Source organism: Helianthus annuus, chromosome 4 (assembly GCF_002127325.2).
Source record: "Helianthus annuus cultivar XRQ/B chromosome 4, HanXRQr2.0-SUNRISE, whole genome shotgun sequence".
In the NCBI taxonomy this organism is placed as follows: domain Eukaryota; kingdom Viridiplantae; phylum Streptophyta; class Magnoliopsida; order Asterales; family Asteraceae; genus Helianthus; species Helianthus annuus.
The window spans coordinates 180,065,225-180,209,403 of record NC_035436.2 but is presented as its reverse complement, the minus strand read 5'-3'; the positions used below and the strand labels follow the sequence as shown (position 1 = coordinate 180,209,403).

At 38.5% G+C, this 144,179-nt stretch overlaps 5 protein-coding genes and 1 non-coding gene across 18 annotated transcripts; 4 read left to right on the top strand and 2 right to left on the bottom strand.

Annotated features, from left to right (window-relative positions):
• Nucleotides 1-27,408: 27,408 nt before the first annotated feature.
• Nucleotides 27,409-29,538, bottom strand: LOC110933952. Its single transcript, XM_022177152.1, has 2 exons — nucleotides 28,847-29,538; nucleotides 27,409-27,622 (listed from the first exon to the last, which is right to left on the bottom strand). The coding sequence occupies exons 1-2, from the start codon at nucleotides 29,536-29,538 to the stop codon at nucleotides 27,409-27,411; spliced, it is 906 nt and encodes a 301-aa protein (XP_022032844.1).
• Nucleotides 29,539-43,009: 13,471 nt separating this feature from the next.
• Nucleotides 43,010-43,116, top strand: LOC118491993. Its single transcript, XR_004892437.1, has one exon. It is a non-coding gene; the product is annotated as a small nucleolar RNA R71 (small nucleolar RNA).
• A 23,919-nt stretch (nucleotides 43,117-67,035) lies between these two features.
• On the top strand, nucleotides 67,036-76,123 carry LOC110937390 (pre-mRNA-processing factor 39). 5 transcript variants are annotated; one of them, XM_022179813.2, is made up of 12 exons: nucleotides 67,036-67,256; nucleotides 68,355-68,452; nucleotides 69,030-69,259; nucleotides 69,511-69,678; nucleotides 69,770-70,127; nucleotides 70,207-70,350; nucleotides 71,282-71,434; nucleotides 71,509-71,625; nucleotides 72,927-73,007; nucleotides 73,382-73,531; nucleotides 73,624-74,700; nucleotides 75,773-76,123. In XM_022179813.2, the coding sequence occupies exons 1-12, from the start codon at nucleotides 67,202-67,204 to the stop codon at nucleotides 75,917-75,919; spliced, it is 2,778 nt and encodes a 925-aa protein (XP_022035505.1). In that variant the 5' UTR covers nucleotides 67,036-67,201; the 3' UTR covers nucleotides 75,920-76,123. The 5 variants fall into 5 exon arrangements, with proteins under 5 accessions (XP_022035505.1, XP_022035504.1, XP_035844541.1 ...); XM_022179812.2 differs by having other exon boundaries at nucleotides 67,074-67,256; nucleotides 68,352-68,452; XM_035988648.1 differs by having other exon boundaries at nucleotides 67,074-67,276; nucleotides 69,020-69,259.
• A 3,657-nt stretch (nucleotides 76,124-79,780) lies between these two features.
• On the top strand, nucleotides 79,781-85,135 carry LOC110937388 (probable phosphatase PSR2). 7 transcript variants are annotated; one of them, XR_004890626.1, is made up of 10 exons: nucleotides 79,781-79,846; nucleotides 80,600-80,843; nucleotides 80,922-81,007; nucleotides 81,512-81,614; nucleotides 82,347-82,826; nucleotides 82,937-83,274; nucleotides 84,005-84,149; nucleotides 84,585-84,632; nucleotides 84,723-84,854; nucleotides 84,941-85,135. XR_004890626.1 is itself a non-coding variant. In XM_022179805.2 (9 exons), the coding sequence occupies exons 2-9, from the start codon at nucleotides 80,675-80,677 to the stop codon at nucleotides 84,755-84,757; spliced, it is 1,404 nt and encodes a 467-aa protein (XP_022035497.1). In that variant the 5' UTR covers nucleotides 79,861-80,051; nucleotides 80,600-80,674; the 3' UTR covers nucleotides 84,758-85,135. The 7 variants fall into 7 exon arrangements, 5 of the variants coding, with proteins under 5 accessions (XP_035844540.1, XP_022035497.1, XP_022035501.1 ...); XR_002590760.2 differs by lacking the exon at nucleotides 79,781-79,846 and adding an exon at nucleotides 79,861-80,051; XM_022179805.2 differs by lacking the exon at nucleotides 79,781-79,846 and adding an exon at nucleotides 79,861-80,051 and having other exon boundaries at nucleotides 84,723-85,135.
• Nucleotides 85,136-90,236: 5,101 nt separating this feature from the next.
• LOC110937387 (phytochrome E) lies at nucleotides 90,237-96,381 on the top strand. 2 transcript variants are annotated; one of them, XM_035988646.1, is made up of 5 exons: nucleotides 90,286-90,728; nucleotides 90,829-92,847; nucleotides 92,955-93,747; nucleotides 94,476-94,769; nucleotides 96,088-96,380. In XM_035988646.1, the coding sequence occupies exons 2-5, from the start codon at nucleotides 90,903-90,905 to the stop codon at nucleotides 96,287-96,289; spliced, it is 3,234 nt and encodes a 1,077-aa protein (XP_035844539.1). In that variant the 5' UTR covers nucleotides 90,286-90,728; nucleotides 90,829-90,902; the 3' UTR covers nucleotides 96,290-96,380. The 2 variants fall into 2 exon arrangements, with proteins under 2 accessions (XP_022035496.1, XP_035844539.1); XM_022179804.2 differs by having other exon boundaries at nucleotides 90,237-92,847; nucleotides 96,088-96,381.
• A 1,220-nt stretch (nucleotides 96,382-97,601) lies between these two features.
• Nucleotides 97,602-104,548, bottom strand: LOC110937386 (protein MEI2-like 5). Of its 2 annotated transcripts, none has more exons than XM_022179802.2 (13): nucleotides 104,301-104,548; nucleotides 103,532-103,574; nucleotides 103,298-103,438; nucleotides 102,793-103,214; nucleotides 102,463-102,621; nucleotides 102,257-102,373; nucleotides 101,988-102,139; nucleotides 100,974-101,065; nucleotides 99,962-100,880; nucleotides 99,804-99,888; nucleotides 99,650-99,718; nucleotides 99,371-99,550; nucleotides 97,602-98,412 (listed from the first exon to the last, which is right to left on the bottom strand). In XM_022179802.2, exons 2-13 carry the CDS (start codon nucleotides 103,560-103,562, stop codon nucleotides 98,290-98,292), a joined length of 2,490 nt encoding a protein of 829 aa, XP_022035494.1. In that variant the 5' UTR covers nucleotides 103,563-103,574; nucleotides 104,301-104,548; the 3' UTR covers nucleotides 97,602-98,289. The 2 variants fall into 2 exon arrangements, with proteins under 2 accessions (XP_022035494.1, XP_022035495.1); XM_022179803.2 differs by having other exon boundaries at nucleotides 97,622-98,412; nucleotides 103,532-103,571.
• Between the last annotated feature and the right edge of the window lie 39,631 nt (nucleotides 104,549-144,179).

Sequence of the window (144,179 nt, the reverse complement as noted above, 5' to 3'; positions counted from 1 at the left end):
TGAAACAGTCAAAATGAATTAAATGAGAGGTTTAAATTGCATTAAACGTCTTCAATGCAATTTAATACGTCATTTAATTCTCAGTCAAAGCCTATTAACTCGTCAGTTACGAAGCTGGACTGAAACTGCCCTGTCATTCAATGCTGGAAGCTTCTGCGCGCGCGCGCGCCCATGCGCGGTGCGCCATGCGGCGTGCGGCCTCTTGGCTCACTGCCGTGCGGCGTGCGGCCTCTTGGCTCACTGCCATGCGGCGTGCGGCCTCTTGGCTCACTGCCGTGCGCCGTGCGGCGGTGCAGCTCAAGTCCGTCCATGCGGCGGTGCGGCGTGCGCCACGTCACCTGTGAGTCTATACGTGCGCGCCACACAGTCGCGCCGTATTGGCTCACTCTGGTGCGCCGCACACGGCACAGTAGGACCCATGCACCATGCTCCCAACCGCGCGCCTCGTGTACCCGCGCGCGCATGCGCATGACTGCCACGTCATGCGCCGCATCACCTACCACTTGGTCCTTGCAACCCTTGTGCTTCACCACGCGCGCGCGGTCAAAAATACAAAGGCGGCTCTCAAAGCGCCACATTGCGCCTCATCGCCCACGCCACGCGCGCGCGCGCGCGCGCGAGCGTGCGAGTGCGAGTGCGAGTTAGGGTGCTCCGCACCCTTCGCGAGGACACTAGTGTGTGCTTCCATGAAACAATAAGGATGGAGAGTTCCACCTTAAATACCCATTTAAGTTCCATCTCTCCTCCTATGTGGGACAAGGTGCTACTTTCCCTTTAGTTTCAACATTGAATGTTCCAAACACCCAACTTTGAGCATCGATATCTCATTCATCTTAGCTCGGTTTTGGACGTGGTTTAGTTCGTTGCGAAGCTCTTCCAACATAGAACACAAACCCATAAATAAATACATAAAACCCGCTCATTTTATTATATTTATTTCTAGTCCAAAATAGGAAAAAATCATTTTCCTATATTTGTGAAAATGCTATTTTCACTTATTTTCCAACAAATGCTAAACAAAATGCTACTAATAAAAAGAATAAATACCTAATAAATATCTTATTACTAAACAATTAAATGAATAATTGATAAAATATTACTAAATAAAAACAAATACTTAAATATTCCAACTAGTGTTCATCGTAACTTTCTGTTAAAATGTATAATGGATTGTTGTAATTTTTAATGTTACTATCATATTAACTATCTTTGATCATTAACTACTAGTTATCCTGTATAAATTGATGAGTAAACTTCCATTTTGCTTCCTGTGATTTGGTTGTTTTAACGGTTTTGCCCCAATCATTAAAAAAGGGTCATTTTCCTCCAATAGTTTACTATGTTTTCCGATTTTTGTTCCCTGCCTCTAACTCCATCCAAATTGTTTGTTAACTGAAGGGTATTTTTGTAACTTCAAATATAAAACTTAGGGTATTTTAGTAAAACTACAAATAATGATTATATTATATATAATTATAATAATAATAATAATAATAATAATAATAATAATAATAAAATACAACAAATCCATAAACTAATCATCTATTTTCTCTTTTTACCATGGTTGGAGAACTCGCTAGTCGCTAGTCGGCCGGTGAAGTGGGGACTAGCGACTACTCGGGATTACTCGGGATTAATCAGGATTAATCGGATCGGGTTTTTTATATGTAATTTTCAGTTTTATGTATAAATATATACATTTTTATAGGTAAATATTTTAAGTAGCTAGGTTTTAAATCTTACTCAACTCATTTATTTAAGTATACATGATTAATTGTTGGAATTCAAATGATTTGGTTGGAAACTAACCGGAATTTAGAAGTTTTGGCCGGAATATACAGGTTTTTTGCTATAATCGTCGACTTTTGGCTGGCCTAGTCGGACCTAGTCGTGCCTAGTCGGACCTAGTCGGTTAATGGACCGATTTAAGAAAAATTACTCAGTAACTGGACGACTAGCGATTAATCGCCGACTAATCGTCGCCTAGTCGCGATTTTTACAACACTGCTTTTTACTCTCTCTCTCTCTCTCTGTTAGTTGCATTTTTAGGCATATTTTACCACATTTTAGCGTGCATATTTAATGGCATTTTAGGCATTTGTACTATAGATATTGCATTGTTTTGGAAAATACGCGTTTTTTGTGGAACGAAATCTACTTTGGACGTATTAATGATTTTGTAGGCATGGAGTGGTTGTAAGGAATGACAAGAGATAGTGAAAAGGCTCGTAAAGACTCAAGAAATAAATAAAGTACGGGTTCAAATAAAGTAAATAGCATGGATTTTTAGCTTGATGATCTACAACGGTCTGATCATTGCAAGAACAAAAAGAAATTTATTTGTTCATTGAATGAACTAATTGAAGATGACATTGGGCTGAAATAAAGTTCCTAAGTTTGGGCGAATTGATGACATCGTTGGACTGCCAAAAGAAAAAATGAAAACACAAAGTGAGAGTTTTTAGCAATTAAAAGAAAATAATAATAATAATAATAATAATAATAATAATAATAATAATAATAATAATAATAATAATAATAATAATAATAATAATAATAATAATAATAATAATAATAATCATCATCATCATCATCATCAACAAACTGGTCGGGCTATATGGGAGGAACAATCTTTGGAGTTTGGACGGCGTGGGAGGGAAAAAAAAGCATTTTTTGTTTGGGGATTTTCTAGAACAAGGGAATTGGTTTAGTCTTTTGTTTCGTAAGTTTTAAATTGTGGTATGCTTTATTTTGTATTTGTATGGATTGAACTAGCCATCATATCCGGCTAGACTTTTATAGTTTTAACATCGGGGTTTAGTTTATTTGATTTGGTTCATAAACTTACGTGAAACGGTTATGTTAGATTCAATTATTTTAGTGGTTTGATTGTGTGTTTCTTAATCTTAAATCCAGATATTTTACCGGATATATATTAGTTTGTTAATGAAACTGGTCACTTTGTTAATTATTCTAATAAAGTTCATCAAGTTTTAAAACCTTAACCAGTTTTGATTTTTGATAAAAGGAACAAATAACGGCCCGTGTTTGTCTATGAACTCGGTTTCATTATAGAATCATACGATCTAGTTAAACATACCGAACGGCGTGTGTGTTTGATTATACTTGATACTTCTATCACGCAACCCGCACACTAAAATCCGAACGGCGTGACTTTAGAGTAGCGGGTTGGCTCTAATCAACGAACGGTGTTTGGTTAGATATTAGATGGAGTGGACGTCCGAACTGCGTGACGTCTAGTGTCGATACAAACTATTATTTAAAAAGGATCATTGCACCGTGACCGGTAATGATCGTAAGTCGAACCGAATCAAGAAATTGCCCTAGTGTTGAAACTAGTTTTTAACATCTGAATTTTCCAACCACTTAAATTAGTTTTTTTTTTAATCTAAAAATTATAATTTTTTTACATTTAGTTAAATTAAAAAAAAACCTTTTCAAAACAATCGTATCTGGATAAAATCTTTTTGGCATAATCAATTAATCTGTATCCCTGTGGACACGAACCTTACTTCCATTCATACTATTTTTCGTGTGTCAAGTAGGTTAATTTATATTTATTTGCTAGATTCGACACCCAACACTCTCTTCTCTATCTCTCTCTACACTCTCTCTTTTCTCTCACCAACAACCACCACCATCAACTGTCACCACCACCACTGTGCACGTCCCCCACCTGTCCACCACCTTGAAGCAGCTCCCCATCGGGCCACCACCACCAACCCTACCCGATTACCATCAGCCCCGTTTGTCACACCCCTTTCTAAGGCGGAAGCACGAGGTGTGATCATGAAAGGTTTTCATTGCATACGATTGGTAAACATACTACATGCTCATAAAAATAACTTCAAACACCATTACCATTACATAACGGAAAACATAGTTAACCAACTGGGGTAGCCCAGTTGGCCACCGACACCCACCTCTTCCCAGAGGTCCCGGGTTCGAGTCTTGGGAGTGGCATATGTCGCCTAGGATAAGAACTCGTTAAGGGAAATTCACCGCGGAGCTAGCTTGGTCGGGTAGCGGCTCCCGTAGTGAGATCACTCTGACGGTTGGGAGGACCGTGCTCTATCCCCCCCCCCCCCCCCGTAAAACATAGTTTAAGTGTTTACATCACGAGACAACATATTGTCTGAAAGTTTACAACTTTATTTAAGGATAAACATAAACGACATCCAAGAGCATGAGTAAGACCGCGCGCACATCCACTTTTAGTTACCTGAAATACATGTGAGTTTTGGAAAAACGTCAACAAACTGTTGGTGTGAATTCATGCAGTTCTTGTATTGAACGTTTGTATACTTTGTATGAAAAAAACATGGTATATATCTTGTAAAAATCAAGTATTATTGTATAAATCAAGTATTCTTGTATAAATCAAGTATTCTTGTATAAATCAAGTATTCTTGTATAAATCAAGTATTCTTGTATAACTCAAGTGTTCTTGTATAAATCAAGTATTCTTGTATGTATCATGTTGTTAATGGGTTGCAAGGCCATTAACATGTGACACGACATAGGAAGCAACCAAACCATAGGCATTTTTCTAGTTGTCGATTCACGACTGAGACACAAAAGCACTACTCGGTACTAGTTTTCACCAAGAGTGTGGCTGCCCGAAAACCCATTAGATCTAACCTTTTGTTCTGCGGTCTTAGTATGTACACGATTAATGGTGCTTATGGTACCCTATTCGTGACACGATTTCTCGTATCATTCCTTAAAACGCATCATACTTGGTACTAGTTATCACCAAGAGTGCTTCTTGTTTTTGTATCCATCATACCATTTGTAAACATTGTAATATTTGTAACATGTATTTCACCCCCGAAGTTATAAAACTGAAAACAGTTAAAAGAAAAGGGGGAGCATGAACTCACAACTTTGCGTTCCTGCGTCGTAAGCTTCACCGGATTTGCTTATCTAGCGTCATGACCTAAATGTGTTTTATTAACGTTAGTCACTAGACTTGCATCGCACAAGTACAAGTCACTATCTTTTGTATATGTGTTCTTGTGTTAAAAATAATTTATATTTTTAACTATGTATCTTACTTATATTATTTTCTCAAAAATAAATATAAGTATCTTGTATTTTTCACCCGAATTATGTATTTTGTCTAAATCTTCATTTCATGTTCATAACTTGTCCAAGTTATCTATTCTATCAAGTAATATATTTTCATAAATATATTCTCATGTATTTGTCTAAGTATGTTGTATGTGTATTTTGTATCTTTACTCCTTAGGAGTATTTAGTGTATTTTCAAGTCCTAATACACTATCACGTATAATACATACTACATACACGTAGCACAAAATTTGGTGACCAATAAATATATATATTTTTCTCAAAAATATACATACTTAATATCAATTTTAAATCTTGAAGAAATCATCATTTCTTATCACAAAGATTAGGGAAACCTTGGTAAATATTTTTAGATACATTTTTAGGGAATAAGTTTCTCAAAAACTTATTTTTCTAAGTGTCAAAATTTATAAAAATTTTGACATAGTTTCCCCTAAAAATGGAGGTTTCCCATGTTTTCAAAACATGTGTTTATTTTCTTTTAAATCATCAACAACATCAACTACAAAATCAAGTCTTACCAAGTGTCAAGATCAAGTAAATTACACTACATCATGAACTTGAAGTTTTTTTTGTAAAAACTTGTAGTAACTTACCATGTTATTTAGTAGGTTTAGTTACTGATGCGTGCTGGTGTGTATATATGTTTTAGGTATATATTTTAAGCCCTTTTTACACTTTTTTAGCCAAGTTTTAAATTTATAAAACACGATATTTACTAACACTACACACACATATGGGCAAGTGCACCCATCGTGGACGTAGTATAGTGTTGGTAAGATACCGAGGTCGTCCAAGGACACAAGAGCTTTTAGTACCGGTTTATCCTCAACGTCTAATCAAATCAAAATGTTAGAAAAGATTTTTAAAACTAAGAAAATAAAACTAACTAAATGCTGAAAAACAAAAATAAAAAAATAAAAACAGATAGACAAGATGAATCACTTGGATCCGACTCGTATATAGTGTAACCTTTGATTATTTTCGCACTTTTGCACTTGTTTAAGAGATTATCTTAGTTATTGTAGTAGGCCCCTCTTTTGAAGGTGACGTTACCCTCAACCCAGTAGTTTGAGTCAGCAAGGATACAATCCTAAAGGGTCGGATTATTGAAAGATAATTAATTAAGTTATTAATGCAAATTATGGTATGCTCCTCTTTTGAAGGTGACGTTACCCTCGACTAAGTAGTCTGAGTCAGCAGGGATACAGTCCTAAATACTGGGTTATAGTATTAATAGTAGTTTACTTATGAGGGGGTCAAAGAGTTTGGATCCCCGCCATCCAATACCTTTTGGTATTGAAGGAGATCCTACTAAATTTGACCCAGGTCCCTTGCAGGACCTCTAAACGCTGAACAAGGGCAAGACTCTTACCAAACCGTTCCCTTAACCCCCGACCAGGTAGCCAACATACCTCCATATAGACCGTGGAGATATGAATGGTGAAAATCTTTTATTTTATATAGACAGTAAAATAATGTCAAGACACCACGGGCAAACGATAAGGAAGAATCACCTTCAACATAAGAAACTACTTATTAAAGTCATTAATATAAAACCAAATAAAAAGTGCAAAAGATTAAAAATAAAAAGTATTACACTAGACAGTTGTCTTCACCAAGTGATGTAAGAGACTTAGGCAAACATGGCCTTTGATTGTCAAGAACTCCTTCCGATCAATCTTGGATCCCGAGACGGCTCACACACTCTATGATGGACAATGGATGATGGTGGTGGATGATGGTGTTATGGTGGTGGTGGGTGGTGGGTGAAGTGTGAGAGAGGTGGTGTGCCAAGGGACGAGTTGAAATGGCTCCAAGCACTCCTATTTATAGGCTGAACAGAGGCCTGGGCACGGCCCCGTGCCCGTTGGGCAAGGACCCGTGTCCGTCTGACACTCTCTCTCTTCATTAATTGTAATTCGCAATTACAATAAATGCGTCTGCAGTACTCTGACCACGCCCCCGTGTCCGCTGGGCACAGCCCCGTGGTGGGCAATAGAAGCTTCTATTAGTTTGTCTTTTCTGCTGCTTCTTGGGTACGGCCCCGTGCTCGCTGAGCACGGGGCGTGTTCAGTCTTCTGCCTTCTCTGTTTTGCTTGGGAGGATGCTGTCGAGGGGTCGGGCAATCCACTTTTGTCCCTTTTCTTGTATTTATGTTAGATTTTGCTGTCTTTTTGCTTCTTTTGTTAATTTGAGCTCATTTAATCCTGAAAATACAAAAGGAAGACAAAAACGCACTTTTTCCAACATTAGTACTAAAAAAGGGTTAGTTTTATGCCACAATTGATATAATTTATATGTTGCATTTTGCGCGTATCAAATACCCCCACACTTGAATCTTTGCTTGTCCTCAAGCAAAACTCTTTATAATGTGGCTTTATTCACTCCCAAATGGAATGGGTAGAAGAGAAGGTTTTTGGGCTTGTCATAGAGTGTCGGGATTTTCCAAGATCGTTTAGGTTTTATTTTTTTTTATTTACAATCCTATTCGTCATGATTTATTAAAAACATTTCATAAGATAAATTACTTATTAAGGCATAACATACCTTTTTAAAATTCCATTTATATACAAGTTCACATACCTCACGGGGGAAATCACTCACACTCGGCCGAAGGTGTATTTTTAGTGAATCACTCGAGAGCGGCGTGGAACTTATTTCTACCATAAGCTTGCCAAGCAATCAATCCTCCTCCTTTTTAACTTTATACCTTTGTAAATATCAAGAGGACTTTTTGGGTGAAGGGTTAGGCTTGGGCTAAAGGTGGGTGGTTGGGTTAGTGGTTAGTTGAAAAGGGCGAAAAGGCGTAAAAAGTGTTGGTTTTCGTAAAACATTTTGTTTTTGTGACTTTTTATTTTCAATGAAGTATTTATTCAAACAAGCTTTTGTTTGAGGAGCTTTGTTTGTTTATTTCCAACTTCATTATTATTATTTTTTTAAGAGTCATACGAAAACCAAGCTTTGTTACTAAAATAAGGAAAAAAAATGAAAAAGGGGTTTTGGTGGGTAAAAGGGTTTTGGGTTAAGAAATGAAAAGGTTTAGGCTCAAAGGGGTTAACTAGGGGGAATTTTTGGGTAGGTGAAAAGAAAAATAAAAATAATGGTGTTGAAAGAAAAAGGGTTAGTCCTAATGCCTCCATCATTTACTTACTTGGGTTTAAGTTGGTAAGGACCGGGAATGAATTATCGTGGCAAGTTCTAGAGTCGTAAGAACCAGGCGGCTATTCACACAAGAAACGAAAAATGAGCATTTCGTGTAAAGATGTATATTTGTATGCTCTTTAAAGGCTCAAAACTCACTTTTGTGGGAATGGGTTTTTACGTGATCAAGTATATATAATCAAATTTTAACTAAGTTTGTCATGCCGTTTCATAATTTTCTTATGTTGGTTCTTTTTATCAAGACGCTATCGGTTGTAAATTTATAAAAATATAACCTTGTTAGAGTTAGAATTCCCAACTTAAACTTAGACAAGTAAAAAAATGCAAAAATTTTGAAAAAATTTGGAGTGATTAGCGATTCCAAATAGAGTTTTGTGTAAGGCTTGTTATTAGGACTTGCGAAATTCAAGGTTTTAGCATCCCCCCACACTTAAATTACACATTGTCCTCAATGTGTCCCAAAAAATAAGTTTTTAGGTTAATTGAATGTGTAAAATGGTGTTTAAAGCAAAATTTTATGTTATTGGCAGTCTGGACACGGCCCCGTGGGGACCGGACACGGCCCCGTGTTCAGGTGCCAGTAACAAAAGTTAAAGAAAAGAAACAGAAGCCTGGACACGGGGGCGTGTTCAGTGAACACGGCCCGTGTCCAGTTACCTGAACTGGGCAATTTTCTGCAGGATGTTCAGCACGGGGCCGTGTTGGCTGGGCACGGCCCGTGCTAAGCTTACTGTAATGAAGAAATTGTTGTTGGATGGCCCTATTTTCGTGCATGGGGCCATGTTTCTCGTTTCCCTTGTTATCCTTGACCATCCAGAGTGTGTTTTATTCCTGCAAATTAAAACTAAAAGATTAAACTAAACTAAGGATAGTTCCGCGGAATGCCTCCGTGGTGCGCCACGTTTATAAGGGTCCTTGGCTAGACCCAAGGCGAGGTTATATGTTTTCTGAGCGGGATGTTTTGCATCCCATGTTGCACCGTCGGAGAGCATCATCCAAACTCGAATCAATAACCTTCATGTAATTGACCGGGTCATCGTCCTCTATTCTCTTCTCAACCCCGAACTTTACTTCATTATCCCCATATTTTAAAGTGAGTGTTCCGTCATTCATGTCCACCACTGCTTGTGCGGTGGCGAGAAATGGTCTCCCTAGTATGAGGGGGACTTCGGTGTCTTCTTCCATATCAAGTATGACAAAGTCGGCCGGGTAGACGAAATTGTCGACCTTGACTAGGAGATTTTCAATGACACCTTGCGGGAATTTGACGGATCGATCAGCAAGTTGTATGCTCATTTTTGTAGGACTCCTTTTTCCTAGGCCGAGTCTTTTGAACATTGATGAGGGCATGAGGTTAATGCTAGCCCCAAGGTCGGCTAGTGCATTACGAACGGGGGAGTCCCCGATCGAGCAAGGAATTGTGAAGCTTCCGGGATCAATTTTCTTTTGGGGGAGTTTGTTGAGTACGAGGGCAGAGCATTCTTCGCCTAAGTTAACTAATTGCAATGTTTCAATTTTCCTTTTATGAGTGAGGAAGTCCTTCATGAACCTAGAGTATTTAAGCATTTGGGTTAGGACGTCAATTAAAGGAATGTTGACATGCAATTGTTTTAGTAGACTTTCGAATTTTGCGAATTGCTCATTGGTCTTTTGACGGATTAACCTACCGGGGTATGGAACCGGAGGAGCCTTGGTAGGCTCTGTGATGTGGAAAAAGTAGTTCAACTAAATAAACTAAATTACCCTAAATTAAGACTCAAGTAATAAAAATCTAGACTCTTTAACCTGACTAAACTTCTCACCGGCAAGTGTACCGGTCGACTCTAGCACAGAAAAGTAAGTCCGGATGTCGAACCCACAAGGACTCTAATGAATTACGTTAACGACTAAACAAATATTGTGTTTGGGGGGGTTTACTAAAATCCTAAAATTGTGATTAAATTGGAATTAGACTAAGACACGAATGGAAACTAGGGTTTTACTTCAGATGAGATTAAGGACTACCTAGACTTGAATCCAGTTTACCTATGAATGGACTTCTAACGGTTTTATTGTTGTATGGAGCCGGGATCGTTAAATACTAAACCTTAAGACCTTCTCAGGAAGAAACCTAGGAAACCCTACAAGGCTGTTATGATTACCGACTGTTAGATTTCCTCTCAGTCCTCTAACGACTCTAAAAGTGCCCTAATACGACTATCTACCTCTCAGCGCGACAATCTAAGGCAGTTCTAGGTTCTGACTTGGTTTACTAGACACAAATGCAATTAGGGAACTAACGTCGACTTCTCTCAAAATCTAAATTAGCTATATACTGCACCGCGACCTAATAACTAACTCGAGACTCTCAGCGACAAGTTAAGCAGAATATTTACTTCTAATTGTATTTTAATTACTGTTTCTAAGGCTATCGCCCGATTTACCCAAAGATCACCCGAACCCTCAAATCAACACAGATCTATTATGTGAAAGACATCCACCAAAATCTATGTGAAACAGTAAACAATCCACAATCAAAAGTAAATACGCACACGCACCAAATCAGAAAATCTAGAACACGTTACTTTCAAAGTTAATCCATAATCAATTCAATAAAAACCGTTAAAAGATCCAAACATAAATTAAACCATCATCAAATCTAGGTAGTATCTAAAATTTAGCCAAGAATCATGATGTTCAAAACAAACAAAACAAGTCTAAAACAAGAATTCATCGTAGAGTATTGAAAACGCGAAAATAAGGAACACCGGGAGATAAAACCCGAAAGATCTTCACTCTCACGATCCAAGCTTCGACCGGATGATTCCCGTTAGGCAAAATACTCCAGAATGCTCAAAATCACCTCCGAAATTCGTCCTAGGGTTTCTTGATTCGTAATCAGAGTTGTGTTAAGTTTCTTGGAAATCCCCTCATCAAAACCCTAATTTTTCCGGAAATAATAACCGTCGCGTAACGTCTAGGGGGGGTCGCGTGACGCGGCACCTCCCTCTTCCAATTTTATTATTTTTTTATTCCATTCTGATTTCCAGCCTTTACGACGCGCGTACGAATCCCGATTTTCTTCCAAACTGCTCGGTTTTACTCGTTTTTCAACACTTTAAGCTACGGGACCTGAAATCAAAGCTTAACGTCAGCAGTATCGCAGTTCTAACCTAAACTAGACTCTAAACGACTGAAAACTGACCGAAATATACACTATAAACATATGTACTTTGCAGTACATCAAACATCCCCACATTTACTCTTTTTTCGTCCCCGAAAAAGAATTATGCAACGGAATCAGAGATAAATATTCACTTGGGTCAAAAATTATAGGTATGATTAATTAAAACCAAGGCTTGCGTTAGCCGCGATTGCAAATATACTTTATCCACTTTAAACCCGAATCCAATCCTAAACCCTTATCATGTGATTTTAATTTAAGGGGGGTCAATCCACCTAGGGTCTCACACTAGAATCAACAGTCCACCTACTCCCGCCTCAAGCTTATAGGACTAAAAGAACGATCATTTGACCAATTCCCAACCGTCTTATATCAAAACCAAGAGAGTTTACAATCAAACTTTTTTTTTCTTTTTCCATTTTTTTTCTCTTTTTTTTTCATTCGTGAGACTAGACGGTGCTTTCCCTAGCCAAGAGGCAATCCGGCTGTAGAGTCGCTATCCCCAACCACAGATTACTTAGGTTTCGGTACTTATTTATTTATTCTTTTTTTTTAGCACGGTCGATTTCACACACCCTAGAGGCAATTCGGCTGTAGAGTCGCTATCCCCAACCACAAACTACATAGGAATGCATTACTTTCATTTAGTTTCTAGCCCACTTTTTATTCTATTTTTTTTATGATCAAAAACTCTAATGGTTTTAACTTATAACGGTGCCCCTTATACTATTATTGGCGGTTTTAGTTTCCCATATCTCCCAGGCGAAAACCCACTAGCGGACCGACAATTAAGGTATATTAGCTCAAAGGGACTTAAAACCAAACCCGGGCCTATCCACATATCCCTAACTAGACGCAAGCTCGATTTATTTAAATCTCATATTATTATTATTCGAACCCAAGCAAAAATTTTTCTTTTCTATCATTTTCTGCTTTATTTTGCAAACTTCTTTAAACCGAAAGACATTTTCTGATTTTTCAATTTTTTTTTTCATTTTTCAATTTTTTTAATTTTTTTTTATTTTTTATAATAAAGACTCGATTATTTACATGTATTCCCATCCCCACACTTAGAGATTGCATTGTCCCTAATGCAAGAACGAAAACACGACTCGACACTACCTAACTACTACTAAATAACGACCTAAATAAAAACTAGACGACGAAATAAAATAAAAATACAACAACAACAAGAAGGAAAACGACTTAACTGAATATGTGAGACTGTCAAAGTGCCAGTCGTTTCCACATAGGCCCTCCAATACCGCACGTGCTCAGCAAATAATACCAAACTCTCTCTCACACGAACGGAAAGCGGCTCCACATCATCAACCTAACATAAGTACCATACCAAGCATACTTCTACTAACGTTTATCGTAGCAACATCCGAAATTCAAACAGAAAATAAAAATATGTCCTACGAGTACAACCATATCGAACTACTGAAACAACATAAATAAAATAAAACATGAAAGGATATATATGTTGCTGCAGTCTGCTACATCACTCCTCCTCAGAATCCTCCTCCATCTGCTGGGTTCCCGAACCGCCAGCCTGCTGCCAACCAAACTGACCACTATACGCATAACCACTCTGACCCCCCCACTGATCATACCCCGGATACTGACCATAAACATACGGGGTCTGCTGCTCGCCTCCATAAACTGGTGGAGGTAATAATCCTGCAAAGGGTGGAGGAATCGGAGCATCTAGTGACATACCCGACATCATGTACCTGAGCATGTCGTCCTGTCGGTGGTGGCTCTGCATGGTCCACTGGTGGTCAACCCGTATCCTGCTCTCAATCTGATCAAACCTCTGCTGCATGTAGTCAAAAACAGCCTCAGGAGTGAACGGGTTGGGTCTCGGCGGTCTAACTGGCTGCTGTGGAGGAATCTCACGCCTCTGTCGAGGTGCCGGCTGTCGTGGCGGAGGAGCACCAACCTCGAAGTTCCACTCTGGCGGATCCGAGTGTGTAAGAATACCTGCCAACTGTAGGTTCGCAACATCCCAACGAACCGTTGGCATACCCACATTCATCTGCTCAATCTTGTACGTTGTAAGGGCCCGAATATTCCGTGCCAACCGAGCTATATAAGGCCCAAGATCCATAGCAGCCCGTTTACCTCCCCGACGAGGCCTATTGAACGACCACGCAAAGAAACTAGCCAAGTTCCAGTTTCGTTTTTCAACCATGCACATCAACGCGAAAATATCCAACCAATTCGCCTTGTTTTCCCCCGACTTCCTCGCTACAACTGTCGTCGCCAACATATTCAAAATATACTTGTATATAGGATCACGAACCGATGTGATAAGGTTCGTACGCGAGAACGGTTGAGACGCAATTGTATCCCAAAATCTTTCCAAATCCACCAGATTCAAACACTTCGGCTGAGGGTGATTGTACACACCCCTTAACCCATTCACAAATTCATCCGTCTCCACTTCTTCCGGTGTGTAAAAACCCAGAGCTACTCCAAACTGAGCCGTATTCATTTCATAAAGATTTCTACCCAATGAAAACGATACCGCATCCTTTTCAGCAAAAGTACCCTCTTTGTGACGGAAGGTACAATGAAACTCAATTGTAAGTTCGGTATACTGCGGCCCGTCACATGCATCCATAGCCATCCTCAATCTCGGCCCTAACAATTCTGCCACCCGCTCACTTGCTCCCATACTTTGTAACCATTCCCAATCCATGACACGATGCTCCAATGTCTGAGTTACCACATACTTCTTAAGCTTTACCCTCTCTTCGGTACCCTCTTCAAAATCTAATACCGGATGATCAACCAACCTCTCAATCTGGGCATACACTCTCCTGTCATTCCCGCGATACTTGATCCTCCTTTTCCTTGGGTTTGACGACGAACCTGCACCTGACATGATCTGCAAAACAAGAAAGATTTGACAAGAGAAACAATGCAGATTGTTAGTACTCACAAGCTATTTTTGGTGTTTTTAATTTTTTAATTTTTTTTTATGAAATAGCCGTATAGCATTTCATTCGCGGCTAATTTCGAAAACATGGGTTACCGTTTACAAAAGCTTAAGTTACACATCATTCTACCCGAATGGAGATTGAGTAAGGGCAAAAAGTTGTGAACTTGTACATGCATATAAGTAAACCCGACACTAGACTCAAACTACTACTCTAAAGACACTACTAAACTCAATAACTCGAACGACCTACGACTCAATGTACACTATCTCCTCCCGGCACTTTAATTGTCCTCAATTAAGCGTAAGTGTGACGTGCTGTCGTGGTCACAATCAAATTTAATCCCAAAAACAACTATATAGATAGTGGCAAGTGGGTATCGAACACAGGGAGTTTGTGGAATATGTGTTATTTGAAAGCTTATCTAAATTAACTAAATTAATCTAATTGCAAGAGAATAAAATTCAAGAGTTTATGTGAGTGAATTGGTTTTAGACTAAATTAAACTAAGTAAATTGCAAGAGAAAAGTTTGGTTGTAAGCAAATTAGGGACAAATGACCATCCTAGATTTCCGGTTTGTATCGACATTCATATTATCATTCCACTAGAAAGAACTACATAGACATAGCTCATGTGTGATTACTTGCAGTGATGAAAGGGAACTAAGTACTCAGATTCCTAGAACGTGAGGTTGTTACCCGATGATCAATCAACCCTTACCCAATCCTAATTCTACCCATGATATCTCGATTGCCAACGGCACCAAGAACGTATGGTTTCAAACTAGAAAATCATAAGAATTAACAAGTTACTAACAAACAATCACACACCATAACAAACCAACCATAAAGATTAAGATTGCTATTCTAGAAATTAGGAAATCAAATACAAATTGTCTCAAACAAACCCTCAATCTAGGACAATCATAAAGTGTTTAGCCACACATGGCTCGAATCAACATCCTAACAAAGATAATATTGTTCATACGGATCAAAGACACAAACCGAATGATAGGAATTGTTCCCAACAAGCAAAATCCCGCCAAAATCGCCCCCAAGCTCCTCTCTAACCGTTCAATGATGAAGAATAATGAAAAGACACAATCAAAACCAACTTTAATGAGGCAGTTACATGTTTTCTCGCAGCCGTCACGTAAATCACGGCTCCACCGTAATTTACGGTGGACTTGATATGTTTATGGTGACAGGAAACTGATTTACGGTGGCCAATATTTGATCCTCAGGTCCACCGTAAATTACGGTGGGGCCGTAATTTACGGTAGTGACCTGAATGTTCTTCTTTGTTTCGTCTCTTGTTCCACGCTCGACCCGTTCATCACCAAAGTCTCCAAAGCTGCATATGATCCATCTTTTAGCCCCCGAAATGCACCTGAAACATAAGCAACAGTAGTTATCTAATTCAAGATAATTACACGATTAAGTGAAGGATTATTTCATCTTTTAACACGCTTAAGGGTTGTCCAATGGACCACCCGTCACATCCCCACACTTAACCGTTGCTTGTCCCAAGCAACTCATCAAATCAATTTCAAAACAAGTGATCAAATTAACCCAAGCAAACATGCAATCTTTTTACTAACCCATTTTTAACACCCAAGCAATGCACCCCTCTCTAAATCTCTCCTCTCGGCTACAAGTGAAAACTAGCAAAGATAAGCTAGACACACACTAGGCAAACGGGTGGTTGCACAATCATAAGCTTGTACCTAAATCGATCATTCTCCTAAAATGGGTCAAACATGAATGCAAATCAAAGGGACTTCAAGGTTGTAACGCGGCTAGGTGTATAGGTAGGAAATGGAATATATATGAAATAGCGAAAATTCGACCCGGTCTTTTTATTACAAACAAAAACAAACGAACAAACAAGCAAACTACTATATACATGACAATTAACCTTTCTTTTTTTTTTCATTGCTTTTCTCTTTTTCCTCTTTTTTTTTCTTTCGATTTTTTTTTTCAATAAAGCAAGCAACCATACAATAAAGCTTTAAACATATCTACTTCAAACTAGCAAAACTACTAATACCATCTATAACACTATAAGACCGGGTCAAATTTGGGTAAAATTTTAAGTAAGTAGCTAGGGGTAACAAATGATAAGCTTTTAAGGCACAAAATGGGCAACTAAATGTCCAACCCCCCGCCCCTCTCACTACCATGCTCATATATATAACTTATGAGGTCCAACCCCCCAAATCCCACACTCGCTCACACCAACGACGAGGCTACCTAAATGCCCTTATCCTTTCTACATTCATGTCTAACTAAGGACTCAAATCGCATTCAAGCACAAGTTCTAATGCGCCCCCACCCGTAGCCACTCTCACCAAAGATAAGCATTATTTATGTACAAGTGTGGCTACAACTCTCACCAAGAATGAAAAAGGTATCAAGGGTTGCCGGTGCATTATTTAGGGTTAAATTAGGGCGTTCAAATTCTCACATTGCTTCACTTAGCTCAAAATTTTTCAAAAACTTCAAAAATTCCCCCCATCCCCACACTTGGGATACATTGACCCCAATGTATGGCTTTGGGAGGCGTTGATCACTAAACTCATTCAACATCAATATACGCTTCTCCACTCAAATCCCAAATTTCTTTTTGTATTTTTCATTTTATATTTTTTTATGCTTTTTTTTTTAACACACAACACCACCAACAAGCACCAACCCAACAAACGACACAATCATACACCACCCAACCGCCCAACCATAAACAAAATAAAACTAAAACTATGCACAAATTATACAAAAGAGAGAACACCACCTGACTAATAGTAGCGCGGTCCTGGAGGTCCAAAAATGGATGACATCATGTCATTCCATTCCCCGAATCCAAACGCGCCGCTGCTACTCCCTCCTTGTTGTTGGGCTCCCTCTTGCTGCCTCGGGTCAAGCCATTGAGAATGGTGAAGTGGTGGAGTCGGATATGAGACACTACCGTCATAAGGCGGTAACGAGGCATAATCCACATGTTGTGGATCCTCAACAACCGGCCTTCCGGCATGCCAATCTGCATGCATCCTCCTCGCTTGATCGTCATGATATCTATTATTCGTTTCCACCTCTCGGGAATACACCAATGTGCGGTTCCACGACTCTTGGCGATCAAAGCTATGTTTTAACGACCGCTCTATGCTTGCACTATTCCTCGTGTTCTGATCATACAACGTCCTCTCCGACCCCGACCATGTATCAAAAATAGATGCCGGAGGACGTTGACTTTCTATCACCTCTTGCATTGTACCATTATAAGCCCAACACGGCTCATAAGTTTGTTGCGCATAGTCGTAAAACATACCACCGTGACCTCCACCATGACCCCCTTGACCCACATTCAAGTTCACCCCACCTTGCGGTTGCTCCTCATAATCTTCATCCCCGCTTGGGATCTCTGCTTCACTCTCGGGTTCATCCTCTTCACCCGGTAACAAATCCCTTGCATTCGCCTTAAGAGCTCTCCACCTTTGGCCTTGCGACTTTAACTTGTGATAACGCTCCGTCTGAGTATACGTCCAAACACTCCCCAACTTATCCAACGTGAAAGGTTGGTGCCTTTTTGTTGCTCCCCGATCTTCCGATGTTATCGCCTTCTGTTGTTTCATCAATCCCGTAATTATTTGACAATAAGGGACGATGTCTCTTCCATACTTATTTTGGCAGATCCATAAGTGGTGCATGATAAGGTAACGTATCGGGAAACGTGGAGCCCCATGCATCAACGAATAAAGAACGGGTACCTCCGGAAACCTCACCTGTTCTTTGTCTCCCCTTCGTGGAATGACATTGAGAAGACAGATTGTATGCAACAGTTTAGCTTCTATCTTCAAATTCTTCCGGTATAGAATACCACTGTATTTACCGGGTAAGAATAATGCTGCTAACATGTCATTCCATCGAACATGTTTCTCCGGGTTAAGCAAGAGGTCATCGAGAGTGGGAACCATGTACTGACGAGCTGGGAGACTGTCATACTTCCCGAGCTTCTTTAACGTGTCAAATGACATCTCCACCGGTACCCCGTGCACCTCACCAATCAACTTCATCTGTGACGGCTTGTTAAAATTGTGACATTTCAAGGTCGCCATCCATTCTTGTATCTCGGTCATAAATAAGTTGCTTTTGTCTTTATCGAAGCATTTGAGCGCTGATTCCCATCCTAACGCCCGAAACTTATCAAACACCCCAAATTGTTGGAACTCCACTTCCCGAACCTCTCGTTCACAAATGAAAGCGGCTGCCTTGTTCTTCAACTTATTCATGCAGTCATGGTAAAGTGTCGGTTGCCACTCCTCTGCTTGATCATCTAATGGACCCGAATTCCACACCGGCTTTTCACTCGGATCCAACTCCATCTCTTCTTCACTCCCACTCTCGCTTTCACTTATACGACCCATATATTGCCTTTTTCGCGGTGGTTGTTCTTTTTGTTTGCCTTTCCCTTTTGATGATGATGAACTCGATCCCGCTTGTTCCTTTGTCTTAGCCATTTCCTACACACATTAGACAAGCAACAAAAGCAAACACAAAATTAACCCTCTTTTCCAAAACATCCCCACACTTGCTTGTTATCATGGTTGTAGATGTTAGTGAACCAAAAGTATATCAAAAATTTTTTAAAAAAAAATTGGGCATGGTGTCTCTACAATGTAGAACATCCCAAAAGTTCACTACTTTAACCACAAATCCTACATCTACAACCATATCTATGTTCAAATAATCAATTTCATAACCATATCTAAGAACAAGCAAGTGGGCATGAGCAAGTAACCTAAATCACCTTACTTTTCACAATGTAGCATCAAAATATAACAAATAAGCTTTCATACCTTTGTTTGAAGATGCACAAGTGCTTGTGAGACCAAAAACTCCAAAAACCCCCAAAAATCTAGAACTAGGGTTTGGGATTCGGACCCAAAAACAGTGTTTTATCCTAAATCTCTCGTCAAAATCAACAAGCTTGTGAAAAATTAGTCAAGTTAGACTAAAATTTCACTTGATTTGGACAAAAATTGAAGGAATTATGAAGGATTGAAGGTAGAAGAAGAAGGTTATGGAGGATAGAGGGTCTTGAGAAGAAGAAGATGGATGGATGTAAAGTGAAAAGAATTTGTGTGGTTGGGGTGAAGTCACGTGACTTTGTGTTTTTATTTTATTATATTTTTTTTTATATATGCGCCGGACCCCAAACGACGGAAACAGATTTTCTCCGCACCGTAATTTACGGGGAGACCTGAATTGCCAATTTCCACCGTAACTCAGTACTGAAATACCGTAAAACTCACCCATTTTCATAACTCACCGTAAATTACGGTATGACCGTAATTTACGGTGAAAACTGAACATGAAATTGTCACCGTAACTCAGTAGAGTTTTACCATAAAAACCAACAACATTTCCTTTCCACCGTAAATTACGGTAAAACCGTAAATTACGGTGGATACTGGGCAATCCTGATTCATGCTAAAAATTGAGGTTTTAAGTGCAAATTTTTTTAGATTTTTTTATTTTTTCGCTTTTTTTTTTATGTTTTATGTTTTTTTTTAATTTTTCAAAAACTTGGAAAAAATACCCTACCCCCTCAAAAATCCCGTGTTGTCCTCAACACAATGTTAGAGTAATTCGTGACCCGAATATCCCCACACTTGTTTCGAACACGGATTTCGAGGAACTTATGGCAATTGTGCAAATTATACAAAACAAACAAAACAAAATACTACTATGTACACTACCGAACCTGGCCTCTCATGGTTGTTCCTCATCAACCGGGCGTAAGATGTAGCCCGCTTTGTCAAGCTCCAAGGTGTTGATGTCGTTCCCATCCAAATACGGTTTGAGCCGATGCCCATTTACCGTTTGTTGCCTATTGGATTGTTCGTCTTCTATATCAACATCACCAAATTTTCCCACTCTTCGGATGATATAAGGACCCATCCACTTGCTCTTGAGTTTTCCTGCAAACATCTTTAACCTTGAATTGTACAACCACACCTTTTGACCCACTTCGAAGTTCTTTTTCCTTATCTTTGCATCATGAACTTTCTTCAGTTTGTCTTTGTATGCGGAAGCACATTCATAAGCTTCATCTCTTATCTCCTCGATCTCATTCAATTGCAACTTCCTTGTTCGACCCGCTTCGTCATAATCCGCATTAACGGTTTTAATGGCCCAATGCGCTCGGTGTGCTAACTCCATTGGTAAATGACACGCCTTCCCATACACCATCCGATAAGGGGTGGTTCCAATTGGAGTTTTGTAGGCCGTTCGATATGCCCACAACGCATCATCAAGTTTACTTGACCAATCTTTTCGATCCGTTCTTACCGTCTTCATGAGAATCTCCTTAATTTGACGGTTGGACACTTCAACTTGTCCACTTGTTTGCGGATGGTACGGTGTCGCCACACGATGGTTCACATTATATCTTTTAAGCAATTTTGCAAAATTAAAATTTTTGAAATGTGAACCGCCATCACTTATTATCACCCTTGGCACACCAAAACGAGCGAATATGTTGGATTGCACAAACTTACATACCACGGAATGATCATTGGTCCTTGTAGCAATGGCTTCTATCCACTTTGTCACATAATCTACCGCAACCAATATATATAAGAACCCATTCGAATTAGGAAACGGACCCATAAAGTCTATCCCCCAAACGTCAAATACCTCCACTATCAAAATCGGTTGTAACGGCATTTCATCCCGTTTCGAAATACTTCCCACTCTTTGACAATTGATGCAATTCCGGGCATACTCACAAGAATCCTTGAAAATCGTGGGCCAATAAAACCCACTAGATAACACCCGATAACCCGTCTTGTTCCCACTAAAATGCCCTCCACATGCCGACGAATGAGCATGGGTCAAAATCTCTAGAACTTCAGTTTCGGGAACACATCTCCTTATCACTTGATCGGGTCCAATCTTGAACAAATCCGGTTCATCCCAAATGTATTGCTTAACTTGACTTAAAAATTGTTGTCGTCTCTTCTTCGTCCAATGATTCGGAATTGCACCCTTAGCCAAATAATTCACATAATGGGCGTACCACGGTGCAACGAAAGTAGAAACGGCTAACAATTGTTCATCGGGAAACCGCTCATTAATCTCACTCGGGTCGTCGACACCTTCCAATGGGATCCGCGACAAATGATCCGCAACAACATTTTCACACCCCTTTTTGTCCCGGATCTCTAAATCGAATTCTTGCAACAAAAGCACCCAACGAATCAACCGGGGCTTTGCATCCTTCTTTTCCATTAAATATCGGACCGCACTATGATCCGAATAAACAATCACCTTGCTCCCCCAAATGTAAGCTCTAAACTTGTCCAAGGCATACACCACCGCTAATAATTCTTTCTCGGTCGTGGTGTAATTCAGTTGCGCCTCGGACAAAGTTTTGCTTGCATAATAGATCACCACCGGTTTCTTATCAACCCTTTGACCCAAAACCGCTCCAATGGTCGTGTCACTAGCATCACACATAATCTCGAACGGCTTTGACCAATCCGGTGGTTGCAAGATAGGAGCCTTCACCAACTGTTCCTTCAACACATGAAACGCTTGCAAACATTCGTCAGTAAAATAAAAAGGAACATCTTTTAATAATAAGTTACATAAAGGTTTTGTAATTACACTAAAGCCTTTAATAAACCTTCTATAAAACCCCGCATGTCCCAAAAATGATCTCACCCCCTTAACATTCTTTGGTGGGGGTAGAGATGAAATTACCCGAATTTTTGCTTTATCTACCTCCATTCCCCGGTCCGAAATCACATGCCCCAACACAATACCCTCTTGAACCATAAAATGGCTCTTTTCCCAACTTAGGACCAAGTTTGTCTCCACACACCTTTTCAAAACTTTTTCTAACTCATCAAGACAAGAGTCAAAACTTGGCCCAAAAATGGAAAAATCATCCATAAACACTTCAAGAGACTCTCCAACCATGTCCGAAAATATACTCATCATACATCTTTGGAACGTGGCGGGAGCGTTACATAGTCCAAATGGCATTCGCCGAAAAGCAAATGTACCATATGGGCATGTAAACGTGGTTTTGTGTTGGTCGTCCGGGTGAATAGCAATTTGATTATATCCCGAGTACCCATCCAAAAAACAATAGTATTTTTGACCGGAAAGTTTTTCAATGATTTGGTCAATGAAGGGTAACGGGAAATGGTCTTTGGAGGTAGCGGCGTTTAATTTTCTATAATCGATACAAACTCGCCACCCAGTTACCGGGCGGGTGGCGAGTTGCTCACCTTGCTCATCTTTAATTACCTGAATGCCTGATTTTTTAGGCACTACCTGACTCGGACTTACCCACACACGATCCGAAATGGGGTAAATGATCCCCGCGTCCAACCACTTGATAACTTCTTTCTTGACCACCTCTCTTAGGTTCGGGTTTAACCTTCTTTGTGTTTCACGGGTCGGCTTTGCGTCCTCACTTGTAATAATTTTGTGCATCACAATGGATGGACTAATGCCTTTTAAATCGGCTATCGTCCACCCAATCGCCGCCTTATGAGCCTTCAACACCCGTATCAACTCCTCCTCTTGAGCTACCTCCAAGTTGGAAGCAATGATCACTGGTAAAGTGTCATTCTCCCCCAAGAATGCGTACTTTAGGTGCTTTGGTAACTCCTTTAACTCCACACTTGGTGGACTTTCCAAAGAAGGTTTTGTGCCCGAATCAATTTCTACCGGTAATGTATCCATTTGGTAGGTCCATGGTGGATTTCCTTCCTTCACCGCAAGAGCCTCTTGCTCTTTCTCTTCTTTTTCCAAATCACATGCGTGCACCTGCAAAGACACACCACGAACACAAGAACCCAAAATCTCCTCCTCGAACTCCTTTGGGTCATATTCATCTATGAAGTTTGCTACAAAACACTCATCATAAACATTAGTACCATTAGTAAAAACGTTTAATCTCATCTTTCTATTACCGAGTGTCATGTCGACCGTACCATATCGACAATCAATAACGGCATGTGCGGTGTTTAAAAACGGCCGACCCAAAATAATATTTTGTTGTTGAATTGGGTCCGCGGATGAGTAGTCTAGCACAAGAAAGTCCACGGGATAATAAAACTCATCAACCTTAACTATCACATCCCGTACAATCCCCCGAGGAAGTTTATGAGACAAATCGGCTAATACCACCGTTGTCTCGACCCGTTTCAATGGACCAAAATCATATTGGTCGTATAACCCCCCCCCCCCCCCCGGTAAGATACTTACTCCAGCTCCAAGATCCAATAACGCCCTTGCAGTTTGAAAATTTCCTACTTGAATATTTATAAAAGGCGTTCCCGGATCTTGTAACTTAGGAGGAAGATCTCCTTTTAAAACCGCGCTTACCCGCTCCTTCAAATCAACCAATTTAGGCACTTTTTGTTGCCTCTTTTGGGTACACAATTCTTTTAAAAACTTTGCGTAAGCGGGAACCTGTTTAATAGCCTCAAGTAAAGGAAGATTAATTTTAACCTGTTTGAATACCTCCCACATTTCCTCTTTTTGAGGACCCCGTTTTGAAATAAAATTTTTTCTACCCGGATCTAATAAAGCCGAAGGAAACGGCACTTCACTAGACCCCTCACCCTCATTTACTTTTTCTTTTTCTTTAATAACTTCGGGTTTTTCAAAATTGGGTTTTTTAGAAGAAACAATGGGTGGTTCATTTTCTTCCTCACTATCTTGACCCGTTATATCCTCAACCACCCCATCAACCAAATCCGGTGAAGGATTGGTTTTGTACTCTTTCCCACTTCTCAAAACACTTACATGATGGATATTAACATTGTTACCTCTTGACGTACCATGGGATGGATTTACCTTAGTGTCGCTTGGTAATTGACCTTTATTCTTCTTCAATTCGGACACTTCAGTGGCAAGTTGACCCATTTGAGTGGTCAAAGTTTGGATTGCTTTGTCTCGAGCCTCATCCTTTTGTATGCGCGCATCATCCATTTGGTTCCTCTTTTGCATTTCCGCTTGCATGCTCTTCAACATTTCCATCATTTCATTACCACCCGAAGACCCCCCTTGTTCTTGACCCGTTCGATATTGCCTTTGGTATCCTTGGTTGTTCCCACCTTGATATCCACTTTGATTATTGTAAGGTTGGCGCGAACTATAGTTCCCTTGGCTACCTTGAAAGTTCGGGTTTGATTGATTCGAGGGGTTCCCATAACGAAAATTCGGGTGGTTTCTCAACCCGGGGTGATAAGTGTTAGAATTCATATTGAAATTTCTACCACCCCCTCCTTGACCATGAACGGCATGAACTTCTTCAAATTGCCCTTCCACCATTCCTTGGCAATTTTCCGCCGCATGACCTATTTCATTACACAATGCACAAACATCATAAATTTGGTTAGAAGTTTGTGTGTTACCATCATCAACCGGATGCACTTGTGTTCGGGTAACGGCCGGTCGTGCTCTCCTTGAAGCTTGAGCCTTTCTCTTTGAGGTGATCGCCATTTGTTCCAAAAATTCCCAATCCTCATGCTCATAGTTTGTGCCAAATGTCCCATTTGTAATGGACATCAAATCTCGTGCATCTTCGGCACACAACCCTTCATGAAAGGCGTTCATTAACTCCCAAAGCTCAATCCCATGGTGTGGACAATTTTTAATCATCATGTTTAAGCGCTCGAAGGCTTCATGGAACATTTCGCCTTGTTGTTGTTGAAAGCTCCTCAACCCTTTTCTCGCATCATTGGTCTTTTGGGCGGTATAAAATTCATCTAAAAATGTTTGTTGCATTTCCCCCCAAGTATAAATAGATGCCGAAGGCAAAGTGTAGAACCACTTCTTTGCCTTATCCTCCAAGGAGAATTGAAATAAGACCAACTTCACATCATCGGCCGAGAAACCTTGACTCCCAAGGGTGTTGCAAATTGAGTCATAAGCCTCCAAATGAAAATAAGGTTCCTCCGTCGCTAGACCCTTATATTTTGGCAAACTTTGTAAAGAATTTGTCCTTACTTCAAAGGTTCTTCCTTGGTTGTTATGAGGAATGACCACCGGTGAAGGATTGTGAGTGATCACCGGTCTAAAATGCGCTTCAATTCCCCTTGCATTTTCCCTAAGATGCCTCCTTGGCACACCAAATCGACCCCGTGGACGAACTTGACCCATTGGTCTTTGCATAGGCCCTTGTGGTGCAATTGGTTGTTGAAATTGTTGTTGTGGCACCGGTGGGTGTTGAATTGGCCTTTGGAATGGCGGTTGCACATGTTGTGGTCGAACTTGTTGCAAAGGAACCGGACGTTGCAATTGCGGCCCTTGTGGCCTTGGCCTAATATGTTGAGGTATGAGTTGTTGTTGTTGTACCCCACCAACATTTGGAATCACTTGTACTTGGCCTTGCATATAACCGTACTCCCCTTGCTCTCCATCACCCCCATAACCGTACCCGTCTTCATCAAAACCTTCAAACTCCTCATAACCTTCATCATACCCATCTCCTTGAATTCCCGACGATTGCCCAAATGGAAGAGTCGAGTATTGGAACCCCGACTGATTTGATGGTCGAAACGGTGTAGCATGGACAATAGACGAAATTGGTGCTATGGTATGGCTCGAATATGACGGACCCGCACCCGGAAAGAAATGAGATAATGGTGGTATAGTAGTGGAAGGGTTAAATGTGATGGTTGGTTCTTCTTGTGTAGTAATGGGCTGTGTGGTGTTGGTTGATGTGACATTTTGAAGTATGGTGGGTTCGGTAGTATTTGGTGGAATGGTGGTATTTGGTGAAGGTTGGGTGGATGTTGGTATGAATGATGAAGTGGATTCACCCGTAGTGGGTGGTGGTAGTGGTGGATCCATGTATCGAAGTGGTGTAATCGGTGTAATTGGTGTTGTTGGTGAACTGCTGATTGTATTTTCCCTTAGTAAAATTCTGTTTGCTCGCAAAGTTCGCTCGATTTCCGGATCAAACACTAGTGGTGAAAGCTTGTGAGAGCTTCTAGTACGCATGCACCTGTAAATACCTGCACACTAACACACCCAGCGTAAACCAGAAAAATAACAAACTCAAAACAAGAACTAAAATAAAATAACACACGTTGCGCACAACTCCCCGGCATCGGCGCCAAAATTTGACGTGCTGTCGTGGTCACAATCAAATTTAATCCCAAAAACAACTATATAGATAGTGGCAAGTGGGTATCGAACACAGGGAGTTTGTGGAATATGTGTTATTTGAAAGCTTATCTAAATTAACTAAATTAATCTAATTGCAAGAGAATAAAATTCAAGAGTTTATGTGAGTGAATTGGTTTTAGACTAAATTAAACTAAGTAAATTGCAAGAGAAAAGTTTGGTTGTAAGCAAATTAGGGACAAATGACCATCCTAGATTTCCGGTTTGTATCGACATTCATATTATCATTCCACTAGAAAGAACTACATAGACATAGCTCATGTGTGATTACTTGCAGTGATGAAAGGGAACTAAGTACTCAGATTCCTAGAACGTGAGGTTGTTACCCGATGATCAATCAACCCTTACCCAATCCTAATTCTACCCATGATATCTCGATTGCCAACGGCACCAAGAACGTATGGTTTCAAACTAGAAAATCATAAGAATTAACAAGTTACTAACAAACAATCACACACCATAACAAACCAACCATAAAGATTAAGATTGCTATTCTAGAAATTAGGAAATCAAATACAAATTGTCTCAAACAAACCTTCAATCTAGGACAATCATAAAGTGTTTAGCCACACCTGGCTCGAATCAACATCCTAACAAAGATAATATTGTTCATACGGATCAAAGACACAAACCGAATGATAGGAATTGTTCCCAACAAGCAAAATCCCGCCAAAATCGCCCCCAAGCTCCTCTCTAACCGTTCAATGATGAAGAATAATGAAAAGACACAATCAAAACCAACTTTAATGAGGCAGTTACATGTTTTCTCGCAGCCGTCACCGTAAATTACGGCTCCACTGTAATTTACGGTGGACTTGATATGTTTATGGTGACAGGAAACTGATTTACGGTGGCCAATATTTGATCCTCAGGTCCACCGTAAATTACGGTGGGGCCGTAATTTACGGTAGTGACCTGAATGTTCTTCTTTGTTTCGTCTCTTGTTCCACGCTCGACCAGTTCATCACCAAAGTCTCCAAAGCTGCATATGATCCATCTTTTAGCCCCCGAAATGCACCTGAAACATAAGCAACAGTAGTTATCTAATTCAAGATAATTACACGATTAAGTGAAGGATTATTTCATCTTTTAACACGCTTAAGGGTTGTCCAATGGACCACCCGTCAAAGTGCCAAAATATCCCCACACTTGAGGCGAAAACACGTGAGAGTTTGACATTTTAAACCTTGACACAACTTTGGTGGCAACAAAATCTGTTTAGAAAACTAGTTTCATTTGCAAAAATCAGTTCAAAAACTTATTTTTTTAGCAAGAATTCATAGTTATACCCAAGTAAACCTGTAAAACTCAAACGTGTTGTCTAGTTGTCCAAACATACCCCACAAGTGTTAAACAACCTCAAGCAAACCAACCCAAACCATCTGCAGACCCGATTTGTATGTAAACATCCAAACATAACCACCCGCATACCACTAACATGACAAAAAGCTCAAAAATTCTAACTTTAAGACCCTACACAAACCCTAAAACCAAGACATGACTGACCCGACACTAAAACAAAGCAATAAAGTTACCTACTAGCGAGAAATCACAGAAAACATACCTTGGAATCAGATTGAACAAGAAAAATGAAGTGTTGAACTTTTTGTGCACGAATTTGTCCAAAAACGTGAAAATGGAGCGCGAATTCGGGTGAAATTGATGGTTAAGATTGTGGGGAATGTGATTGTGGTGATTTAGGAAGAAGAATGGAGAGATTTGGTGAAGAAATGAGTAAGTTATGGTGATTTTAGTTCAATTCGCGTTTTTGGGTTTGGAAAAGGGGAAAAGGAAGCAAATGCAACGACAGGTTCAGAATAAACGATTTGAAAGGGGTCAACAGGGCGTCGCGTGACGCGTAGGAGGTCATGGAAGGCCTCGCGTCACGCGGCGGGTATGAAAAATTTAGTTTTTGAACCTTTGACCCTCGCGTGGCGCGAGGGTCCTTAGCGTCGCGCGAGGCATCGTTTTTCACAGAAGGTTTCGTGAAAAAATTTGTTCCATGCCTTAGAAAAATTTCCTAACTTTTCCCAAACCATCCAAAACCCTCAAAAATTGTTCTAAGTGTCTAAGACACTTACCTGGGACTTCTTTCTCATGCGTTCTCCGTTCCGTAGCGGTGATGAAACCTGCAAAATTCTCAACGACACAAAACAAACACCGAAACACTACGAAAAATACGAAAACAAATAAGAAATTTACAAACGGTACATACTCTACACGCGAAGCTTTTCGCGCTCACTGATCGGTGAAGGTGGGTGGGTCCTCTAGAGGAATTTCTTCCTCTTCAGCAGTATCAATAGGACCTCCCAAGTAATGTTTCAGTCTATGACCGTTTACCTTCCACACACCTTTGTCGACCTCATCGTATAGTTCAACCGTGCCGTATGGAAACACTTCTTTCACCACATACGGGCCATTCCATCTCGATTTCAATTTCCCTGCTATTAATTTCAAACGTGAATTGAACAAAAGCACTTTATCACCTAGCTTAAACTCTTTCAAACCTCGCAACCGCCTATCATGCAATGCCTTGGTTTTCTCCTTGATACTCCATGATCGTTCATAGGCAGCATCCCTTAGAGCTTCCAACTCGTGAATCTGGAAGAATCTCCTCCTTGCGGCTTCGGTGAGGTCAAGGTTTACGGTTTTTAATGCCCACAACGCCCTATGCTCTAACTCTACCGGAAGATGGCAAGCTTTGCCATACACGATCATAAAGGGTGTTGTTCCTAACGGTGTCTTATAGGCGGTACGGAATGCCCACAAAGCGTCGTCGAGCTTTTCCGACCAATCCTTTCTGCTTTTTCCTACCGTTTTCTCTAAGATTCTCTTCACCCCTCGGTTAGCATTCTCTACTTGGCCACTAGTTTGCGGGTGGTACGCGGTGGAAAGACGATGAGTGACACCGTAGCGTGCAAGTGCCTTTTCCATGGCGGAATTGCAAAAATGCGTACCACGGTCACTTATGATAGCTTTAGGAACTCCGAAACGCGTGAACAACTTCTTAAGGAATCTCACCACCACTCGGGCATCATTGGTGGGCAAAGCTTGAGCTTCGACCCACTTCGAAACGTAGTCAATGGCCACGAGGATGTACCTATTCCCACTAGAAGATGGAAAAGGTCCCATGAAGTCAATGCCCCATACGTCAAAGATTTCCAAGACTTGGATGGGATTTTGAGGCATTTCATCCTTGGATGAGATGTTGCCGGTACGTTGGCAACGGTCACAAGTCCTAACAAACTCTACGGCATCCTTAACTACCGTTGGCCAATAAAACCCACTATCAAATACCTTTTGTGCCGTCACATTCGCTCCGTGATGGCCTCCCGTTAAACCCTCGTGCACATGTCTAAGGATGTCTAAACCATCCTCCTTTGAAACACATCTCCTAAGCACTCTATCTCCACTTATCCTAAAGAGGTATGGGTCGTCCCAAATATACTTCCTAGCCTCCCTAAGAAGCTTTTTCTTTTGTTGGTAGGACATACCCCTCACAAGATCTCCCGTCGCTAAATAATTCGCCAAGTCCGAGAACCATGGCAAACCCTCTGCCTCGGCACTAACAAAATCTATGGTTTCGTGGGGAAAAGTGTCTCCTATGGAATCCTCACGCACCTCTTCTCTCTTTGGATCCTCTAAACGTGACAAGTGGTCGGCATCCACGTTTTCCGCTCCCTTTTTATCCTTAATTTCTATGTCGAACTCGGAGAGCAAAAGAATCCATCTAATAAGACGCGGCTTTGCGTCTTTCTTTTGAAACATAAATCGCAAAGCGGAATGGTCGGTGAACACGGTGGTTTTGGAAAGCACGAGATATGAGCGAAACTTATCAAACGCAAACACTACGGCTAAGAGTTCCTTTTCCGTCATGGTATAGTTCTCTTGAGCATCGTTTACAATTTTTCTCGCGTAGTAAATCGGATGAAAGTGCTTATCGACTCTTTGTCCTAAAACCGCACCTACGACATAATCGCTTGCGTCACACATGAGCTCGAAAGGTAAGCTCCAATCGGGCGACACAAGTATCGGGGCACTCACGAGTTTTTCCTTCAAGAAGTCGAACGCCTTGTTGCACTCCTCGTCGAAGACGAAAGGTACATCCTTCTCTAAGAGCCTAGTCATCGGGCGTGTGATTTTGGAAAAATCTTTTATAAAACGCCTATAAAAGCCCGCATGACCTAGGAAGCTCCTAACGGACTTGACACTAGTAGGTGGAGGCAATCTACTTATGGTATCTATCTTGGCCCGATCCACCTCTATACCCTCTCTCGACACCTTGTGTCCTAAAACTATCCCCTTCGTCACCATAAAGTGACACTTCTCCCAATTCAACATAAGATTTGTCTCTATGCACCTCTTAAGCATCCTATCATGATTTAAAAGACATTGTTCAAAATTGGTGCCATAAACCGAGAAGTCATCCATGAAAACCTCCATGGAAGTCTCAAGCATGTCTTGGAATATAGCGACTAGGGGTGTGCATGGGTCGGTTTGGGTCGGTTTTTACTATTAGCCATAACCATAACCGCTAGTTCGGTTATGGAGTTTTGGTAACCATAACCATAACCAAACTTCGGTTATGGTTAATCGGGTATGAAGTCGGTTATGGTTCGGTTTTGGTTAATTTCGGTGTCACACCCCGATTTCCACGTGTCTCACCGGTGGGCCCGGTGGGGGATTACCGTGACGTAGTTGGCAACAATATAGTCAAACCACACAATATATATGAATGCACAGCGGAAGCAAAAGATAAATATATTATATTCCGAATAAAAGTAATATCCAAGTATTTCAACGGAAAGTAAGAGATCCACAGGCAGATCTATAAACATTGTTCTACAGACTTTAGACGCCTAGAACTTGCAAGATTCCTTATTAATGTCCTGGGCAGCTTCCAGCCTATTACGTACTTGTACCTGTCACTTACACTTTTGAAAATACGTCAGTTTTCACTGGTTAATACACTCAGCTGACTCATTTGAAAAGAGTTTAGGAAAATTGATTTAGATGCACCAGGCACAAATTATTTTGACACTTTGATTAAAATGCACAGAGGCAAAATTAATCTTTTATAACTTGAGACAATCATAATTATGATCTTGTATACAGATTTACATGTTCGTTGTACGTTCAGGGCCCGATGTAGAAACCGAGTCAAGATTAACAGACACGTCACAAGTATAGGCCCACTGAGCGTGAGATACCGTTTCCCTTATGCAACTGTCAGGTGTATGCCTACACCCCGTGCATAAGGCGTGACCATTTTATAATACAATGATGTCGAGGATATCCGGGACATGGTCATTAACCCCTAAAGGCTTTTATTTCAAACAATACAGATCAAACCGGGTTACCTCAATAACTTAATAACAATCCGATTAAATATTCAATACCCGACCAAGCGGTATTATTATACCGTATCCCAAGCCCGTATAGGGAAAATAAGTTAAGAGTATTTACCTGAGCTAGCTCCTGTCTTAAAATAGCAAGAATAATAACTCAGCCGTATTCACTTAAGTAAGCGTAGGTACAATTTACCGGAAGGCTCTAGTCTGGAACGATGGTATAAATAACCAATTAGAATGCTAACGGGTCTTTAATTAAGCCTAAGCTTAGACCGGTTAGTCTTAAAGAATTGTTACGGTTTAATCGCGTGAAAGGCGAAAACCGTGAATGGAGTGTGATTTTGACCCAACAAGTTTGAAGACTTGTTTCATATGGGTATAACAATCATACTCTGGATTTTGGGGTTAAAACAATATAGTTTGACCCGTTTCGGCTAAATTATGTAAACTAGTTACATAAGCCGAACCGTGCGTGCAAAAGACGCAACGGGTATCCGTTAGAGTCCTACATTGCTTTCCTAAGACAATACACTTTAAAGAGGTTGTGGTATCAGTAGGATACCTTCCATAATGCCCGTAACGAGTTTTAGTTCATTATACGCCCCGTAGGGGTTTTCCGGTCATTTTAAAGACTTTTAAAGGGATTTCTGAGTTCTACAGGAAACCTGAGTTTCCCGATCAGTTTAGTAAGTCTAAAATATCTTATTTATTAATTAAAATCAGTAGCAACTGGAATCGGGTCAAAAGACCTTGTAGAACTCAAGTTTTGGCCGAAAAGGGCATATTCGGTATTTACCGAACCGTAGCCATAACCGCAGGTTATGAGCAGGTTAAAATTAATTAAAAATCTTTAAAAATCCCAAAATATTATTTTACTACAGTGGGTAAAAGTTTTGGTGACGAAATCTTGGTTTAGGTAGGCGTTATGCTAATTGCGCCGTTTATTACAAAAGTTTCTTATAAATGCGCTATTTAGCATAACTCCTATTCTAGACCTCGGATTGGCGTGAAACCTTAGGGACATGCTTAGAATTTAGTAAGCAAGGTTATGGTCCCTTCACGTGTCCGAATACTCGTTTTATTTTAAAAAGGGCGTTACGGTCAACTTTTAAGTAATTAACGGAAATGCGTAAAAGACTCGGACAAACAACGAACCGGTCACAGAGGGTGATACCATCACGTGACCTGGTCCTAAGAGAGTCCTAAGGCATATCTACATTGCACTAAAACGGGTCAGAACTGAAGTCAAAGCAAAAGTCAAACTTTTGCGACATTCGGCTCCGATCCGGGTCAATATATCAAATGGCCGAATCAAACGAGTTTAGACAAGTTTATATACTTAATATCATGTTTTATGAGTGTTCAAACAGGTTTCATATCATCTACATTACAGATTATGCAAGAATCGCAAAAATGACTTTCTGTTGACTTTTTAAGCATTCGTTTGACTCGACATTTGAACTAGTTAGAGTGGTGATCAGAGGGAACCCTTTTAGAGGTTTATTACCCACATAAACACCAACACATAACTACCTTTGATTCGACATAAGACTGAGCCATTAAGGATTTATCTTGAAGTCAAACCGTAGTTACGACGGTTTGATTTTTAGCTATATTACTAAGTAAAACTAAACCACAAAGGATTTAAACGACTTACAGAAGCTTGAACACGAAATAGGATGCTAGAATAAAGCTTGGAAGATCCAGAGATGATCAAGAGAATGTGTTTGAAGTGTGGTGAAACTTATGCATACAATGGGTCTATTTATAGTGTACAACTTGCCTCTTGATCATTACAACACACTAAACAAATGAGTATGGATGATGGGCAGGTGTCACTAGGTGCTATGGGTCGAGTAGGGGGCGCCCATACTTCTGGGAAACCCATTCCTACATGTTTTACCGCTTTAAACAGCCAACAGCCAACTTTCTGTCGCTGGGCATCGCTTACGGACCGTATGGCTTAGGCCTTGCGGTCCGTAAGCCTGGGGCGGAAACCAGCTTACCCTTTCACCCCCTTACGGTCCGTAAGGCAGACCCCTTGCGGTCCGTAAGGGTTTGTTTTTAAATCTTTTTAAATCTTTTTGAAATGATTACTAAATCTTAGTAATTAATAACGAATCTTTGGTAATTAATAACCTGACCTTTCGGGTTTGAAGGGGTAACTTTGCGATAAGGCCCTCGATTATTTACAACTAAGGGCCTCGTGTTATTTACCCGCATCGTTAAGTCCCCGGTTATCTTGTAAATTATTCGAAAAGTCTTAACTCTCATTATTGACGCTTTTAACCCCTCTCGTACGAATTTGATCATAACTTTCTCGTTTTAAAACGGAACTTCGCGGAATTTATATATTATATTCTAGTGAGCGTATTTTACTGTTACAAGGCTTTGGGTACGTCAAAGGGTCATTCAGAGGTATAATTAAACATGTTGACACAGTTAACCCCCGCAGCTTGAAATCTCTCACTTTCTTCCGCGTTTCGCTTCCGTACGATCCATGATTTATTCGTTTGAAGGTACGAGCATCGTTTAGGGTTACTATACAGTATATTTACCCTTTGTTGACATTTATAACCCTCGAATTTACATACTTTCAAGGTTTGTCAACTTTAGTCCTTTATTGAATATCTAATGCCACCTGTAAACTAATGACACGTGTTGACACATTATTGGACACAAAATTTCGAGGTGTTACATTCGGTTACGTAACCAAGCAGGGTTTGAAATAAATAGGGTTGTGCACGATTTGAACTTAGCTTGAGCCTATTTTATAAGATAACAAAGACTAAACTTTTTGGTTAAACTACCGATTTATAGTTCTTTTTAATAAGGTAATTCTCAAACAAAAACAATTATGGCCATAACACCTTAGTTCTTTATCAAAATAAATGACATCTACATCAAGATCATTTTGTTACTAACATACTTTTATCTTAGTAAAAACCCTCTATATGGTTTTGTAAAACACAAAATCTATTATATAAACTTAACATCACAACTTCGGTTCGGTTTCGGTTATATTCGGTTAACCAAAGCTTCAAAACCATAACCATAACCGATTGAGCGGTTATACAAAGTTTCATAACCATAACCATTGGTTATATTGGTTATCGGTTATTAGTGGTTCGATTATGTCGGTTATGGTTCGGTTATCGGTTATATGGTGGTTAATTTGCTCACCCCTAATAGCGACCATGCATCTTTGGAAAGTTGCCGGAGCGTTGCATAACCCGAAAGGCATGCGGCGATACGCATAAGTGCCGTAAGGGCATGTGAACGTCGTTTTATCTTGATCCTCCGGGGTGATGGGGATCTGAAAATAACCCGAAAATCCATCAAGAAAACAATAGAATTGTTGACCCGCTAGACGCTCCAACATTTGGTCAATGAATGGTAAGGGGAAGTGATCTTTCCGGGTGGCATCGTTTAACTTTCGATAGTCTATGCATACACGCCAACCGGTAACGGTACGGGAAGGGATTAACTTGTTCTTTTCGTTCATGATCACCGTCATCCCACCCTTCTTTGGGACGACTTGGGTCGGGCTAACCCATGGTGAATCGGAAATGGGGTAAATCACCCCGGCATCTAACAACTTAAGCACTTCTTTCTTAACGACCTCTTGCATGTTCGGATTGAGCCGCCGTTGAGGTTGCACCACCGGCTTATAGTCATCTTCCATGAGTATCCGGTGGGTACAATAGGCGGGGCTTATGCCCTTGACATCCGAAAGACGCCATGCAATGGCCTCCTTATTCACTCTCAACACCTCTAATAACCTACCCTTCTCTCCCTCCTCTAACTTAGACAAAATAATGACGGGAAACTCGGAACCCTCACCTAAGAAAGCGTACTCTAAGTGGGACGGGAGGACTTTGAGTTCTAATGGGGCGGGTTTCTCTATAGGTGTACTCTCACTCTCACTTTTGATCTCACTCAATTCTAGCACTTCGGGGACCCACTCGTTCTCTTCTACCTCTTCACTCTCACTAACAACCTCCTCTACCTTCTCAACTACCTCATCTATCCTACTCTCAACTAGGTCGGCTCCACTAATATAGTCAAAGCAATGGTCAACACAAGATAAGAAAGACTCTATGAAATAGACCGAATGACAAGGACTACTAAGATCATCGGAACCACTAGGGTGTTCCATGGAGCGTGCTATCTCGAAAGTGACCCTCTCCTCTCCGACTTGAAGTGTGATTTTCCCGTCAAAGACATCAATGATGGCCGTGGCGGTACACAAGAATGGGCGTCCTAGAATGATAGGAACCTTTTCGTCGGCTTCCATATCAAGTACGACAAAGTCTACAGGGAAGACGAACTTATCCACTTTGACTAAAAGGTTTTCAATAATGCCACGTGGATACTTAACGGATCTATCGGCTAGGGACAAAGACATGCGTGTAGGTGACAACTCTCATAGACCTAACCTCTCATACAAAGAATATGGCATTAGGTTTATACTCGCTCCTAGGTCGGCTAGGGCCCTACACTAGGTATCACTCCCAAACAGGCACGGGATGGTAAAAAGGCCCGGATCCGTCAATTTTTCCGGAACCTTATTCAACACTACGGCGGAACATCCTCCACTAAGGGGGATGTTAGAAACCTCTCCTAACCTATCCTTGCATTTTAGAAGGTCTTTTAGGAACTTTGCATATTTGGGCATGGATTGGAGAGCTTCTATGAACGGAAGGTTGATCCTAAGTTGCTTAAAGATCTCTAGAAATTTCCCGTACTCTTTGGAATAAGTTTGATTTTTAAGGCGGGACGGAAACGGAGCACGGGAAATATCAACATTGGGTGATGGAACAACAAGAATGGGTTTCTTTCCTACACTTTTCTCACTCGAAGGCACCCCGGTGTGTGCGGTACTTGCTGGGATTAACCTAGATTGCACTTTACCGGGCGCCTCCATTTCAATCTCTTCATCTACGGGTTCCTCCTATTCTATCTCAACACTCTCGGGTCTCACTATCTCTCCTAAGGTCCTACCACTACGGGTCGAAATGGCCTTCAAAGAGCCAGATGGGTTGGGCCTTGTGTTGCCCGAAAATTGACCGGGAGGTCGTTCTTGCAACTGGCGTGCAATATCCCTAACTTGCCTTTGAAGGTCTAAGAAGCTTGAATGATTATTCTTTAGGAGCGTAGCGTGGTCCTCTAAGGTACGTTGGGTAGCCTGATCCTTAACCAATAATTGGGAAAGAAGGTCCTCTATCCTAGACAAACTACCACCTGACCCCTCACTCGTAGGTTGAACCTCTTGGTTTGACCCCTCACCTCTAAACTGCCCCCCTGAACCTGAACTAGCAAATTGACCTGTTTGACCCGACCCCCCACTAGAATAAAAACCTGGCCCCCTACTTTGATATTGACCTGACGGAAAACCAGGGGGGTTACCTGAGGAGCGATAATTGTTAGCACGCCAATTAGAGTTACTATTGTTGAACGGGTTAGTTGGACCCCTATTTTGACCTGCTAAATACTCGACCTGCTCTAGGGTGATGGTTGGGCAATCTATGGTGTCATGTCCCCCTCTACAAACCTCGCATCTATCTACCTTCTTCTTAATTTCTAGCAACTCTTTGGTGATATAGTCAAGTTGAGATATTACCTTTGAGTCTGAAACGACTTGATTCACTGCTCGAGAAGATGAGGAAGTAATCACAGGATTGGAATTCCTGCCGGTAGCACTATGATCTATATCAGCATGAGCGAAGCTCTCAAAGAGGTCGTTGCAGTCGGCCACAGTTTTCTTTCCCATTAGGTGGCCTCCTGCGGATGTGTCGAATCGGGCCTTGCACTCAGGGGTAAGACCATTATAAAATTTTTCTACTAAGGCCCAATCCGACAGTCCATGTTGGGAACAACGCGAGAGCAATGTTTGAAACCTCTCCCATGCTAAGTGATAAGGTTCGTCAGGCTCCATTCTGAAGGAATGGATCTGATCTCGAAGGCGGGAGGCCTTCGCAGGTGGGAAATACTTAGCAAGGAAGGCATCTCTAAGTCCAACCCAGGTGGTGTAAGTACCTGCTGGCTGCGAATCAAGCCAGGTGGCTGCGCGGCCAGCAAGCGAAAAAGGGAAGACTTGGAGATAGCGGGCATCAAGATTCACACCTTCGATGCCGAAGGTGCTGCACAGATAGGTGAGACGGTTGATATGTGCGGGCGCGTCCTCATTATCACGACCGTGAAACTGACAAGAGTTGTTAATGGCAGTCATGATGTATGAAGGAATTTGCCAAGACTTATCATTGGTGATTTCAGGAAGGGTGATGGGTGAGTTTGCGGTAAAACCCGCGGTGGAACGCTGGTGAACAGTTTGGTTTTCGGCCATTTGGTGAACTGGTGGTGGACTAGGGTGACGGGAGGGTGGTGGGGAATTATGGGGTGATGACTTCGGGGTGAAGTCGTAGTTCGGTGGTTTAGATGGAAGGGTAGAGTCAGAAAGGGCTGAAGATGAAGTTGGGGGTTTTCAAACCTGAGGGTTTGGTGTGGAGAAGGAAGACTTGTCGATTGGTGGCTTCACTGGTCCCTGCAAACGCGTGTGGGGCATGAACTGCAAAACCAAGAATAAAACAAGTAAGTCAACTCCAACAAAAGACTCAAAGAAATACGAAAAAGACACTAAAACTACTTGGACTCCTACGACTCACAAACACACAAAAAGCACGTAACGATACCAGTTGAAATCCAAACAAAGCAGTTAACGCAATTGCCAAGAGTCCCCGGCAACGGCGCCAAAAACTTGATGTGGAAAAAGTAGTTCAACTAAATAAACTAAATTACCCTAAATTAAGACTCAAGTAATAAAAATCTAGACTCTTTAACCTGACTAAACTACTCACCGGCAAGTGCACCGGTCGACTCTAGCACAGAAAAGTAAGTCCGGATGTCGAACCCACAAGGACTCTAATGAATTACGTTAACGACTAAACTTAGACTAGACACTGACACGACTAAACAAATATTGTGTTTGGGGGGGGGTTACTAAAATCCTAAAATTGTGATTAAATTGGAATTAGACTAAGACACGAATGGAAACTAGGGTTTTACTTCAGATGAGATTAAGGACTACCTAGACTTGAATCCAGTTTACCTATGAATGGACTTCTAACGGTTTTATTGTTGTATGGAGCCGGGATCGTTAAATACTAAACCTTAAGGTATTTCAATGCTAAGACTTCCCGACCCTACTCAGGAAGAAACCTAGGAAACCCTACAAGGCTCTTATGATTACCGATTGTTAGATTTCCTCTCAGTCCTCTAACGACTCTAAAAGTGCCCTAATACGACTATCTACCTCTCAGCGCGACAATCTAAGGCAGTTCTAGGTTCTAACTTGGTTTACTAGACACAAATGCAATTAGGGAACTAACGTCGACTTCTCTCAAAATCTAAATTAGCTATATACTGCACCGCGACCTAATAACTAACTCGAGCCTCTCAGCGACAAGTTAAGCAGAATATTTACTTCTAATTGTATTTTAATTACTGTTTCTAAGGCTATCGGCCGATTTACCCGAAGATCACCCGAACCCTCAAGGATGCAAATAATCAACACAGATCTATTATGTGAAAGACATCCACCAAAATCTATGTGAAACAGTAAACAATCCACAATCAAAAGTAAATACGCACATGCACCAAATCAGAAAATCTAGAACACGTTACTTTCAAAGTTAATCCATAATCAATTCAATAAAAACCGTTAAAAGATCCAAACATAAATTAAACCATCATCAAATCTAGGTAGTATCTAAAATTTAGCCAAGAATCATGATGTTCAAAACAAACAAAACAAGTCTAAAACAAGAATTCATCGTAGAGTATTGAAAACGCGAAAATAAGGAACACCAGGAGATAAAACGCGAAAGATCTTCACTCTCACGATCCAAGCTTCGACCGGATGATTCCCGTTAGGCAAAATACTCCAGAATGCTCAAAATCACCTCCGAAATTCGTCCTAGGGTTTCTTGATTCGTAATCAGAGTTGTGTTAAGTTTCTTGGAAATCCCCTCATCAAAACCCTAATTTTTCCGGAAATAATAACCGTCGCGTGACGTGTAACACTCTAATTTATATCATATTAATTCTTATCAAGTAGCTAAGAATGTTCATGATATGTTTTAAAACAAACATTAACATTAATCCTAGTTTAGCACATAAGTGTTTAGGACCACCAAAAACACTAATAGGATACATAAGTATTCCTTCTATTACAAAATTCTACTAATGATCATCTAAGACAAAAATTTTGCGGAACTACTTCTTGAATGTGTTCGGTTCATGGGCCTCGAGTTGATCATCATCCGCTTGGTTGACTTACTTGAAAGCTGGAAAATTAACAAATAATAATGTTAGCATCCTTAAAATTTCACATAATTAAGAGTACGCTTAAAACGGATTCAAAACTATGAAATACACAAAGTTTAACAAATCTGGCAGGGCTCCACCGTAACTTACGGTGGTCACCGTAAGTTACGGTGGTCGCTGAGCATCTATGGTTCTGCCGTAAAACAGTACAGAATCACCGTAACAATTCACCATCTACCGTAAGTTACGGTGGCTACCGTAACTTACGGTAGCTTCTGCATATTTTCCTGTTTTGCTGTTTTGACCCGTTTATTCTAAATTTTCGCACTTTTAAGTCATCAAAGTGCAGTACGAACATTTCTTTGCAACAAGTATGACCCGTTTTGGATCCCTTGCTTCAACACCCACGCTCCCATTACTGGTTTGCGTGTTAATATTATTCTTCCCATTACCCGTCACACGGGTTTATGGTCTACGGATAAGGTACTCCCGTTTCCCGGTTTGTACCCACCATTGTTAACTCGTTTGGTTTGCCGTTATGAAATCCCTCATTTAAGCAACCAAACCAACACAACTCTATATTGTTTATAACTAATAACGACCAAAATGAAAACTAAACCATCAATATTATAGTAGCGTTAACCACGTACCTCAAAGCTTTCCCTTTAAACGAGCGTCTGCACCGGCTTGACTCCCCGACGCCTCACTCGTGTTGCCTAAAACATACAAGCCAATTACCATTAGAACCATTCGGCTCATGACTAAAGCTTGTTACTTTACCAACACCACAATTTGTGTCGATCAATATCTTTTAGGCATTTTATCAAACATCTTATGTGCATGATTTCTTACAATTCATAACTAAGTTTAACATTTATCATTTAGCCATGATAAACATCAATTCAGACAATTTCACATAATTTTCACATCAATAATTTCTGAACCTAGTTCATAGAACTTGAATTAAGCTAGGATACATCGTAATCCTAATGTCTCATACTTTTCTACAAAAATCCCCATATCACCTCTAATGGTGATTATGAACTTTACAAGAATTAGGCCAAATTTCAACAAGAAATCGACTAGGGTTCATCCCTATACACTATTTCAACCAAAACAACTATCATGCATGCTCAGATTCGAATCTCATGAATTTATCTAAATTTTAAGATAGAACCAAATCATGAAATTTTGCATACCTTACGATCCCTTAGTCAAGGTGATCACAAATCTATATTCAGATTTCAATTCGGACTTGATTTGAACCTTCAATTGGTGAATTATTGTGAATGTTAGGGTTTGAGGGGGATTCCCCTTGTTGCCTGCGTTTTGGTCGATCAAACACACACTTAGGTGTGTGTTTGGTGTGTTATTTTACTAATTATTAAGTTGAGTTTCAGAATTGACAAGTTTGGCCCCTTATCTATTCACCAACTATAAAAAGGGAAATTTAATCATACTTGTCATATTATGTTAAGATACCAATTAACTAGGTTATCTTTTCCTAGTCTTTTATCTTAACTTATTACTGACATTTAGTTTAAAAATATAACATTAATATTTTCGGGGTGTTACATGACGTCTAGGAGGGGTCGCGTGACGCGGCGCCTCCCTCTTCCAATTTTATTATTTTTTTTATTTCATTCTGATTCCCAGCCTTTCCGACGCGCGTACGAATCCCGATTTTCTTCCAAACTGCTCGGTTTTACTCGTTTTTCAACACCTTAAGCTACGGGACCTGAAATCAAAGCTTAACGTCAGCAATATCGCAGTTCTAACCTAAACTAGACTCTAAACGACTGAAAACTGACCGAAATATACACTATAAACATATGTACTTTGCAGTACATCACTCTGGTGAGGGAGGAGAACCCTTCTCTTGTTGGGGCGGTGTTGCGGTCTCCTTGGTAGGCGGCAGGCCTTCCGCAGGACCCACGGTACGGTTCCGTAGTGTTATGAGATGAAGTTGTGCCTTTGGGTTTGTTTCGGTATTGCTTGGTAACGCGCCTTGTGGTCTCTCGGAGAAATTTTGGGCTAGTTGACTTATTTGTTTTTCGATGTTTTGAATACTAGCTTGTTGATTTCTAAAATTCGATTCTAATTGTAGAAACCTATCCGAGTTTTTCTTTTCAGTGTCGGAGATGAGGCGAGATATAGTATCTTCAAGCCTCTCTCGTCCACCTTGTTGTTGAGAAAAATTTTGTGACTCATTCCTTGGTTGTTGAAAGTTTATTCGTTGATTTAGGTTTTGTTGGTTACCACTATTGTCGGGTTCTCTCCAACCAAGGTTAGGGTGGTTACGCCATCCTTGGTTGTAGGTGCCCGTTGGGGGACCCGACGGCCTAGGTCTATTATCAATGTAGTTTACCGACTCTGTTTGATCATCTGTTTCTTTCATACAACTCCAATTTTCATGTGGCCCACCACACCCTTCACAAGCCATAACCAAGACTGTTTTTGTCATTTCTAGCTTTTTAATTTTTGAAGAAAGGGCCTCGATTTGGGCTTGTAAAGAAGTGCTTTCATCAACCTTATGGGCGCCCAGGGCAATAGATTTATTGCCTCGGGGAGTGTGCCATTGAAAATTGGTTTGAGCAATTTCCTCAATCTGATTATATATTTCTTGCGGGCGGCGATTACCTAAAAGTCCCCCGGAGCTAGAGTCAAGTGTTTGTCTAGTATGTGGCAACAATCCATTATAGAAGGTGGATACTTGTTGCCACACTGCAAGACCGTGATGAGGACACTTTCATAATAGCTCCTTGAATCTTTCCCAAGTTTCATATAAGGATTCCCCCTCGTCTTGCGATTATGTATTAATTTCAGTCATTAATTTAGCCGTTTTAGCGGGAGGGAAATACTTATATAGAAATTTTTGGGCTAGTTCATCCTAGGTGTTTACCGAACCAACTGGGAGGGTGTTAAGCCAAGCCTTTGCTCGGTCTTTTAGTGAAAAAGGAAACACTCGGAGGTGGATGGCGTCATTTGATGCTCCATTGATCCGAAAGGTATCACATATTTCTAAGAAATTAGTAATATGTAGATGGGGATCCTCGTCCGCAAGCCCATGGAAGGTTGCAGAGTTTTGAAGCATCTGTATCAAATGCGGTCGAAGTTCAAAGTTATTGGCTTCAACATTCGATGCATTGATAGCGGCGCCGAGATTACCTACGGTGGTCGTAGATAATCCATGAGGGTACGTTGGTACGCCATTGGAAATGGGTTCCCCGAAACCTTCTCTTGGTTTTTAGCTTTGAGTCTTTTTCTGAGAAAGCGTTCGGGTTCTTATACAGGTTCTTTTATGTCTTTATTAGAACTGGAGCTCATACACTACATAGAGGTGGCGTCTGGTTCCAAGTCCTGCAACAAAAACAGAAAAGAATGTTGGTCAGAAGGTTCACCACGGCCCCGTGCTCAGTGAACACGGCCCGTGGTCGGAGTTACAGTGATTGTTTTCCGGATCCCTGTTACTGGAGAGTTGGACACGGCCCCGTGTTGCACCGACACGGCCCCGTGGTCAGCCTTCTGTAACTCGGAAAACTAAAAACTGCCAGCAACACTGTTGGGCACGACCCGTGCTGAGCTCTGCAGAAGCTGAAAAACTAGAAAAAATCCTAAAAAAAATAAAAAGAAAAAAAAATGATTAGGCCGTTGATTCCTAACTTTCTTAAAATCCTTGTGTCCCCGGCAACGGCGCCAAAAACTTGATGCGTGCTAGTGTGTATATGTTTTAGGTATATATTTTGAGCCCTTTTTACACTTTTTTAGCCAAGTTTTAAATTTATAGAACACGATATTTACTAACACTACACACACATATGGGCAAGTGCACCCATCGTGGACGTAGTATAGTGTTGGTAAGATACCGAGGTCGTCCAAGGACACAAGAGCTTTTAGTACCGGTTTATCCTCAACGTCTAATCAAATCAAAATGTTAGAAAAAATTTTTAAAACTAAGAAAATAAAACTAACTAAATGCTGAAAAACAAAAATAAAAAAATAAAAACAGATACACAAGATGAATCACTTGGATCCGACTCGTGTATGGTGTAACATTTGATTATTTTCGCACTTTTGCACTTGTTTAAGAGATTATCTTAGTTATTGTAGTAGGCCCCTCTTTTGAAGGTGACGTTACCCTCAACCCAGTAGTTTGAGTCAGCAAGGATACAATCCTAAAGGGTCGGATTATTGAAAGATAATTAATTAAGTTATTAATGCAAATTATGGTAGGCCCCTCTTTTGAAGGTGACGTTACCCTCGACTAAATAGTCTGAGTCAGCAGGGATACAGTCCTAAATAGCCGGGTTATAGTATTAATAGTAGTTTACTTATAAGGGGGTCAAAGAGTTTGGATCCCCGCTATCCAATACCTTTGGGTATTGAAGGAGATCCTACTAAATTTGACCCAGGTCCCTTGCAGGACCTCTAAACGCTGAACAAGGGCAAGACTCTTACCAAACCGTTCCCTTAACCCCCGACAAGGTAGCCAACATACCTCCATATAGTCCGTGGAGATATGAATGGTGAAAATCTTTTATTTTATATAGACAGTAAAATAATGTCAAGACACCACGGGCAAACGATAAGGAAGAATCACCTTCAACATAAGAAACTAGTTATTAAAGTCATTAATACAAAACCAAATAAAAAGTGCAAAAGATTAAAAATAAAAAGTATTACACTAGACACTTGTCTTCACCAAGTGATGTTAGAGACTTAGGCAAACATGGCCTTTGATTGTCAAGAACTCTTACGATCAATCTTGGATCCCGAGACGACTCACAGACTCTATGATGGACAATGGATGATGGTGGTGGATGATGGTGTTATGGTGGTGGTGGGTGGTGGGTGAAGTGTGAGAGAGGTGGTGTGCCAAGGGATGAAATGAAATGGCTCCAAGCACTCCTATTTATAGGCTGAACAGAGGCCTGGGCACGGCCCCGTATCCGTCTGACACACTCTCTCTCTTCATTAATTGTAATTCGCAATTACAATAAATGCGCCTGCAGTACTCTGACCACGCCCCCGTGTCCGCTGGGCACGGCCCCGTGGTGGGCAATAGAAGCTTCTATTAGTTTGTCTTTTCTGCTGCTTCTTGGGCACGGCCCCGTGCTCGCTGAGCACGGGGCGTGTTCAGTCTTCTGTCTTCTCTGTTTTGCTTGGGAGGATGCTGTCGAGGGGTCGGGCAATCAACTTTTGTTCCTTTTCTTGTATTTATGTTAGATTTTGCTGTCTTTTTGCTTCTTTTGTTAATTTGAGCAAAACACACTTTTTCCAACATTAGTACTAAAAAAGGGTTAGTTTTATGCCACAATTGATATAATTTATATGTTGCATTTTGCGCGTATCAGTTACCCTAAAAAACATGGTTATTTATTTGTTAATCACTTTCTTGACAGATTTAGTCTTTTACAACTTGTAACATGATTTTTCTAAAAATGTTTCTTTTGTATTTTTCTTGTTTCATAAGTGTTTATACACTTATTTTTCTATTAAAAATAGTGTAGGTTTAAGTAAAAACCAAGATCTTCTAAAAATCATAATTTAAACTTGGTTTTCTTGGAAAATCATTCACAAGTCTTGAATCTACAAGATTATTAGCCCACTTTGTTTATTACTTTTCAAGAAAATCCTTTTACTTTCAAGTTCATGTTTAATCAAGAAGATGATTATTTCATGTAAATACATAACCATCTCCTAACTTGCTAGATCATGTTTTTAATCATAATCTAGCAAGTTCCATGTTATGATCAACATCAATATCTCTAGTAATCAATTGTCACACCCCTATTTTCCACGTGTCACCGGTGGGCCCGGTGGGGGTTCCGTGACGTAGTTGATATCGTCATAGTCAAACAATACAAAATATAAATGCACAGCGGAAGCAAAAGATAGATTTATTTCAACCAAATAGAATTGTAATATCAAGTATCACAACAGTTGAAATAGATCCACATGCGGATCAAAACAAAGAGGAAACTTTTATTCAACGGACTTCATGCATCCTAAGCTTGCGAGACTTTTATTGATGCTAAGGAGTGGCCAGCCTATTACGCGTAGTACCTGCACTTAGCCTTTTTGGAAAATACGTCAGTTTACACTGGTAAATACAATTTAACTGACTCATTTTGAAAAGGTTTAAAATTGATTTGAATGCCCGCGGCACAAAACTTTTTATAACTTGGGATAATTATTTGCTTATAACTTGTAAAAGAATTACATGTTTGTTATGCGTTCAGTTGTCCGGGTCGTACCGGGTTAAAGATTAACAGACACACCACTTAGTATAGTTCTGCCGCGAGACTTCTCTCGTACCGACGATTATACTTTATTGATTTGAATACACTACGGGTGTACGCCTACACCCATGTGCTAAGGTCGTGGCTATTCTTTGAATGATGCCAAGGATCTCCGGGACATGGTCATTAAACCCCCAAAGGCGTTAAACAAACAAAACAACATTTTTAAACGGGTCATTTTGACCACACTTAACCACCGACCGGTTAAGGTCAATTACCCGACCAAGCGGTATTTTATATACCGTACCCCAAGCCCGTATAAGGGAAAATAAGTTAAATGCATTTACCTGAGCTAAATATAAATTTAATCCCAGTCGTATCAAATCAGCAAGTACAGATAGCTTTTACTGGGCTCCTATATCTGGAATGAAGGTTTTTAATAACCTATTAGAATCCTAACGGGTCTTTTAATTCAGCCTAAGCTTAGACCGGTTAGTTTTAAATGAAGATTAATGTTTAAATGCACGATAAGGCGAAGACCGTTTTAGAATGTGGTTTTGACCCGACAAGCTTGCATACTTGTTTAATATGGGTAACTTAATCACATTCTGGATTTTGAGACAGAAATGATATGGTTTGACCCGTTTCGGCTAAAATGGGTAAACTAGTTACATAAGCCGATCCGAACGCGTAAAGTGCGTAACAAGTAACCATAAGAGTCATATACAAGTTTCCTAAGTTAATATGCCTTAAACACGTTGTGATATCAGTAAGATACCTTCTATTATGTCCCAAATGGTTTTAAACCCAAACTATGCCTCAAAAGGGCATTTTGGTCATTTAAAGGGGTGTAAAAGAGTTTAAATAATAACCTAGGTTACAGGTATGATTAAATCAGTAAATATACTTAATTTAATAAGTTATAACAGTAAGGTATCATATATATGTTAAATTTATTACTTATAACCGTACTATGCTCCGTAGGGGCATTTTGGTAATTTCACATAGGCCTAAAAGGTCAAAACTGGAATTCTGAGTTTAAAATATTCACCTACTGTTAAAATATAAAATTTTACTGAATACATCAGTAGGTATCATCCCCATATGTTTAAAAAGGTTTTATTACACACTATGCGTTAAAAACGCTTAAAAAGGCGATTTGGAGCCATTTCCGGGTTTGGTATGGAAAGCTGATATTTTTAAAATTCCAGAAGGCTCAAAATGTTTTATTTAACATTTTAGATCAGTAGAAAAAGGTTTGGGGTCACTAGGATTTATAAAACTCATTTTATAGCCCAAAAAGGCAAAACCGGCATTAGCTGAATTAAGCTTAGAACACTAAGTTATGCTCAGCCTAAAATTGAATAAAAATCTTTAAAAATCCCAAAATATTATTTTATATCAGTAGTTACAAAGTTTTGTATAAAAATTTGGGTTTAGATAGGCTATATGCAATTTATGCCATTTAATTACTAAAGAAGCTTCTAATTACGCTAATGAGCATAACTCTTAATCTATACCTCCAACTGATCTCAGATTTTAGGTGCAAGCTTATAAATCAGCAGCTAAGGTGTCTACCCTTTTATATTTTCAAAAATCTTATTTTAAGGTCATTTGGGCATAATGGTCAACATATAAACATTTAACGGAAACATGCATGTGAATAGGATATCTAATGAACCAAGTTGTATAATCACAGAGGGTTATACTAACATGTAAATAGGTCCAAAAGAAGCTCTAAGGAAATCCTAAACTTGGCTTAAACGGGTCAGAACTGAAAGTCAAAGCAGAAGTCAAACTATGCGACTTTCGGTTCCAAACCGAGCCTAAACTGAAAATTGTCGAGTTGAACATGTTGGGACATGTTCTTACATTAATTACCAAGTTATGTTAATGATTAAACAGGTTGCATGTATCCTACATTGCTAATTATGCATTAATTTGAAAATAAACATTCTGTTGACTTTTTAAGGTAAGCTTTGACTCGACAATTAACATAGTTAGGGTGGGAATCTGAGAATACCCTTTTAAGGGTTTGTTACCCACATAATTACCTACTCAAAGGTATTTTTAATTCGTGATTTGACTGGATAAATTTTATCACGAAGTCAAACCTTAATTACGACGGTTTGACTTTTAGCTAATTAACTAAGCTAAAACGAATTTAGAAGGGTTAAGAGTACTTACAAGAGTCCTAACTATGATTAGGGATCACTAGGAAGGTTGCTTGCTGACCAGAGAGCTCCAGAAAATAAGTTATGAACTTTCGCAAATGAGTGCACAAAATGGTTACAACTTGAGCTCCATATATAGCCAATTTAATCTCACAAGATGATGCCACAATGGTCTACAATTGTTACCAGATGTTTACAGGTGCCCCTATGCATGAAAAACCATTGGAGGAAGCTCTGGTATAAGAAAACAACCCATTTAAGTCGGTTAACAGGCCTGACTGGCAGTTGTGCACGTTTTTCTGATACTGTGTCTCTCTTGCGGGTCGCGTAACCCTTAAGGGTTTCTTACGCGGGCCGCCTGGCCTGCCATGACCAGCCAAACAAGTTTCAAACTTTGCAATTTTGGTCCCTGGTCCTTTGTTACGTGGTTTTAACTTCTGTTCTTGCACTTTTGCCCTTTTAAACTTATTTTTAAGCGTTCCAAAACATGTATAAACATAGGCAAGTCCTTGATCAACTTGTAATCACCCGAAAAGTCATAAATTTCAACGTTGACGCTTTTAACCCCTCGTACACGAATTTGATCATAACTTTCTCATACGATAACGAAACTTTATGAAATTTTTACCACATATTCTAGTGAGCATAATTTACCGTTACAAAGCTTTGGGTTTGCTAAAAGGTCATTCAGAGGTATACTTTACACATGTTGACACATTTAGCCCCTGTGGTTTGTAATTTTTCACTTTCTTTCATATTTAGCTTCGTATGATCCATGATTTATTCGTTTGAAGGTATCAACATCTTGTAGGGCTATTTTTAAATATAATTATCAATTATTGACACTTTGGATCCTTATATTCACATAGTTTCTCTGTTTGTCAACTTTAGTCCCTCTAAAGTATTCTTTCACACGTTCAGAACTTATGACACGTGTTCATACATTATTGGACATGAATTTTCAAGGTGTTACATCCTCACCCCCTTAAAAGAAATCTCGTCCTCGAGATTTACGGAAACAATTGAGGGTATTTCTCTTTCATTGTGGACTCTAACTCCCACGTATATTCAGAAGCTCTACGGGCGTCCCATTTCACCTTGACAATAGGCACAAGCTTCCTTCGAAGCCTCTTTACCTGTCGATCCTCAATCTACACATGTTTTTCCACAAATTTCAAGCTCTCATCTATGTGCACATCTGTATGTGGCATGACTAGCGATTCATCAGCTAGACTTCAGATTGCAGACGTGGAATACATTATGAATACCACTGAGCTCTTCTGGTAAGTTTAACTTATAAGACACTGATCCTACACATTCGATGATCTCGAATGGTCCTATATACCTTGGGCTTAACTTACCTTTCTTACCAAATCGCATCACCCCTTTCAAGGGCGACACCTTGAGCAAAACTTTATCGCCAACCTCAAACTTGAGAGGTTTTCGCCTTTTATCAGCATAGCTCTTCTGCCTATCCCGGGCAGCTCTTAGGTGGTCGCGAATCTGGACAATCTTGTCCGTTGTCTCAAAGACTATATCAGGACCTGATAATTGAGTGTCTCCTACTTCTGCCCAACAGATGGGCGTTCTGCACTTCCTACCATATAGTGCCTCAAAAGGTGCAGCCTGAATGCTGGTATGGTAGCTATTGTTGTAGGAGAACTCGACTAAAGGTAGGTGCTTATCCCAACTACCACCTAAATCAATTACACATGCACGAAGCATGTCTTCCAAAGTTTGAATAGTACGCTCACTTTGCCCATCTGTCTGAGGATGGTAAGCTGTACTAAAATTCAATTGCATGCCCAAAGATTGTTGGAAACTCTTCCAAAAATGAGATGTGTATCTAGTATCCCTATCAGAGATAATAGATACTAGTACGCCATGTAAGGATACAATCTTATCCACGTACAGTTGGACTAACATGTCGGAGCTGTAAGTCTCTTTAATGGGTAGGAAATATGCTGACTTAGTCAGTCTATCAACTATGACCCATATAGTATTATTTCCTTTCTTCGTCTTTGGCAACTTGGTGATGAAATCCATCGTCACCATTTCCCATTTCCAAGTGGGAATTTCAGGCTGTTGTAGCAAACCTGACGGCTTCTGATGTTCAGCCTTGACTTGAGCACACGTCAAGCATTTAGCTACGTAAGCAGCTATAGACTTCTTCAAGCCTATCCACCAATAGTTTGCCTTTACATCTTGGTACATCTTGTCAGCTCCAGGATGAACGGAATATTTGGAACTGTGGGCTTCCTTGAGGATAACATCCCGAATTCCTCCATAAACAGGAACCCATATTCGTCCATTTAATCTTAGTATTCCGTCCTTGCCATAGGATAACTGTTCTTCAGTTACTCCTAGCTTTTCCTCGGGATAATTAGCTTCTAGCACAGCTTCCTTCTGCGCAGCTAACAACCTTTCATTCAAGCTATTCTTGATTTCAATGCTTTTGGCATTGATTCTTATTGGCTTCACTCTCTCTTTTCTGCTCAAGGCATCTGCGACTACATTAGCCTTTCCTGGATGGTATCTTATTTCACAGTCATAATCGTTCAGAGTTTCCATCCAGCGTCGCTGCCTCATGTTAAAATCCTTCTAATTGAACAAGTGTTAAAGGCTTTTGTGATCAGAGTATATCACACACTTAGTTCCATACAGATAGTGCCTCCAAAGCTTTAGTGCAAATACAACAGCACCCAACTCCAAGTCGTGGGTGGTATAATTCTTCTCGTGCACCTTTAGTTGACGTGAAGCATAGGCAATGACCTTGCCTTTTTGCATTAACACACAACCCATCCCGGTGTGTGATGCATCACAATATACTACAAATTCATCAATTCCCTCAGGCAATGTTAGTACAGGAGCATTGCTCAACTTCTGCTTCAAGATGTCGAAAGATTCTTGCTGCTTAGGCCCCCAATTGAACTTGCTATTCTTGCGAGTGAGAAGAGTCAGGGGTGCTGCAATTCTTGAGAAGTTCTCGATAAAGCGTCTGTAGTATCCTGCCAATCCTAAGAAACTGCGAATCTCCGTAGGCGTCTTCGGCTCTTGCCAGTTCATGATAGCTTCAATCTTAGCGGGATCTACTTGGATACCACGCTCACTAACAACATGTCCAAGGAATTGGACCTCACGAAGCCAAAATTCACACTTTGAAAATTTGGCATAGAGTTTTTCTTGATGAAGCAGTTTCAGAATGCAACGGAGATGCTTCTCGTGATCAGCTTGGTTCTTTGAGTAGATGAGAATGTCATCGATGAAGACGATGACAAATTTGTCTAGATAAGGCTTGCAGACGCGATTCATGAGATCCATGAATGCGGCAGGTGCATTAGTGAGCCCAAAAGGCATCACTAGGAACTCGTAATGGCCATAACGAGTCCTAAATGCAGTCTTGTGCACATCTTCATCTTTAACATTCAACTGATGGTAGCCTGACCTCAGATCAATCTTGGAAAAGTAGCTTGCTCCCTGAAGCTGATCAAACAGATCATCGATCCTGGGCAAAGGATATCTATTCTTGATAGTGACCTTATTAAGCTCACGGTAATCGATGCATAAACACATCGAACCATCTTTCTTCTTGACGAACAAGATTGGTGCTCCCCATGGAGACGAACTAGGTCTAATAAAACCTTTGGCTAGCAAATCATCTAGCTGTGTCCTTAGTTCCTTCATCTCTGTTGGTGCTAATCTATAAGGCGCTCTTGCAACAGGTGCAGCTCCTGGAATGATGTCGATTCTGAACTCTACTTGTCTATCTGGTGGCAAACCAGGTAGTTCTTCCGGGAAAACTTCGGGGTATTCAGAAATGACTGGAATATCTTCAATCTTGGGTTTCTGTTCATCAACAGTCACTTGTGCCATATAAATGACACAACCCTTCTTTAAGCATTTAGATGCTTTGAGCATAGACACCTGCTCAGGTAACCCGTACCGGGTGTCTCCTTGAATGGTAAGCGACTCACCAGACGGAGTCTTGATCACCACTTGCTTCTTATTGCAAACTATCTGAGCTTGGTTATGCGATAACCATTCCATGCCTATTACTATATCGAAACCAGCTAACTTAAATGGAAGGAGGGATAAGGGAAAAGAGTGGTTCCTAATGGATATGACACATCCGTCTAATACAGTTGATGCGGTTTCTATGGTTCCATCAGCTAATTCCACTTCATACTTCACACTTAAGGTCTTAACAGGCATTTTCAACAATTCACAAAACTTATCATCTACGAATGATTTATCTGCTCCTGAATCAAATAATACTCTTGCGTAGACATCATTAATAAGAAAAGTACCTGTTATGACATTGTCATCCTGAACCGCTTCCTTCGCATCCATGCGGAAGACCCTTGCATTGGTCTTCATTCCTTCCTCAGCCTTCTTTGCAAGCTTTGGGCAGTTAGTCCTAAGATGCCCCTTTTCATTACAGTTATAACATGTGGCATCCTTGATTTTCTTACAATCCAGTGCCTTGTGGTCCAATGACTTGCAAATCCCACACGCTTTCGGCTGGGACTGAGACTTCGACTCATACCTGCACCTCCCAAAATGGTGCTTCTTGCAAACCTTACATTTGGGTTTATCGCCCGTCTGTCGATCATCTTTCTTGGATCCCGACCCTTTCTTGTGGTCGTTGTTTCCCTTGTGCTTCTTATCTGAGCGTCGTGAACCGTCATCTTCGCGTTTCCTTTTCTCGGCATCCGCATTTCTCAGCGATCTCTGTCTAACTGCGTCCAGCGTGAGGGACAGAGATATGTCAGCTGCTGATCTGAACGTAGCGGGCCGAGAGGCCTTGACACTTGCTTTTATTTCTGGGGCCAGACCCCCAATAAAACGAGCTATCCTCTTCGGTTCAGGTGTCACAAGGTAAGGAACTAACCTTGACAGGGTATTAAAGCTCGTGAGATAAGCCTGGCAATCCAGGTTCTTCATAACCAGAGATAGAAAATCAGATTCTGTCTTTTCAACCTCGTGCTGAGGGCAGTAGTTCTCCTTGATGAGAGCCACAAATTGATTCCATGACATATTATACAGCGAAATCTTCCCAGTAGCCTGAATTAACGACCTCCAGCAGGCCAGGGCTTCACCTTTAAAAGATTGGGATACAAACTTCACAATATCCCTCTCCGCACAACCACTAATGTCTACTACAGTGTCCATTTCATCCAGCCAAGTCATGCAATCCACTGCCCCCTTCTCCCCAATAAAATCCCGGGGCTTATAAGATACAAAATATTTATACGTACAGGACTTGGTACATGGGGCATCATCAAATACTATCTTCTTGGGTGGAACACTGTTATGGTTTGAGGAGTGCCTATCATCATCTTTCTTAGACTCACTATTCTTAGATGGTGGCTTGCTGTGACCCTCCGAATGAGTCTTTGACTTGGTGTGCGGTGTAGACAGGGTCCTACTGTGAGTCTCACTATACTCACTGTTTTGTCGATCCAAAGCCCTTGTAACAGCATTATCAACTAGTGTTTGCAGCTCTGCACCAGTCAGCTGTATCTTAGCGTTCTCGTGGTTTTCCACCGGACGACTGTTCACCTCGTCCGACCCCGCCATGTAGCTTCAATTGCTACATATAGAAAATAATGGGCAAGGTTTTATTTAGAAGCTTTTACAGAATTTTATAATTTATTAACCATGGTTTTAATAGCCATTTCTAGTTAATTTGTTAATCATTTATTTATTCAGGATTTTTATTATAATCCTATATTACATTTTAATATTAGCATAAAAGTCTAGTCCCAAGGACGGTTTTAATTTATAACCAGGATTTTCACAGAATCGAGGTATTTGGGTCTGAATCGCAGTTCAAATCCCCTTTTAGACAGTGAGTTGCAGACTTCTACTGTCTCTTAGTCCCAGAGGACGTTAACTATTACCCGCAGGCACTTCATCCTTAAGGGATGGTCATATAATTACAGGGAAAATAAATTAACCCATTTTAAAGATGGCCTGTGTGATTTTTACTGCATCACAATTTGCCCAGCATGTTAACATACTTACAAATGTTAACAAAAATTTGGAATCCTTTGGACAGGTTCTACCATCTTGGCCATGTCTATAACGACACGTGGCTAGGTTTTACCCCCAAGATTCTCTTTTGATATTAAACGCAGAACAATCCTAAGTTGAGATGTTAATTATAGATCTAAATCTAATTATGGAGATACCATCTTGGCCTTGTCTTTAAAATGACACATGGCTAGGTCTTGTCCTTTTTAGATTTTGCCACTTTAATATAATTGTAGATCTTTTATAGGAATGTTATTTTCATTTTACTTTTGTGTTTTAAGTTTATGCATATACTTAATAATAAACAAATATGAAAATTTAATTTCAACCATTCCATTACTTAAAATTGAACAAGTACAACATTTGCCCTAAACGGGACTTTCTAAGAAACAACATGCCCGCGCAGGGGCGAAATACAAACAAACAAACCCACGCAGGGGTTACCTAAAAGACATGCCCACGCAGGGGCAGAATACTAAAAGACAAGCCCACGCAGGGGCTGAGTACAGAAACAAAAAGTCCACGCAGGGACTTGATTACAACTAAATAAAATAAACAACAAAGGTCTTCAATGACCCCTTCTCTTGGACTTCCCTTTGATCAGGTCCGACAACCCCTTGAAGAAGCCTCGAGTGTTACTGCGCTCGGTTTGAATCTCCCGTTCACATCGGTCCAATCTATCGAGGACCTCTTGTTGACGTTCCGGCAGGATTAGCTGCGGCTGCGGTGGCTGGTACAGAGGTTGAGGAGGTGGCGGACGCTGGTACCCATAAGTTGGGTAACCAGTGGTCCAAAGACCACCATAGGGTCCCTTTGGGTGACGAGCATTGTAGTCCCATGCCTCCTGGTATGGGTCCACATTGGCATAGTCGTATTGGGTATGAGCCGGCTGCTCAAAAGGGTTATACGCCGCTGAACCGGCGTAGGCAGGAATTGGGTTGTCAAAACCCAATGGTGGCGCCATAGGCACAAAGTTTATCTATGGGATAGGGTTTGATGGACCCCTCATCTGCGGGTCTTCTTCTTCTTGGAGTGGCGGATAATGACTGCCACTCGAGGGCTGAGGAGTGCTGATGCGGACTCCTCCTCGCACGGACATCCGTGCGTTTAACCTTCTCTGCCTCGGTGGCTCCGGAGGCGGTTGCTGTTCCACTGGTGGTGGTGGTGGCGGAGTGACTGCCACAAATCGAGAATCCTCGGAAGGATCCTGCTGCTGTTGTTGCTGCTGCTGGTAAGGGGACGAGTGGTGAGAGGGAGTGAAATACCAGTCAACCTGCCTGAACCTCGCCTCGTAGCTGTCAGGACCACGGTAAGGTGATCCATGAAAAGATGACCCATCGGAGATTTCGATGGGGTGGTTCGGGGTCCCAGTGGCAGGTTCCATGGGATCTGTATCTTCATCCATGTCATTTTCACCCGAGAAGTGATCTTCGGGTCCTAGTGGGTTAAAACCCACGGGTTCTTGAATGAAATTAGCCGGGTTGAACCGGCTCTGGAAAGCAGGGGTAGGGTCACCAAAAGAATGGTGCGAGTTTGACCGCTGCAACGGTATGAAGGAAGGCGGAGGGTGGTCAGGCTCGTTTTCGGATTGCGGCCCGAAAGAATGCAAATAAGATGGTGAGGAACTTAAGGAGATTGATCGCCTCCCGGGTTCAACGTAAACCCTCCACGGCTCCTGTGGGCTAGTGCTCATTGTGATAGATGGGATACGCCGATGCGAAGGCCCGGCTTCATGGTCATGGCCCGTAACTGGGCCCTTGCCTCTTCCTCTCAAAAACCTTGGCGGCATTCTTAACCTGCAAACGTGATTAAGATAACAACAACAAATATATAAAAATAAAGACCAAATAAAACAAACAAGACAGAGTTTGTCCTATGTTCTTTGTCTAGACTCGGAACTCGAGGAATGTGCATTTATTTAACTGAGATTAAACACAAAAGGCTGGTGTTTAATTCACTCAGCGTTGGCTCTGATACCAACCTGTCACACCCCTATTTTCCACGTGTCACCGGTGGGCCCGGTGGGGGTTCCGTGACGTAGTTGATATCGTCATAGTCAAACAATACAAAATATAAATGCACAGCGGAAGCAAAAGATAGATTTATTTCAACCAAATAGAATTGTAATATCAAGTATCACAACAGTTGAAATAGATCCACAGGCGGATCAAAACAAAGAGGAAACTTTTATTCAACGGACTTCATGCATCCTAAGCTTGCGAGACTTTTATTGATGCTAAGGAGTGGCCAGCCTATTACGCGTAGTACCTGCACTTAGCCTTTTTGGAAAATACGTCAGTTTACACTGGTAAATACAATTTAACTGACTCATTTTGAAAAGGTTTAAAATTGATTTGAATGCCCGCGGCACAAAACTTTTTATAACTTGGGATAATTATTTGCTTATAACTTGTAAAAGAATTACATGTTTGTTATGCGTTCAGTTGTCTGGGTCGTGCCGGGTTAAAGATTAACAGACACACCACTTAGTATAGTTCTGCCGCGAGACTTCTCTCGTACCGACGATTATACTTTATTGATTTGAATGCACTACGGGTGTACGCCTACACCCATGTGCTAAGGTCGTGGCCATTCTTTGAATGATGCCAAGGATATCCGGGACATGGTCATTAAACCCCCAAAGGCGTTAAACAAACAAAACAACATTTTTAAACGGGTCATTTTGACCACACTTAACCACCGACCGGTTAAGGTCAATTACCCGACCAAGCGGTATTTTATATACCGTACCCCAAGCCCGTATAAGGGAAAATAAGTTAAATGCATTTACCTGAGCTAAATATAAATTTAATCCCAGTCGTATCAAATCAGCAAGTACAGATAGCTTTTACTGGGCTCCTATATCTGGAATGAAGGTTTTTAATAACCTATTAGAATCCTAACGGATCTTTTAATTCAGCCTAAGCTTAGACCGGTTAGTTTTAAATGAAGATTAATGTTTAAATGCACGATAAGGCGAAGACCGTTTTAGAATGTGGTTTTGACCCGACAAGCTTGCATACTTGTTTAATATGGGTAACTTAATCACATTCTGGATTTTGAGACAGAAATGATATGGTTTGACCCGTTTCGGCTAAAATGGGTAAACTAGTTACATAAGCCGATCCGAACGCGTAAAGTGCGTAACAAGTAACCATAAGAGTCATATACAAGTTTCCTAAGTTAATATGCCTTAAACACGTTGTGATATCAGTAAGATACCTTCTATTATGTCCCAAATGGTTTTAAACCCAAACTGTGCCTCCTAAAGGCATTTTGGTCATTTTAAAGGGTGTAAAAGAGTTTAAATAATAACTTGGGTTACAGGTCTGGTTAAATCAGTAAATATACTTAATTTAATAAGTTATAATAGTAAGGTATCATATATATGTGAAATTTATTACTTATAACCATACTATGCTCCATTGGGGTATTTTGGTAATTTCACATAGGCCTAAAAGGTCAAAACTGGAATTCTGAGTTTAAAATATTCACCTACTGTTAAAATATAAAATTTTACTGAATACATTAGTAGGTATCATCCCCATATGTTTAAAAAGGTTTTATTACACACTATGCGTTAAAAACGCTTAAAAATGTGATTTAGAGCCATTTCCGGGTTTGGTATGGAAAGCTGATATTTTTAAAATTTCAGAAGGCTCAAAATACTTTATTTAACATTTTAGATCAGTAGAAAAAGGTTTGGGGTCAATCGATTTATAAAACTCATTTTATAGTCCAAAAGGGCAAACCCGGCATTAGCCGAATTAAGCTTAGAACACTAAGTTATGCTCAGCCTAAAATTGAATAAAAATCTTTAAAAATCCCAAAATATTATTTTATATCAGTAGGTACAAAGTTTTGTATAAAAATTTGGGTTTAGATAGGCTATATGCAATTTATGCCATTTAATTACTAAAGAAGCTTCTAATTACGCTAATGAGCATAACTCTTAATCTATACCTCCAACTGATCTCAAATTTTAGGTGCAAGCTTATAAATTAGCAGCTAAGGTGTCTACCCTTTTATATTTTCAAAAATCATATTTTAAGGTCATTTGGGCATAATGGTCAACATATAAACATTTAACGGAAACATGCATGTGAATAGGATATCTAATGAACCAAGTTGTATAATCACAGAGGGTTATATTAACATGTAAATAGGTCCAAAAGAAGCTCTAAGGAAATCCTAAACTTGGCTTAAACGGGTCAGAACTGAAAGTCAAAGCAGAAGTCAAACTATGCGACTTTCGGTTCCAAACCGAGCCTAAACTGAAAATTGTCGAGTTGAACAAGTTGGGACATGTTCTTACATTAATTACCAAGTTATATTAATGATTAAACAGGTTGCATGTATCCTACATTGCTAATTATGCATTAATTTGAAAATAAACATTCTGTTGACTTTTTAAGGTAAGCTTTGACTCGACAATTAACATAGTTAGGGTGGGAATCTGAGAATACCCTTTTAAGGGTTTGTTACCCACATAATTACCTACTCAAAGGTATTTTTAATTCGTGATTTGACTGGATAAATTTTAATTAATCACGAAGTCAAACCTTAATTACGACGATTTGACTTTTAGCTAATTAACTAAGCTAAAACGAATTTAGAAGGGTTAAGAGCACTTACAAGAGTCCTAACTATGATTAGGGATCACTAGGAAGGTTGCTTGCTGACCAGAGAGCTCCAGAAAATAAGTTGTGAACTTTTGCAAATGAGTGCACAAAATGGTTACAACTTGAGCTCCATATATAGCCAATTTAATCTCACAAGATGATGCCACAATGGTCTACAATTGTTACCAGATGTTTACAGGTGCCCCTATGCATGAAAAACCATTGGAGGAAGCTCTGGTATAAGAAAACAACCCATTTAAGTCGGTTAACAGGCCTGACTGGCAGCTGTGCACGTTTTTCTGATACTGTGTCTCTCTCGCGGGCCGCGTAACCCTTAAGGGTTTCTTACGCGGGCCGCCTGGCCTGCCATGACCAGCCAAACAAGTTTCAAACTTTGCAATTTTGGTCCCTGGTCCTTTGTTACGTGGTTTTAACTTTTGTTCTTGCATTTTTGCCCTTTTAAACTTATTTTTAAGGGTTCCAAAACATGTATAAACATAGGAAAGTCCTTGATCAACTTGTAATCACCCGAAAAGTCATAAATTTCAACGTTGACGCTTTTAACCCCTCGTACACGAATTTGATCATAACTTTCTCATACGATAACGAAACTTTATGAAATTTTTACCACATATTCTAGTGAGCATAATTTACCGTTACAAAGCTTCGGGTCTGCTAAAAGGTCACTCAGAGATATACTTTACACATGTTGACACATTTAGCCCCTGTGGTTTGTAATTTTTCACTTTCTTTCATATTTAGCTTCGTATGATCCATGATTTATTCGTTTGAAGGTATCAACATCTTGTAGGGCTATTTTTAAATATAATTATCCATTGTTGACACTTTGGATCCTTATATTCACATAGTTTCCCTGTTTGTCAACTTTAGTCCCTCTAAAGTATTCTTTCACACATTCAGAACTTATGACATGTGTTCGTACATTATTGGACATGAATTTTCAAGGTGTTACATCAATAAGCAAACATCATCATCCATACAACATCATTCTATCCATCTTACATCATGTTTCATCTTATGTTTCAAGATTCATGTGTATGTCTTTTAGTGTTCTTATGATAATCAACATGTTATATCTTTTAACTAGCTAAAATGGTAGTAAACAAGTGTTAAAAGGATCTTACTACTAGTTGAATCTAGGGAAGAACAATGATGAAGATTGAGTGGATAAAAGCACACGGATGAGGTCCTTCAAGTTCCAAGAGTTCCATACCTTCTAATCTTGCTTCTTACACCTCAAAATGAGCTTGGAATGCTTGAACTAAAGATGAAAATGGTGGTGGTAGTGTGGGGTGTTGGAGCCGAGAACAAAGGAGGAGAAGGGGAGGTTGATGGTGTGAAGTTAGGAGATGAGAATGGTGATCTATTGTAATCATATATAATGTTTATCCTATGGGTATTATGTCCTCTAAGTACAACACAAATCTTCCAGCAAATCCAAGGAAGATTACTAAGGATTGTGTAGGATCTTGGCAATATCTTGGTGGGACACCCTTATTGTGACTGATTACATAGATTGGGGGGGGGGGTTAAATGTAATTTTTGATGGTAAGTGTAGGTAAATAATGGGAGGTTAATGTAAAAGTCTAGTGTTTTAGTGTATCATGCATTATGTAGTATGTTAAAGTGTTCGATGTGACACTTCGGGTTTTCCCGGACAACCTTCTTGATGTAACATTTCGTGTACGTATATTATTAAATGAAATCTATGAATTATCTGTTATTACGTGTTGTATGTATGTATATTATATGTGTGTTACAAATGAGCCGAGACCCCAAGGACCCGACTCGAGACCCCTCCCGGTCTCGAGTGAACAGTAACAAGTGGGCCGGTTGGGCCACGCAACCGAGAAGCCCATTCGGGAGCCCTCAACCCACTCGAGACGGGTATAAAACTCTTGAGGGTGACCAACCTTTACCATTTTTGCAAACACTCTCCCTCACTCACTCTTTCTCCCTCACTAAAACCCTAAAACCCTAAGATCATCAACCTCCTCTCATCTCCTCTTCTCTCTCGGATCAAAACCGGTGATAGCAAGGAATTCCGGTTCAAGCTTCGGATCTTGCTTGGAAGCTTATTCATCATATCCTCACACCTTAAGTCTAGCCGGTTAGTATCCCTTTTGGTTGAATGTTTAAAGAATGTTGTTGTGTGTGATGGTTATGTAAAGATGCTTGTTTGATGATATGAGTAACATGTTTTGCTTGATTAACCATGCTCCTTCATGTTTTATATGTAAACGGTTTGATAAAAAGAGGGTTAGAACCATTCGAGTTATGTTAAGTGTTATAGTGATCTCTCTATCTTAGCCATTTTGCTCATAAATGCTTGATTGTGATGAATGAACATGTGTGTGCATGAATCAATGTTTGATGGTCATTACCATCCGATTTATAATGATAAAATAGGGCAAATTTGGTGCTTAATGATTGTCTTATCTCATGTTACAAAGTTGTGTTAAGAACCAAGGATTAAATGTTGGTTAAATTGTTTGAATATTTGAATATGCATGATGAACTAGATGAAGGTGATATGAACATTCAAAAATGCTTGTTTTGATCCATTTTGCTTAGTAATCAGACAAGGAAACATGTTGGTGCAATATGGTTGGATAGTACACATTATCATGAAATCAAAATGCTATTGGCTAGTACATTGGACAGGTTCTAGAAGGATTCTGGTGCACGTAACTGTGGTTGCGAGTCGGAACCCTTGGTTGCGACTCGAGACCAAAGCATGATGAACCGAGACGGGCTTCAGGGACTCGAGACCGACTAAGTCTCGACTCGAGACAACGTGATCTTGACTCGAGACTGGACTCGAGATTCCTGAGATTGCGACTCGTAAGCAGCACACTCGAGACCAAAACGTGATTCTTCGAGATCTCCCGGTTGCGACTCGAGACCGTGTATTCTCGAGTCGAGACCACCCTTGTCTCGACTGGGCTGCCTATGTGTTATTGGGCCGCGACTTGTTGGGCTATCTGTTGACTGGACTGCATGTGTATCTGTTACTGTTTGTTTGTGAAAATGATAGGGCAGGCCCAATAACCCAACTGTTTGAATGTATGCATGCTAAATGTGTCTATACGTGTTTGCTATACGTGATTACTTGTACCTCGACTTGACCTGTATTTGGTAACCATGCTAGGACGTGGTGACCAACGTGTTTGACCGAGTAAATAATCTACCGAGCAACCCAAGGTGAGTTCACAACCTAAAGCATGCGTTCCCGGTGGTTTGGGAAACGGAACTACAAACAACACTATCCCCTTATGAGGGATACAACTTACTTTTCTTCCCTTGTTATTGGGAACCTTTAGTTAATTACTGTTTATACGGATTGCAACCAACGGCACTAAACGAAACTCTATCACTCAAGTCCCTACTACATAATACCGATTAGTCGCCGGGGCCAGGCGAACGGGTTATTAGTTGATAGCGCTATTTAGGTTTTACCAACCTCACACCGTGCCATGGTATGGGATCGGTCGTGAACTAATGTACTCAGGCATCCGTCAATGATGATAGAACATTGACATCGGGGCATCCTGCGGAAACGCAAATGGTTACCTAGTGTTCGGTATTGGAAAAACAGTTTAGTCGCTAACTTTTGGGGTAGCTCCCCATGGCATGTATAAACGAGTAAATTAACTGGTGAAACAAGTTTTTGGTAATTAAAACTGGACAACTAGTGAACTCACTCAGCATTATTGTTGACACCTTACTGCATGCTTTGCAGGTAACCAGTGACTGAGGAGCTTGCTGCTTGGGGAAGTGTAGTGTTCGTCAAAACCCGTGTGTTGGGTTTTAATTATCCTGAACTATGAACTATCCTTAAAACTATTTGGTTTATGCTTCCGCTGTTTTTGTTTAAACTAATTTATCGAACTTAGACTACGATGTTTGCAAACTACTTTGGATAGCAATTATTAACCAATGCTTAGTATAATTGGTGGCTGGATCCTGGTCAGTCACGCCCTCAAGCGGGTGTTACTCCGCAGGTGGAATTTGGGGGTGTGACATTCGAGCATCATAACTATTTTAAAAATAATAAAACAATGCTTCTAGCAATATTTTTGTGTTCCGGGTAATGTCCGGTTGTTCGGTTAGATACCGGTTCGTTAAAGTGCTAAATTGCACCGTTTAGTGTCCTTTAAGTGCACTTTTGTGATACTTTCAATTCCCGACACTCAAGAAAATATTCTGGATCAATTTGTCATATTTTTGCATGATACAATCTTGTTATAATGTTGAATTTTGCTGAATTGTATGAATTTCAGCATTTAAAGTGTGTTTCGGGTGCTTTTTAGTGCGTATTTTAGCTTCCGGAAAGTCTATATATAAACCCTTGTATGTACTATTGGGTTTTAATGTATTCTTGTCGTTGGACCTACACCTAGGCTCCAATTCTATTGTCTAACTGCTTTCTGCAGAATTGTTGACACAATGTGTCTTATCAGTGAGTTTACTAGTATTTCTGACGCAACGGTGTTCACTAATGCATAAAGTAATTCTTGTAGTAGGGGTGTCCAGGATTCGTTTCGAATTCGAAAAATTCGAAATTCGTTTAAATTCGATTCGATTATCAAGAATTCGTTTCGATTATAAGAATTCGAATTCGATTCAATTTGAGTCAAGTAAATCGAATACGAATCGAATACTAATTTATAATTTCAAATTCGATTCGATTCGAAATTCGAATAAAAATTATACATTTTTATTTATTATTTTTATATATAAGACATATATAACTTTTATTAAGCTAAATTATAAATTATTTTCAAAATTTTTTTCAAGTAATAAAATTACCCATTACCAAACCCACTACATGACCCATAAGTAAAACCTAAGTATCTATCAATAGATTTCTAACCATAAAAATATTAATCTGTAATGTGGAGTGATTACTCCAGACTTCTCGTTTTGAATTTTAGACTTGTGGTACTTTATTTGAAACTTTTTAATGTGATATCGTGCTTTATGGCTGCTTTAAAATTTATGTTTCATTTTGATAGTTTTTTTACATGTTTTAAAGAATCTGAATTAAATCGAATTTATTCGAATTCGATTCGAATTCAAACTTTAATCGAATACGAATCGAATACGAATTGGGTTTTTTATTCGAATACGAATTCGATTCGAATTCGATAGGTTTTAATCGAATTCGAATCGAATACGAATTCAAGGAAAAATAAAAATTATTCGAACAATTCGATTGTTCGGTTAGATACCGGTTCGTTAAAGTGCTAAATTGCACCGTTTAGTGTCCTTTAAGTGCCCTTTTGTGATACTTTCAATTCCCGACACTCAAGAAAATATCTTGGATCAATTTGTCATATTTTTGCATGATACAATCTTGTTATAATGCTGAATTTTGCTGAATTGTATGAATTTCAGCATTTAAAGTGTGTTTCGGGTGCTTTTTAGTGCGTATTTTAGCTTCCGGAAAGTCTATATATAAACCCTTGTAAGTACTCTTGGGTTTTAATGTATTCTTGTCGTTGGACCTACACCTAGGCTCCAATTCTATTGTCTAACTGCTTTCTGCAGAATTGTTGACACAATGTGTCTTATCAGTGAGTTTACTAGTATTTCTGACGCAACGGTGTTCACTAATGCATAAAGTAATTCTTGTAGTATAAAACATGCATGAATTCGCTTGTATGGTATGTAATCAGACAATGTTGACATTTAAGCACATAATTGCAGTCATTAAATAATAATTAAAGTGTACGGAAATTACCAGTTTTGTGCCAGTTGTCACAGTCTCCCCCCGTTAAAAGAATTTCGTCCCGAAATTCAGGCTGATCTATCTCTCGCAGGAGTTTTCTTGAATAGGTGGGGGTACTTTTCTTTAAACTGGTCTTCACGTTCCCACGTGTACTCGGGTCCGTGCTTAGAGTTCCAACGTACTTTGACAAGCTTGACACTCCTCCTCCTGGTCTTGTTGACTTTCTAGTCGGTAACCTCAATGGGTTGTTCTGTAAATCGGAGGGTGTCATCAATATGCACTTCATCCGCAGGGATGATCACGTCTTCTTGTGTTGGACTCTTCTTGAGGTTGGATACATGGAACGTATCATGTACTCCATTAAGTTCTTCCGGTAATTCCAACTTGTATGCCACGGTACCAATTCTTTCCAAAATCTTGAATGGTCCGATGTATCGGGGATTCAGCTTCCCACGTTTTCCGAATCTTACTACGCCCTTCCAAGGTGAGACCTTTAACAACACTTTGTCTCCCACCTCGAATTCTAGTGGTTTTCGTCTTCGATCAGCGTAGCTCTTTTGTCGATCTCGAGCCGCCTTAATGCGCTCTCGGATCTGCATAATCTTGTCGGTTGTCTCTTGTACAAGTTCAGGACCAACCATTCGTTTGTCTCCAACGTCTGCCCAACATAAGGGCGATCGGCACTTGCGGCCATACAGAGCTTCAAACGGTGCAGCTTTTATGCTAGTATGATAATTGTTATTGTAGGAAAACTCAATTAACGGTAGATGAGTATCCCAGCTGCCGCCTAAGTCCATAACACATGCGCGAAGCATATCTTCTAATGTTTGTATGGTTCGTTCGCTCTGGCCGTCTGTTTGTGGATGGAACCCCTCAAAGCCTATTTATAAGCTATGTAAAGGATATTTAGGGTATGTTTAACTTATGATCAAGTTCCGGAATGTTCGTTACTATCCAAATCGGTATAGTTTCGCAGTTTGACACAAATAGTCCCTACGATCGAACAAACTTGATTTCAACACATCAAACCATCCAGAACTTATTCCTAAGTTATGTGGAGGTTATTTAAGGTATGTTAAGCCTATGTCACTATTCCGGAGTGTTTGTCGCGTTAAACTAACTGCGTTTACGCACCAGTTTGCGTATAACCTTCCAGAAAGCGATTTAAAGCTTGAAATCGGAATCGAATCTATTTGAAAAATCCTCAAACATAAATACACACATAATAACACCAAAACACATAAAATAACACCAAAGCACATTGTTTTATTGATAATTAACATTGTTTTACATTGATTACAGAACACAGTTGTCACACCCTACCCATAGGGTATACATTTTGAAATCAATACACGTTCCCGGAACCGTACACAATTTATACCTATAAATACCCGGAACCGGTCATACCCTATACCTGAACCGGTTATACCCTATTCCCAATACCATTTTTAATACCCGGTAGAATACCTCAATATTTTAAAATATATTTTTATGTTTACTTTACAACTTTTATATTTAAGTTTTTTTAAAAATGCATACTATAAAGCAAATAATTTGTACTTAAGTAAATTTATGTTATTGTAATTTATTTTAATTACTTTTACAAATTACAAAACAAAATTAAATTTTAAACGATTTTTTTTTGTAAAATAATAGAAAAATAAAGTAAGTATTTAAAAACCGGGTATTAATACCCGAATCCATACCCGATTATACCCGAACACTATCAGACTATATACGATATTGTCGAAACATACTATTGATTCAAGGTGTTAGCCATGGATATTGTCGAACGTGCCATGTGTCTGTAGCGGATCCGCTACACCAACATAGCGTTAGGCATGTTAATTTTAGTGTTATCGCATATTCACCTGTAATCATAAAAAGATTTATTTTAAAATAACACTATCATCTAAACTACAACTTATGACCTTTTAGTTTAGTACCCCTCTTTTAACCTAGCTTTGTAACAATAGTCCAAATCATCGGAACCAACACACAACAAGAAAAGAAAACCACCTGGACTCACATGGAGTCGTGAGTGAGGTCTTACAGATTCCTTCCGGCCACCGTAAACTCTCGCTCGCCTCATATGGATCTGCTGATACTCGCCAACGCTGCCGACGCCATGGAAACGGTGTCAGATAGTCAGTTCTTTACTTTACTTGTATACATCATCTTCAATTACACGTTGTTATGTTACTATCATATTCTATACCAATCGTAGAGTTCCTTACTAGTCGAGAACCTATTATTTGTTAAATCTATCAACCGATTTAGTTACTTCAAACACCGTTAGGGTTTACAGTTGGTGTTGAATGTTTGTATGTATTTTGTGATGATGATTGTATTACACATTCACATTTGAATTCGGATATCGTATATATTGTTATTATAACATCAACGGAGTTTAAGATGTTTTATTTACCTTGTGTGGAAGGTGATTATTGATGAGTTAGCTAAAGTTTGTAGTAATTAGGTTTTGATTTATATCAGCATTTTGTTTTCTTACATGTTTCTCATGATTTAGCTCTAAATGTTAAGAAAACCAGCATCCTCTCCCTTTTTAGATTACACTCAGAACTGAATTGGGATATTTGGGCCCAGATGCTTAGAAAGTCAGAATTAGAGTTAGTTTATGACTTCTGTTAAACAGTGTAGTTAAAATTAATAAATTATCGAGACTTCATAGCACGATAATTGCATTTGATGAGCACTGCCTTTCAGGCAAATTCGAAATTCCAGTTGGAAGTTAGCTATTGTTGCTTACTTGTTCTGTAAAAATACTCCTAGTTTGTGGATCATTGTCTACATTGTTAATTTAAGCTTGCTCTACATTACGCGTATCCCAGTAATTAACAAACGCTGAGTTGAAATCAGTGGCAGGAATACAAGCATTAGATTTATAAAGCATTTAGTTTTAAAGCTCTTTAATGTAATGTGCTGCCCTTTCTTTGGTTGTAATATTAAGTATCTATATGTAAATGTTCAACTTTTGTTTTGTTTACATTTACTTAAATTTATTTTTCGTTTCCAGTACTTTCGATCTGGAATTGTTTCACTAAGTTAGTTTTGCACTATCGTTCTTACCTGTGTGGTTCATGCAAGGGAAACAGGTTGCAAGCATCCTTTCCTTGCACAAATAGTATTTTTCTGAATCTTTTTCATCATGAACCATAACCGAATGTACTCTATTTATGCTTCAAAAGCTGTAGTTCAGCTCTAATTTTGCAATTGATTAGCAGTTGGTTCTCCTGAAGAAGCTTATGAAGTTGTTGCTGGTGACTCATTGGACTTCGATTCTTGGACTTCACTCATTACAGAGGTTGAGAAAACTTACTCGGTGAGCTCCTTTGCATTATTGCATATAGTTATATATATTGTATATACTTTTAATCTTCCTTGTAGTTCTTATTAAGAATCATATTTTTATAAAAAGACAGTTTGATAGAGCAAAATCGGATACTGGGTCTCATTGTCATAAGAGGCAGTAGCGAGAGTAATGACAAATTGATAATATATGGATTAGCTTGTTGAGATGAACATTGGTACAGGAAGTGGACCAAATTGGTTTATAAATGATCGCTACTGAACTAGTAAATTAGAAAATCTAGCTAATAGGAAATGGGTTAATAGTGGGCCATAGGATATGTAAGTGTTTACCACCTCCCAAATTGATTTAATAAAATAATTTGGATAAATCCTGTGATTTTAGTTTTTGTAATCATATCGAGCCTATCAAGTATTCATGACATCTAAAAAAAGGAAGACAAAATAACCATCGGGTTTGCTAACGGGTCAATCCAACCCAGTTTATTTTGACATGTCACAAAAGGTTTCCATTTGACCTCTTACCCAAACCAAATACAATAGTTTATTTGGTTGATATTGCAAAATAATATCATTTAAGTTTACTGCAGGACAACATAAAAGCAATATCGTCAGTTTACGAGTCGTTTCTTTCTTGGTTCCCATTGTGTCATGGATATTGGAAGAAGTATGCAGATCACATGGAACGGCTTTGCAATGTGGATAAGGCTGTTGAAGTATTTGAACAGGCAGTGCAATCTGCAACATATTCTGTTGGATTGTGGGTTGACTATTGTAGCTTCAGTATACATGCTTTTGCTGACCCATTTGACGTTCGTCGGTAACTTCTATATTCACTATTATATTTATTAATTGACAAGTTTTGATCTATTTCTACCATTCTGAAATTCTGCTGTCACATTCTTCAATAATGATATCATAATAGGATTGTAGGAGTAAGGGAGGTGATTTGCATCTTATACTATTTAATTGAAATAAAAATAAAATGATAATTATACGAGTCCTTTTCAGTCAGTTGTCACAAAATCAGAAAAAAAAATTTGATTTCATTTATTCTCTTTTACTTTACAGAACATTTGAAAGGGGGCTGTCTTTTGTTGGAAAGGATTTCTTATGTCATCGATTATGGGATTTGTACATCCGATTTGAGTTAACTCAGCAGCAATGGAGTTTTCTTGCACACATACTTATCCGGGCCCTAAAGTTTCCAACAAAGAGTTTACACAAGTATTACGACAAGTATGTCTTACCTTACTTTTAAAGTACTTCATCATAACTTTTGTCTTTGTTACAATGGTTCTGATTTTAAATTTGTATCGATATATTTTAGTTTTAAAGAGTTTGCTGCTTTTGTGGAAGAGGATATGTCATTTTCAAGAAGTTCCAATCTTGAACCATTTGTAGCTGAATCAAACATAGAAGCCGTCACGCCTGATGACGAAATCTGTAACGTCATTAAGGAACTGCAAGATTCCTCCAGTGTTGACCAGAGGTCAAAAGCTCTAAATAAATTAATTGCCATTGCGGAGCTATATTATTACAAATCATGCGGATTGCATGAAGAAATAGATTACTTTGAGAACTATATGGAGCGAGATCTTTTTAATGTAAAACCACTTGATGACGAGGATCTACAAAACTGGCATAATTATCTGGATTTCATTGAGAAGCAAGAGGACTTTGACTGGGTATGCTTGAATATTGTGCAGCTGGATACTTGATTTTGTTAAATAAGATGAAGTAATTGTAGCCGATGTCTACTTACAGGCTGTAAAAATCTACGAAAGATGCTTAATTCCTTGCGCTAATTACCCTGAATTCTGGATGCGTTATGTGGAGTTTATGGAATCCAAAGGGGGACGAGAACTAGCAAATTTTGCTTTGGAGAGGGCTACACAAGTATTTCTAAAGGTTTGTTGTTGAATATAATTTGGAGATGATTTGTTCATTAGTATTTTTGATAAACTAGTATTTTGACCCGCTGCGCGTTGCGGTTGCGTCAAAACATAACATAAAGTAACTCGAACTTATGTCGTCAAATATTTGACATGACTCATTTTTGAACAAAATTTACGTAAAAACGTAGACCAACCGAAAACGCACATGAGAATAAGCACGAAAACGTGTTATATTTGATCTGCCTCATTACCGAGAAAATTTACATTGAAACTTAAACAAACTTGGATTCATAACGAAACGTACTTAAAAATGAGCACATAAGAAAATAGTGTTTTTTATGTTAAAGAATGGTACCATGTGTTGCGACGGAGTCGAAACGTAAAGTAACTCGAATTATACCGCATAGTGAAAACGTATTATATGTGACCTAACTCGTTTCCAAACAAAAATACCAATAAAAACATACATAAAAATAAGCACGAAAACATCATAAAAATAAGCACGAAAACGTATTATATTTGATCCACGTACATAAAATTAAGCACGTAAAACTCGAGGGGGGTCAAAATGACATTTTATAAAGTTTTTAGAAAGCTGAGGGGGTGTAAGTGACAATGCTAAAAGTTGAAAGATTGAATACACAAAAAACCCTTTATGGCATTATTGTAAATTTTGTAAAGAAAAACCATAAATGAATAGAGGTTGTGTCTTAGGAACTATTCCTAAGACACCCTCTTTTGTTATATATATAATATAATTACAATATGAAGAGGATCACTTCATCTTTAACACTGTCACTAGATAAATTGGAAGGTATTTTTGTAAAATTTGAAATTGTTTCTAACATATCATATGCGTCGTATAGAAATTTTTGAAAGAGTTTCAAAGCTAGTCTGAGAGGAATTGGATTGATCATTTTACGTTTCTTATATATTTTATGCAGAATGTGTCAGAGGTGCACATTTTCAATGCAAGATTTAGAGAGAAAATAGGAGATATTGAGGGAGCTCGTGCTGCGTTTCATCTTTGTGATACTGAGTCTGATTCGTCTATAGTTGATACTGCAATACATGCGGCTAATATGGAAACACGTCTGGTAAGCAATCGTGAGAATTGTCTTGAGTTTTTCGTGATTGATCGTGTCTGTAACTGACTGTTGATGATAAACAGGGAAATATGGATAAAGCTTTGGGAATTTATGACAAAGCACTCAAAATGGCAGCAGAGAAGCAGAAAATTAGTGTCATTCCCATCCTGTATATTCACCTTTTCCGCCTTAAATTTCTGGTATTTAAACTTATAATTTTAGCTACTAAAGGTTCTTTAGTTATTTCTATTCAATTGACTATACTTCTTGCTACCAATGGATGAAAGTCTGCGCTTTAGTAACATATGCATGATGCAATTCTTAACAGGCCTGTAAACGAATTGAACGTTCATGAACTGTTCGTCAACTTGTTTGGCGGGAAGTTCGTTTAGTTAATAAATGAACGAACATGAACACAATTTTTTGTTCGTTCATTTATGTTCGTTTATTTACATTTGTTTATGTTCGCTCCAATTTAAATACATAAGTAGTTATATTTATATAAATATTAAACATAAAAGGAATTTTCTAACTACCTATATAAATATAACTAATTAATAATTGGGCTTTCAGCAAACATGAACACACGTTTTGTTCGTTCATTTATGTTCGTATATTTACATTAGTTTATGTTCGCTCCAATTTAAATACATAAGTAGTTATATTTATATAAATATTAAACATAAAAGGAATTTTCTAACTACCTATATAAATATAACTAATTAATAATTGGGCTTTGTAGTAATAAAAATGAGATTTCCAATTGAATTTGGCGTAATTAATCACTAATTTATATAAAAAGCTACTTTATCTTCGTGTATGTTTAGTCAATTATGTTAATTTGTGTTCATTTATGCATGTTCAATTATGTTCATTTGTGTTGTTTATTGTCTGTTAAATTATGTTCATTTAAGTTTGTTTGTTTTTGTTCGTTTACGTTCATGGACTGTTCGTTTAAGTTTTAAACGAACGGACATGAACAAAAAAAAATGTGTTCGATTATATGTTCGTGTTCGGTTAAAGAACATGCCTCTGTTTGTGTTCGTTCGGTTCATTTACCGGCCTAATTCTTAACATTCGATGTACAATGCATATAGTTCGGTTTTGAAATTGTCATTTTTAACTTTTCAAATTCTAATTATTTAATGCTTTTGAAATTGTCATTTTTAACATATACATGATGCATGCCTTCATTTTGTTTTTCGTCTGAAACTCTGAAGGAGTTCAATATTTAGTCTTTATGAAGTATTATCAATTTTTTTAAGAGCATATATTAACCCCAAATTGACCCATCTATACATGCATTATAAAACGTTTTCATACCATCTATCTATTACCTAAAAATGTCACACATTGTAATAAAAGAAAATTCATACCGAATGACGGATTGTTGTGTACATTTCACAAGTTCAAGGGTTAAAATATGTAAATAAGCTTCTTGTATAAATATGCTTTTGGATTGTCATATTCTTTCTAATTGTGGAACACTGTCTGTTTGTAGATCACTGGTAGTGCAGATGCTGCTATTGACTTGCTAAAATCCGGTATTCAGCAAGTGCCTTTTTCTAGATTACTTCTAGAGGTATCTTTGTTCTTTGTCGAAAACTACTGTGGCTTTATAAATAGTTAACGTATTAATACTTAATAGGATTGCAAAAACATGCTGTTATGTTTTATGTATTTAAGTATGTTTCGGATGACTTTTAAAATTTTAATCTGTTTGATCCGTTCTATCCATGTGAAGAGTTTCCTTTTCAGATAAATCTTGTAGCTTAACCTAAATATAACCCAAGTCGATCCATTTGTATACAAATGGGTTAAAATTGCCAACACTAGCTAGAAGTGTTCCTATTGACGGATCACTTCACAACCAGATATTAATATCTACGAAGATAGGAGATAATTGAATAAAGGAGGAGAAAGAGAAATGGACTAATTGGTATACTATTTTTGTAGGAATTGATAAATTTTGCAATGCTGCACGAAGGATCAAGACATTTGGATGTAGTGAATGACGTTGTCGGTACCGCTATAACTTGTGGATCAGATGGATCCCAAGGTTTAAGCTCCAAAGATCGCGAGGATTTATCAAAATTGTATTTGAAGGTTTGATATTCTGTCTGGAAGTTAAAAATCATGTTATTTTAAATTTTAATAATTTTGATTGTTAATTACAGTCAACTTTATCTAATGTGTAGTTTGTTGACTACTGTGGAACAATCCATGACATAAGAAAGGCATGGAACCGTCACATAAAATATTTTCCACGTCTCATAAGGAGTAGTACCTTTTTACACAAATACCCTTCCAATCGGCTTTCAAATGAACCCAAAAAACCAAGAAAAAAGACCCCTCGTCTTGTTTCTAAGCAGCCATCAAGGGTTCGTAGTATTGAGCGTGAAGAACACAAGTCGTTGACTTCCAAAAGTCAACCCATCGACACTCCCCAGCCTACAGTAAACCAGCATAAAGAAAAGGATAATGACATTTTCTTGAAGAAAAGCACCCGTTTTCAGCAATCCGAAGATGATGCAGCCGGAGAATTAGAAGGTTTAAAACATCAACCTAGAAATTTATCACAAAACGACGATCTACACGTATCCCAAAAAGATGATCAAATCACAACGAATCCTTCTGTATCCGATCAAAACACTGTTCCGGTGACCGAATCTGCTACGAAACAACACAAAGCAGATGAACTTGAACCTGAACCAGAACCAGAAACGGACCCACATCAAATTCCTTCACGAAATACGGAAACTTGCGAAACTAACAACATGCTTACTGCTTCTGAACATGTGCCAAATGTGCAGCAGCCGCAGAACCCTGCTACTGCAGCCCAATCACATGTGTTCACCCACAACGGTCAACCAGTGGTGCAGTATCCCGTGCAAAGTAATGAACAACCAGGGGTGGTTCAGAACCCACAAACTTATAACCAAACGTGGCAATATCAATACCAGAATCAGCAACAATGGCTGCAAATGCAACAGTACATCCAACAACAACAACAACAACAACAACAAAAGCAGCAGCAGCAACAACAGTTTCAACCGCAACAGCAGTATCACCAGTTTTATCAACAGGAACAGTACCAGCAGTATTGGCTACAGGTGTACCAGCAACAGCAACAGCAACAATTGCAAGAATATAATATGCAGATGCAACAATACCAACAGCTACAACAACAAATGCCAAAAGATTTACATCAGAATCACGTGCAAAAGCTTGCTGTGATGTCGAATCTGATGCAAAATATTAGCCATGACCAACAGGTATGTTTCAATTTAGAAGTGAATGTATAAAAAGGTGTCTTCAATATGTGAACGTTTTCCAAAAGGCCTTCCAGCTGTTAAAAGAAAACGCCAAAAGGGCCACCCTACTTTAACTTTGGTGTAAAATGACTATTATGCTCTTAAATTCAATTTTAAGTTCACAATTTCATCAATAAAAGCTACAAAACTTAGGGTCCTTTTTACAAAATCAACTTTCTTTTTACCAAAATCTATTTTAAAAACGTGGAAAAAACCCTATGGCTTTTTGCCGAATCTGCACATATTGTCGTAGGTAGCACGCGAGTGTGTGTGTGTGTATAACCATCAACCAGATTATACACACTAGATCTGCCCCTATACAATTTGGTAGGGCTGCAAACGAAACGAACTTTCAGTGAGCAGTTCATGAACAGTTCGGCGGGAAATTCGTTTGTGTTCGTTTAATAAATGAACGAACACAAACAGAGGCCGCGTTCGTTCATATATGTTCGTGAACGTTCGGTAACATTTCTTTTATGGTCATTCGTTTATGTTCGGTAACTAAAATTAGGTTATGTTCGTTTGTTTTTGAGACATTGTTTTATGTTAATTACGTTTATCAAGATTATGTTAAGTACTCAAGTATTTTTGGATGATTAGGTTTGTATATTTTGGGTGGATCTACTTAATGTCTATGGTAAAAAATGATCACTTTATTCAAATTTTAATATATATTCGTTTCTCTTCATGTTCATGAACGCTTATCTGTATTCATTTGTGCTCATGAACGTTCATTTGTGTTGGGTACCCAAAATTAATGAACAAACACAAACGAACACGAACACGAACACATTCATTTCCTTAATGAGTGAACACGAACAAAATATCTTTTTCGGCAAAAGTGTTCATGAATTGTTTATGAACACATGTATTTCTCTATCAAACGAACACGAACAAGGCCTTGTTTGTGTTCATTCGTTCATTTGCAGCCCAACAATTCGGGATATCACATTCCACCCACCAAAATTTTGTACAACTATATAATGTTTTTAAACTCATTTTCTTTACTTTCTTTCTTGTTCTTGTTATGTAGGGTCAAGGCACGATGGCACCAAATATAACAATGCCATACACACAACTTAACCCTGCTAATGTGGCGCTTCAACCAATGGCAGCACCCACACTAGCACCAACAAACATTGTGTCTAGTAATCAACAGCGACCTTCAGATTCCAAATAGTTTCTCCATCTTTTAAACTAAATATCATCAGAAACGTTAATGATCAATTTAACCTTATTTTAGCTATGACATTGTATGTATATGAGGTAGTTAATTCCTCTCGTCATGAATGATGAACCCCTTGAACACATACATGAATCTGCTAACTGAATCAAATTGACAGGACCATAATCAGGTGCTTATAGTTTCTGTTTTCAAGATAAATCTGCAGTGTTGGATTATTGTAACATTAAGCTGCAATAATTGTTTTCTAATATTTAGATAAACAGATTATGCTTCTAGTATATTAGGTTTCAAAATATTCACATTCGGATTATCAATCCTTGCTGCAGTACCGTTGATCATCTTAAGGTAAATTATCCGTCGCTTCTTTTAGCACTATTTGAGAAATTGAGTTATTGTTTAATATCATATTCAAATTGATTTTTTTTCAGATTTTTTTATTGAAGAACATTAGCTATGCTTAACCTTCATCTCTAATCTTTGTAAGATTCAGCTGAAGATGAAATTTTGTTTTTTCATTTTGGTTACTACAGGAAAGCAGGTTAAGATCCCAAAAACTTTGGGTTAAATATGATTTTTTCCACTTTTGCTCTGAAATTTATTTTTAATACATATGGAAATTAATACTTGGGAGGAGAATATACATACCTAAATATATATGAAAAATATAAATCCTTTGATGGAAGTCAAGTGATTAATGCACTGAAAACTAATTTTATATACTAAAATATCAAAATAATAATAACCATACCCAGTACAATCAAATACTAATGATGTCAAGTTTAATCTATATATCATTTCTAAATTCTAAATTGACTATGTTCATTTTAACATATACTTGTTACAGACTTCATGCATTAACGAGAAAAATCTAACATGCTTTACATCAAAGGGTTCGAAATTTTAATAGTTGTATTTCTTTTATCATATCATCTAGAATTAACTAAAACATTAGATTCAGTAGGTTTATACAGCTTATTATTTGTCTGAAACATTGGGTTTTCGATATAAGTTTCATTTAAATTTAAACACAGTGAAAAGAAGTAACATATGAATTTTGAGTTGTACAGATATAAAGGTGGTAAATATAGATATATAGATTTGGATTGAAATGTTAACTACCATTAAGAATGTGAGACTGTTGTTTACGGGTTGGTAGTTCGAACTTGATACAAGTTGGTGAGATTCGTATTTGATCGTGTTGTGTTATCGTCTCATGTTGAAAGTTTACAACCCTTCAATCTATGATCAAATCTAATGTTAGAGACCGATTCGAGATGGTCAATCTTCCGATAGATACCCGTAGAGTGGGTTAGGCTCTAAGAAAAAAAGATAAAGAACAAGACTAAATTTTGCTAACAATTTTCTTCTCTAAAATTTCTTCTCAATTGCAAGTGCAATATAAATAAGGGAATGCATAAATTAAACTGTTAACATGAAGTGGAACTATAATGCAGAACATGGAACTAGAAATAAGACTACACGAACATTAAATGGAAACGTGGACTTTGACTCTAAATGCATGCAAAATAAAAGTGTGTTTCATTTTTTTAACTAAGTCTTCATGGGTCGGGTTGCACACCCGGGTCGGATCGTATCATCTAAACTTAGGTGATAAAATTAAAACTGAATAATAATTAATGACAAGAGGAGTGATAACTCTATAATCATCTAATAATTATATTATTTTGTTTTAGAATATAAAAATAGGTAACTATTTAAAATATGATCTTGAAAATATGCTATAATCATGAACATTTTTAGAGATTTTAAAGGCATGCAAATATGTACATTAATAATTTGATTTATGTTTATGTAGCAAAAGGATCAGTAATACTAATATAACATGATAATATGTAGTGTAAATATTAAATACAAATGGGTCTTAACATATAAATGAGTCTTAACATAAGAAGTGAAAGAAGATATTTTTTCTTAAGTTTTTTTTCCCATTTAGGCATGTTTAGTTGCAAAATATATATAAAAAAAATGTGTATTTACACTATTAGAGTAATTATGTGTAATTACTCTACTAAAGTAAATATACGATTTTTTTGAGTTATGGGACTAAAATACGTGCTTTACAAGATTGGAAAAAAAATAAAAAAAAAAGTTTACCCATTTGTGCCAAAACCTTACTGATAATATGTAAATATGCCACATTTTCTAATAAATAAAAATATATATATATATATATATATATATATATATATATAGAAGACTTGAGCTGGTGTTTTATTGCTGCCAAATGAGACCCAAGTCAACTTGTGGTGAGGACTAGGAGAGTGCAATCACGCGCTAAACGAAGAAGGTTGATATGCACCGCCGTCATTTTATACGTGTAATAATTCTATCGGTTGTTAAGTTTTATGTGCATTTACATTTGCCAACCCCCTTTACTTTCTTCAATTGTCATATAGGCCCTTAAACTTCAGCTTCACACTTTTTTCCTCTAAAATCATATTATAGTAACATGGGCCCAACTTACCCATGGATTCACCTGGATATCAATCATTAGACATCAAGTTGAATTGCAACTTTAGTCTTCTTAAACTCTAGAGAGTTCAATTTAACAAATTACTAAATAAATCATTAAACAATAACAATCATTTAATATATATGAGCTTGCATTAGAGTACAAATACACGCTATTTTGTGAGATGTGTTTTCATTCGTTTATTGTAGGCTTTATCTACATGAAATAGAGAGAGTCTAACATACGCGAAAATATGTATTGTGGCAAGGTCAGTTTTTTTAATGACTTACTTATTAGTGTTTTGAAAAAACTTCATAAATGTCAAGAAACACTGGCAAATAGTTTCTGTGTATTTCGTATGTAATATAAGGGAAATGAAAATGAACATATAGCAATAAAGAATGTAGGTTAAGCATTTAGAAAATACTGACGTACCAATATCATAAAATAAGGAGACAGATCACGACGACATGAAAAATGTGGATTTTTTTTAAAATACTATGTATTGTCTGTTATCAGTCATTCATTTATAGCGCACAAAACAAACATGACTAAGTAGATAATTAATGGAGTTTTTTTAACTAAATATTGTTATGACTAAGTAGATAATTAATAGAGTTTTTTTTTTTAACTAAATATGGGTAAGTAATCCAATTGGTAAGTGTTTTATATTTCTAGAATAAAACTCTGAAAATTATACTGTTATGCAAAAAATTTTGATAAAATTAAGAATCATATTAGTATTTTTTTTCCCTAAAAAAGAGCTCATACCAAACTACTCAAATAATACCGTACATACATTAAAAAATATCAGACGACTTATTCTATCGTTTATTTATCTTCGTACAAAACCAAATCTCAACAAACATTAACATATTAACTCACCTCCTCCCTTTACACACATAACATGAAATAAGTGAACTCCAAATGTCCTGAGAATTTGGTTCAGTGGTTAATTGGTCTGCCCTCCCTAGTTGGGAGACGCAAGTTCGATTCCTGCTTGGGCCATTTTCGATGGACATCCGGGCAAACTGACAAATCAGACCTTTAATCCCGGGTTCCAACCTAACAGGGGACAAGAGTTTACAGATTCCATCCAGTCCCCATGCATTATGAGGCACAATCTCATGACGATTGAGAAGTCGACTTTGGACATAGCCCCCAAACAAGGTGGGTTTATACGTGAGATTCTAAATCAATCCTTGGGAGGAAACTTGGAACATAAGTGTGGCGTGAGACCATAATGTTAAATAACTTTTTCAACCAACTAAAATTTACTTTAGGGACTAAACTTGAAACCTCCATAAAGTATAAGGACGTAATAAAGGTAGAGAAAAATACAGAGAGACGGCATAAAAGCGCGTCAACCAGAGAGAGAGAGAGAGAGTTGTTGGGGTTGGGGTTTGATGTGTATATACATATACTGATATACATACAGATAGATACAGGTAATCAATCAAAAACATATAATCTTTACTGTAGATAAATCATCTGTTTCTGATTACCTTCATCAGAAATCACTTCTGATCATTCGAATATTGTATCATATCTTTATAATATATAAATCTATACATATATATGTATGTTTATGTTATTCAACTCCATGCCTGCTGCTTCCACTCATTAAATCCACTTCATCTTAATTAAATTCAGGTTTGTTTATCCTATTTCTTGAGTTTTATCGATTGCTTCTGTTGAAATATTATTTAGTTTCTCATGTCTCTGTCTGTTGACTTTGACTATCAACTCAATTTTGTTGAAATTGGAGTTGGTCTTTTTTGTTAGAATTGTGTTGTGTGGTTATTTTATTTGAATTTAATCTTTTTTTCGTAATTTAAGCTTGTTTGTTTCGTAAATTTTTCTCTCAAATTAATTAATTAATTATTACTTTTCTTCCTGTAGAAGTTTAGTTGAATTATGTGATCAATTTTGTGGATTTATATATGATTAATTTTGTGGAATTTATATATGATTCATTTGTGGAATTTATATGTGCAAGATCACACACACTGATTTGTGATTGAGTTTGTGAAAGTGATGGATTGAGATAGAAATACATGTGAAGTTTATTTGATTTAGAAACTGTGTTGTTTTTTTTTTAAATCTTGTGTTGTTTCTTTGAGGACTGAATTCTAAACTTTAAATGTTTATTTGTTCGTGTTTGAATTGTTTTTTTTTTTTTTTGGTTCGGTTAATTGCAGATATTTGGAGGGATCTTATTTTCCTGCTGATGTTATTACGTCGGTATTGTAATACACTAAAAAAATACAGAACAAATGCCATCACTAAAGATGAAAATGAAGTCAACCATGGGCTGTTTGCGAGAAAAGAACGGCCTCCATGTTTGTCAAAGATCGAGCAAGATATTCAAGAACTCGTCGTTACAAGCTAAAAGTTTCCAAGAAGAATATCAACTCGAGTCGTTTACATCTAACAAAAAGGATGGTAATAGCAGAGCATAGCATTTCTTGTGTAAGTTTATGCATATTTGACTAACTTTTGATTTTTTTTTTTTTTTTGCAGATTGTGTTTGTAGTGAAGCCACTGCGCAGGATCTTAGGAGCGATGAAACTAGCTGTTGTGAGTTTTTTGATGAAGAAAGTATACAGGTTTGGAAATTACTTTTAATCATCATCATCATCATCATCATACTCAGTAAATCCCACCAATAGCAGAGCAAAGGTAGGGTCTGAGTAGGGTAAGATGTAGACAGCCTTACCTCTACCCCGTAGGAATAGAGAGGCTGCTTCCAGTGAGACCCCCGGCTCGATAGTAGTTTTGCATCAAGCCTTCGACATAAGGCACATAACACTCAGCAATCGGGACAAAGACCGATTAGTGCATGTACCCTTTTGTCTTTCAGCTATCAACGCCACCACATGATGCATGATTAACCGTCCTCAGCTTTTAACATTATTTTCACGAAATTAGTAAAATAACGTTAAAATTAGTGCACTTTCACTTTTGCCCCCCGATGGCCCACACATATATACATTATATGCGCATACCGCAAGCGGGGCGTATTAGAAATTACTTTTAAAACGGGTTAATATCTATGATAACGAGCCTTGTAACTCCATATATTTACATATACAAGTTTTAACTGACTGCAGGATCATACAAAAGCCAACTGCTCTTCAACGGTAGAAACTATCTTTTCACCCATACCACAATCAACAGACAATAACAGTGAAGCAACTCCTTCATGTGATGGAGGTAAAACAATAAACTGATTATAGAAATTTTGTGACTTGAAGTTGTATTATATAGTTTTTACTGTTTGGACAGTTGATTATAATTATCTGGTTATTAAATAGTTACAGCAAAACTGGTTATCAAAAACTTACCAACATTACTTATTTATTCATGTTTACTGGATTTATGTACGTTTTTTTTACAAATATCTTATTGAAAATCATTTTTAGAAAAGGATTAAAATTAATGTTTTTTAGTCCGTTATATCTAGAAGTGCCTTAAAATATGGGAAAATTACAAAAATGTCAGTTGACCAACCATGTTTTCGAATTTGTCACGTTCCTGCGTCCGTGGACGGACCTCTGAGCATGGGATGAGTCGGCGTATCATGTTGAAGAGTCCATGTATCACGCTCCTTCAGAAGAGTCCACCGACGCTTCGGAAGAGTCACTGATGCTTCAGAAGAGTCCACTGACGCTTCGGATGGACATGGACTCTTCAACATGATATGCCGACTCATCCCATGCTCAGAGGTCCGTCCATGGACGCAGGAACGTGACAAATTTGAAAACACGGTTGGTCAACTGACATTTTTGTAAATTTCCCTTAAAATATTAGCATTGGTCAGACACTAACAATTGAATATCTAATTATTGTAGTTGATTACTTGATTGTGCTCTTTTAAAATCACATAAATCATTTTTAAATCACAAATGTAAAACACTAACTTTGTTTTTTATTGTCTCTATTTAGGGAGTGAAAAGGATCTTGTAGCGCCATCGCTAGAAGATAAAGATAGTGACAGTATAAACAAAAACTCATGCGAATATCAAAGTTGTAACGTGTCAGATTTCTTCATTTCCGACATGATTGTTTCTAGCTCACCCGTTGACGAACCTACATGCTTACCGGATTATGGATGTGATGAATCAAGCATATTTTTAGACGATGAATACATGGTACTAACTTTTCTTGCGGATAGCAATGATTGTGATGACAGAATAAAAAACAGTTCGGAACCTATAATGGCTTCAGAAGAATCAAACTTGTATCTAGCAATTCATCAGCTGACATCATGCAATCAAGAACCCGATGTTAATAATTATCCAGATTGGGATCCGGCAGAATGTTTGGATCCACAAATGTTTATCAAACTGCCCGATCTTTCCGAAGTGGAAACAAATTTATCGCCCTGGAAAAGAAAAAGTGTCACGCTTGTACTTGATTTAGATGGTATGCACCTTTTTTTTTGTTATTTTTAAGTTTTAAGTTATGCTTATCAAATAATAAAACCTCCTAAATCATTTTGTTGACTATCGTTTTGTTGACTTTGACATATACAGAAACACTTGTCCACTCGTCATTGGAACACTGTGATGATGCGGACTTCAGTTTTACGGTATTTGTTGATTTCAAAGAGCATACGGTCTATGTGAAGCGGAGGCCTTACCTTAAAGAATTCTTGGAAAGGGTTTCGGAAATGTTTCAAGTTGTGGTGTTTACGGCGAGTCAAAGTATTTACGCAAATCAACTACTGGATATATTGGATCCAGATGGAAAAATCATCTCTCGTCGCGCTTATCGAGAATCTTGTATTTTTGCTGATGGAAGTTATACCAAAGATCTAACTGTTTTAGGTGTTGATCTTGCTAAAGTTGCCATAATTGATAATTGCCCACAGGTAGCTTTTTGGTTACAATTTTTTTTTTCTTTTATGTATCATATGTTGTTAGGTGTAGATCTTGCTTGGTCAACATAACACTCTTTTGTCCAAATTTTTTTTATTTTTTTAAGAGTAAAATGCCATTTTCGTTCCTGCGGTTTGGCCAGTTTTGCGACTTCCGTCCAAAGGTTTGTTTTTCCGCATCAGGATCCAAACGGTTTGAAATTTTGCCATTTTCATCCGGGATGGTCGTTAACTTCATCCATTTTTCTCTGTTAAGTAAGGGGTATTTCCGTCTTTTTTGTTAGCTTTAAGGGCAATTCAGTCTTTTTCAGGGGTATTCGGTCTTTTTACATAAAGTGAAAAAGACCGAATCGCTCTTTAAGTTAACAAAAAAGACAGAAATACCCCTGATTTTACAGAGAAAAATGGATGGAGTTAACGAGCCGAATGAAAATGGCAAGATTTCAAACCTTTTGGATCCAGATGCGAAAAAACAAATCTTTGGACCAAAATCACAAAACTGGCCAAACCTCACGAAAATGGCATTTTACTCTTTTTTTTTAAACATGTCAAATTTGATTACAAAAATTATCTGATTCCAACGATAATCTATTTTGTTAATAAAATGATTTAGGAGGTTTTATCATCTAAAAAATACACTTTGGGTGAATTTCGACGCGTTTCTGTTTATGTTGTTTTTGTTTTTGGATATCTTTTGAGCCTCATCAACCTTTGGTGGTTTCAGGTTTTCCGATTGCAAGTAAATAATGGAATTCCAATAAAGAGTTGGTTCAATGATCCATCAGATTGTGCATTAATTACCTTACTACCCTTCCTTGAGACACTAGCAGATGCAGAAGATGTCCGTCCACTAATCGCCAAAAGATTCGGTAACAAGGAATAAACGCCCTTGTTTTTCATTATTTTACTCCAAATCTTAGATGCTTATCACCCCCTCCGTGCGCTCCTAATATAATTATCTATACAAATAAGACGTTTTCTTTTCTCATTCATTTATCTTACTTTGTTTTTTTTTTTTTTTTTTTTTTTTTTTTTTTTTTTTATTGTGACAGATTGTAGTTGCAGAAATTTCTAATTTCCAGTGTACAGTTATAGAATCTTAGAAACTGCAATCAAGTGTGATTTGATTTTTACCTGATGAATATCTTTCTTTATTGGCAATTTTTTTATATTACTATTATTACTTTCCTGTCATCACTAAAATTGTTTTAAGACCTTTGATAGGCTGTGTCAAGTCATGGAAATAGATTTATTTAGCAAAATGAGATACTTTTTTTTATGATTTTTTAGATGCATATGTGCAGGTGAAATGATGATCTTTAATGGGTTGATAGCCGAATGCATTATAATAGGTATTATTCTTTTATAATTGTAAATTATCGTATACCATTATATGCAAATTCCTCTGCCTGTAACATAACTTATGTTTTTGACACAAGCAGCAGGTAGATTTTTGTTTACTTTTCATGGATGTTGACTTTTAATATGTAGACCGGTGTTGACTTGATATAGTTTAAAAGTCCCTAATCCATTAGGTTAATTTCCAACAGTTTGAACGCTCCTAGTTTTTATAGGTAAATTTGCGTCCACTTCAAGTCTAAAACTTTCTGTTAAAAGCTAGATATGTGTTGACATTTTATTTTATGTTGACTTTTAACAGGTAGATTTGTGTTGACTTCTTATAGATTTCAAAGTCCCTAAACCTTTCTGAAAGTTGTATTTTATCTTTAGATATTAAATCATCTTCACATAGAAGATGCATGCTTGACTCTCTTATATTCTTTTTTAAGTTGTGAAAAATGTGTTAGAACATCTTATTATAATCTGATGTTGATGTACAATATTTAGGTACAAACTTTACCGAGACAGATATTTGTACTAGTTCGTCCTGTAGAATTTTCTTATGGCTTACTTTGAAAAGAAACATTCAAAACTTTAATGTATGTGTGTACACGCCCGCGTAACAATCTTTAGTTAAAAATCATAAATGCAGTTGTACATAAAACTTAAATGGTGGTTTCTTGTTAAATGAGTTTTAAATAAATGAAAAGAATTTAAAGATTTTTGTTTCTCTCCCTTTCCTCTATCCTGGAACATTTCTGGCAACCATTTTTTTCGACGATAGGCGGATTTTTTGTTTCTCTCCCTTTCCTCTCTCTCACTTGGAAAAAACACATTACACGTGTTGCCAACGCCTAAATAATATAAGGACCTGACGAGAGAATTGTACGCATAACACCTTAATGTTTGAAATACTTCTCAAAGAAGTGGTCAATTATGGTGTGTTCTAAAATGCCAATTTTCAGTCCAGTGATTTGGAAAAAAAGTTTGGAAGACTCAAAGAACGGTAAAAAGTGAGGAAGTCATGTGTTGTACGGCTAGTTATTGTGGGTTTACGAGCTAGCCGTTAACGTTGGCTGGTGGCGACTGGCACACCGCCCTGGCCCGTTAACGGTGCTCGTTAATGGCGAAATAGTTAACAGGTTTACGATGCTAATGGATAGGGAGAGAGACCTTGGGTTGGGTTTGGTCAAACTAGCCGTTGGGTGGGTGGGTGGGTGAGTGAGTGAGTGGGAACTTGGGTTGGGATTTTAAATAAAAAATAATAATAATAATTACAGTGTAGTTAACCCACAACACCTAGTTAATGGACAGTTTAGTTATTGGCACTCTGTTGACTTAGCGCTGATGTGACAACACTTTTTGTTAGTTAATGGAAAACTTAGTTAACCCACAACACAGAGTGAGTCTAAGGGGAGTGGGGGTGGTCACTAGTGATAGAATTTCATCACTCACAAGCACCCAATCAAGTTCCGCCATGTCATCAACCATTTTTCCATCACTCACAACCTTTTTTAGTGGCATTGGTCATCACTCACAACACCCACAATAAACCCTCACACCCCCTCACATGTTCCATCACTAAATCCATAACGCGTTGAAAATATCACTGACTCTTGCCATCACGCGTTGAAACATCAGTGGCGGTGATCTTCACAATTGTTCCACGCGTTAATTTTGGCCATCACGGAAAAATAACGCTCCGCCCCACTCCCCTAAGGGATGCACAGTCCGACCATGCAAAACCTGGAACAATTTTCAAGTTGTTTTATCACACTATTTAAGCAAGCCTTCTTCAGTCATTTTGGACTCTCTCTTGCATAGTATAAATCTAAAATTCTAAGTCATATCTTGGTGACCTTTTAGCTCGAAAATGTCTAATGATCATGGATTGGCAACTACTAGTGTGTGGGCTTACTATGACGTCTACATTTAAACACTTTTATAGTTGTGAATGGTGCTTTATTACCAAAATTAGGAAGAAATACTAAAGGTGATCACCATCTACGCTAGTGAAAAGAGTAGAGGTGATCACTAACTTGATTTGTTAGACGTTAAAGATGTGATGAATGCCTTATTAGAGAGACGATTGTGGTGATTCCTTCCACATTGTTACAAGGAAAAAATTATGGTTATCTCTACCCCTTTAAAATGACGCTTAAAGAAGATGTAATATGGATTAGATTGGTGAATGCCAAGGAGTAGATGTAATATGGATTAGATTGGTGAATCCCAAGGAGTAGTAGATGTAATATGAGTTAGATACAAAAGAGGCTATAAAACTTAAATATAATCTATGCACCCTCTCTATAGGTTCTTACATTATAGTTTATTGTATTGTATTTATTTAACATATTAATGGAAGCCTTGATGTTTTGTTTTAATTTTTTTTATTACAATGTGTTTTCAAAACGATATCACTACATGATGAAAAGTTATATCTAGTTATTTATGTAAATATTTAAAAGTAATAACTTTAAAAAGATAATACACATATCACAATTAATAAAATGAAATGAAATTAAATAATATATATTGATGTAATTAACTAACTATATTGATTACTCCAATCTTTTGATAAATAATATACATCCACTAATAAGAATTATAATTAACTAAATTTAACTTCTAATTAGTCAAAATCATATATGGGTCAAAACTGATTACTCCAACCTTTTGATTCTTCAATTTTATACACATCAATGTTTTTTTCTAAACACTTTAAATAGTGCTACTAAGCATGTTTAAACATGTGCTTTACACACCATTTTATGAAATTTATATAATGTTATTCTTAACCTTTTTCCTCGTATATAATTTTATCATTCGAACCATTTTTTTAAGCTATCACAACATTAGAAATGGCAATGTTTTTTAAGCTAGCAAAACATGAATTTCACCATAACATTATAGTACACATTCACAACAAACTAAACCATTTCACGAAAAGCAACATATTTATACCAAAGAGTTTGTAGCCTAACACTATCAAGGTGTATAATACACATGCTCCTGCTAAGTGGTTGAGGTTTCAATCTCGTAACAAATACTGACGTGGAGTAAATTTAGAGGATATTTGATGAGGAGTTAATCCAAAAATTGACAGGACAAAAAGGGTCCAAACTTTTAATAAAATGTGATTGAAATTACGGGACCCATGATCAATTGACGAGAAGGTTTTGATAAGCTTGATCATGTGGCATATGCCTCTAGCGGTTTGACCCATATATCAGACTGGAATTCTTGATCGAAGCCTCGATTTCGTGAATTAAAAATTTCCCCGAGTTATGCAATCGTCTGCACTTTTCCTTTTTAACTTAACACGTGTGAATCTTTGATTGGAGCAATCTACTCGTCTATCTGAGCAATTAATTTCATATTAATTAGAATTAATTTCATATTAATTAGAAGACACCTATTGTAATCATCAACTTTTATTTGAGAATTTACTACCATTGTTTACGTTTTGCGTCATTCTCTGAATCTAACTTAAAATAAAGATTAACTATTTTCCTCCGTTAAAAGAAAGAGGAATAAACTACAATTTTACCCCCTGAGATTTGGGGGCAAAATCACGTTTACCCTCTATTTTCAAAATCTTGTTGCCTTGCCTCCCGTATACTCGTATATATTTAAAAGTAATAACTTTAAAAAGATAATACACAATTAATAAAATTAAATGAAAATTAAATAATATATATTGATGTAATTAACCAACTATATTGATTACTCCAATCTTTTGATAAATAATATACATTCAAGTACAATTTAGACTAAGACCATGTGTACTGGTTGCCCAGTTTTTTTCCTCAAACACGTCCAATCATGCCCCACCCCCACCCCCCACGGGTGTTTTCTAGCGTTTTTTTTTTCAAAAAAAGCCCCCCGACGTTTTTTAAACCACGCCAAACATCCAATTGTTTGGCCAATCACATGCATTCTTTCCTATGCTTGCCCAATACCATTTTTTGGATTTTTTTTATTTAATTGTTTAACACCCCTTTTTAATATAATGCTCACATCCCCACTACACCCATTTTAGAAAAAACGCTCAATAATGTCCCTTGCTGACTGTACTGCCACATGGCGGAAAACGCCCAAGGATAAGGGATTTATTCACCCAAACCACTACACATGGTCTAATTAGAATTATAATTAACTAAATTTAACTTCTAATTAGTCAAAATCATATATGGGTCAAAATTGATTACTCCAACCTTTTGATTCTTCAATTTTATATACATCAATTTTTTTTCTAAACACTTCAAATAGTGTTATTAAGCATGTTTAAACATGTGCTTTACACACCATTTTATGAAATTTATAAATAATGTTATTCTTAACTTTTTTTCTCTATATAATTTTATCATTCGAACCATTTATTAAGCTATCACAACATTAGAAATGGCAATGTATTTTAAGCCATCAAAACATGAATTTCACAGGGTGAGCAAAAGGAAAAACCCGACCCTATCCGACCATTACCTGACCCGACCTGAGAACTGATCAAACAAAAATAAAGAACCGATTCACTACCCTAAATATAGGGTCGGTTCTGGTCCATAGGTCAAAGTCGGGTTTCACCATGAAAAGAACCGAGAACCGACCCGACCCGACCCTATTTTATATGAAAAATTGGAACCGATCTAAATACCTAGGTACTTGGGTTCGGGTCGGGTTGGGTATATTTTCGGTTTGGTTCTCGGTTATTTTCGGTCCGAACCTAAACTTGTTCACCCCTACCATAACATTATACTACACATTCACAACAAACTAAACCATTTCACTAAAAGCAACATATTTATACCAAAGAACTTGTAGCCTAACACTATCAAGGTATATAATACACATGCTCCTGCTAAGTGGTTGAGGTTTCAATCTCACAACAAATACTGACGTGGAGTAAATTTAGAGGATATTTGATAAGGAGTTAATCCAAAAATTGACAGGACAAAAAGGGTCCAAACTTTTAACAACATGTGATTGAAGTTACGGAACCCATGATCATTTGACGAGAAGGTTTTGACAAGCTTGATCATGTGGCATATGCCTCTGGCGGTTTGACCCATACATCAGACCTGCAATTCTTGATTGAAGCCTCGATTCCGTGAATTTAAAATTTGCCCCAAGTTATGCAATCTTCTCCACTTTTCCTTTTTAACTTAAAACGTGTGAATCTTTGATTGGAGCAATCTACGCGTCTATCTAAGCACTTAATTTCATATTAACTAGAAAACACCTATTGTAATCATCAACTTTTATTTGAGAATTTACTACCATTGTTTACGTTTTACGTCATTCTCTGAATCTAACTTAAAATAAAGATTAATTATTTTCCTCCGTTAAAAGAAAGAAGAGTAAACTACAATTTTACCCCCTGAGATTTGCGGGCAAAATCACGTTTACCCTCTATTTTCAAAATCTTGTTGCCTTGCCTCCCGTATACTCGTATAGTCCCAATTGCATCAATCTTGGATCTTGGACCTAAATTTTGTTAAAATCAACCGTTAACAAATAACGGTCAAATGGTATAATAAAAAGACGAAATAACCATTTTATCCTTTGATCGTACTGGGTAACGGTTGATTTTAACAGAATTTAGGTCCAGGAGGGTTCAGGGTCCATATTGATGCAATTGGGATTAGACAGGAAGTAAGACAAGAAGATTTTGAAAAATAGCCTTTATTTGAGAAACGGAAGTGGAGGGTGGCTAGAATTGAAAGCAGCGAGTCTCGTCTGGTCGTCGACTTCATAATCGCCACGTAGTCTTCACAGTCGCAACCACGTTTGATGGCGTCAGTGCGTCACCTTCTTCTGTCGCTGCTCCGTCACCACATGGTGCGGCGTTCGGCGACAAATTCGTCTTTCAAACACCCATGGGGTCATGTTTCTCACTATCATTATCATTATTGCATACAACTCAACATCAGATCCACACCTGTAAACTTTTTTTTAAATATGTACAAAGAGAAGGTAACAAACAATCCCACAACTTCTGAAGAAAAGACTCGTCAGCAGCAGCAGTGCACACCAGCTGTTTGATAATATGACTCAACGACTTATTTTAAGTATATAGTGCCTCCAAATTACCCATTTCATTTTCCAATGTATGGTCTAAATATGTTTATATATGCCATAAATTGAGGAAAAAGTTTCAATCTTTAATCTCTTTTGTTAACAAGTTGCACTTTTTTTGTTGAAATTAAGCCCGGTTGCTTATGCTAATGGAAACAAGATAGAGATAGTGGCAAAACATCTATAAAAGTAGATGTGGAAGTAACATGAACCCAACCATGGCTCGATATGGTGCTGATGCTAGGCTTTCAGCAGAGTTTGAACAGTCTGTTGAATCTGGTAAATCTTTTAACTACTCAAATTCGATTACGCATGAGCCAGAAGCTGTAGCTGACCACCAAATGGCTGCTTATTTATCCAAAATTCAAAGAGGTGGTTTTGTTCAACCTTTTGGTTGTATGATTGCAGTTGAAGAGCCCACTTTTAGCATCGTAAGTTTTAGCGAAAACTGTTTTAGTATGTTGAGTTTGAATCTAGACAATCCTGAGAAGAAAACTCTCCTTGGAGTTGATGCTAGAACACTTTTCACCTCTACTTCCAGGGATTCATTAGAAAGGGCAGTAGCTTCTGGAGAAATCAAGTTGTTCAACCCTATTTTGGTTCACTGTGTAACTACACGTAAACCGTTTTATGCAATTCTCCATAGGATTGATGTGGCCGTTGTGATTGATTTAGAGCCGGCTAACGATAGTGACCCCGCAGTATTCTTTGCTGGTGCGGTTCAGTCACAAAAACTTGTTGTTAGAGCGATTTCTAAGCTGAATTCCCTCCCTGGTGGAGATATCGGTGCTATGTGTGATACCCTTGTTGAAGAAGTACAAAAGCTTACAGGTTATGATCGGGTTATGGTTTATAAATTCCATGACGATGAACATGGTGAAGTTATTTCAGAAGTTAAAAGAACTGATTTAGAATCGTATTTAGGGATGCATTATCCCGCAGCAGATATCCCACAAGCTGCTCGATTCCTGTTTAAACAAAATCGCGTGAGAATAATCGTTGATTCTCAAGCAAAATCAGTCCCCGTTATTCGAAATCAAGAACTAAAGCAACCAATTTGTTTGGTCAAATCTACCCTTCGGGCCCCACATGGCTGCCATGCAGTTTACATGGATAACATGAATTCTGTTGCATCTTTAGTGATGGCAATTCTCGTACACGACAACGAATCCACGAAATTATGGGGTTTGGTGGCATGCCATCATGCAACACAGCGTTATATCCCGTTCCCACTTCGTTACGCTTGTGAATTTTTAATGCAATCAATGGGTTTGCAGCTCTACATGGAGCTTCAGTTAGCCGAACAAATAGCAGAGAAAAAGATCCTCCGTATGCAGACCACCTTATGTGACATGCTACTGCGAGAGGACCCTTTTCGGTTAATAACTCATTCTCCAAGTATCATGGATTTAGTCAAATGCGATGGAGCAGCTTTATACTATGATAACGAAGTTTGGTTAACGGGTGTAACTCCGAATGAATCACAAGTTACAGATATCGTTAAATGGTTGTGTAGTGAACATAAGGATTCTACAGGGTTCATTACAGAAAGTTTGTTACATGCGGGTTATCCTGGTGCATCTTTGTTTGGTGATACAGTTTGTGGTATGGCTGCTGCAAGAATTACTTTAAACGATTTCGTGTTTTGGTTCAGATCACAAACTGAGAGACAGATTAAGTGGGCAGGTGCTAAACATCATCCTGAAGATAAAGATTTGAATATAATGCATCCAAGATCTTCGTTTAAGGCGTTTCTTGAAATTGTAAAATTTAGAAGTTTACCTTGGGAAGATTCTGAGATCAATGTGATTCATTCTTTGCAGTTGATAATGAGAACATCAGCTCAAAATGTTGCGGATAACAGTGGTGGTGGTCAAAGAGTGATGAATTATAGTCAACGAAGTGAGAGCGATGCTCAACGGGTGGCTGAAATTAGTTCGGCTGCATGTGAATTGGCGAGATTGGTTGAAACAGCATCTGTTCCTATTTTTGGTGTTGATGTGTGTGGTTTGATAAACGGGTGGAATGGGAAAATCGCAGAGTTGACTGGAGTCAAAGCTAGTGAAGCTATCGGAAAGTCTTTGATTGATGAATTCGTTCATGAAACATCACATGGAGTTGTTGAAGATCTTCTCTGTAGAGCTTTGCAAGGTAAATAAGCTATTTTATGATAATATAAATTGATTTTATTATAGGATTTCATGTAAAATAGTAGTTATTAGTTAGAAAGTATTAAAGGTGATTTTATTTAATATTAGGTAAAGAAGAAAAAAACATCGAACTGAAACTACGAAAAGTTGGCATGCAACAGCAAAACAAACCTATTTTATACATTATGGCGAATACATGCACAAGCAGAGACTACATGAACAATATTGTCGGTGTATCCTTTGTGGGTCAAGATGTCACAGACAAGAAAACTATCATGGACCGATTTATACGCATGGAAGGCGATTATAACTCGATTATTCGAACCTTAAATCCGTTAATTCCTCCTTTATTTGCTTCAAATGAAAACGCTTGTTGTTCTGAATGGAATGCAGCCATGGAAGAACTTACGGGTCGTATGAAACATGAAGTTTTCGGAAAAGTTCTTCCTGGTGAAGTTTTTGGAGGTTTATGTTCACTTAAAGATGAAGATACACTGACCAAATTCATGATCACGTTATATACAGCAATCAACGGTCACGATTCATCAGATTTACCGTTTGGGTTGTTTGGAAAAGATGGAAATCTTGTAGAGGGTCATTTGACAACAAACACGAGAGTTGGTGAGGACGGAAAAGTGGTTGGGTGTTTTTGTTTTTTGAGTGTGCGAATGCCTTTAGAAGACGGTAAAAATGAGCAAGAATCTGTGTTCAAACGTGATGATTTAGCGTATATTAAGCGAGAAATTAAGAACCCTTTAAACGGGCTTCTTTTTACTCGCGAGCTTCTGCAAAAGTCAGCTATTTCAGATAATCAGAAGCAGTATCTTGAGACAAGTGTTGCCTGTGAAAGACAAATTGCATCGATTGTTGAGAATCTGGATATAAAAAGTATCGAAGAAGGGTAAGTGTTAATTCTAGAGATGCAAAATGAACGGATTGGGTAACGGGTCAAACGGGGTAACTTTAGAGTATATGTAGGCTTGGGTTGACCAGAGAACAGTTTTTGTCCATAATTTAATGCATAATTAGGGGTGTGAACGGTCTTGTAGGCAGCAGCATTCGTGCTTGCCTTTGCCGTGATTGTCCGTTGTTCCCTTGGTGCGCTGTCATTGACGGTATTTCTGACACGACCCAAAAACACAACATGAACCTAACACGAAATTCGTGGGTTTGGGTTTAAGTCTAAACGGGCTCGGGTCAGTTTCAAGTTAAACCCGCAAACCCGTTTAGCTAAACAGATCGGGTTCGGTAACCCAGTCAGGTTGGCGTGTTGACCCGTTTAACCCATTTTTACTATATTATATTTTTTTTCACAATATGTTTTATGTCATGATTTTGGGTTCGTTTAACATTTTCGGGTTGACACAGTCAGTTTGGTGGGTTGACACGATTTTCGGGTTCGGGGGATTCAGGTCATGTTCACGTTCGTCTAAAATTTTCATTTTCGGGTCGGGTAGCACCCCTTAAAATATGATTACAAAAATGATATTATGTTCTAATACTTTATCATCTACTGAAAGAATGCACAATAGTTTCACAGAAGCAAATTTGCGCGTTAGCCTCAGAAGTCAAGCTTTTATCTGCTATTCATTGTAGTGCTTGTTTGTAAAGTGTTTTTGGGTTTTGCAGCAATGTGGAACTGAACTCGGACCAATTTTTCATGGAGAATCTTTTAGATGCTATTGTGAGCCAAGTAATGATCGTTCTGGACGAAAAGAATATTCCATTGGTTCATGAAATACCTAATCAAGTCAAAATGCTTGATCTTATCGGCGATCAAATAAGGCTTCAGATAATCTTATCGGATTTCTTGATCAGTGCTGCAAACCATGCACCGTCACCCGATGGTTGGGTGGAAATCAAAGTGTCCCCCGGGCTCAGGATGAAACAAGATGGACATGAATACATTCATCTACAGTTCAGGTACATATTTTTACTGCGGGTGATTTTAAACCCGTTTAAGCAGTTTGAACAAAGCAATTGTGCAGGTCATATGCTTCAAAATGCATTTCGAGTGATTTTAACTTCGTTTGATCTATTTGATTAGTTTCCTTAGTTAAAACATTACCCGAATAGACCGATTCAGAGATGAATGTGTCGAAATTACCACCTTTATTTCAAGAAAAACTTTGTTTATGCCGGTACTAACCCAAGGATATGAAACTATTAGACTTATGGTGCTTCTTTATGTACATCTTAGTTCAAAATAAAGGCAAAATAGCCTTCTATTCATAAATTAGATGTATGGTTTTGACTTTTGTGGTCACACGAGTGAAGGGATGGCAATGGGCCGGGTTCGGGCTGGGTATTGGTAATTTCATACCCATACCCAGTTGTAGAATCGTGTCCCATACACGGCCCAATACATGTCGGGTATTTGTCGGCTAATTACCCGTCGAGTATCAGGTATACCCGTTAATTTGTTAAAAAATACCTATTGGATTTCCAAACACATTTTTTTACCATTATATATATTGTATAATTTTTATCTATATAACAACTATTATAAATTAAATATACATTACATACATATAAGTTTTATCATTAATAAATAATAACATTATAACTTTTATATAGTTTTATTTATATACTTCACGACACCACAAAATATAAATAATATTATCAAATACATATCCAAAAAGAAATATTTTTTAAACACAATGAACTTACTAAAACAAAATATGAAGGATATTATCCAATACATATTCCAAAAGAATTATTTTTTAAACACAATGAACCTACTAAAATAAGTCACTAATAGATAGGTTAAGGGAAAATAAAAATATAAACAAAACAATTTTGGGTATATGATCCGGTATATAGTTCGGGTAAACGGGTATGTGGTTTCGGGTAATCGGGCCGGGTATCATCTAATCTCATACCCGTCAGGCTTCGGGTATAACCGTCCCATATGTTTGGGGTATACCCGTTGGGTTCAGGGTTTTTTTGCCATCCCTAGACGAGTCGGTCTTTTCAGTAATAAACAATTAACATCAAAACATAACAGATCAATTGGTAAAAAAAGTAGCTAAACAAAGCAATTAAAGAGTTGCCATATACATATATATTTAACGCATAAAATCTTCTATACAAAATTACTTTTTCAAGAAAAGTGTTTCAAGTCAACCGCACACAATCTAACCCATTTCAATCCATACCAAAAGGTTATCCATTTCAACCCATTATCAAACCCAGATGACCCACCCATTTAGCAGTCCTAACCAACTTTTTGTTGTTGCAGAATGACTCATCCGGGCACAGGGTTACCTGCAGATATTATCAGAGACATGTATGAAGAAGGAAAAAACCAGGGTACCCAAGAGGGACTTGCTCTCAATCTTTCTAGAAAACTTCTTAATGTTATGAAAGGTCATGTGCATTATGTTAGAGATGACAACAAGTGTTGTTTTCTCATTGACATAGAGCTTAAAATCAGAAAATAAAGGTTTGAAAACAACAATGTTAATGAGTTCAATTGCCTTATGTGAAATTTTGGGTGTTTGAATGTGAATATATAAAGGCTTTTTAGTTTTCATTCCAGTTTGTGGATCAGTTTAGTGAATCTTGACATGTAAATGAGCTCAAATTGTTCAAATTTAATAGTGATGTTGATATAGTTGAGACGTACCAACCCAGGGGATTGGTGTGTTTTTGCTAATATGTTCACAAAAATGACCAATATGGGATTTGTGTGGTTTTGCTAATATGTATCCACATATTTCAATTTACGTCCCGCTTGCGGTATGCGCATATACTGTATATATGTGTGGACGTTCGGGGGCAAAAGTGAAAGTGCACTAATTTTAACGTTATTTTACTAATTTCGTAAAAATAACGTTAAAAGAGGGGGATGGTTAATCATGCATCATGTGATAGCGTTGATAGCCGATAGACAAGGGAGTACATGCACTAACTGGCTTTTGTCTTAATTGCCGAGTGTTATGTGCCTTATGTCCAAGGCTCGATACAAAACTACCATCGAGCCGGGGGTCTCACTAGAAGCAGCCTCTCTATTCTTATGGAGTAGAGGTAAGGCTGTCTACATCTTACCCTCCTCAAACCCTTTGTTATTGGTGAGATTTACTGAATATGATGATGATGATACCAAGCCATTTTTATAACAATTTATTACACCTAAATACCACATAACCTTCATATGCAAAGATTTGAACCCACACCGTTTATTGTTCAAATTTTAGTGATATTGATATTATCCATATGTATCAACACCTTACGGTAACCTTACACCGTCTTCTCTCATCCACATTGATATGATCAACGTGTATTGTAGACAAAACATCACAATCATTTGCAAAGATTTGAACCCACGCCGTTTATTGTTCAAATTTAATAGTAATATCAATATTAATACTATCCATATGTATCAACACTCAGCGTCGTAGAAAAGTGAATGATATGTGATTGGTGTTTTTGAATGCACCCACACTTTTCAAATTTTTAATGCTACCACACATTTTTAACATTATTTTACACCTAAATACCACACAACCTTGCACTTTTAAGAATTTAAACCCACACCTAATACCACATAACCTTGCACTTCAAGGATTTAAACCCACACAGTTTTTTGTGATAGACAAGCACCATGCTTTTACAGTACCAGATATCACACAAAAGAAGTGATTTTAGCAATCACCATTAGAATCAAATATTGACCAAAAAGGTCAAAATTCAACACTTTGACTTGCTTCATGAAATAGCATCACAAGAACCACACTCACAAGGGAATCACAATTAGCCAACAGATAACACAGTTGGTATTATCACACATATTTTAATACATTAGGTACAAGTCATTACATGATAATGACCACCTATAACTTTCTACAACAAACAGATGCTCCTCTAAAACATGAAAAACCTGCTCATCACAACTAAAACTACTTTACACAAACAAAAAACAAAAAAAACTAAATAAACAAAAAAAGTTCCCAAGTTCAGTTCCCATCCGTTTTCAATCGAGGAACTGAAGATTCAAAACACATGAAAAGTCAGATCTACCCCCAACACGGACACTATACATTTGCCACAAAACCCATAAACTTACTTACGTCCAAGCAATCATCGCCATAGATAAAAGCCCGAATAAAACAGTTCCCAAAATGAAGAGGTGAAAGAACAGGAGATATCGATTTACATATTAGCAAAATGGCAATCGGGATCTGCACATTACTATCATTCGCCTCTTCCAAACTACTTCTAACATAGGATTTCTTTTTCTTTTTTTTTTTTTTATCTTTTTTCTTTCTTTTTAACTCTTTTATCTTTTCAAAAATAGACAAAATCCGCACCTGCACCCTTGTTTTCTTTTTAATACGATTCTCTTAGTTCTTCTATACACTATGTACTGATGAAAGTCAGCAGTCTTGCGTAAATATTATTATTTTAGACGGTTTAGCACGACTGCTGGCTTCACCTGCTGTCAGCTCTGCTCAGTTGTACCAGGACCCGCACCGTCTTTTGGAGGGCTACCTGATGAGTCGCCTGAGTCTGAACCATTTGACCGATGCATTTGAATATTCAAAACATTTGATGACAAAGGTTCCTGTAAGACAGTAGGAATAAATAAACAATTTAACATTTTCATTTTCATGAGTCAGCTTTTATTAGAGTAAAGCTAGACACCAGTGCACAGCTTGGCTCTAAAGGCGGAAATACGTGTGAAGGAGACTGGTTGGTTACCGGGTCAAAATAGATTCATGTCAAAACAGGGCATATTTAGGTTGGGTCGACCCAAAACACCCTTTGTGCATTTTTTAGGTTTTAACATATAACAAAATTGGGTATGACAACAGAAACAATATCATTACAACAATATTAACCTATTCACTGAATAAAGTGTATTAACTCACTAGGGGTGTGCACCGTTCGGTTCGGTTTTGAAGTAAAACCGAAACCGTAACTGAAATGTTTGTTTTTCGGTTCTTTAAAACCGTTCGGTTTCGTTTTTTAGGTTTTAGCAATGGTTCGGTTTTCAGTTTTTGGAACAAAATTACATAAGATTCAAATATAAAAAGTATGATCCAAGATTTAAGATTTTTTTCTTAGATGTTTACATTTACGTTATTATATTTAACATTTTAATTAATATTTTTGAGTTTTTCCAAAGTTCTTATTAAGACATTCTTTTCAAATACTTAACATTCAAGAATAAAATTAATTTTTCCTAAATCAATATATAACAACCATTAAAAAAAACAAAGTTTTAGGTAATTCGGTTTTCATAAAATGCAAAACCGTAACCGAACCGTGAAGTTCAGTTCAGTTTTTTCGGTTTGTTTTTTTTCGGTTTTTTGTGCGGTTCGGTTTTTTCGGTTTCAGTTCAGTTTTTTCGGTTTTCTGCTCACCCCATGCGTTGAAAATACCCTTGGGGCAGCTTTCAACACATTCGACCAATTTAAGCACTACCCTTTTTAGCTGAACTTATCATCTGACCCGTTTGAGAATTAAAAAAGCAAAGCAACCCAACCATTTATATAAAATGTTTTAAATAAACATATTACCTGATCAACAACTTCTGAACCTTCTGAATGAAAAAGAATAGGCCGGCAACGTTTATCTTCGTTCATCAAACTCGAGTTCTGAAAATGAGTCACAAGTGCCATCTTTCCTTGGATTCGAGCATAAGCCAACGAAGCAACTTTTTCACTATTGAATTTCTCCCATTTTTTCCCATTGAATGCCTACACAACATTTTACACAAATTAGTAGATACTTAAATATAGTTAACATCATGTTCAATTTAAAGGGCCAAAGATAGCCAACCGTAAGGTAGAAAAAACCTGGTAAAATGGGATTATATGAGTTGGAGAAAGCATGTTGATAAACGCATAGCCGACATTGCATTTGTTCTGCAATAAATGGCGGGAAACCGTCATGTAGTAATACCTTAAAATCGATCGGCAAATAACAAGAAATTCTTAACAAAAATAATACCTTAAAATCGATTGGCAAGTACAGAAAATCGTAAGTACCACTATGATTTTCATCAATAGCAGCAAGCAGCATCTTAGAAGTATACCTGGAGTATCAAACATATAATCAACATAAAATCGCTTAAGTGCTGAAAATAATCAAGATGAAATCTGTCATACTTGTTAGGAATGTTTTTTATCATCAAAGTTGTTCGGGTATCTTCTCCGCTTGTGATTTTATCAAGATCAAGCTGAAACTGTTTTTTGCTATCAGTTTGACCACCATTTTGGTCAGCGCGCCGGTTCCGTCCACGCTCACTCATACTTTCCGCAAGTGTGGGCCCAAATCCCGCGTAAGGCCCGCTACCAAGAAACATAGAACTAACCCTGGGAGAATGCATGGTGCTGAAACTTGGAGAACCGTTTCCAACCGACCCACGAGAACCTAAAAAGCCTCTATCAATATGACCTATACCTACACCCCCATAAGCAGGTGAGCTCATGAAAACCGTTTCAGGAGACTCGTGATAATGACCAAAATGTCCTTCGAACGGTATCCCAGATGGAGCAGATCCAACATGATGATGTTGATGAAGCATAGATCCATGGCGTCCCGTGATTGGAAACCCGTGGGTAATACCAGGTGGGACCTTGGATGTAGTAAACGGATGACCGATGGTCGGTGATCTAAAACCATGGCTCGGTCCGCTAGGTCCTTTGGGCTGGTCGGTCAATATACTGGGACTGGGGTTAGGACTGCCCCACAGAAACTGTGGGCCGGAGAGTGTTTCGATTCCTGAACCAGTTGAGCTCGAGCCGCCAAAAGAGGACATGGGTTCGTTAAACTGACTCAATATGGAGTCTGGAAGTGAATGAGATTGTTGAAATGTGTTATTTTGGTCAAGATGGTTACGGTTAGGGTTAGCCCTCCCATGGTCCTTACCGATTGGTGCTATCCGGGCTGGTTGAGGGTGCAAGATAGAAGCCAGACCGGATAAACCGTTGCTGAAGGTAGGGCTCGCTGAGCCAAGGACCGGTGACTTGCTTACGTTTTGAAGAGGATTGTGTTCAATCGGGCTGCCAAATTGTGGCCAGACGCCTGCGAGGTGAATTAAATTGAATATGTTGTAAGAAAGTAAACTCAAAACATACGTTTCGGAAAACAGAATGTGATAACAAAAATTGGTCTTACCTGGAGGGGAGTTTGCAATCGAGGGGCCCACTTGAAGTCGAAAACTTCGAGTGTCGTCTTGGTCAAAGTCTTGAGTCAATTGTAACATTAGGCTAGAGTAAAGGAAAAAAAAAACATTAGAATCATCACATACTGTGATAATTGCAAGAAACAGACAGAATATCTGAATATCAACATTTTGGGCCCGACAAGGACCCGTTAACAAACTTTATTGCAGAATGCAAAATTAGGTTTGCTTTTAAGAGACAGCTGTTTATCCCAACGATGATCAGTTCAACCCTAACTCAATAATCAGATCAGGCAATATGATTGACTTCTTTCAAGTTCTAATCCCGATTTATAAAACAGATATAACCAAATGATTTGTCAATGCCAAAAGGTAACCAAATTTGATTAAGAGTAAAATGCCATTTTCGTCCCTGAAGTTTGGCCACTTCTGCGACTTTCGTCCCTGAGGAGCCAATTTCATCCAAAAAGTTTGAAATCTACGCCATTTTCATCCCTTAGGGCCATTTTTCGAGGGACGAAAAGTAACAATAAATTGCCAAACTCAAGGATGAAAATGACACAAAAAAAAAATCAAAGGTGAAGGACTGAAATGCACAAAAAATATTTTGGATGAAACAGGCAAACATGCCCAAACCTCAGGGACGCTTTTGGCATTTTACTCTTTTGATTAATAAGTTATCTACACCTGAGTAATAACAAAAGTTCCTATCTCCAACATCTCACAATTTAACAAGAACTTTTTCCCAATATGCGTGACGGTCTTTAATTTATCCATTTTATAAAGCAAACACAGGTCTCTCTCTTAAAATAAAGTAACACTATTCATCGTACATGTGAGCAATTTTGTGTAATTTTTAGATTTTTTTTTTTAGAAAATAGCCATCCAGATTCATGTCAGCTAAAAATATGCAAAACATGTATAAAAGAAGGTTATAAAACGTTAAATGATGTGTTATGGGCACCATTATTACTTATTTCTTTAAACAAAAAAATATGTATACTTACTTTCGACGGGCTCCACCAGGGCGACTAGGTTCAAGCTTTATGCGCTTCCCAGCTATGTCACTCCTGTTTAGAGATCTAAGGGCTGCTTCTGCAGCTCTAACATCATAATACTCTATAAACTTATGGTGCCGTTTATGCGGCGTCTCCCTTATCTGTTATTGTGCACAATATTCCACAATGTTAAGCTTTTTTACAGGATACCACATAAATGCTTCAATGATGTAAACGAACAGACGTTTTAAACAATATAAACGTCAAAAGGAAATTACCTCTTTAACCTCACCGTATGCCCCAAAGATTTGAAGAAGATCTTCACACGAAACTGAAGGATCCAAATTAAAAACAACCAAAGTTCCTTGATTTATATCTTTGTCTGAAGGGTTATCCTAATACAGAAAAACAGATCAAAATATTGGTTACGCAAACTTCTATATTGAAGGAAAAGAAAAAAAAAGAATAAAAGTCAAATATGAACCTTTGGAATCGAGTAGTGAATGTCTAGCTTCCTTCTTCGTAATGGCTTATTTTGTAACGAGCGCATGGCAGTTCGAGCAGCACGGATATCGTAATAAGATATCATCACGAAGCCCCTATGTTTACATGCCGTGTATAGCGTTCTAATATCGCCATATTGCTACAAGGTGAACAAAATAATATGTCAGTGAAGATCTACACGATAGTGACGTATTTCCTAGATTCTTGTCTAAAAAGCCCAACAATCGTCTTTTTTTTTTCAGTTATTGCCATAAATGAACTAAAACTACAATAACGATATATTTAACAAGATGGGACTAGAACGAACTACCTCAAACAAAGTTCTGAGTTCCGAATCTTCAACGTTACTATTAATATTCCGCACAAATAAAGTTCTTGAAGGATGCTCGCCATATGGGTGTTCTCCAGCAACCGTCCCGACACCATTTGCTATATTGTAATGGGCCAGCCCGTTACCAACCACCCCATCACCCAAACTAACCTTTGAAATACCCAAATTCAAGTTATCCATATCAGATTCAAGTTCCATACCACCCCCACTTCCGAAAAGATCGTACTCTTCCAACTCATCTGCACGGTTAGTGAAAGCATTAAGGTCAATACCGTCAATTACACCGTCTAAAAGCTCGTCTTCTTCGGGCAACAAATTTCCGATTGCGTGATCCGCAATATCTTCAAGCAAATCACTACCATCTAATGGTTGGAAATTGTTTTCTGCGTTATTCGATATTACTGCATTTCAAATAAATAAAAAAAATACAAAATTAAATTGGCAATATAACATATTTCAAAGAGAGTAAAAAGTAAAAACATACGCTTCTCATGGGGCAAAACGGGTAATGAACTTGAAAAAAAGGCGGTATCACTGGAGGCGTCATTATAGTTATTATCTAACATGTCCTTTTTCCCACTTCCAACGGCTTTTGAATAATTCATTGATGTCAATTTTGAGGGACCTACCATAAGAAGATATTTTTTTTTTTTTGCAATAAGTTTTTAGTCACTTCAAGGCAAGTAAACCGAAAAATCATCATAAATTTCAATCATACCAAAAGGAAAATGCTGTGAAGAATGTTGCATTGCGAAACACTTCTGTCATAAACACCAAGAATTCAACAAATTAAGCTTTGTTATAAGCATAAATATATCGAAATAAGGAGTGTTTGGATGTGCATCTAAATTGATTATTACAACTTCAACAAGAAAAGTTTCAATTTTTTGAGTAAAACAAACTATCATCTTAATTTTCTGATTGTTATTTAGGATCAAACTAGTAACATTTAAGGTAAAGAAGATTTTTCTAATTCTGATCAAATAGCACATTGAAAAAAAAAAAAAAAAAAAAAAAAAAAAAAAACCTAACTTTCTATTTGAAATCAAAACATAATAATTCTTACACACACAATCATCTGCAAAATCTAAGCATTTACACAAACAAAAGAACAAAAAAAAATTATAAAAGTTGTAAAAAAACAGTGTGGAACTGATCTTTAAATCCCCATTAAATTAAAAATCAATAAATACTCAAATTTTTACAACAAAATCACATACAATTGCATGATCCACAAACCCAATTAATCACCAATCTACATACAGATCACAACATGCAAACAAAAAATCTACTGATTCCAACTAAACCCCAATTTTTTTCACCCAAAAATCACAAACCCTATTTAAATTTAAAAAAAACGAAACCCTAGAAACAGTATCGAAAAAAAACATAATGGGGTTTACAAATTATACACACAGAAACATGTGTTTTGTGTGTGTGTGTGAGAGAGAGAGAGAGAGAGAGAGAGAGAGAGAATAAAAGGGTACCTGAAAAAGGTCAAACTAAAAGAAAGAGAGTAAAGGGTGTCTGTCTGAAGAAGATGATAATAAGAAACAAGATTCAAATAGAGATGTGAATCTGTTACAGAATCGACGGAAACAACATCATATCTCCATGATCGGATGACAGAGAGAAAGATTTTGTTTTGGTTTTTAGATAGAGAAATAGTGGAGGGGTGAGAGGAGAGAACAACTGTGTGTATGTATGTATCTATGTATATGTGTTGTTGATGTATGTGTTTGTTTCTCTCTCTAGAAAAATAAACAAACCCAAACAGGTACGGAATCTATAGATACATGATCCGTGTATGTATTGTAGAGAGAGATACATCATCCTATATTATTAGTTAGACGGAATGGTTTAAATATCCGTTGTAATTTGGTTGTTGGGAGTGTTTGTGTTGTTTGGTCTTTTGCTCAATTGGGTCAGAGATGCGTTTTTTGATGAATTTTTTTTTAAAAAAAGAGTTAAATGTCATTTTAGTCCTTATGGTTTGAGTTATTTTGTCAGTTTAGTATAAAGGTTTTTTTTCGTCTGTGAGTCCAAAAAGATTTCATCGTTGCCATTTTATCCACTGGGTTAACCTCATTCATTATTTTTGTTAACAAGAAAAACAATTCGGTCATTTTATATGGCCGAATTGCTCTTCTAGTTCATAGAATTACATATAAAATGATTGAATTGCCCTTCTCATTAACGGTGAAACCTTTTTGGACTCATGGACGAAAAATAAAACTTTTAGACTAAACTAAAAAAATGGTTCAAACCACATAGACTAAAATGACATTTAACTAAAAAAAAAAGTGAAGAAAACAAAGACAGGGAGAGTGATTGAGAGAAGATAAGATTGTTTTAACTTAAAAAAAAACTTTAAACTATAATTAAATGTGTTTTGGTGCCCGTATCTTAATTTATGTTGTGTTATATTACTGTTTTGCCCTTCAACAAGGATATATTTAATGGTATTTACCTATTTACAATATTATTTTTTCGGAATTATTAAGGATCTCTATATACTATATAATAAAAGAAACCTGTTTTGGGACAATTGTCATTCTCTCATTTAATTGATTAAAATTATTAATAATGCTAATAATAATATTATTATTTAATCTAAATTAATACAAATTTTTATTATTAAAATATTTAATCAAATCTAAAATCTAATCTAATACAAATTTTTATTATCAATAATATTTAATCAAATCTAATAAGAATTCATACGAATTCCAAAGTTGATATTAACTTTCAAATAATTAAAAAAAAATCCACCTAACATCACAAATGTTTCTGTTAAATTCGATTAATTAATTTCTTCAACAATCACTATTATCTTTATCATTCAATACGGTTAACCGATTTATCATCATACAACCTCCCACCTATTCAATCATATGATTTTTCAATCTTATATTAACTAAATAAATAAATATTAATATCCAATCTTATCCTACTTTAAATATAAAAAAATCCGTTAGTTCAGATTAATATTCAATCTTATCCTACTTTAGATATAAAAAAATCCGTTAGTTTTTTTAAATATTTTTTTTATTATTTGGTATATAAAATCATATTTATTCAACCCTGTAATACACGGGGGGTTTTAAAAATATGGGTTAGGATCAAATACAAAGGATAAAATAAATAAGAAGGGTAAGAAGGATTTTAGTCCATTGATCTTAAATTTGGAGGGTTGAGATTAGTTGTAGGGAAAAGAATATAATAAAAGGGTATAAAGGGAATCCTATATTTATAGATTTTTTCTCTCCACAGGCAAGGCACATGCCAATTCCCCCATCGATTTAAAACGTCCATAACTTTTTCATACGACATTTTTTTTTTAAAAATTCACCATAATATCGAGCGTTTTTTTATCTTTAATATGAGTACCAGATTATCATATAAAAATAAAATAAAAAATTTCATTTTTACTTGGTTTTTTTGCATTGTGTTAAAGGTTCAGGTTATTGTGTCTTTTAACTGGGTTTTGGTCAGTAAAGTTTCTATACATTGTGTTATTATCAAAACCTATAACACAATGTAAATTTGGGTTCTATCCATTGCGTTTTTATAAGAACATATAACACAATAAATGACACAATGAAGATAGTGTTATATCTGGGTTTTCTATAAATTTTGTTATTAGTTCAGATCATTGTGTTTAATATGTTAATCATTGTGTTTTAATATGTTGACCATTGTGTTTTATTAATTTGTTCAATTTTTTTATTATCTTTGTTCATTGTGTTTTAGTTTGTTATGTATTGTGTTTTTAGTTTGTTTTCCATTGTGTCTTCATCTGCTCTCCATTGTGTCTTTTATCTGTTGTCATTAATTGTGTCTTTTATCTGTTGCCATCAATTGTGTTTTTATTTAGTCTGATACTTATTGTGTTATATGTTATCGCCATTGTGTTATACGTTATGGTCATTGTGTTTTAGTATGTTGTCCATTGTGTCTTAGTCTGTTGTCATTGATTGTGTTTTTGATCTACTTTACATTGTGTTTTACATCATGTCCATTGTGTTAATATCAAAACCTATAACACAATGTTAATTTAGGTTCTGTCCATTGCGTTTTTATAAGAACCTATAACACAATATATGACACAATGAAGATGATGTTATATCTGGGTTTTCTATAAATTGTGTTATTAGTTCAGGTCATTGTGTTTAATATGTTATTCATTGTGTTTTAATATGTTGTCCATTGTGTTTTAATAATTTGTTTAATTTTTTTAATTATCTTTGTTTATTGTGTTTTAGTTTGTTGTGTATTGTGTTTTTAGTTTGTTTTTCATTGTGTCTTTATCTGCTTTCCATTGTGTCTTTTATCTGTTGTCATCAATTGTGTTTTTATTTAGTCTGATACTTATTGTGTTATATGTCATCGTCATTGTGTTATACGTTATGGTCATTGTGTTTTACTATGTTGTCCATTGTGTCTTTATTTGTTGTCATTAGTTGCGTTTTTGATCTACTTTACATTGTGTTTTACATCATGTCCATTGTGTAATATGCAACTGGGTTTTTGAATTTTTTTTTTTTTTTGAAAAATATAACAATATGGTACTCATATTAAAGATAAAAAAAATGCTCGACTTTATGGTATAATTTTTTTTAAAAACAAATGGTGTATAAAAAAGTTACGGACGTTTAAAAATTTGGGGGGAAATAACATGTGACTTGCATGTGCATATTCTCTTTCCTCTTGTAGACAAAATTACCCTTTCCATTTAATTTCTCCTAGGACACTTCTCACTCTCTGGTGGCTTCTTACCCTTCTTATTTTTAAATACTTTGTATTATAACTCAACCCTTAAAAATATAACTTTTTTATTATTTGGTAAACAATTACATTTATTCAACCTGTGTAATACAATGGTTTTAAAGATATAATTTTTTATTATTTGGTATATAATATTATATTTATTCAACATGTACAATACATATGGTTCTTATAGATATAACTTATTTTATTATTTAATATATAAAATTACATTTCTTCAACCCGTGCAATAAAGGAGGTTTTTAAAAACATAATGTTTTATTTTTTGGTATGTAAAGTTCATTTATTCAACACGTATAATACACGGGGTTATAACCTAGTATATTAAATATATGTATTAAATTCTAATGAAATTTACTGTTAAAAAAAATAAAATATATGGATTAAAGGTGATATTCATTTATAAAGTGTATTTAATGAAAGATACTTTTTGTTCCTAAAAATAAAGCAAGGCTTTATTTTAGTAGATGAGTTGATTAAAGTTTTTAAAGGAATTAAATATTTAGATTGTCTTTTTACCAACTCAAATTTGGTTAAGACAGGTTAATGATTAATATTTGGTTAAGATATGCTCATTACAAAACAATAAAAAAGTAAGAAACCATGATAAATGGAAGATACATTCCCTACGTAATTAATGTTTACTAGATAAAATGAAAGTTAGATTGGAGTGAACGGTTAAGTATATACTCGTCTCATATATTGTAATATATATATATAGTACTAGGTTATAACCCCGTGTATTACACGGGGTTGAATAAATAAATTTTATATACTAAATTATAAAACAATATATCTTTAAAAATCTCATTTATTGTACGTGTTGAATAAATGTAATTTTATATACCAAATAAAAAGGTTATATCTTTAAAATCACGTGTATTACACGAGTTGAATAAATGTAATATTGTTTAACAAATAATAAAATAATACATCTTTTAAAAACCTCATGTATTACACGAGTTGAATAAATGTAATTTTATATACCAAACAATAAAAAATTACATCTTTAAAAATATGCGCATTACATGTTTTGAATAAATGTAATTTTCTGTACTAAATAATTAAAAATATATATCCTTAAAAAACCCCGTGTATTTTACGAATTGAATAAATTTAATTTTACATATCAAATAATAAAAAAATATATCTTAAAAAACCTCATGTGTTACATGGGTCGAATAAATGTAATTTTATATAGTGAAAATAAAAAATATTTAATATATTAATACAAAGTTTGGTTTTCGTGATAAAAATAGATTATTCTGTTGTTGCAAAATTTGTTAACGAAATCTCAATAAATTTAACCTTTTATTTAAAAATCCGTAAATGTATAAATGATAAATAATATTAGTTAATTTTATTTTAAGTTTCGTCAAATTTATTTGATACCAAACTAAACAAAACGTTCAAATATAATTAATTCAAATAAATAATATTATAAATGAGAAGGAGATTAAACTAAATACTATTATCCATAAGATATTAAATTAATAATATTTATCATGATTAATCTCACACCTCCATCCATGACCATTCATCCATGATCATCGTCACTTGAATTATTGTTATTATCATTATTTGGTTGGATTAATGTTAAAACCAGATTATCACTTGAAGCAGAATCCATCAGTGGTATGTATATATGTTGTTTAGATGTGTAATAAATATTATTATAATCACTTTAATGAATCTTTGAAGTGTTAGGATTAAAAGATAAAATCATAAAAATGAAATCAATGTAAAATAAGAATATACACGTCACAAATTATGCTAAATTTTTTGTACATTAATTATATTATTAAATTAAATAATATTCAGTAGGAGGGTTATCTATAATTAATTAGAAGAAATTAAACTAAAATAATAATTATCTATAAGAGATGACCTAATATGATGACAAGTGTCCCTAAAGTGGTTTCTTTTATTATATAGTATAAATAGATATAGATATAGATAGATTGAGTGTCCCTCTATTTTTATAGTTATATTTAAATATAAAATGAATGTAAGGGTGTAAGGGGCACTCACCTAAGAGGTGAGTCCCCTCTCTTACGCCCCACCAATCCTCTTGTGCCACGTCAACTCCCCTCTTAAACTCCCCTAACACTCTAAATTGATGGCGGCACTCCCCTCATAGGTGACTCGGTTTTATAATTTTTTTTTATTTATTTGTTGAAAATATACATGTTTATAAAAAAATATCAATAAATTGATGGCGGCACTCCCCTAACACTCTAAATTGATGGCGGCACTCCCACAACACCTTTCGGACCACACAAGCCTATTGGGCTCTACACCTTGCATTCGGATTAGTAAGCACCGAGTTGGGCTCGGCCCACTCCACTTGCACGCGAACAAACACCCATCTAGGGGTTGTTCTCTCATTCTAGTTACAACACATCAAAACACACAACAACCCTAGACACACTCTCTCTCTCTCTCGTTTTGCTTGGAAACCCGACGACACTCATTCAACCGATTCCTACATCTCGGTTAGTGTTTGTATTGTTTTGCTTATTGTATGATTACATGCTTAGACTTGAATGATTAGGGTTGATGATTTGATGAACTATATGATCTACGTATGGATGTTCTTGTAAATCGGCTATCATGAATTGATTTTATGTGGTGATGATAAACTAGGGCTAATCCGATTAGGGTTCATGTTAGTAAAATTAATGAGAATAGAATACATGGTTGTTGATGATGCTTAACGGTGATGTCTTTGTTGATCGGCCACATGATTATGTAATCGGAAATTTGTGTGATGATGTTAATCCGTTGTTATGATTTTGTTTCGGATTGGTAACTTGTTGGTGTTCATTGATCGACTCCATGTTTGTTAGAATCGGATGTGTTTATGTGTTTTGGATAAGTGTTCTTGATTTTGGATTATTGATATTCAAACGGATTCATGATGAAAAAGCCTGTTTGATCGACATTAGATTAATCACATGTTGGAAATTATGTTGATTGGTTGAGGTAAACTAGGAAACTAATGATAGATTGTAACCGAATGCATGATATCCGGGTGTTTAAACTGATCGCACAAGCAGCACAACACGGGACCAAGGTTGCGAGTCCGGATTGCGACTCGAGACCACAGCAGCACGAGCCGAAACCTTGGTTGCGAGTCCTGTTGCGACTCGTAACCGAACCATGACGAGCCGAGACCACCTGTTGCGACTCGTAACCAGCTGTTGCGACTCGTAACCCCCTGTTGCGACTCGAGATCGCCGGTTGCGACTCGAGACCAGTTATGCACGTACACTGTTTTGGGCCTACACTGTCACGGGCCCAAACATTCTGGGCCAAACATTTTGGACTTATGCAATTGACTGTCATGCGTTATGTATTTGGGCCGTGTATACCATTGGACTTTTATTGGGCCGATATGTTATTTGGGTGAATGTTATTATTGGGCTGATGTTAGTACCTAGGTTAAATGGATTACTTGTCTGCTACGTGTTGCCATGAATTATACGTGCCGGTAACATGTTAACTTGTATGAAACCAACATATATTACCTTAGTCAAGACCTGACTTGTATTACAACCATGATAGGACGTGGTTGACCATTTACTAGCTTATCTATACTCTTTGTGTATCTGCCGAGCAAACCAAGGTAAGTTCACACAGCCAAGGCATGGGATTCCCGGGTTGGGAATTGGGTTGGAATGTTGATATGATATGATTACTCGTACTTACGCAATCACTAGACTATAGACCATCGTCCTCAGGATAGTCAGGATACGTTACGTAAAGCCTACGTAACCCAGTAATTACCATTTGTCTCCCGGGTCGGGAGGACACGTTACGTAAGGCCTACGTAACCCAATACCTTCTACTGTCTTCCGGGTCGGAAGGACACGCTGCGTAAAGCCTACGTAGCCCCCACGTGTACCACTGTCCTCGGGGAAGGGCACGTCACGTAAAGCCTACGTGACCCAGTACGTATTCCTGTTCTCGGTTTAAGAAGAACACATGGTTGCACTAGTCTAGTAAGTACCATAATGGGAAGCCCCCATTATAAAGGATAAACGTGAGAATCCCTCACCAGTAGTATATACAAGGGAAACCCCACTAGATGAACTTACGCATTACTGTTACGCACTTACTTCTGTGAACTCGCTCAACTAGTTGTTGATTATTTGCTGCATGCCTTGCAGGACCATAGGTACATTATGGAGCTTGCACAGGGAGGAGCGGGTCGTTGTGGGATTCGGATCATGAACGATATCAGAACTTATAACTGTTTTGAGATTACATTACTATGCTTCCGCTACTTAAACAATGTTTGGTTTTGAAACATCAATCATGTCATGATGAACTACCTTAATTACTTTTATTATTATTAAATGCTATGTTTGATATGATTGATGGCTTGATCCTGGTCATGTCACGCCTCCAAGCGGTGGTACTCCGCGTGTGGATTTTGGGGGTGTGACAGATTGGTATCAGAGCCATTGGTTATAGAGAACTAGGTTTTAATATGGGAAAACGTTTTTATTAAAACCAGACTATAACCAGAACAGTGCTCTCAACGATCCACAACGACGCTTCGCTCCACGTGCAAGACTCGACGTCCTAGGTAATAAGGTTTATGTTTATTGCCTGTTTGCTAGAACTGCTTAGAACTTTGCTCGCATTATGTTTAGATACACATGATACTATAGCATGAGAATCCCTACGTGCTTACGCTTTTCTGTCATCGCCCTACTCGCGAACCACTCTCATTTACGTTACTTTTACTATGAAGATCATGTCTGGAAGAATTAACATGACACAAGCCCAGCTAGAGGCTCTCGTTCAAGCTCAAGTTGCTGCGGCACTTGCAGCTGCTCAAGCAGGTAGTATATCCTGTAGTCATAACTTACGCTAGGATCTTTAGATCCTACACTCCTAAACTAGCCCTTGTATTTAAACTTTGCCCTATTCGTACACAATAGGTCCACACGCGCAGCAGCCTGTCTGCACATTCAAGAACTTCATGGACTGTCGTCCAAATTCTTTCAGTGGCACCGAGGGGGCAGTGGGACTCCTCCATTGGTTTGAGAAGCTAGAGTCAGTATTCGAGATGTGCGAGTGCCCTGAGGCTCGCAAGGTTAAGTATGCAACTGGCACCTTGGAAGGAATCGCGCTAACCTGGTGGAACGCGCAGGTGCAAATTCTGGGGTTGGCAGCTGCTAACGCCACACCCTGGAACGATTTTAAGGAACTTATCAAGAGGGAGTATTGTACACGTGAAGATATTCACAAGTTGGAAGACGAGCTGTATAATTTGAAAATGGTTGGGTCAGAGATCGAAGCGTATACTAAACGGTCAAATGAGCTAGCCGTACTGTGCCCAACTATGGTGGACCCTCCATACAAGCGTATTGAGATGTATCTCAAGGGATTGGCGCCAGAGATCCAGAGCCATGTTACCTCGGCTAATCTCGACAACATCCAGGAAATTCAGCGCCTCGCTCATCGCATCACCGACCAGGCAGTGGATCAGAATAAACTGCCTAAACGTGTCAGCGCTACTGCTACAGTCACTCCTTCAGCTACTCCTACTACTCCCAGTGACAGCAAGAGAAAGTGGGATGGAGATTCTAGTAAAGGTTCAGCATCCGTTCAGTCTCAAGCTCAGCAACAGAAGACTGACCACTACCAGAGTCCTGGTCAGCAATCCTCTGGTGGTCATAGACGGGGAAGATATCAGGGATTTCACCCCAAGTGTCACAACTGCAACAGGCACCATAGCGGCCCATGCAACAAGGGTCGTTGTCAAAGGTGTCTCAAAATGGGGCATGAGGCCAAAGACTGTAGGAGTCCACGGCCTGCGAATCAGAACCAGCAACCTCAACTACCAGCTCCGCAAAACCAGAACCAGAATCAGCAACAGCAGCCACAGCGTGGAAACCGGGGATGTTTCCAGTGTGGGGCTGAAGGTCATTTCAAACGCGACTGCCCTCAGTTGAACCAGAATCGCAACAACAATAACCAGGGCAACGGGAACAACAACGGTGGGAACAACAACAATAATGGCAACGAGGCTAGGGGACGCGCTTTTGTGCTAGGTCGAGGTGACGCAGTGAACGACCCCAACGTAGTTATGGGTAAGTTTCTCCTCGACAATATTTACGTTACTGTTTTGTTTGATTCGGGTGCGGATACAAGCTATATGTCTGTGAAAATGTGTCAACTGCTAAAACGTGCACCAACACTTTTACCCACCCAACATGTAGTAGAGTTAGCTAACGGTAAAAGTCTAGAAGCCACGCACGTAGTTCAGGGTTGTAATCTTATCCTAGCTGGTCAAGCCTTCTCTATCGATCTCATTCCCATAGTATTGGGTAGCTTCGACGTCGTGATTGGGATGGATTGGCTATCCCAACACCAGGCAGAAATCTTATGCAGTGAGAAGATAATTCGCATTCCTCGTTCTGGTCAGGAACCTCTCGAAGTTCAAGGTGACAAGAGTGGTGCAGTGGTCGGCATCATCTCTTTCTTGAAGGCTCAGAAATGCTTACGTAAGGGTCACACAGCCATCTTGGCACTTGTTTCGGATGCATTGGCGAAAGAAAAGAGACTGGAGGATATACCAGTTGTACGTGACTTTCCTCAAGTATTTCCTGAAGACTTACCTGGATTACCGCCTCATCGGCAGGTCGAATTTCAAATCGAGCTCGCTCCAGGAGCAGCACCCATAGCTCGCGCACCATATCGTCTAGCTCCATCAGAATTAGAAGAACTGTCAAAACAACTACAAGAACTCTTGGAAAAGGGTTTCATTCGTCCAAGCTCTTCGCCTTGGGGAGCTCCAGTACTTTTCGTGAAGAAGAAAGACGGTACGTTCAGAATGTGTATCGACTACCGTGAACTCAACAAGGTGACGGTGAAGAACCGTTATCCTCTTCCGCGCATCGACGACTTATTCGACCAGTTGCAAGGGTCGTGTTACTATTCGAAGATAGACTTGAGGTCAGGTTACCATCAGCTGAGAGTCCGGGATGAGGACGTCTCCAAGACCGCATTCAGAACTCGTTATGGCCACTACGAGTTCCTTGTCATGCCGTTCGGATTAACGAACGCGCCTGCTGTATTTATGGACCTTATGAACAGGGTATGCAAACCCTATCTTGACAAGTTCGTCATAGTATTCATCGACGACATTCTGATTTACTCCAAGAGTCAGGAGGAGCACGAGCAGCATCTCCGTCTTATTTTGGAACTCCTTCGGAAGGAACAGCTGTACGCTAAACTTTCTAAATGCGACTTCTGGCTTCGTGAAGTCCACTTCTTAGGCCATGTGGTAAACAGGGATGGGATCCATGTTGATCCATCCAAAGTAGACTCGATCAGAAACTGGCCTGCACCGCGTACACCGACAGAAATACGCCAATTCTTGGGTTTGGCAGGTTATTATCGGCGGTTCATCAAAGACTTTTCAAAGATTGCTCAGCCGCTTACGTTACTGACACAGAAGGGTGTCACCTATCGCTGGGGAGAGCCCCAGGAGACTGCTTTTCAGCACCTAAAGGATAGGCTTTGCAGTGCACCTATCCTCTCTCTGCCAGAGGGCACAGATGACTTCGTGGTTTATTGTGATGCATCTATTCGGGGACTTGGGTGTGTATTGATGCAACGGGATAAGGTTATTGCTTAAGCTTCACGTCAACTCAAGGTTCACGAACGGAACTACACGACGCACGATTTAGAGCTGGGAGCTGTTGTTTTCGCGCTTAAGATATGGCGACACTACCTGTACGGTACCAGGTGCACGATTTACACCGATCACAGGAGTCTCGAGCATATCCTTAAGCAGAAGGATTTGAACATGCGTCAACGAAGATGGGTTGAACTACTGAACGATTACGAATGCGCCATCAAGTACCATCCAGACAAAGCCAATGTTGTGGCTGACGCCCTCAGTCGGAAAGACACTTTACCACGGCGCGTGCGAGCGCTACAGCTTACGATTCAGTCTAGCCTTCCTGCACAGATACGAGATGCTCAGGTAGAAGCATTAAAACCCGAAAACGTCAAGGCTGAAGCCTTACGCGGCTCACGACAGCAAATGGAACAGAAGGCAGACGGCCTACCTCAATGGAAATGGGAAGAAATTTCCATGGATTTTGTCACAGGCCTACCTAGATCCCAGCGGGGGAATGATACCATATGGGTGATCGTGGATCGTGTCACACCCCCAAAATCCACACGCGGAGTATCACCGCTTGGGAGCGTGACTGACCAGGATCAAGCCACCAATCATATTGAACATGTAATTAATATTAAGTAAAATAAATGTAAACCATCCATTCAATGCGATAGGTGTTCTAAACATAACCATAGTTTCAAAGTGTAGCGGAAGCATAGTAAATAAACCAACAGTAGTTAATAGTTTTAAATGTCATAATAGTTCAACGTAGAAACCACGATCCTTGCCCACAACGACCCGCTTCTCCAGTGCAAGCTCCAAGTACCTAACGATCTGCAAGGCATGTAACAGAATGATCAACAAACTAGTTGAGCGAGTTCACAGTAAGTAAATGCGTAACAGTAAGTAACGGGTGGCTCTACAGGGCCAGTAGTAAGTTATACAGGTGGGGGCTTCCCATGTTATGTGACCACTAGACTATTCGTATCATCCCTGTTCTTCGTCCGAGAACAGTAGCGCGTATGGGGTGTGCGTAGGTTTTACGCACGTATCCTTCATAACCGAGGATAGAAGTAAGTAATGCGTACACGTAGGTTTTACGTGCGTGCCTGACATCCGAGGCAGTAATTGGCATGTGACCACGTAGGTGTTATCCCAACCTACGGAACCGTCCTGACATCCGAGGACCATGATAGGTGATAGTCTAGGAAAAGCATATATACGTTCTTAGTCAATGATAACCTTTAACCCATTCCCACGACCCGGGAATCCCATGCCTTAGTAGGAGTGTGAACTCACCTTGGTTTGCTCGGTATGCTAGGTTATGCACTCACAAGTAATTAATCACGTCCTATTGTATGCACGTATAACAAATCAGTTCATGTTCGCAATGATACGCATGCAATCTAATGTCACATAGTGCTTGATAGCCAATATCATGCATCAATCATGTATCACATAACAGTCAGTTTGCATATCGGCACAACACGTATCATTTCACATTTAATCATCAGCTAGTGTACACGAATACAAATGTTAACATTCATCACCAAGCATGGCGTGCCAAATAAATCAAGCATACATTCCATCATTCAAAGTATGTTTATAACCCCCCATTATCTTTCGACCCAACTGTTATCTTTCGACACAACAGTTATCTTTCGACATATTAGTTATCACAGTTATCTTTCGGACCAATTGTTATGTTTCGAACCAAATGTCATCTTTCGACCAAATGTCATCTTTCGACCACGCTGTTATCTTTCGGTCAACATAACTATGTTTCGGTCAATGCTATCCTTCGGTCAACACTACTATGGTTCGAAGGACAAGTATCTTTCGGTCACAACAACTATGTTTCGACTAACAAGTATCTTTCGGTCACAACAACTATGTTTCGACTAACAAGTATCTTTCGGTCACAACTATGTTTCGAATAACTAATATCTTTCGGTCAATATCAGTTACGTTTACTCAAAGTTTCCAAGTTTATCCGTGATTATCAATTAACACAAATTCAAGTATTCGGTTACCTCAGAAGCGATCAAACAGGGAGTTTCATATTAAACCTCATGAACCCTAATTTAACCACATGAACCATAATAACACTTAATCATATTATGTTCCGGTTCCATGAACAATAAAAATTTCGAATTGCATAATATCACAGCCGATCCACAAAACATTATCATTAAACATCATCACAACAGATCCGATTAACATACACATCCGATTAACATCCATATCCGATTAACATACATATCCGGTTAACATATAAACAACATATTGCAAGACAATTGATAAATCATGAAATCATATACACTCAAAGCATCATCTATTAACATAAACAACATCACACACTAACCGGAAAAATCTGGATTACGGAACGAGACCTTCGAACAGAGAATGGGTCTGCTATGCCGTCACACACACACAATGGAACTAGGGTTTTTGAAATAACTGTCGACTTACATGCATTCACGTATATAAAACGTATCACAGGAATGGGCCAAGCCCATTAGAAAGACTGGGCCGAAAGATGTCGAAGGATCCTATCTTTGCTCGAAGGATAGAGTCCTTGGTCGAAGGATATGTTTCGTGATCCTTCGAACCGAAAGTTGATCCTTCGAATCGAAGGTTATCTTTCGTGATCCTTCGATCTGTAAGTCATGTTTCGTGATCTAGACTAAGCGTTTTAATAATAATTCTAATATTATTTTCTACCACAGCAAGTAAGCACATATAGGCAAAACGACAATACGTTTCATTAAAACACAACGCGTACAATTTCAAGTCCACAATCCAAACAACTAAACAGTCAAAGTCAACGCGCATCTAATGCGAAAGTGAAAGTCAGAAACTCGAGTTGTCACATTATCCCCAACTTAAAAGAAATTTCGTCCCGAAATTTGGTACGCACTCACTGAGGAAGCTGGGTAAGTTACATCGTTCACTGGTTTTCCTGGGGTGTCACATCATCCCCCCGTTGATTTGGAATTTCGTCCCGAAATTCAGTAGTAGTAGCTTCAGCCTCAGAAGTGGATGCATTGGTTTCGAATAGTTGGGGGTACTTTTCTTTCATCTGGTCTTCGCGTTCCCAGGTATACTCTGGGCCACGCTGGGAGTTCCAACGAACTCGAACAAGAGGGATTCTCTTGTGTTTGAGGACCTTAACATCCCGGTCCGTGATTTCAACTGGTTCCTCGACGAACTGCAACCGCTCGTCGATAGTGAGTTCCTTAAAAGGAACTATAAGGGTCTCATCTGATAGGCATTTCTTCAGATTCGACACGTGAAATACATTGTGAACTGCACCGAGTTCAGCTGGTAGGTTTAATCTGTAGGCTACCTTGCCAATTTTCTCAATGATTTCGAACGGTCCGACATACCGTGGATTGAGTTTGCCTCGTTTGCCAAAACGAACCACACCCTTCCAGGGTGAGACTTTCAATAAAACCCGGTCCCCGACCTCAAATTCCAATGGCTTTCTACGCTTGTCCGCGTAGGCTTTCTGACGGTCGCGTGCTGCCGCCATGCGTTGTCGTATCTGTGCAATCTTTTCTGTGGCGTCCACTACAATCTCTGGACCCGTAATTTGACTATCCCCCACCTCTGCCCAACAGAGAGGTGACCGGCATTTACGTCCGTACAATGCCTCAAATGGAGCGGCTTGAATGCTGGTGTGGTAACTGTTATTGTATGAAAACTCCACTAAAGGGAGGTGCTTTTCCCAGCCGTTGCCGAAATCGATAACGCACGCTCGAAGCATGTCTTCTAGAGTTTGGATAGTTCGCTCAGACTGCCCATCCGTCTGAGGATGATATGCTGTGCTCATGTCTAATCGTGAGCCGAAGGATTTGTGCATCGCTTGCCAAAGCTCTGACGTGAATCGTGCATCGCGATCCGAAATAATAGAGGTGGGCACTCCGTGCCTCGAAACAACTTCTTTAAGATAGACGTCTGCGAGAGTGGAGAACTTGTCCGTTTCCTTGATCGGCAGGAAGTGTGCAGACTTGGTGAGTCGATCAACTATGACCCATATTGTATCGTTCCCACGCTGAGATCTAGGTAGACCTGTAACAAAATCCATGGAAATTTCTTCCCATTTCCATTGCGGTATCTTAGGCTGCTGAAGTAGACCAGCTGGTTTCTGATATTCAACCTTGACTCTCGCACAGGTTAAGCATTTTCCAACGTACGTAGCGATGTGAACCTTCATACTAGGCCACCAATAAGTAGTGCTGATGTCGTGGTACATTTTATCCGACCCTGGATGTACCGAATAGCGAGACTTGTGAGCTTCATCCATTACAAGTTCGCGTAAACCGCCATAAAGTGGGACCCAAATACGCCCCGTTACATAGTAGGCGCCGTCTTCCTTTTGTTCCATGCGTTGCCTTGAGCCGCGTAAGGCTTCAGCTTTGACGTTTTCGGGTTTCAGTGCTTCTAACTGAGCAGCTCGTATCTGTGCAGGAAGACTGGACTGAATAGTAAGCTGTAGCGCTCGCACGCGCTTAGGTAGAGTGTCTTTCCGACTGAGGGCATCAGCCACAACATTGGCCTTGCCTGGATGATATTTGATGGCGCATTCATAGTCGTTTAGAAGTTCAACCCATCTCCGTTGACGCATATTCAAATCCTTTTGCTTAAGAATATGCTCGAGACTCCTGTGATCGGTGTAAATCGTGCACTTGGTACCGTACAGGTAGTGTCGCCATATCTTAAGCGCGAAAACAACAGCTCCCAGCTCTAAATCGTGCGTCGTGTAGTTCCGTTCATGAACCTTGAGTTGCCGCGAAGCGTAGGCAATAACTTTATCCCGCTGCATCAATACACAACCAAGCCCCTGTATCGATGCGTCACAATAAACCACGAAGTCATCCGTGCCCTCTGGCAATGAGAGAATAGGTGCGCTGCAAAGCCTATCCTTTAAGTACTGAAAAGCGGTCTCTTGCGTATTACCCCATCTGTAAACGACACCTTTCTGTGTTAGCATAGTAAGTGGTTGCGCGATCTTTGAGAAGTCTTTAATAAATCGCCTGTAGTAACCCGCCAAACCCAAGAATTGGCGTATTTCTGTCGGTGTACGTGGTGCTGGCCAGTTTCTGATCGAATCAACCTTGGATGGATCGACATGAATCCCATCCTTGTTCACCACATGGCCTAAGAAGTGGACTTCACGAAGCCAGAAGTCGCATTTTGAAAACTTTGCGTACAATTGCTCTTTTCGAAGAAGTTCCAAGATAAGACGTAAGTGCTGCTCGTGCTCCTCCTGACTCTTGGAGTAAATCAAAATGTCGTCGATGAAAACGATAACAAACTTATCAAGATAAGGTTTGCACACCCTGTTCATAAGATCCATGAAGACTGCAGGCGCGTTCGTAAGCCCGAATGGCATGACAAGAAACTCGTAATGACCGTAGCGAGTTCTGAAAGCGGTTTTGGAGACGTCCTCATCCCGGACTCTCAGCTGATGATACCCTGACCTTAAATCAATCTTGGAATAGTAACACGACCCTTGCAACTGGTCGAATAGGTCATCTATGCGCGGAAGAGGATAACGGTTCTTCACCGTCACCTTATTGAGTTCGCGGTAGTCGATGCACATCCTGAACGTACCGTCTTTCTTCTTCACAAATAACACTGGAGCTCCCCAAGGCGAAGAGCTTGGACGAATAAAGCCCTTTTCCAAGAGCTCTTGTAGCTGCTTCGACAGTTCTTCCAGTTCGGTTGGAGCTAAACGATACGGTGCGCGGGCTATTGGTGCTGCTCCAGGAGCTAACTCAATCTGAAACTCGACTTGACGATGAGGAGGTAAACCAGGTAAATCTTCAGGAAATACTTGAGGAAAATCACGCACAACTGGTATATCCTCCAGCTTCTTTTCCTTTGCTGATGCGTCAGTGACAAGTGCCAGAATGGCAGTATGTCCCTTTCGTAAACATTTCTGCGCCTTTAAGAAAGAGATGATGCCAACCACAGCACCACTCTTGTCACCTTGTACTTCGAGAGGTTCTTGGCTGGAGCGAGGAATACGAATAACTTTTTCTTTGCATAAGATCTCCGCGTGATGTTGGGATAACCAATCCATACCGATGACGACGTCGAAACTACCCAAAACTATGGGTATGAGATCAATCGAGAAAGTCTGACCCGCTAGAACAATACTACAACCCTTGACTACCTGTGCGGCTTCTACACTTTTACCATTGGCTAGTTCTACGACGTGTTTGGTGTCTAGGGGTGTTGGTGTACGTTTTAATAATTTACTCATTTTCAATGACATATAGCTTGTATCAGCACCCGAATCAAATAAGACAGTAACATAAATATCGTCGAGAAGAAACTTACCCATAACCACATTGGGATCATTCACTGCGTCACCCCGACCTAGCACAAAAGCACGACCCCGAGCTTCGTTGCCATTGTTGTTGTTGTTTCCCCCGTTATTGTTGTTATTGTTCCCGTTGCCCTGGTTGTTGTTGTTGTTCTGGTTCCTGTTTAGCTGAGGGCAGTGTCTCTTGATGTGACCTTCAGCACCACAATTATAGCACCCCTTGTTGCCCTGTTGCTGATTCTGCTGTGCCGGTGGCTGCTGCTGATCCTGATTCGCAGGACGAGGGCTTCTACAGTCTTTGGCCTCGTGACCCATCTTGAGGCATCTTTGACAACGGCTCTTGTTACACTGGCCGTTGTGGTGCCTGTTGCAGTTGTTACACTTTGGAAGGTTTCCTCGGTATCCACCCTGCCTGTGGCTACCTGACGACTGCTGGTTAGGGCTTTGATAGTTGCCGGTCTTTCGCTGCTGATTCTGGGACTGAACCGAAATTGATGCTTTGCTTGAATCCCCCTCCCATTTCCTCTTGTTGTCACTGAGGGTAACGGGAGTAGCTGAAGGAGTGACTGTAGCAGTAGCGCTGACGCGCTTAGGCAGTTTATTCTGATCCACTGCCTGATCGGTGATGCGATGAGCGAGACGCTGGATTTCCTGGATGTTGTTGAGGTTAGCCGAGGTAACGTGGCTCTGTATTTCTGGTGCCAAACCTTTGAGATACAACTCAATACGCTTGTATGGAGGGTCCACCATAGTTGGACATAACACAGCCAACTCATTTGATCTCTTGGTGTAAGCTTCGATTTCCGAACCAACCATTTTCAAGTTATACAACTCGTCCTCCAACTTGTGAATGTCTTCTCTAGTGCAGTATTCCCTCTTGATCAGTTCTTTGAAATCATTCCAGGGTGTGGCGTTAGCAGCTGCCAACCCTAAGATCTGCACTTGTGCGTTCCACCAAGTGAGCACAATCCCTTCAAGTGTGCCAGTGGCGAACTTCACCCTGCGAGCCTCAGGGCATTCACACATTTCGAAAACCGACTCGAGCTTTTCAAACCAGTGGAGGAGTCCAACTGCTCCCTCCGTGCCACTGAACGAGCTAGGACGACAATCCATGAAATTCTTGAAGGTGCACCCAGGTTGTTGCTGAGCGGGTTGACCTATTGTATACGAATAGGGCAAGGTTAAGTACGAGAATTAATGTAGGATCTAAAGATCCTAGTGTCTATACTGCAGGGTATACTACCTGCTTGGGCGGCTGCAACTGCCGCAGCAACGAGAGCCTCTAGCTGGGCTTGAGTCATGTTAATTCGTGCGGCCATTGATCTTCACATCAAAGGCAACATAAGTGAGAAAGGTTCGCGAATAGTGCGATGACAGAAGAGTGTAAGCACATAAGTATTCTCATGCAATGACAAGTTGTGAGCAAGGTAATGTAAGCATACTACGAGCAAAGTTCTATGCAAATTCTAGCATGTAGGCAATAAACATAAACCTTAGTACCTAGGAAGTTGAGTCTTGCACGTGGAGCGAAGCGTCGTTGTGGATCGTTGAGAGCACTGTTCTGGTTATAGTCTGGTTTTAATAAAAACGTTTTTCCATATTAAAACCAAGTTCTCTATAACCAATGGCTCTGATACCAATCTGTCACACCCCCAAAATCCACACGCGGAGTATCACCGCTTGGGAGCGTGACTGACCAGGATCAAGCCACCAATCATATTGAACATGTAATTAATATTAAGTAAAATAAATGTAAACCATCCATTCAATGCGATAGGTGTTCTAAACATAACCATAGTTTCAAAGTGTAGCGGAAGCATAGTAAATAAACCAACAGTAGTTAATAGTTTTAAATGTCATAATAGTTCAACGTAGAAACCACGATCCTTGCCCACAACGACCCGCTTCTCCAGTGCAAGCTCCAAGTACCTAACGATCTGCAAGGCATGTAACAGAATGATCAACAAACTAGTTGAGCGAGTTCACAGTAAGTAAATGCGTAACAGTAAGTAACGGGTGGCTCTACAGGGCCAGTAGTAAGTTATACAGGTGGGGGCTTCCCATGTTATGTGACCACTAGACTATTCGTATCATCCCTGTTCTTCGTCCGAGAACAGTAGCGCGTATGGGGTGTGCGTAGGTTTTACGCACGTATCCTTCATAACCGAGGATAGAAGTAAGTAATGCGTACACGTAGGTTTTACGTGCGTGCCTGACATCCGAGGCAGTAATTGGCATGTGACCACGTAGGTGTTATCCCAACCTACGGAACCGTCCTGACATCCGAGGACCATGATAGGTGATAGTCTAGGAAAAGCATATATACGTTCTTAGTCAATGATAACCTTTAACCCATTCCCACGACCCGGGAATCCCATGCCTTAGTAGGAGTGTGAACTCACCTTGGTTTGCTCGGTATGCTAGGTTATGCACTCACAAGTAATTAATCACGTCCTATTGTATGCACGTATAACAAATCAGTTCATGTTCGCAATGATACGCATGCAATCTAATGTCACATAGTGCTTGATAGCCAATATCATGCATCAATCATGTATCACATAACAGTCAGTTTGCATATCGGCACAACACGTATCATTTCACATTTAATCATCAGCTAGTGTACACGAATACAAATGTTAACATTCATCACCAAGCATGGCGTGCCAAATAAATCAAGCATACATTCCATCATTCAAAGTATGTTTATAACCCCCCATTATCTTTCGACCCAACTGTTATCTTTCGACACAACAGTTATCTTTCGACATATTAGTTATCACAGTTATCTTTCGGACCAATTGTTATGTTTCGAACCAAATGTCATCTTTCGACCAAATGTCATCTTTCGACCACGCTGTTATCTTTCGGTCAACATAACTATGTTTCGGTCAATGCTATCCTTCGGTCAACACTACTATGGTTCGAAGGACAAGTATCTTTCGGTCACAACAACTATGTTTCGACTAACAAGTATCTTTCGGTCACAACAACTATGTTTCGACTAACAAGTATCTTTCGGTCACAACTATGTTTCGAATAACTAATATCTTTCGGTCAATATCAGTTACGTTTACTCAAAGTTTCCAAGTTTATCCGTGATTATCAATTAACACAAATTCAAGTATTCGGTTACCTCAGAAGCGATCAAACAGGGAGTTTCATATTAAACCTCATGAACCCTAATTTAACCACATGAACCATAATAACACTTAATCATATTATGTTCCGGTTCCATGAACAATAAAAATTTCGAATTGCATAATATCACAGCCGATCCACAAAACATTATCATTAAACATCATCACAACAGATCCGATTAACATACACATCCGATTAACATCCATATCCGATTAACATACATATCCGGTTAACATATAAACAACATATTGCAAGACAATTGATAAATCATGAAATCATATACACTCAAAGCATCATCTATTAACATAAACAACATCACACACTAACCGGAAAAATCTGGATTACGGAACGAGACCTTCGAACAGAGAATGGGTCTGCTATGCCGTCACACACACACAATGGAACTAGGGTTTTTGAAATAACTGTCGACTTACATGCATTCACGTATATAAAACGTATCACAGGAATGGGCCAAGCCCATTAGAAAGACTGGGCCGAAAGATGTCGAAGGATCCTATCTTTGCTCGAAGGATAGAGTCCTTGGTCGAAGGATATGTTTCGTGATCCTTCGAACCGAAAGTTGATCCTTCGAATCGAAGGTTATCTTTCGTGATCCTTCGATCTGTAAGTCATGTTTCGTGATCTAGACTAAGCGTTTTAATAATAATTCTAATATTATTTTCTACCACAGCAAGTAAGCACATATAGGCAAAACGACAATACGTTTCATTAAAACACAACGCGTACAATTTCAAGTCCACAATCCAAACAACTAAACAGTCAAAGTCAACGCGCATCTAATGCGAAAGTGAAAGTCAGAAACTCGAGTTGTCACAGATCGACTCACCAAGTCTGCACACTTCCTACCTATAAAGGAAACGGATAAGTTCTCCACTCTCGCAGACGTCTATCTTAAAGAAGTTGTTTCGAGGCACGGGGTGCCCACATCCATCATTTCGGATCGTGATGCACGATTCACGTCAGAACTTTGGCAAGCAATGCACAAATATTTCGGCTCACGATTAGACATGAGCACAGCATATCACCCTCAGACGGATGGGCAGTCTGAGCGAACAATTCAAACACTTGAAGACATGCTTAGGGCATGCGTTATAGACTTCGGCAACGGCTGGGAAAAGCACCTCCCTTTAGTGGAGTTCTCATATAATAATAGTTATCACACCAGCATACAAGCCGCTCCATTCGAGGCATTGTACGGACGTAAATGCCGGTCACCTCTCTGTTGGGCAGAGGTGGGGGATAGTCAGATTACGGGTCCAGAGGTTGTAGTGGACGCCACAGAAAAGATAGCACAGATACGACAACGCATGGCGGCAACACGCGACCGTCAGAAAGCCTACGCGGACAAGCGTAGAAAGCCTTTGGAATTTCAGGTCGGGGACCGGGTATTATTGAAAGTCTCACCCTGGAAGGGTGTGGTACGTTTTGGTAAAAGGGGCAAACTAAATCCGCGGTACGTCGGACCATTCGAAATCATAGAAAAGATTGGCAAGGTAGCCTACAAGTTGAACCTACCAGCTGAACTCGGTGCAGTTCACAATGTCTTTCAAGTATCGAACCTAAAGAAGTGCCTATCAGATGAAACCCTCATCATTCCTTTCAAAGAACTCACTATCGACGAGCGGTTGCAGTTCGTCGAGGAACCAGTTGAAATCACGGACCGGGATGTGAAGGTCCTCAAAAACAAGAGAATCCCTCTTGTTCGAGTACGTTGGAACTCCAAACGTGGCCCAGAGTACACCTGGGAACGCGAAGACAGGATGACAGAAAAGTACCCCCAGTTATTGGAACCAATGCAACCACTACTGAGACTGAAGCTACTACTTCGGAATTTCGGGACGAAATTCCATGTCACACCCCCAAAATCCACCTGCGGAGTACTTCCGCTTGGGAGCGTGACATGACCAGGATCAAGCCATCAATCATATCAAACATAGCATTTAATAGTAATAAAAGCAATTAATGTAATTTATCATGACATGATTGATGTTTCAAAACCAAACATTGTTTAAGTAGCGGAAGCATAGTAATGTAAACTCGAAATAGTTATAAGTTCAAATATCGTTCATGACCCGTATCCCACAACGACCTGCTCCTCCCTGTGCAAGCTCCATAATGTACCTAAGGTCCTGTAAGGCATGCAGCAAATAATCAACAAACTAGTTGAGCGAGTTCACAGAAAGTAAGTCGTATAATAATGCATATGTTCATCTAGTGGGGGTTTCCCGTACAAGTATATACTACTGGTGAGGGATTCTCACGTTTATCCTTTACAATGGGGGTTTCCCATTATGGTACTTACTAGACTATTTGCAACCATGTGTTCTTCTTAATCCGAGAACAGGAATACGTACTGGGTCACATAGGCTTTACGTGACGTGCCCTTCCCCGAGGACAGTGGTACGCGTGGAGGCTACGTAGGCTTTACGCAGCGTGTCCTTCCGACCCGGAAGACAGTAGAAGGTATTGGGTTACGTAGGCTTTACGTAACGTGTCCTCCCGACCCGGGAGACAAATGGCAACTACTTGGGTTACGTAGGCTTTACGTAACGTGTCCTGACTATCCTGAGGACGATGGTCTATAGTCTAGTGAATGCGTAAGTACGAGTAATCATTCCATATCAACATTTCCAACCCAATTCCCAACCCGGGAATCCCATGCCTTGGCTGTGTGAACTCACCTTGGTTTGCTCGGCAGATACACAAAGAGTACAGGTAAGCTAGTAAATGGTCAACCACGTCCTATCATGGTTATAATACAAGTCAGGTTTTGACTTAGATAGTATATGTTGGTTTCATACAAGTTAACATGTTACTGGCACGTATAATTCATGACAACACGTAGCAGACTGTAACACCTCGAAAAATTTCGTCCAATAATGTATTGACACGTGTCATAAGGGTCCGGTATGTGAAAACATACTTTAAAGGGACTAAAAGTGACAAACAGTGAAAACTATGGAACGTAAGGGTCCAAAGTGTCAACAATGGATAAATAGACTCTATGATAACCCAACATAATGTTTATAACCTTAAACGGATGGTTCATGGGTCATACGACGCGGAAATTGCACAAAAGTGAAGTATTGTAAACTATAGGGGCCAAAAGTGTCAACATGTTGAATTTATACCTCTGAGTGAACTTTTGGCAGACCCGAAGCTTTGTAAAGCTAAAATATACTCACTAGAATATGTGGTAAAAATTTCGTGAAGTTTCGTCAACGTATGAGAAAGTTATGGCCAAAACCGTACTTGAGGGACTAAAAGCGTCAACGTCGAATTTCATGGCTTTTCGGTTGAGCGCAAAGTTATCCGAGGACATTACCATGTTGGTAAATGTCCCAAGGTTCCTAGAAACCAAGTTTGGGGGTTTACGAGTCAAGAAAAGTTGCCAAAACCTCGTAACCAAAGTGCAGGGACCAAACTGCAACATTTAACAAAGTTTTGGGGATCAGACAAAGCCAGGCGGCCCGCCTGGCACCCCCAAGCGGGCCGCGTGAGACCCCCAGTAACAGAAAAATGCGAATTTTGCACTTTGGGTCAGTTTGGTGAGTGTATAACAGCTTGCAACACCTCCTTTTGCACCAATTAAATCCCTTGCATGCCTAGGACAATAGTAAGCTCTCTATAACCTCTGATTTCATCCATAAAACAAGATCAAAAGCTCATTTCTTTGAGCTCATACATTGTGATCAAGAACATCCAACTTGTAAAACTCTCAAGACAACTTCCTGGAGCATTTCTGAACATCAAGGCCGATTCCTAGTAGTAACTAAGCATCTATAGGACCTTTGTAAGCTTCCAATTCAATCTTTAATTCGTTCTTTCATAGATTATTAGTAAAAGTCAAACTGGTTGTTCTTACGCTTTGACTTTCTGATTAAACGAATTTCTCTCAGTCATTTCTCGAATTAAAACCACAAATATGTTGGTAATTATGTGGGGAACAAACCCTCAAAAGGGTATTCTCTGATTCCCACTACATGCATGCTAATTGTCGAGTCAAACTTGTTTCTAAAAAGTCAACAGAAGTTGTTTTTGTGAAATAAGCTTAGATGGTAATGTAAATGACATGCAATCTGTTTGATCATCATAGATAGCTTTATAATGAATATAAGAATGTGTTTTATCATAATCAACTCGACAATCTTGAGTATAAATACGAATCGGAACCGAAAGTCTTATAAAAAGACTTTTTCGTAGACTATCGATTCGGATCCGTACGTGCATGTTTGAGACCTGTATTGGAGAGTATTTTGAACCATTTTCATTTTGGTAAAACTCTCTGGAATTTTTATTGCTTGAGTCTATGTTTAGCCGATTCATTTGCGTGTTTCCGATTTATGCTTAAAGTTGACTATTTTGCCCTTTTTGATATAAAACGTGATTTTTAGAAAAGTGAAAGAGTAGAAATCTTTATTTCTAATATATAAACTTGCACCGAAAATTTGAGATCAGTTAGTGGTCCAGATTTTGAGTTATGGCCGATATCGTAAAACTATGTCTTAAAGTTACATAAACGGCGCATTTCGCGTATAACCTATTTCAGGCCACGTTTTGATACAAAACTTTTTACCCACTGATGTTATATATTATTTTGGGAATTTTGATGATTTTTATTTAATTTTTGGCTGATCGTATCTTAGATCGCTTAGTCAATTCGGTTAATGCCGGTTTCGACTATTTAAGCCATAAAATGAGTTTTACACATCCTTTTGACCCGAAACCTTTTTCCACTGATTTTATATGTTAAATAAATTATTTTAAGCATTTTGGAAATATAAAAATCACAGCTTTCTTTTGAAAACCCGGAAACGGCCCTAGATCGCATTTTTAGCATTTCTAACGCATAGTAAGCGTTATACTCATTTTAAACATATAAAACTCATACCTACTGATGTAATTAGTATATTTTCATATAATAACAGTAAGTATAAATGTTTGAACTCAGATTTCCAGTTTTGGCAGTTTTAGCCCTTGTGAAATTACTAAAATACCCCTACGGTGCATAGTTTGATTTTAAATGATAAGTTTGGTATATGGGTCATACCCTACTGTCATAATATGTTAAATGAAGTATATTTACTGTATAAACCAGACCCGAAACTCAGATTTCTAATTTTACTCTTTTATGATCTTTTAAATGACCAAAATGCCCTTCTAAGGCATAAATTGAGTTTAAAACTATTCGGGGCATGATAGAACATAACTTACTGATATTATGTCATATTTAAGGCATATTATCTCAGGGAACTTGCATTTGACTTATTTGGCTACCCGTAACGCCCTTTTTGCGTTCGGTTCGGGTTACGTAACTAGTTTGCGTAAATTGACCGAAACGGGTCAAACGTTATCATTTTTATCTCAAAATCCAGAATGTATTTAGTATACCCATATTATACAAGTATTCAAGCTTGTCGGGTCTAAATCACATTCCATCCGGTCTTTCGCTTAATCGTGCGTTTAACCGTATCATCCTTAAAACTAACCGGTCAAAGCTTAGGCTTAATTAAAGACCCGTTAGTATTCTAAATTGGTTATTTATACCATCGTTCCAGACTAGAGCTTTCCGGTAAATTGTACCTACGCTTACTTAGGAATACGGCTGAGTTATTATTCTTGCTATTTAAGACAGGAGCTAGCTCAGGTAAATACTTTTAACTTATTTTCCCTTATACGGGCTTGGGATACGGTATTATAAAAATACCGCTTGGTCGGGTGTAGAAACTGTTTAATCGGAGATGATTAAATTGCATAATCCCGTTTTAATCTGTGTTGATTGATAACAAATAACATTGGGGGTTAATGACCGTGTCCTGGATATCCTTGGCTCATTTTAAAAAGTGAATGGCCACGACGTAAGCACAAGGTGTAGGCAGAACACCTCCTGTTGCATATGTATAACGTATACTCACTCGTAAGGTTATCTTCTTGTGAGATTATATTTGTGGTGTGTCGATTAATCTTGTCCGGCTTGTATTGTATAATCACCGGCCCTAAATGTTGGACAACCATGTAAATCGGATACAAGATTTTTATTAATAAAATTGTCCCAAGTATAAAGATTAATTTTGCCTCTGTGCATTTTAATCAATGTGTCAAGATATTTTGTGCCGTTTGCACTCGAATCACTTTTCAAACTCTTTTTCCAAAATGAGTCAGTTACTTGTATTTACCAGTGTAAACTGACGTATTTTCCAAAAGGTTAAGTGACAGGTACTATGCGTAATTGGCTGGGAGCTCGGGGCGTCACTAGGGAATCTTGCACGTCCTAGATGCCTAAAGTCTATTGAACAATTTTCTATTATTGATCCGCCTGTGGATCCTTTACCTTCCGTTGTAATACTTTGACATTACTTATATTCGGAATGTAATATATTTATCTTTTGCTTCCGCTGTGCATTATTATATTGTGTTGTTTGTCTATGATGACGCCAACTACGTCACTATACTCCCCACCGGGCCCACCGGTGACACGTGGAAAATTGGGGTGTGACAGGTTGGTATCAGAGCCAACGCTGAGTGAATTAAACACTATCCTAATGTGTTTAATCTCAGTGACACAATTGCACATACTCGAGTCTAGACTTAACATAGGAATACTCCCGATTCTAATCTGGAATTTACTGCTTCCGATTATTTTTATATTGAATACGCCGCCAAGCGAAGAAGCCGTAGTAGGAGTTCTCCACACCGGAGCCCGAGATGCTGAGTCTTGTACCACGGCTAAAATGGAACGAACATCCAAGGAGAAAGCATTCAGAAATAAGATGAAGAAGAAACTCCTTTTACTGAAAATCGTTTTCCTTATTAGTCCTTATAAGGACATAATTATCTTTTAATGCCTACGGGCCAAACTTATTTAAAACATCCATTAGAGATGTAGTGCCTGCGGGCCAAACTTATTTAAAACATCCATTAGTGATGTAATGCCTACGGGCCAAACTTATTTAAAACATCCATTAGTGATGTAGCGCCTACGGGCCATACTAATTGTCATATAAGACAAAAAACAGTGGTGGTCTATGACTCCCTGTCAAGAAAAGGTAATGAACTTTGATTCACACCTAAATGCCTTGATCCCAGACGATCATGGCTTATAAATTAAACTTGTCCTCGTGACTAAGCCTTTTGTGCTATTACTAAATGCCTTGATCCCAGACGATCATGGCTTATAAATTAAACTTGTCCGCGTGACTAAGCCTTTTGTGCTATTACTAAATGCCTTGATCCCAGACGATCATGGCTTATAAATTAAACTTGTCCGCGTGACTAAGCCTTTTGTGCTATTACTAAATGCCTTGATCCCAGACGATCATGGCTTATAAATTAAACTTGTCCTCGTGACTAAGCCTTTTGTGCTATTACTAAATGCCTTGATCCCAGACGATCATGGCTTATAAATTAAACTTGTCCGCGTGACTAAGCCTTTTGTGCTATTACTAAATGCCTTGATCCCAGACGATCATGGCTTATAAATTAAACTTGTCCGCGTGACTAAGCCTTTTGTGCTATTACTAAATGCCTTGATCCCAGACGATCATGGCTTATAAATTAAACTTGTCCGCGTGACTAAGCCTTTTGTGCTATTACTAAATGCCTTGATCCCAGACGATCATGGCTTATAAATTAAACTTGTCCGCGTGACTAAGCCTTTTGTGCTATTACTAAATGCCTTGATCTCAGACGATCATGGCTTATAAATTAAACTTGTCCTCGTGACTAAGCCTTTTGTGCTATTACTAAATGCCTCGATCCCAGACGATCATGGCTTATAAATTAACTTGTCTACGCGACTAGGCCATTTGTGCTATTATTAACTTATAAATTAGGATTTATGATAAAATCCTGAATAAAATGAATATCCTTCCTTCCCTGCCAGTAGGCATTTTTAAAAAGAATCTTAAAGGTGAAATCTAGCCTACGCGGCCAAGATGGTGAAACCTACCCAAGGGATTCAGATCCTTGTTAACACCTAAGAACGTGTTAGCACTCCTGACAAATGTGATTCGATAAATCACAACAATCAAACTTATATTGGATTCTTCCAATTTTCTTATCTAGCCTAGTGATTTAGAAATCATGGCTTATGTCATCCTATAAGATGATCACATTATAAACATCCGATAGTGATGAAGTGCCTCCGGGCTAAACTGGTTGTCCGATAAGACAACGATAGTGGTGGTCTTGACCTCCTGTCTAAAAGTGTTGGACCAGGTCCAAGCATAATAGTCGGTAGGGTTCATACGATCTCGACTAATAGCATCTGAGAAGATGATCATATTATAACCATCCCTCAAGAGGGGAACGCCCACGGGCTATGCCTATTGTCCTAAAGGACAAAAGACAGTTGAAGTCTACAACTCCCCGTCAATAGAAGGTAATGAACGTGGTTCGAACCTTAAATGCCTCAATTCTCTGAAATCATGGCTTACAAAGAAATTTAGAACTGTCCTTGTGACTAGGCCTTATGCGCCACTTTAATATCCTTAATGTTTTATAACTAGGATAAATTATAATGGAAAATACTAATTAAATATAACTAACAAGTTAACCAATATGGTTTATATTACCATGGTTGATAAATCGTCAAGGATGATGATTCCATAATAATCTCTGAATAAATCACTGTTAATAATTATGTAGCAATCAAGCTACATGGCTGGATTAGATGAAGTCAACAGTCGTTTGAAGGAGAGCAATGATACTACCGGAATTAATGTAACTGGAGCAGAACTGCAGGCAATAATAGATTATGCTGTTACTCGAGCTCTTGATCGACAGAATGATGAATCAAATGATACCCACTCCAAGACTCTATCTATGGCTCGTAGTAAGCCCCCTCCTGAAACGCATGAGTCAAGGGAGGACGATGATCATGACTTGTCAAATCAAAGGAGTATTCCGTCTAGACAAGTTGTGTTTCATCAAGAGGCACCAGTTAAGACCTGTTCATATAAATATTTTATCTCCTGCAAGCCCAGAGACTTTACAGGAGAAAATGGGGCCATCGATTGCATGACATGGCTCGATGAGATGGACGCCGTTGTTGACATCAGCGGTTGTGCGGAGCAAGATGTTGTGAAATTTGTTTCACAATCATTTAAAGGAGAAGCGTTGGCATGGTGGAGATCATTGCTCCAAGCCACGGGGAAAGTTCTACTCTACAACTTATCTTGGGGTCAATTTGTTGCTTTAGTCAAGGAAAACTATTGCCCTCAGCATGAAGTAGAAAAGATAGAATCAGACTTCTTGACTTTGGTCATGGAAGATTTGAATTGTCCGGCATATGTGACAAGTTTCAACACTATGTCCCGCCTAGTTCCTTATCTAGTCACCCCTGAACCTAAACGCATAGCGCGTTTCATTGGAGGCCTAGCACCAGAGATAAAAGGAAATGTTAAAGCATCTAGGCCAACCACATATAGGTCCGCGGTGGACTTATCCTTATCTCTCACCTTAGATGCAATCAGACTTAAGTCTGTTAAGGCTTCTGGCGAGAGAAGAAGAGAAAGAGATGAGGAAAACTCTCATCAAACTAACAAGAAGAAGAAGGGAAGCTCGGAGCATGGGAAAGATTCCGAGTTTAGGAAGAACTCGAGTCAGTCTGATAACAGACCCAAATGCAATAACTGCAAAAAGCAACATTTTGGAAAATGTACAATAGACCCACGCGCTAAATTGTGTGGAATTTGCAAGACCAAAGGCCACAAAACCTTAGATTGCAAGGGGTTAAAGAACGCCACATGCTACAACTGTAACGAGGAAGGGCACATCAAAACCAACTGCCCAAAGCCTATAAAGAAGCCTGAGAGGCCAGGAAAACAAATGCATGAGTCTTCCGGATGAATGCTAGGAAGGATAACTATATAGCAGGTACTTTTCCTTATCAAGCAGTTTATGCAGAAATTTAATTGATACTGACACATGTGATTCAATAATGAACGATCACTGTTGAGAACTGTTGTCTCCGTCTTAGTAGGACTTCGGTCATTTTATACGAAGAAGGAACTGGCCGATGATACTTTAGAAAATGCTCCAACAAACCTTAGATGGATATTTTATATCTAAATAGGAATCACTCTTTTCTGATATTCCTATGGCAAGCTTTCAAGCTACCTAAATTCTTTAATATAATAAAGACAGATGTGACGTTTTGATCCTCTGTCAAAAAGGTAATGGACTAGGCCCAAACCTTTAATGCCATTGATGGTCTTTCGCGACCCAGGCTAAGTAATATTAATATATTTTAAATAATGTTCATTAATAATGTTAGTGCTATAATAGCCTGTATAGGTGATTGACACCATGGTTAGTATTTCAACTAAGAAATTGTTTTATTGGTATTAGGAACCAATATCGAGTATGGCAAACTCGGGTAAGATAACAGTCAATCGCGCCATTGATGACGCGACACATGCTAATGATGCTGAAATTGTAAACCTTAGAATTTCCAAAGATGTTCTTCAAAATATGATAGACGCAGCCGTTGGAAAAGCTGTGAAGAAGGCTGTGAAAAAGTTAAAGGAGCCCCATGCTGCTCAGTCCAAGTTTTATCTAGGACCACATTTCCTTACTCTTAAGGAGGATCTCGTTCATGCCTCGGATGCAAAGGATGAACTAAAAAGGAAAAGGGAGGTAGATAACTCCCAGAGTTCTAAGAAAAAGAACAAACAAAAGTCTGACAAGAAACCAGTATGTGAGACCTGCAAGAAGCGCCATTATGGGAAATGCAGGTTCGAACTAAGATCCAAATCACAGCCCAGGGCTTGTGGGATCTGCAAGTCTAAGGGACATAAAGCATTGGACTGTAAGGGCATGAAGAATGCAGTTTGTTTTGGCTGTAATGAGAAAGGCCACATCAAGACTACGTGCCCTAAATATGTCAAAGGAAATGCGGCGGAGGAAGTAAAGCCAAAAATTGAAAGCGCTTAAGATGCCTAAGCTGGCCATAAATAATGACATCAGGTACAATTCCTTGTCGTTTTATCAGTAATTTAAATGCTAAGAGTTTTATTTTGGTTCGGATACCAGTAAATCCTTCATAAACCATAAGCTTAGTAAACTTTATATTAGCCACAAGGTATAAATTACCAAGGAAACCTTAGTAACCGATTCTCCTCGTATCGGCAAGGGATCCTTCCGAAAGATCTAAGAGTACTCTTTCTTCGCATAGAATACGACAATATATGTTATTTTAATCATTTTTTTTCTTTTTCCTCTTTTTCTTCTCACTGTTTTATATCGCCTGCGAATGCCAAACTATGTTTGATAAAAGTGCCATATGGGGATTTGCGTATCCTAGTGTGTCCCATAGATTGCTTCCATGCCTGATCAGTATGGAGGTTTAATGCATGGGATCCCCGAAGATATCCCAATAGTCATATTGTACTAAAGTCGACTAGTAGTATTCAAAGAAGATATCCTATATAAAAATGTCCTTATAAGTATCTCTACTTAGGGCATCTTTGCAATGGTAAAAGGAATGTGTCATTATCTGACACCGACAGCGACAGATGAGCCAAAGCCTGAGAGTACGGAAATCTCTGACATCTTTATGTGTCATAATTAGCTTCCTTATAAGAATTACCATGTTCACCTCTTGAGAGGCAAGTAGAGTTAAGATCTATATCCCATTTCGGGTTATCCTATTATGAAACCTTCAAGGTAGCTAGTACCATCATTGGAAGAATCGAAACCCCAAATAAGTAAGTTTTAAAAATAAAGGATTCATATAGCCAAACTCGATATCCTGAAGAAATCGGCATTGTTAATTAAGAAAGAAGGTTCATTCTGCTTATGCATTGGATACCACAACCCAAATTAGGCAACAATTAAGAATTTCCATCAGCTGCCCAGGATCGTCTGTTCGACTAACTAAGAGAATTAACTATCCCTTAAGATTAGTTTTAAGTAATGGTTGGAAGGACCATCTCACGTTAAGATGAGCATTTCTATAATAGTGATATATAAGTATCAAGGCTACTCCTTTGGGGGCCTTGCCTAGATGGAATGTTAATTATCTATTGATAAATAGAAGATTGGTAAGTCCAATCGTCCGGTCTGATAGATGCCTTGGAAACAACGAATAAGATCAGGCAAATCCACGATCATCTGTAAGATTGCCGGTTTTGGCAGAAAAATCAAGAGTTGTGAAAATAGCAACCTTCTTAAGTCCTTGTTAAGAAATAAGGTTCATCAAAGACATCACTCTGGAAGGGTGTGCCAAATTAATAAGTATCAGGCTAGTTAAACTCTGATTATATATAAAAATCATTCGAAGGAATCGAATGTATCATAGATCATATAACTTATGAGCTAAAAGCCTATTTAAGGAGCTTAGAGGAGCTCGCGATGTATTGCACCCTAAGGATTAAGGGATATGTTTCGCCAATGAGTCAAAAAGCACTATCACATAACGGTTGGAAGACTTGTGATATAATGATAAACCCGTATCGAATGCGGATTCGAGGCGCAAAGATTTTCACGTCAAAGTAGGTGAAAAAGTGTTACTTAAGGTATCACCTTGGAAAGGTGTGATGCGATTTGGAAAGAAAGGCAAGCTAAGCCCGAGGTACATAGGCCTTTCGAGATAATCGAACGTATCAGGGCAGTTGCTTACAAGTTAAACTTGCCTGAAGAACTTAGCGCTATTCATAATGTGTTCCACATCTGTAATTTGAAGAAGTGTTTCGCTGACGAATCACTGGTTATACCGCATACAGATATACACATAGATGAGAGTCTGAAGTTTGTGGAAAAACCTTTGTCGATTAAGGATCGACAGGTGAAGAAGCTTCGAAGGAAGCACGTGCCTATTGTTAAGGTCAAATGGGATGCCCGTAAAGGTCCCGAATATCCGTGGGAAGTGGAATCCACGATGAAAGAGAAATATCCTCATTTATTTCAGTAAATCTCGAGGTCGAGATTTCTTTTAAGGGGGTGAGGATGTAACACCTCGAAAAATTTCGTCCAATAATGTATTGACACGTGTCATAAGGGTCCGGTATGTGAAAACATACTTTAAAGGGACTAAAAGTGACAAACAGTGAAAACTATGGAACGTAAGGGTCCAAAGTGTCAACAATGGATAAATAGACTCTATGATAACCCAACATAATGTTTATAACCTTAAACGGATGGTTCATGGGTCATACGACGCGGAAATTGCACAAAAGTGAAGTATTGTAAACTATAGGGGCCAAAAGTGTCAACATGTTGAATTTATACCTCTGAGTGAACTTTTGGCAGACCCGAAGCTTTGTAAAGCTAAAATATACTCACTAGAATATGTGGTAAAAATTTCATGAAGTTTCGTCAACGTATGAGAAAGTTATGGCCAAAACCGTACTTGAGGGACTAAAAGCGTCAACGTCGAATTTCATGGCTTTTCGGTTGAGCGCAAAGTTATCCGAGGACATTACCATGTTGGTAAATGTCCCAAGGTTCCTAGAAACCAAGTTTGGGGGTTTACGAGTCAAGAAAAGTTGCCAAAACCTCGTAACCAAAGTGCAGGGACCAAACTGCAACATTTAACAAAGTTTTGGGGATCAGACAAAGCCAGGCGGCCCGCCTGGCACCCCCAAGCGGGCCGCGTGAGACCCCCAGTAACAGAAAAATGCGAATTTTGCACTTTGGGTCAGTTTGGTGAGTGTATAACAGCTTGCAACACCTCCTTTTGCACCAATTAAATCCCTTGCATGCCTAGGACAATAGTAAGCTCTCTATAACCTCTGATTTCATCCATAAAACAAGATCAAAAGCTCATTTCTTTGAGCTCATACATTGTGATCAAGAACATCCAACTTGTAAAACTCTCAAGACAACTTCCTGGAGCATTTCTGAACATCAAGGCCGATTCCTAGTAGTAACTAAGCATCTATAGGACCTTTGTAAGCTTCCAATTCAATCTTTAATTCGTTCTTTCATAGATTATTAGTAAAAGTCAAACTGGTTGTTCTTACGCTTTGACTTTCTGATTAAACGAATTTCTCTCAGTCATTTCTCGAATTAAAACCACAAATATGTTGGTAATTATGTGGGGAACAAACCCTCAAAAGGGTATTCTCTGATTCCCACTACATGCATGCTAATTGTCGAGTCAAACTTGTTTCTAAAAAGTCAACAGAAGTTGTTTTTGTGAAATAAGCTTAGATGGTAATGTAAATGACATGCAATCTGTTTGATCATCATAGATAGCTTTATAATGAATATAAGAATGTGTTTTATCATAATCAACTCGACAATCTTGAGTATAAATACGAATCGGAACCGAAAGTCTTATAAAAAGACTTTTTCGTAGACTATCGATTCGGATCCGTACGTGCATGTTTGAGACCTGTATTGGAGAGTATTTTGAACCATTTTCATTTTGGTAAAACTCTCTGGAATTTTTATTGCTTGAGTCTATGTTTAGCCGATTCATTTGCGTGTTTCCGATTTATGCTTAAAGTTGACTATTTTGCCCTTTTTGATATAAAACGTGATTTTTAGAAAAGTGAAAGAGTAGAAATCTTTATTTCTAATATATAAACTTGCACCGAAAATTTGAGATCAGTTAGTGGTCCAGATTTTGAGTTATGGCCGATATCGTAAAACTATGTCTTAAAGTTACATAAACGGCGCATTTCGCGTATAACCTATTTCAGGCCACGTTTTGATACAAAACTTTTTACCCACTGATGTTATATATTATTTTGGGAATTTTGATGATTTTTATTTAATTTTTGGCTGATCGTATCTTAGATCGCTTAGTCAATTCGGTTAATGCCGGTTTCGACTATTTAAGCCATAAAATGAGTTTTACACATCCTTTTGACCCGAAACCTTTTTCCACTGATTTTATATGTTAAATAAATTATTTTAAGCATTTTGGAAATATAAAAATCACAGCTTTCTTTTGAAAACCCGGAAACGGCCCTAGATCGCATTTTTAGCATTTCTAACGCATAGTAAGCGTTATACTCATTTTAAACATATAAAACTCATACCTACTGATGTAATTAGTATATTTTCATATAATAACAGTAAGTATAAATGTTTGAACTCAGATTTCCAGTTTTGGCAGTTTTAGCCCTTGTGAAATTACTAAAATACCCCTACGGTGCATAGTTTGATTTTAAATGATAAGTTTGGTATATGGGTCATACCCTACTGTCATAATATGTTAAATGAAGTATATTTACTGTATAAACCAGACCCGAAACTCAGATTTCTAATTTTACTCTTTTATGATCTTTTAAATGACCAAAATGCCCTTCTAAGGCATAAATTGAGTTTAAAACTATTCGGGGCATGATAGAACATAACTTACTGATATTATGTCATATTTAAGGCATATTATCTCAGGGAACTTGCATTTGACTTATTTGGCTACCCGTAACGCCCTTTTTGCGTTCGGTTCGGGTTACGTAACTAGTTTGCGTAAATTGACCGAAACGGGTCAAACGTTATCATTTTTATCTCAAAATCCAGAATGTATTTAGTATACCCATATTATACAAGTATTCAAGCTTGTCGGGTCTAAATCACATTCCATCCGGTCTTTCGCTTAATCGTGCGTTTAACCGTATCATCCTTAAAACTAACCGGTCAAAGCTTAGGCTTAATTAAAGACCCGTTAGTATTCTAAATTGGTTATTTATACCATCGTTCCAGACTAGAGCTTTCCGGTAAATTGTACCTACGCTTACTTAGGAATACGGCTGAGTTATTATTCTTGCTATTTAAGACAGGAGCTAGCTCAGGTAAATACTTTTAACTTATTTTCCCTTATACGGGCTTGGGATACGGTATTATAAAAATACCGCTTGGTCGGGTGTAGAAACTGTTTAATCGGAGATGATTAAATTGCATAATCCCGTTTTAATCTGTGTTGATTGATAACAAATAACATTGGGGGTTAATGACCGTGTCCTGGATATCCTTGGCTCATTTTAAAAAGTGAATGGCCACGACGTAAGCACAAGGTGTAGGCAGAACACCTCCTGTTGCATATGTATAACGTATACTCACTCGTAAGATTATCTTCTTGTGAGATTATATTTGTGGTGTGTCGATTAATCTTGTCCGGCTTGTATTGTATAATCACCGGCCCTAAATGTTGGACAACCATGTAAATCGGATACAAGATTTTTATTAATAAAATTGTCCCAAGTATAAAGATTAATTTTGCCTCTGTGCATTTTAATCAATGTGTCAAGATATTTTGTGCCGTTTGCACTCGAATCACTTTTCAAACTCTTTTTCCAAAATGAGTCAGTTACTTGTATTTACCAGTGTAAACTGAGGTATTTTCCAAAAGGTTAAGTGACAGGTACTATGCGTAATTGGCTGGGAGCTCGGGGCGTCACTAGGGAATCTTGCACGTCCTAGATGCCTAAAGTCTATTGAACAATTTTCTATTATTGATCCGCCTGTGGATCCTTTACCTTCCGTTGTAATACTTTGACATTACTTATATTCGGAATGTAATATATTTATCTTTTGCTTCCGCTGTGCATTATTATATTGTGTTGTTTGTCTATGATGACGCCAACTACGTCACTATACTCCCCACCGGGCCCACCGGTGACACGTGGAAAATTGGGGTGTGACAGGTTGGTATCAGAGCCAACGCTGAGTGAATTAAACACTATCCTAATGTGTTTAATCTCAGTGACACAATTGCACATACTCGAGTCTAGACTTAACATAGGAATACTCCCGATTCTAATCTGGAATTTACTGCTTCCGATTATTTTTATATTGAATACGCCGCCAAGCGAAGAAGCCGTAGTAGGAGTTCTCCACACCGGAGCCCGAGATGCTGAGTCTTGTACCACGGCTAAAATGGAACGAACATCCAAGGAGAAAGCATTCAGAAATAAGATGAAGAAGAAACTCCTTTTACTGAAAATCGTTTTCCTTATTAGTCCTTATAAGGACATAATTATCTTTTAATGCCTACGGGCCAAACTTATTTAAAACATCCATTAGAGATGTAGTGCCTGCGGGCCAAACTTATTTAAAACATCCATTAGTGATGTAATGCCTACGGGCCAAACTTATTTAAAACATCCATTAGTGATGTAGCGCCTACGGGCCATACTAATTGTCATATAAGACAAAAAACAGTGGTGGTCTATGACTCCCTGTCAAGAAAAGGTAATGAACTTTGATTCACACCTAAATGCCTTGATCCCAGACGATCATGGCTTATAAATTAAACTTGTCCTCGTGACTAAGCCTTTTGTGCTATTACTAAATGCCTTGATCCCAGACGATCATGGCTTATAAATTAAACTTGTCCGCGTGACTAAGCCTTTTGTGCTATTACTAAATGCCTTGATCCCAGACGATCATGGCTTATAAATTAAACTTGTCCGCGTGACTAAGCCTTTTGTGCTATTACTAAATGCCTTGATCCCAGACGATCATGGCTTATAAATTAAACTTGTCCTCGTGACTAAGCCTTTTGTGCTATTACTAAATGCCTTGATCCCAGACGATCATGGCTTATAAATTAAACTTGTCCGCGTGACTAAGCCTTTTGTGCTATTACTAAATGCCTTGATCCCAGACGATCATGGCTTATAAATTAAACTTGTCCGCGTGACTAAGCCTTTTGTGCTATTACTAAATGCCTTGATCCCAGACGATCATGGCTTATAAATTAAACTTGTCCGCGTGACTAAGCCTTTTGTGCTATTACTAAATGCCTTGATCCCAGACGATCATGGCTTATAAATTAAACTTGTCCGCGTGACTAAGCCTTTTGTGCTATTACTAAATGCCTTGATCTCAGACGATCATGGCTTATAAATTAAACTTGTCCTCGTGACTAAGCCTTTTGTGCTATTACTAAATGCCTCGATCCCAGACGATCATGGCTTATAAATTAACTTGTCTACGCGACTAGGCCATTTGTGCTATTATTAACTTATAAATTAGGATTTATGATAAAATCCTGAATAAAATGAATATCCTTCCTTCCCTGCCAGTAGGCATTTTTAAAAAGAATCTTAAAGGTGAAATCTAGCCTACGCGGCCAAGATGGTGAAACCTACCCAAGGGATTCAGATCCTTGTTAACACCTAAGAACGTGTTAGCACTCCTGACAAATGTGATTCGATAAATCACAACAATCAAACTTATATTGGATTCTTCCAATTTTCTTATCTAGCCTAGTGATTTAGAAATCATGGCTTATGTCATCCTATAAGATGATCACATTATAAACATCCGATAGTGATGAAGTGCCTCCGGGCTAAACTGGTTGTCCGATAAGACAACGATAGTGGTGGTCTTGACCTCCTGTCTAAAAGTGTTGGACCAGGTCCAAGCATAATAGTCGGTAGGGTTCATACGATCTCGACTAATAGCATCTGAGAAGATGATCATATTATAACCATCCCTCAAGAGGGGAACGCCCACGGGCTATGCCTATTGTCCTAAAGGACAAAAGACAGTTGAAGTCTACAACTCCCCGTCAATAGAAGGTAATGAACGTGGTTCGAACCTTAAATGCCTCAATTCTCTGAAATCATGGCTTACAAAGAAATTTAGAACTGTCCTTGTGACTAGGCCTTATGCGCCACTTTAATATCCTTAATGTTTTATAACTAGGATAAATTATAATGGAAAATACTAATTAAATATAACTAACAAGTTAACCAATATGGTTTATATTACCATGGTTGATAAATCGTCAAGGATGATGATTCCATAATAATCTCTGAATAAATCACTGTTAATAATTATGTAGCAATCAAGCTACATGGCTGGATTAGATGAAGTCAACAGTCGTTTGAAGGAGAGCAATGATACTACCGGAATTAATGTAACTGGAGCAGAACTGCAGGCAATAATAGATTATGCTGTTACTCGAGCTCTTGATCGACAGAATGATGAATCAAATGATACCCACTCCAAGACTCTATCTATGGCTCGTAGTAAGCCCCCTCCTGAAACGCATGAGTCAAGGGAGGACGATGATCATGACTTGTCAAATCAAAGGAGTATTCTGTCTAGACAAGTTGTGTTTCATCAAGAGGCACCAGTTAAGACCTGTTCATATAAATATTTTATCTCCTGCAAGCCCAGAGACTTTACAGGAGAAAATGGGGCCATCGATTGCATGACATGGCTCGATGAGATGGACGCCGTTGTTGACATCAGCGGTTGTGCGGAGCAAGATGTTGTGAAATTTGTTTCACAATCATTTAAAGGAGAAGCGTTGGCATGGTGGAGATCATTGCTCCAAGCCACGGGGAAAGTTCTACTCTACAACTTATCTTGGGGTCAATTTGTTGCTTTAGTCAAGGAAAACTATTGCCCTCAGCATGAAGTAGAAAAGATAGAATCAGACTTCTTGACTTTGGTCATGGAAGATTTGAATTGTCCGGCATATGTGACAAGTTTCAACACTATGTCCCGCCTAGTTCCTTATCT

Excerpts from the sequence above, each read along its gene's own strand:
- LOC110933952 (XM_022177152.1), bottom strand. The coding sequence starts at position 29,538 with ATGGAAAAGGCACTTGCACGCTACGGTGTCACTCATCGTCTTTCCACC. Across the intron at positions 27,623-28,846 it reads CCACCCACCTTCACCGATCA|GTGCATTTCGGGGGCTAAAA; the intron begins GTGAGCGCGAAA and ends CTTATGTTTCAG.
- LOC110937388 (XM_022179805.2), top strand. The coding sequence starts at position 80,675 with ATGCCATCACTAAAGATGAAAATGAAGTCAACCATGGGCTGTTTGCGA. Across the intron at positions 81,008-81,511 it reads TTGATGAAGAAAGTATACAG|GATCATACAAAAGCCAACTG; the intron begins GTTTGGAAATTA and ends AACTGACTGCAG. Across the intron at positions 84,150-84,584 it reads ACTAATCGCCAAAAGATTCG|GTGAAATGATGATCTTTAAT; the intron begins GTAACAAGGAAT and ends GCATATGTGCAG.
- LOC110937386 (XM_022179802.2), bottom strand. The coding sequence starts at position 103,562 with ATGCAACATTCTTCACAGCATTTTCCTTTTG. Across the intron at positions 103,439-103,531 it reads TTCACAGCATTTTCCTTTTG|GTCCCTCAAAATTGACATCA; the intron begins GTATGATTGAAA and ends TTCTTATGGTAG. Across the intron at positions 99,551-99,649 it reads ATATAATCCCATTTTACCAG|GCATTCAATGGGAAAAAATG; the intron begins GTTTTTTCTACC and ends AATGTTGTGTAG.
- LOC110937390 (XM_035988648.1), top strand. The coding sequence starts at position 67,202 with ATGGATCTGCTGATACTCGCCAACGCTGCCGACGCCATGGAAACGGTG. Across the intron at positions 71,435-71,508 it reads CTAATATGGAAACACGTCTG|GGAAATATGGATAAAGCTTT; the intron begins GTAAGCAATCGT and ends GATGATAAACAG. Across the intron at positions 71,626-72,926 it reads TTTTCCGCCTTAAATTTCTG|ATCACTGGTAGTGCAGATGC; the intron begins GTATTTAAACTT and ends GTCTGTTTGTAG.
- LOC110937387 (XM_022179804.2), top strand. The coding sequence starts at position 90,903 with ATGAACCCAACCATGGCTCGATATGGTGCTGATGCTAGGCTTTCAGCA. Across the intron at positions 92,848-92,954 it reads TCTCTGTAGAGCTTTGCAAG|GTAAAGAAGAAAAAAACATC; the intron begins GTAAATAAGCTA and ends ATTTAATATTAG. Across the intron at positions 93,748-94,475 it reads ATAAAAAGTATCGAAGAAGG|CAATGTGGAACTGAACTCGG; the intron begins GTAAGTGTTAAT and ends TGGGTTTTGCAG.